This window comes from Antechinus flavipes, chromosome 1 (genome assembly GCF_016432865.1).
Source record: "Antechinus flavipes isolate AdamAnt ecotype Samford, QLD, Australia chromosome 1, AdamAnt_v2, whole genome shotgun sequence".
NCBI classification, from domain to species: Eukaryota; Metazoa; Chordata; class Mammalia; order Dasyuromorphia; family Dasyuridae; genus Antechinus; species Antechinus flavipes.
In genome coordinates, this window is record NC_067398.1 from 496,063,837 (window position 1) to 496,208,015 (window position 144,179).

Below are 144,179 nucleotides of genomic sequence, written 5' to 3' on the forward strand. Positions count from 1 at the left end.
TTATTTAAAGCAGACAAATAGAGTGCATTCCCTTTTCTACAACAGGGATTCTTAACCTTTCTATTGTATCAAAAATATGTTCTGTATTACCACTAACCTGTGACTGCCTTTGGCAAGCCTTTGGCCTTTTCAAAATAATGTTTTAATAAAATTAAATATGGGAATAGCATTTATTAGAGAAAAGGAGGGCTAGTTATCCTTGATCTCAAAGTCAAATTTAAAGATTCAATCAAGAGAGAAATCTATATTATATGTTAGCCATATTAATAATAATTTACATGCATGTCTATATATGTGTGTAAATATGAATTACATATATGTACACATGTGTGCATATATGTGTGTCTATAGATATATTTATGTGTGTGGGTGTGAATATATATATATATACCCATGCTTAATTGTAGTCTGTTTGAGGAAGGGGGGAGAAAAGGTAGGAAAAAATAAAATGAAAAGTGTTTACTGCAGAGAACAAAAAATAACTTAGAAGGAAGCAAAGAAAAGATAACAATCATGAATATATGATCTATTCTATTATTATATATACTTTCTTGAAATGGAAATTTATTATTGCATATTTTGAATCTTCCTTGATGTTCGGCTGAGGACATGACAATGTTTTGCCTCGTCTTATGAAAGTCCAAGACTGTGTAACATAAATTTGCATTGGACTCAACTCTACTAAATTTGAAGACTTTTTCCAAGTTCATTCAATAGTACATAAATTGGAGCAAATCTGTGCCTAGGAGTAATCTAGGGCTAAGACTTGGCCAGGTAGAATCTGTAATAGGATAAAGGAGGCAAAGAAAGAACTTGAAAGGAGAGAATGATGGAGATCAAACCTGGTTTGCCAAGGGTTCAAAATGAGAAAGAGAGGAGAGTGTAGTCAGTATAAGGAGAAAGGCTTAGAAAAGAACTGAGGGCTGAAGGAAATAAAGGCTCCAGGGATTCCAAAGCAGAAGGAGAAATGGAATGATAGCAGATTGTGCTCAAATAAGAGAATTTCAGAGTTCTTGAATGTGGAAGTGGAACACATGTGGGTTATGGTAATATCAAAGTCATTTCTGAAAATGAAAGGGAAATATAAGTTGTGAGCTCTCTTAATGAACTGAAAAGTTTTAGTTATTGATGTGGCAATGTCCTATTTGTTGCATGAGTATGTGAAGAACATAGTTTGGAGAGGCTTATCATCACAGACTACCTAATCACTTTTTTTTAAACCAAAGCAGCTCATTTGACTGCCTGCTATTGAATGGAGTAGCTGTAATCTGCATTGCAAATGAAATCACAAATGCTTGAAATACTGACACATTTTTTGGGAAAGAAATTGAATTGAGTGGAAGCATACACATGACAAGGGGCAACTTAATGGCACATTGTATAGAGTGCGGGATCTGAAGTCAGGAAGATTCCTTTTCCTGAGTTCAATTTGGTCTCAGTTATTAGCTGAGTAAGTCACTAACTTTGTTTGCCTTGATTTCCTCACCTGTAAAATGAGATGGAGAGGGAAATAACAAACCATTCCAGGATCTGTGCCAGGAAAACCCCAAATGGGGTCATAGAGAATCAGAAACAATTGAAACAACTCCACAACAATAAATATATGTGATGCAGTTAACTCTACCCATGGGAAATTTAGCTGGTTGGAGCATACCACCAGAGTTCAGGTACTTCCTAGTGACTATTTAAATTTCATCCCAACTTTGTAGGAGGATATATCCCTCCAATAGAGTGATTTTCTTACAGAACCAGAGCTGAAATCTCCTTGGATCATTATGTAACAAACATAGCACTTAGAGGAAGGTCTTTGGACTTCTAAGTTGAGATTTGACTATGATTAATGCTGAAGCAATAAGAATATTGTTAACACCATCTGGGGTTATGGACCAGATAATTAGCCAGTATCTTGGCTTGGCAAAAGTTGATGCTGTATGGAGAAGTGATAGGTAAAGGAGACAAAACTATCTGGAAAAGATTTTAATGGTTTTCTTTAATTTTTTTTAAATTTTATTTTAATAGCATATTATTTTTTTGATTACATGTAAAGATGGTTTCCAACATTCATTTTTGTAAGACTTTGGATTCCAAATTTTTTCTCTCTCCCTAAGACAGCAAACAATCTGATATAGGTTATACATGTACAATCATTTTTAACATGTCATGTTGGGAAAGAAAAATCAAAACAAAAGGAGAAAACCATCAGAAAGAAAGAAAAAAGCAAAAAGATGAAAATAGTATGCTTTTAGTCTCCATAGTTCTTTCTCCAGATAAAGATGACATTTTCCATCTTAATAAAATACTTATAAAATGTCAAAATATTTTATCACTTCTCTGGATTTGTAAATCAGAATTATTGAATGACTCTTCTCCTTCAGCATGATTGGTCTGTGTTTCTTCCATCTTTAAGAATGTAGGCGGTAGGGCATCTAGGTGGCGCAGTAGATAGAGCACCAGCCCTGTAGTCAGGAGGACCTGAGTTCAAATCTAATCTCAGACACTTAACATTTCTTAGCTGTGTGACCCTGAGCAAGTCACTTAAGCCCAATTGCCTCAGGGGAAAAAAAAAAGAATATAGAAAGGGTTAGAGTGGGAAATATGTATCTCAAACAATCTGATCAGGGATTGTGATAATGAGTGGCATCTTATAAGCACACATACATAATAGCTCAGGCAGCCTTTTGGAGTCCTAGAAAGACATATTTATATTCTTCATCATTGTATCTCTAGCCCTCTAACATCAAATCCAAGTTTCTCATTGGGAAAATGAAGAAACTGAGGCCTATTAAATTTAAGTGATTTCCCCAATTTCTCAAGTACTAAGAGGAAAACTCAAATTATAGAATCACAGATTTGTGACTATAAGGGATCTCAGAGAACAAATAGTCATTGAACTCAATGAAATTGAGTTGGAAGGAAATTTAGATGTTGCCATGTTCAAACTCCTCATTTTACAATTCATAATCTCATTCTATTTCATTTAACAGCTCAGATAAAGTAATATCTGTGATGCCCTTAGCATAGTGCCTGGCCTGTAACAGGTACATAATCAATGCTTACTCCCTTCTGTTTTCTAAATGGGAAACTGAGGTACAGAAAGGTAGACTTATTCATGGCCACACTAAATAGCAAGTAAAAGAGATAAGATTTGAGCCCAAGTTCTCTCACCTCAAACTCAGTACTCCCTTCCACCAAAATCAGCATTTTTTTCTACTATATCAGTGAAGATCCCAAGTCCTCTGACTCTAAGTCTTTTCTACAATTTTTTGGGTCAAGATCAAATTCAAACCTGAACTTTAGTTTTTAAAAGTACTGGGGGAGGAAAGAGGAGGGAAGTTAGTTTGAATGAGTAAAAGAAAATCAGATGGGGCTTTCTTAATCACTGGAAGAGAGGACATGTTCCCATTCTCCAAGTTCTACATGGATTTTACAAGTAGACTGACAAGTTCTTACCCTTTCCTTTCTTTTATAAACTGCCTCTCTATTATTCTTGTTAAAGATGATATTTTAAAAATAGTTTAATGCCTCAGTCATTCCTGAGTTGGTCATTTCCTTCCTTTCCTCATTTATTAATGGGCTTACTTTCTTTTTTACTCCCAAGAATTTCTCTGAGACACTTGTGAAAGCCCTGTTTATTGCCTTTGGCTGACATTAACTCTCTACTTTTTTCCTAATCTTATCTTTTCCCTGCAAGCTGTACCTAACCTTTATACTGTTGTTTCTTTCTGTTTCCCTCTCCCAATCTCCATTTTCATTAGCAGAGTCCTTCAGTTCTGAATTCTCTAAACCAATGGATAGTTCTTATTCCTGGCAGGATTAGTAGTCAAAGGAAATGCTGACTGTTGCTTCTTGATTGGAATGCCTTCCAAGACCCTCCAACTTTCATCCACACTCAGGATTTTACATGTTCATGCTCTGTCTTAAAGGCCTCCTTTGCTCACTAGGACCTTAGATTGGAGGCTTCTAGAGGAAGGGCAGGAATTATGTCCATGAAGTCAGCATATCTTCTGTGGTTCAATTTGTGAGGCAGGTGGTTCTTAAACATTTGTTTGTGTCATATGCTTCTGGAAACCTGATTAAATCCATGGATTAATTCTCAGAATAATATTTTTAAATGCATAAAATTACACAGGATTACAAAGGAAGCAAATTATAGCAAAAAGAAAGATGTATATATACTTTTCTCCATTCAAGGTCACAGACTTTTCAACATCCATTTACTGAGATGTGTGGGCTCCAGGTTAAGAACTCGTAACATAAGGCTTTGGGATGATCAATCAATCAATCAAACAAACATTTACTAAGTATCTCCTATGTTCTAGACACTATGAGAAGTGGCAGTGATTTAATTCCCTCACCTCTTGGAGTCTTGACTTTTATCATCCATAAAATGGAGATAAAAGTCTTCCTCAGTAGATTGTTTTATTATTGTTGCTTTTGCTGTACTTTCATTTGTGTAGAGAGGGCTCCAAGCAAGCATTATCCATCAATGAAAATCATCATCTATTCTGAATAGATAGATAGATAGATAAAGATGGATAGATAGATAGATAGATAGATTGATACATAGATGAGTAAGTGGGTATAGCAGTAAGATGGTGCTGTGGATAATGTGCTAGGCAGAATAACTAAGACTAGGTCTCAGACAGTAGTTGTATGATCCTGGACAAGTCACTTGACCCTGTTTGCTGCCCCATTTACCTCATCGGTAAAATGAACTCAAGAAAGAAATGGCAAACCATTTTAATATCTTTGACAAGAAAACAAAATGGAATCATGAAGAGTTGGGCATGACTTTTTCAGTCATGACTGAACTGAGATTAAGTAAATAAGCAAGGCAGATCAGACAAACATGAAAGATAGATAGATGGACAGACCAGATAGATAAGTAGAATAGACAGGCTGTTGATGCTTTTCCCTTAATTTTCTCACGTTTACCATTGTATATACACTGACAACAAAAAATAAATAAATACTCATGTATTTAAAGAATCCAGGTTTTTGTGGCTCTGGACATCAAAATAGTAAATGAGCTGCTCCCTGGTTGCTTAGTCTTTAAAAAAAAAAAACAAGAGGAATATGGGAAACACATAAAGGGAAGATTTTTAAATGCCAATAATGATCAATTAATCAAACACAGGTTAAGTGCTTATTGTGTACTCCAAAAAATGGTAGGTATAAGAGTTAGATGCAGCAGTCATTACCCTCAAAATTGAATTACATTCAATTAGGGGAGATAATATACACCTATATATTTATATATAATATACATGCAATATCATACATGCTAATTATATCAGAGAGAGAGTGTGGAGCTGAGCTTTAAAGGAAAATGGGGGTTCCAAAGGTTGAAAATGAGCAAGTAGTGCATTCCAGATGGAGGAGAGCTACACATGAGAAAAAGCAAGGAAGTTAGTTTGACCAGGCTATCTGATGCACAAAGAAGAGTAAGATATGATAATGTGCAGATGTAGGAAGGGGCCAGATCATGAAGATTTAAAAATGCTAAACAGAAAGATTTATATTAAATCCTAGATATAACAAAGAGCCATTGGAATTTAGTAAGAATGGTAGTGACATGGTTAAACCTATGCTTTAGAAATGTCAAATTGGCAGCTCAGGAGGGATAAATTTAAAAGGGAATAGATTTGAATCAAGAAGACCAATTGGAACATTATCGCAATAGTTTAGACTAGAGATTGATTGACCATCCCAAAGACTGAGTTTATTTACAACTTCCAGACTTTCAGAAGCAAGGTGAATGATCCAAGATGACTAAGAAGTTGAAAACCTGAGTTATAAGAAGGATGATGATGATCTTAGCAGAAATAGGATTTGGGAAGAGGAGTAATTTGGAGGAAAACAGTTAGTTCAAGAGTTACAATGTAGTGGATACATGATCAATCTGCTTCTTAAACACAACAGTTATGTAACCAGAGATGCATTATTTAATCTCTCAATGCTTTGAGGTACTTGCTAAAACTCTAAATTGAAGAATAGTTCATAGGATCATAGATCTAATAATTATATAGCTAACATTTATAAATAAGGTTACATGTATTTAAATTATTAAATGTCCTGTTTGATCCACACAACAATTCTGAGGGGTAGGTGCTATTAATATTATTCCCATTAATACTAAGATAGATGGTTAATGATTTGCCTAGGATCACAGAGCTAATATCTGAGGTCACATTTGAACTCAGATCTTACTGACTCTAGATTCTATCTGCTGTGTCCTTCAGTTGTAGAGAGGTAATCTCAATTATGTCTTTTATCCTAATAACTGATATCCCCACAAAAACCAATTAATACTTTAGGAATAGGGCACATATACATCAGACAGGCCAGAATTAAGACAAAATGAAAAATTTTTAAAAATGAAATAAAAACTTGGCCTTATGGAAAACACTATAAACCTTTTCACTATTTAAAATACTTATAGAATAAAAAAAAAATCTATGAAAATAAGAATATTAGCATTTTTCTTCAAGATTTTTAATTAGAACAGGTATTTCTTTGGGAAATTTTTTTTGCCTGAATTTTGCCTGAAATTTTTAGTTTAGAAAACAACTGGTATAATCAGTCACAATATAATTTTGACCCATCTATTGTGTACCAGACCTCAGACTAGGTTACTTGCATTGGTTCTTTCCAGGGACAAGAGTAAACCAATCAGCAGAAAGATCCAGTCAGAATGGAAAGCAGGTTATAAAACATTACATATAAACAGATGATAATAGAGCTCATATTCAACTCTAGGGTGGGATTCAGAATTTAAGTATGAGTCATAAACAACACAACAGTTTTAGGTCAGGAAGAGTTATATACAGTTGATTGAGTAAAAGAAATAAGGGAAACTGAATTACCTCAACTGGATCTGACAGGAACAGGAATAAATATCTCTCTTCTTACAAAGGGAAAAAAGAAAGGCCCCAAGATCTTTGTAAACTACATAATTAGACAGAAGCTCTGTTTAATAATTCACATGAAATACTATGGCTGCTGCCAACTCATTCACACCCACTTAGTAACAATTTCAGTTACTGGAGCTCCTTGCAGCCAATTACCCTTTTAAGATCTTTCATTCCCAGAAGCTTCTTGGGTTTGCCAACTCAAGGTTTGGTTCAGCCACTGATGAAAACTCTTGCAAACTATCTATGTCATTATATAGTCATTTCAGTCATGTCCGACTCTTCACAACCCCCTTTGGTGTCTTCTTGGCAAAGATACTAGAGTTGTTTGTTATTTCTTCTCCAACTCATTTAACAGAGGAGGAAATTGAGACAAAAAGGATTAAGTGACTTGCCCAATCATCCCACAGCTTGTAAGTGTCTGAGGCCGGATTTGAACTTGGGAAGATGAATGTTCCTGACTTCAGGACTGGTGCTCTATCCACTAAGCCATCTAGCTGCCCCCACAAACTTTCTCTGCTTACTACTATTGTTCCTTTTAGTGAACATTATATATTACTATCAGAGTTGTTACATTTAGCCGTCTAAAACCTGCCTTTTGTAATTATCCACAACACCTATATTCTGTAGCATAGGTTGTGACTGCCTCAACTGATGTGGACATTATAATCAGTGTTCTTTCCCACCTGGTATTTGTAGCTTAACACATATCTTCTCAACAACAATCATCATTAGAGTGAATTTAGAGCTGTTCCTTTGCCTCCACAGTTACCCACAAGGGATTTCAAAATAAAATCTTTTGCATTTGGGTTTTGTATTTCACATTTGTGGGAAGAGTGTACAATGGAGAGAGTGCTGATCCTAAGGTCACAAGGCTAGGTTAGAATCTCACTTATTATTGGTGGAATTTGGGGCAAATCATTTAACCTTTCTGGGCTTCAGTTTCCCTATTTGTGAAATGTGAGTGTGGATGTGCCCAGGTCTAGATTTATGATGTTATGATCCCAAAATGATACTAATTAGCCCGCACGCTAATAGTTTTAGACATCTGCAATAGTTTTTATTATTAATTATTATTAACCTAATGCTAAGACCTGCCTGGAGGCCACTGCTAGCTGCCATTCATTTTAAGTGACTAGGTAATAGTAAAAACCCTCAGGTACAGTACCAGGTCCCAGTGAGGACAGAAGCCTAAGCTAATAGCTTTTTCATGCTCTCCCTACTAGCACACAAGGACAAGAACAATCACTCATTTGATTTGCTGTATCCCTAGAAGGGAACCCTGTCGGGCTCACCGTCCCACTGGGAGAACCATTCAGGGGCCACGACGGTCTCCTGGTTTGGGGAGGGCTACCCGCCAGGCTTTCTCAAAAATATGTGTCACTCTGTGGTATTCCTGTTTTCCTCCCCAATAAAATAATAATTTGGCAGGGCCAGGGATGAAGATATTAAATCAATACCAGATTGCAGAAGTTGCAGAAATGTTCAACCTATTCATCATGGCTGTCCAATGGCCGTAAACTACAGGGGCTACCCAGGGAAAGGAGTCCTCCTAGACTCCAAACCTTTTGGTTTAGGAAATCACCCAAGACTTCTGACTTCTTTTGTAGGTAACAACAACCCCCACCCTCAACTCCCCACCCCAGGAATGAGATGCAGATATTGTAGAAACAAGAATAAAATGGTCCATAAGAAGGTGCTTCCCTAATCACTTTCGGTGACCAGCAATAAATTCAGTATAAGGAGATGAGTGTCTGTGTTTTTGAGCTCTATTCAAGAAAACTGGAGGGACTAGAATATTGGTATCCTATTAGTGAGTTCTTAGAAAACACATCACAAGAATTAGCCATATTAATGAGCTTGATCCCCCATACCACATGTTGGTACTGAATCAAAAATTAAATATTAATCATTAACTGAGTTTGATAAATGATGGCAGGTGAATAAAAGCCATGGTTATCCTCATGACTTGGTAGGTCCTGGTGACTATTATACTATTACATAGTATATAACTATATACTATATGACACCAGGACATTATCTAACTAACAATTATGTGGAAAAGAATACTATCATGAAGCCCCATATTCTTGATCATCAAGCAGAGAGGTTGATGGGAATGAGACAATATGAACTAAGTATCATTTTGTCCAGGAGAAACTACAAGGGGATGATATCTGGGTGATCTTAATAATGGAAAGAACATTAAATCTAGTTAGATCTGGAAATAGCAAACTACTCTAGTACCTTTGCCAAGAAAATTCCAAATGAGGTCACAAAAAGTGACTTAAAAAACAACTGAACAATAATAGCAACTTAGGATCAGGAGGCAAAGGACCTCCTCTGATGCTGACTACTTGTGTGACATTTGGAACGTCTATTAACCACTGTAGACCTCAGTTTGCTCACTTGTAAAATGGGAAGAAGGTTAGATGACCGCCAAGGTCTACACTAGCAGCATGATTCTATGATTCTATTTGAAAGAATGAATTTATTTTTTCCCATCACTAAGCTTGGTGAGCTTCCCTTACCTTGGCAGGTAGCTGGCAAAGTTGTAGAACACTGAGCTTGGAGTCAGGAAAGAGTGAACCCTGCCTCAGATACTTACTTAGCTGAGTGACTCCAGGCAATTCATTTAACACCTCTCAGCTTTAGTTTCCTCCTCTGTAAAATGGGGATGATAATAGCACTTTCTTCTTATGTGGAGATCTAGTGAAATAACATGCCCAGCACTCTGTAAGCCTTAAACTCCTATAAAACACTAACAGTTACTAAGCTACTTACTAAGGTGTGCCAGCATCATATGGAGCCACTTCAACAGATGAGCACATTTCTGTTTTTCAGGACTCTGCAATAACCTTTTGGTGAGAAATAGTTGAAATATATTAAATTCTTTATGGTAAAACAAATGATGTAAGTGATTACAAATTAAGTGGCCCTCAAGGAGCTCACATTGTAAAGAGAGACAGAATTCAAGCAACTCTGTGTGTACAAGATACATAGGTGCAAATGGAAAATGGGAAGGATGGGAAAAGACCTTTTTGCAGAAGATAGGATGAAGTAGAGTATCTTGAGTGAGAGAAATGATATGGTGAGGAGGCCATTGGTGCAGATTTGCAGAAGAAGCAATCATCTCTTTCTATTTTTGCTCCCTGAGAAATGGTACTAAAATTTTCAAACAAAAATCTTGTTCCATAAAGATGTCCTTGAAACCTCAATGAAAGAAAACACTTTGAAAAATACTGTCTCTTATGCCTTCCAGCTGGGGAATGACTGAATAAGGTACGGTATATGAATGTAATAGAATACCATTGTTTTATAAGAAATAATCAGCAGGATGATTTCAGAAAAACCTGGAAAGACATGAACTGATGCTGAATAAAGTGAGCAAAATCAAGAGAACATTGTACGCAGAAACAAGATTATGTGATGATCAACTGTGATGGACTTGGTTCTTTTCAAAAATGAGTGGATTCGGGGCAATTCCAATAGATCTGGGAAGAAAGTGTCATCCACAACCAAAGAAATATAGACTAGATGTGGATCAAAGCCTAGTATTTTACCTTTTTTGTTGTTGTATGTTTGTTTCTTTTGTTTCCCAAGTTTTTTTTTTTTTTTTTTTTTTTTTTTTTACCTTTTGATCTAATTTTTCTTGCACAGCATGACAAATATGATAATGTTGAGAATATTTGCATGTGTTTGCTTGCTGACTTGGGGAGGGGCGGAGGGAAGAGAGGAGAAAAATTTGGAATGCAAGATTTTGCAAAGGTGAATGTTGAAAACTATCTTTACATGTATTTGGAAAAATAAAATACTATAGACCTTTAATACTTCCTAGCTGTGTGACCCTGGGCAAGTCACTTAATCCCAATTGCCTCAGCCAAAAAAAAATAAATAAATAAAGTAAAATACTATATAAAAATAAATATTTTTAAAAAGAAAAAAAAAAGTACTGTCCTTCACACACATAAGTGATACCTCTACCCACATCTGTCTCAATTGTTTTCCTAGTAGTGGTTATAGGTTATTCTGAATCCAATATATTTAGTGACTAACTTATTATTCACTTGTTCTGATCATGTCCAACTTTTTTTGTGACACCATTTGGAGTTTTCTTGGCAAAAATACTGGATTGGTTTGCCATTTCCTTCTTCAATTCAATTGACAAATGAGGAAACTGAGGCAAACAGCACTAAGTGACTTATCCAGGGTCACACAGCTATTGTCAGAAAAAAGATTTGAATTCAAAACTTTTGTACTCTAGGCAGGCTACTTTTTCTATTGAACTACCTAGCTGCCAATTGATGATCTATATGACAATTGGCTGCTATGGTGGGGAAAGGGGAGAAATGGACAGATAGCAATTGTCAGAGAATAGAGTTTTTCTCTTATGTGAAGTACAGTCTATATTCAAGAAACTTAAAAAAAAACTAATAGGGAAGCAGAAAATTGTTTTAGGGGCACATAAAGTACACATATCGTAAAAGTAAAGTAAAAAGTAATATCTAAAGTCAATTATATGCTGTTATCAATTGTTGTGGTGGTTATTGTTGTCATTTGATGACAATAATCACCACAACAATTGATAACAGCATATAATTGACTTTAGATCTTGCTTTTAGATTTGAAAAAGAGATAAGATAGTGTAATAGATAGTTCAATGACCTCAGAGCAAGTTAACCCTGATTCAAATTCTGTCTCTGACATATTGACTGAGCACCCCCATGTAATCTTTAATATGATAAGTGGTAGAGTAAATGGCAACCTGCCATTTACTGAGTAGGAGTTTTCTCAATGGGAGCTCCCTCTAACAAATGTAATCTCCAACCTAATGAATTTTTAAAAAATTTTTGCAGTGAACTTTTTCTATATTTTCTCATTTGGTATATATAACAACAAATATGTGAAATACATGCTGCTAATAATGTTCATTTTACAGATGAAGCAATTGAGGGCTGAGGAGTTAAGTGACTTGTATATGTGTCCATAGTAATGGAATTTTACCTTCGGTCTTTCTTTACTCTTGGGCTGGGCTTTTTTTTTTTCTGTGAAATACTATCCAATAATCTAGGACACCTTAAAATTTTCCAAAATATATACTGAGAATATATTCCAAAGTGCACATATACTGAAAAACATCTTTAAATTTTTCATATGCATCATATGTAAGCTACTCAACAGACCAGTCTTACATTTCACACTCATTCTTCATTACTTTAGCAATCCATATCAATTCCATTGGGATCATAATTTCTTCGGTTTTCATGCAGATATTATCATAGTTTGTCTTTTGGAAAAAGATGGGGTGGCAATATTTGCTTAATTATAAACTAATTCTAGAACTTATACCAATAACCAAATGGTTGAATAAGTTTCCATTTCCTCTCAACACCATTCTTCACTAGATTGCTTAACAAACCCCTGACAAGTCATGAATAAATTGTTAAGTGATTGAACTTGCAGGCTTGAGACTCATTTTGTGAGGAATCCAGAAAATCAGGCCTATAAAATAATTCAACTCCATGGATTAAATTAGAAAAAAGGATCCAGAGTGACTTCTTGTAAAAAAAAAAAATGCTGTCTTTAAAGGCATTCATATTCTCCAAGGCTAAAAGGTAAAATTCAAGTAGAATTAAATTCAAAAAGTAGTTATTAAGAATTTATTATGGGGGCAGCTAGATGGCACAATGTATAGAGTACCAACCCTGGAGTCAAGAGGATCTGAGTTCAAATTTGACCTCACACACTTAACACTCACTAGCTGTGTGACCCTGGGCAATTTAACCCCAATCGCCTTACCCCACCCCCCAAAAAAATTACAAATTATTATACTTAAATAAATTATTTTAAAAACTTGATGGAATCTTTTTTTATGAAATATAGCCCTCATACCTAATCTAAGTAAGGATAAGACACAAAAGGAAAATTATAGACCAATATAATGAATGAATATTAAGTCAAAAAATTTAAATAAAATCCAGACCATAGGGGTTTATTCAAGAAATCACTCATTATGATCAAGTGAGTCCTTCAGCATTAGGAAAAGAAACAACATAATTAATCACATAAAAAACCAAAATATGCAAAACAACAAATTCAAGAAATGCATTTGACAAAGTACAAGAATCATTTTTATTAAAAAAAAAATTTAGACCTTTAAAAGAATAGTTACAGAGGGAATTTCTGAAATATCAAAAATCAGCATTATATGCAATGGCAATACACTAAAACCTTTTTCAACAAATACAGGAGTAAAATAAGAATGTCTACTTTCCCCACTATTACTTATTTAGTTCCAAAAATGCTAGCAATAGCAATAAATTAAAATAAAAGCATTAAAAAGTAAATAAGAGATAGGACATTATCCCCATATGCTGATGAAATGATAGCATACTTGAGAAATCTTAGAGACTCAGCAAATTACTGAGATAATTAATAACGTTAGAAAAGTTGTAGGCTACAGAATAAACCCTCAAATTTCAGATGCATTTCTATATGATAACAAAATCTAAGAAATAATAATAGAGAAATCCTATTCTATATCACTACCAAATGTCACACAGGTAATAAATTATAGAAGTAGGTTTTGAACCTTCCTAAAGACTTCTTTGAAGTCTTCTCAAGACTTTATCAAGTACTCTAATCACCTTATAAGCTTGCTTGTGAGAATTTGTGGACATCGTGGATCCAATGTACAATGCAAACCATAAAATATCCTATAAATTTTAGCTATTATTTGAAAAATAGAAATTATGAAACTAGGGTCAAGGGTCATCCTACTGGATCATACTGGAATGGGCTGAAACTCCTGAAAGGGCTCTACATCAGGGCCAAAGTAAGCACATACCTCACTTACTTCAATGGCAGAAATCCATGATGGCTATTGTTGGACATCACTGTCTTGCCTCCCAGGGCCCCCGACAAACAACAGGGGATTCCCAACCACTTTGGGATATGATTAGTACATGCTGTCCTTTCCTCATCTAATCTTTCAACCTGTGTTCTAGGGAACTGGTGGAATCTGTAGATAGCTGCCAAGATTTAAATATCTTTTTTCCCTCCCTGTATCCTGCCCTCCCTCCATTGCACTCCCCACTCCCACTCCCATACATATATACAGACAAGAACTATAGAATTTTAGAGCCAGAAAGGACTTTATACAGGGTAATTATGAATGTTTCCATTTTAATGACCTTTCATTCTTTTAAACTATTTTTCTTTCCAATGTAATCATAAAGTGACAAAACCCATTAAAAATTGGAGAGTTCTCTCCCAATTTATTTAAGCTTTTGATTTTATCAGACTTTGAACTGCTAATTTCATTTGTTTCTGATTCTTCCTCATTTAGTTAGTTCCACTGATCTATTTTTCTATCATTTTTATTGTTATTTAGTTGTTTCACTTGTGTACAACTCTCCACAACCCCATCAGGGATCTTCTTGGCAAAGATGCTGATTCGGTTTGTCATTTTCTTCTCCTGCTCACCTTACAGATGAGGAATTTGAGGTAAACAACATTAAGTGACTTGCATAGGGTCACATAGCTAGTAAGTACTTGGAACTCAGGAAAAAGAATCTTCCTGATTGGAAGCCCAGCACTCTCTACTGTGTCACCCAGCTGTTTTATTGTTTACCTTCAAGAAATTACTATTTTATAATGTGATGCAGAAGCTTAAAAGTACTCATTTCTTTATTTCTCATTTTCTCATGATGTCTCTTGTATTTTTTGTCCCTCTAAATGGATTATATTAAGCTCATTAAAAGATTCTTTTGTAATTTGCTTAATATATGCACTAATTCTATAAATTAAGGAGCATAGTATTTTTTATTTTAAGATATATGTATATATATAATATACATTTTTATATAAATAGATTTCATCACAATAAAAATTCTCTTTCTATGTTTGTGCTTTGTAGGGGTTTTGTCATAAATAAATATTTTGTCAAAAGCATTCTCTGCATCTATTGATATAATCATATGATAATTGTTTTGTTCTTAATATGCTTAATATTAATTATTTTATTCATGTTAAACTATCCCTGTATTCTTAGCATAAATCCAACTTTGTCAAAGAGAATAATTTTTTGATAGATTTGTATTATTTTCAGGATTTTATTTAAAATATTTTCAGGAATATTCAATAATTGTATCATCCAATACTCTTTTTTTCTTTTCTTTATCTTTTCTTGGTTTCAGTATGAGAATGTTTTTCTCATAATGGAAATCTAGTAAAGTGCTTTCTTTCTCAATTTCTAAAAACAATTAAAATAGTATAGATTTTAATTGTTCTTAAACATTTGATAAAATTTACCTATAAATCATCTATTTATTTTAGATCTATTTATCTATTTATTAAATATAAATAAACATATTTATATTTAAATATAAAATAAAGATAAATCATCTATTTATTTAGATAAATCATTTAAACTTAACAGGGATTTCTGTCCCCCACTTTCCATTTTTAGATTATTCAATTTCATTTCCTGACATTGGATTACTATCTATTTCATGTTAAATTAATTAATTTAATTACTTTTTGGATTTTGTACATAATTCTTCATTTCTTTTAAATTCTCAACCTTATTGGCATAGAATTGTGTATAGTAGCTATTGGTTAATAATTGTATTTCTTTCTTTTATGACTTTAACATGTTAGTTATTTTGCTAATATGATTCTTTTCTCCTTTTTCATATTGGGTAAAAGATTGTCAATTTAGTTAATTTTTTCCAAAGAATTAGCTTTTAAATTTAATTCATTACTGTAGACTTTTTGTTTTCCTTCTTTTTATTCATCTAATTTTCAAATTTTCTTCTTTTGTGCCTTTTTGGGGTTGATTTTCAAATTATTAAAATTGCATATTCAACTAACTAATCCTCTTTTCTTATATATATGTATAATTTTTCCTTTCAGGATCACATTAATAGCACCCAAGGAATTTCAGGTTCATTTCATTATTAGCACTTGCTTTCAAATAACCATTCATTGTTTCTGTGGTTTGTTCTTTGATAAAATCATTACTCTGGATTTCATTATTAAGCTTCATTTATTTCTATAATCTTTTTGCTTATGTCTCCTTCATTAACTACTATTTCTATTGCATTTTGGTCTACAAAGTATGTTTTTGGCATTTCCCCTTTTTGCATTAATTTGTTCAATTACTATGTTAAAATATACAGTCTATTTTTGTAAAAGTGCTTCATGGTACTAAGAAAAAATATACACACATATAATATACATATATAACCTATATTGTTTAATATTCTCATTAAAAACTTAAGTCTTTCAGCCCTACATTTTCCAGGAATTCATTGAATTCCATATTTACCTTTCTGTTAAATCTATCTAGCTCTGTAAGTGGAACATTAAAGCCTCTTGCAACAATTATGTTATTTTCTATGTCTTTTTTGGTAATTCAGTTAACTATTTTTTAATAAATCAAAATTCTATGCTCTTTAGTGCATATATATGTATATATTTAGTTTTAATGTTTGCTAACTGATGATAATTTCTTAAGTATAACATGGCTTTTCTATTTGTTTCTCTTAATATTGAGAATTTTTATTTTTGCTTTTTCTGGTAGCATGAGTGTAACTCCTACTCAAAAAAAAAAATTGATATGTTGTAAACTTTATTCCAGTCTCTCATTTTTATTCTTCATGTTTCTGTATTTTAGATATATTTCTTGTATGTATGAAATTTTTGGTTTTTACTTTATTATCTGTCTTGTTACTTTCATTGGATCAAATTGTTTAATCAATTCACATTTAAAGTAATTATTATTAGGGTTGTGTTTTTCTCCCCTTAAAGTAATTATCTCCTTCCTTTCAGTCAGGACATTCATCTTATGATTACTGCCTGTCCTATTTTGATGCTATTACATTATAATGATTTCCCTACTTTCTCCCCATTCTCACTTGACTGCTTTTGCCAAGCTCTTTACATTTACTTACTCTGTTTAGTATTCTTTCTTCTGCAACTTGGGATTTGTCTCTGGGCCAAACAGTCCAAGGGCCAGGTCTGTTCCATTTTATTGTTCCTTGCTCCCAGTGTCTCTGTTACTCAGAAGAGGTTAGGCAAATTTTTCTGCTATCAGGTCCAGCCCCAACTGATTGTGTTCTCATTTTAGAGGGCCAGAGATTAATTCCTAGTTCCATTTAACAAATTAAGATTATGTTAGCTTTTACAAAGAATTATTTATTTTAAAAATATAGTAAAAAAAAAACAAATGGGGCTCTTTCTATATATCTTCAAAGCATAATCTCTACCTATGTCACCTCAGTCTTTGAGGAGAGAAAGGATTCCCATGTAGAATTCCTCCTAACATATTCAAATCCACTGGTCTAAGATCCTTGCTTATCAGAATTTCCCTACCGGTCATAGTGTAAGATTCAGCATGGATTCTTGGATTCCCAAGTCCTAAATAGCTCAAGCCAGTAGGTCAAAGATTTTTCTTCCTTCAAGTAAAACCTAAAAGAAAAAAGGAAACATGACAAAATCTCAAGTTTATTCTTGAGAACACATGGCCCAAGAATAGAGGAGAAGAGGATCCTCTCCCCTTCACACAAGGTGTTGTTACTTGCATGAATGAAAAGATACTTTGTCCTTAGACTAAATGAAGAAAAGAAAAGGCAGATAATGCTTAATCATGTAGTTTTAAAGATGCCTATTGCATCTAGCCTGTTGCTATTCTAACAATGTAGCCAATATAAAGGGATTGCTTTTCCAACTACAGTAGGCCAACAAAGGATGTCCACTCATGCCAGTTTTCCTTTCACCTAGAAGCAGGTGTCCCCACTATTTTCCCCAAGTGCAAAACTCTGTCTTAGATGATTTTGGCATTTGCCCATATCCATTATGCTTCCTTCCTTCCTTCCTTCCTCCTCTTCCTCCTCCTTTTTTCTCTCCTCCTCCTCTTCCTCCTCCTCTTCCTTCTCCTTCTTCTTCTTCTACCTCTCTATTTCAATTTATCTGTCAATTTCTTCTGGGGTTTTTGCATTTTCTCTTTATATATTTAAGCAAGCGATTGAAATTTTCTCCTGCTCTCCAAACCATATTTATAGTCATTTTATTTTCCTAAATCATTTCCCAAGAAGTTTTCTATTGTGTTCTTTTCATTATTTCTCTTCCTTTCCAGTCCAGACTTCATTTTCTTTTCTGATTCTTTGGCAAAGGTCTTTTTTTATTCTCATGGTGATTATTAGAGAAATAAAGCTTTTGAGTTTTGGGTTTTATCTCTTTTTTTTGTCTAATGTCCATGTTTTTTACCTTGCTAGACTTTAGCTTGCCTTCCCTTTTTTCTACTATGTTTTGCTCTTAGAAATATTGGATCAGAAGGGATGCAATGTCATGATGGAGCAGTATTGTGGGATAGAAGTCCCTTCATTTTCCAAATTCTGAAACCCATTCCTTTTTCTCTAGCCCATGATCAGTCTCCAATATTAAGACCAGATTATCAGCCAATCAGTCAATCAATAAGCATTTATCTAACCATCCTTTTGTTTTTTAATCAATAAGCATTTATTAAGCACCTACTGTGTTTCAGGTACTATACTAAATGCTAGGAATACAGAGACAAAAGCTAAATAGTTTCTTCCATCAAGAAGCTTAAAGATATTCTCCGAGCAGATACAAACCTTTCTCAGAGAAAGTAGTTTCTTAATGTGTCAATTCTCCTAGACACAATTCACCAAAAGATCTTTATCTACTACTCTTCTTTCCTTTCCCTGTTTCGTCTACATTTCTCTCTGTGTCTCTGTCTTTGTCTCTCTATCTTTGTCTCTTTCCCTATCTCTCTTTTCTCCATCCCCTCCCCATTTCTCTTCCTCCTCTCTGTCTATGTCTATCTCTGTCTCATTTTGGAAGTTTCTTTCTATTGTTCCACAATCTCTCAACAGTCTACAGGATTCTCTCTTTCATTAGGTAATATTGATTCATTTTGCTGCATATAATAATGTTTGCTCAAAGTCATTTCCTTTTTGAAGTTTACTTCTTCCTTCTATCATTATGATTCTCCCTCATGCTTTATTTACTTGTTAGCTATTGTTTTTTGATGGTAGTGGGGGAAAGTTTCCAGGTTCCCTTTCATCTTTGGGAATCCTCTTCATTCTTAGGTCCCTCTCCTTTGCAGCAGTGGAAACTGAATCCTAGGACTGGGCAATTGAGTGGCCTCAATTTTCTCATATTGGAGAATATGAGGGAGCCTGATGTGGCTAGTCAGGATCCCTGCCTGGTTAAACTTGCTAAGAATAGAGAACTAAGCCTAATTGGTTTTTCAGTATACTTTCCCTCAGATTCAGTTCTCATTCTTCGCTAGGCTATGGCTCTGAATATTCTACTTCTGTTCCACCCTGACTGAAACTTTTCTTCTTTTTCCCTTCCAATTTCTATTCCTTTTCTTTTTTCCTTCATGTGTCAGGATAGAATCAATATCTACCAACTCCCGTAGGGAATGGAAATAGAGCTTGGTTTGTTGTTGTTGTTTACTCAATAAGTCATGTCTTACTCTTCATGACCCCATTTAAGATTTTCCTGGCAAAGAGGTTGGTTAATTGGGGTCATTGCCATGGGAGATGAATCCTTATAGCCAGGCTGTCAGTCAGAAGTATGTAAGCTTGCTTGTACTCACAGCCAAAACAGGAATGGCAATTGTGGGTAAGAATGCATAACAAGAGTTCTAAATTCTCTCATTCTTGACATTTTTACTTCATAAGGGCATTTTGCCTTTTTATCTTGAGGATTCAGCTGTAATTACTCTATGTTTAGTACATAATTCCTTCTCTACCTCTAAGGTTGTGGGGAGAGCCTCTTTTTAGCCATCATGCTGGCCATGTTGCCATAAACTTTTGTGTTACAGTACAATTTTCCTGAATATGAATTCTTTTTCATTCCATAGGCTATAGATTTCTGATGGGAATAAATCACTAATTACTTCTTAAAATGAATGGTGCTTTTTAAAAAATTCCCCACAACTTGGTACTGTCCACACAATAGGTATTCACCAAGTACTTGCTTTGCTAAATTAAATTAAACTGGCTGTTTGGCATTATATAGACAAGGTTCTTAATAACTAAGTAAACTAACCAGATGTTTTGGCATCTATCACATAGCTACAACCTTAGATAAATCTACTGAATTTTGATCTGATAAAGAACAGAAGCCTTTTCTGAGCTGTAGCTTAATGAAAACTAGAGACAAGCTGAAAAACTGGAAAAATGAAACTCCAAAGGGGCATAATTCTATCTGTGTGACTAGTGGACTCCATTCAATATCTTCTCTCTTCTTAACTCAGTAAAGTCACAATATTTATGTTAACACTAGTGTTTGATAAGTGTTTAGATATACCTAGAGAGTAATAAACCATGAACTTAATATCTAAGCCAGATCTCAACAAGACCAGTTCATCAACATAATCATACATTAGCACGTCTGAGGAAAGCTGTTGATATAGTGCCATGACCATAAATCATAATAATTATGGCTAATGCTGGGAATATAATATACATATTGTACCACATAGGCATTAAATGAATAATAACTAGAGTATAATAGCCAGAATTGTTTAGTCGTCTCTCACTCTTTATGATTCCATTTGGGATTTTCATGGCCAAGATATTGGAGTGATTTCCTTCTCCAGTTCATTTGACAGATGAGGAAACTGAGGCAAATGGAATTAAATGTCTTGTTCAGGGCCACACACCTAGAAAGTGTTTGAGATTGGATTGGAACTCATGAAGTTGAGTCTTCCTGACTCTAGATCTGGCATGCTAATCACTGCACAACCCACCTGCCTAGGGTACTACTACACTTTAGTAATAGCTTTAGGGGTAGAAGAACACATCTGGGACTGTTCACTGGACATGAAATATGTAGTCTCTACCCTCACTGAAGTCTTATTAGAGAAAAGAGTATAGTTTATCACGGTCCATGCTACAGTCAGTACCATTATCTATTTGTCAAGATGACCTACCTTTTGTGAGATTTAAGGAACATTGGGAAAACTCCAGAGAGTTTTCAACAGCTCCACTGTGGGGATCTGGTATTCCATCCTCTTTACCAGAAGTAGCCGGTGATAAGACCTTGAATCTGAAATCAGGAAAACCTAAATTCAAATTTGTACTCAAATACTTACTAGCTATATGATCTTGGGCAGGTCATTTAACCCCTGTTAATTCCTATTATTAGGGATAATAATAACACCTGCCTCACAGGGTTTTTGTGAGGAAAATGCTTAGCATTGTGTCTAGATACATAATAATCACTATATAAAAATGTATTTCCTTCTCCTTATTCCTTTCCTCAATATTCCTCCAATATGATTGTGGCCATATCACCCTTTGAAGAAGAAATCACAAGCATGAGCTGTATGTCTATTTTCCCAAAAATATCTCCGTAGTATTCTATAGTTAGGTTCAGTGCTGCTTGGCAACTTAACCTTAAAGTAGATTAAAGTGAGGACTCTAAATGGTGATAATATGTTCTGATCAATTGACCTAGAGCTGTATACATGATTTTCAATAATGAGTACCCATCATCCCATCTCTTATCTTCAAGAAGAGGGCGTTATTTGGAGGGATATAGGTAGAGAGATGTCTGGATTCATGATTTCATCAATGTGGCAAACTCTCAATGTAGGAATTATTTTCAGCAATACAAATCACCAGTTATCTGTAATTTGTATTCCTAGGGAACAGTCTAGGGGCACTGATAGTATGAGGAACTGACCTCTGGTCATCCAGCTATTATGTAGTAGGGACAGTACTTGAAGTAAGATCTTTCTGATTACAAAATTAGACTTTTATCCATTAAAATTATCTTATGTGGCCTCTCATTCATATCCTGATGAGTGAAAGAAGCTAGCTGCATATATACAGGCATACCTCAGGGATATTGTGGGTTTGATTCTAGATCACCATAATAAAGAAAATATTACAATAAAGAAAACATGTCTATACAGAATCACATGAACTTTTTGGTTTCTCACTGCATATAAAATTTACCTTTACACTACCCACAATTTATGAAGTGTGCAAAATTATTATATCTAAAAAAACTATATGTATTTTAATTTAAAAATTATTTTATTGCTAAAAATGCTAACTAACATTTGAGGTTTCAGTGAATCATAATCTTTTTGCTGGTGGAGGGTCTTGCCTCAGTGTTGATGGCTGTTGCCTGGTCAGGGTGGTAGTCACTGAAAATGAGGCTGTGGCAATTTCTTAAAATAAGATATAGTGAAATTTGCCATGTCAATTGACTCTTTCTTTTATGAAAGATTTTTCTGTAGCGTATGACACTGTCTGATGACATTGTAGCTATAGTAGAACGTCTTTCAAAATTGGAATCAATCCTCTCAAACCCCGCCATTGCTTTATCAATTAAGTTAATACAACGTTCTTCAATATAGTTGTATCTGAAGGAATAGGGAGGCCTGAGGAGAAGGAGAAAGACAGGGACCAGCTGGTCAGTGGAGTAGTCAGAGACCATACCATTTATTAAGTTCACTCTATTATATAGGTGAGATTCATGGAACTGCAAATCAATTTTAATAGTAACATCAAATAATATTGATCACAGATCACCATAAAAGATATAATAATATTAGTGAAAAAGTTTCAAAGAGAATTATCAAGATATGATAGAGAGACATGATATGATCGTGTACTGTTGAAAAAATGACTCTGTCAAGCTCTGTCAACAAAGGGTTGCCATAAACCTTCAATTAAAAAAAATTTAAAAGAAAGAAAATGCAGTATCTGTGAAGCTCAATAAAACAAAGCACAACAAAACAAGGTATACCTTTATCTTCTTGAAACATGATAGAAGTACACACTTTTAGCATATCATACCATTTAAGGAAATTCATTACAAAACAGACTATGATAAGATGGCTAATTTTTAGTCAACATATAGTATTAATGTGAAACCAATATTATATTACTTTATCCAAACTTTTTTGTGTGTGAAAAGTCATTTACTTTCTATAGGTTTAGAACAGGGCTTCTTAAACTTTTTCCCTTTTTCACCCAAGAAATGTTTATATGATTGGGCAAGTAGGTATGCAAATCAAACATATACTGATAATAAAACATAACTTTGCAACCTCCACATTCAGTTATGAGCCCCAATATGGAGTTGCAACCTACAGATTAGGAAGCTGAGGTTTAGAAGATAATATTGAAGGAAATCACACCAGGAAATCCCATGATTTCATACACAGGTCCAAATTACTTTAATAACAGCAGTTTTCTCAGAAGTGTCCACAAATAGAAAAATAGTAAGGTTAATGGATATATTGACTAATCCATATGTAATATTTCTTTTCTACCATTACTCAACCCTTTCCCAGATAACTTTAGTCAGCTACCTAGGGAGAACCCTGGCATTGACATCTACCACACATTCTTAGGAACCTATTCTCTCCCTAATACATATGTATAATTCCCACTAACTTCATTAGTTATTTGGGTATCAATAAGAGGCTAGGCAGGCAAGATAGCAATGAATATGTGTTATTGTGCATGAGTCGTTCTTCCCATAATCACTCTGGTCGTTATTTTCTTGGTGAATTAATACTGTGTCTTACTCATCTTGTGTTACTTTCAAAACAACTGGCAGAGACATGTGCTGACTAGTATCCATTTTTTGAGCTGAAAGAAATATTCTCTCAGGAAGTAATTATAAGAAGTCTTTCACTATCTACAAATAGGCACATTCAGCCAGGAGCATTTTTGAAATACTAAAGGTGTCCTCAAGTTGCCAGAAAAACTCAAGTGAGATAGTTTCCTCTGAGGGACAAAGCTTCTGGAACCATGAATCACTTCTGTTTTCTTGGCCAGAGGAGTAGATTAGGCTCTATTTAGAACTCTACCCTGCCCCACCCCATTGCCCATCCACCCAGACCTCAGTGGAAACCAAAAGAAAAAGAAATGGACTTTTGTATGTCTGTTTTGTGGAAGCATCTTATCCACTATTATTTTTATATTAATTGAGTTTGTTCTAGTAAAGATCTGTAACCACACTAGGACATTTGGGGGATTGGAGGAATTTTTGTTCCTCACTAAAAGTCTTGCTTTTATTTGTGCTGTCTATAACCATTTACTCATAGAACAATTTACTGAGGTAATTTTTAGTAAGACCAGAGTAGAGAATTCAAAATAGAGTTTAAATGCTTTCTAGAAATGAAGGAGCACCAAATTTGGACATCAGAGAACTTGGCCTTAATATCCAGTATCATCAGGGCATTTAGATGGTACAATGAATAGAATGCAAGGCTTAGAATCAAATACTGTTTCAGTCACTTAACTAGCTGTGTGATCCTGAGCAAGTCATTTAATCTTATTTGTCTCAGTTTCCTCATCTATAAAATGAGTTAAAGAAGGAAATGGCAAACCATTTCAGGATCTCTGCCAGGAAAACCAAAAATGGGGTCATTGAAATGAACGAACAACAGAATCTGCTCTATACTTCCTTTGTGACCTTAGGTAAATAATTAATCCTTCTGGGCTTTCATTTCCTCTTTTGTAAAATGAGAGATAAGACCATACAATCTCTAACATTCCTCCTGAATCTAACTTTATAATCCTATGAATTCCAGTAGGAAAAGAAGGTTTGTACCTTTCCTTGAATCTCTTCAAGTCTCAGAATAATATTTTTTTATTAAAGCTTTTTATTTTCAAAACATATGCATGGGTAGTTTTTCAACACTGACCCTTGCAAACCCTTGTGCCCCAAATTTTCCCCTCCCCTCTCACTCCCTCCCCTAGATAACAAATAATCTATACAAATAATCTGATAGCAATATGAGTGTTAAACATGTTAAAATACATGTTAAATCCAATATATGTATACATGTGTATACAATTATCTTGCTAAGCAAGAAAAATCAGAACAAAAAGGAAAAAAAAATGAGAAAGAAAACAAAATGCAAACAACAAAAAGAGTGCAAATGCTACATTGTGATCCACAGTCTTCTCTTTGGGTTATCACAAGATCTTTAGAACTGGCCTCAATCATCTCATTATTAAAAAGAGTCACATCCATCAGAATTGATCATCATATATTCACCATGTATAATGATCTCCTGGTTCTGCTTATTTCACTTAGCATCAGTGCATGCAAATCTCTCCAGGCTTCTCTAAAATCATCCTACTGATCATTTCTTATAGACCAATAATATTCCATAACATTCATATGCCATAACTTATTCAACCATTCTCCAATTGATGGTCACCCACTCAGTTTCCAGTTTCAGAATAATCTTAATATCCACAAATCATTTAATGCAACTGTCAAGATCACAAATCAGGGACATGCTGGTAAAAATTTAATAAGTGGCTTTTTGAAAGACTAGAGCAATACATCTCAGTTTTAGGATTAATCTATGTTTAATTAACAGTTTATCACTTTCTTAAGTCTAAGACAGTCAACAAAATAAAAATAATAAATCAAGTCGATTTGTAGTTTTTGTCAGTTCTAGAGATATGCTGTCACTGAAATTTTAACAATCAATTCTTACAAACTGGTATGAGCCGGTTCTAGCATACAACTGCCACTAACCTTTCTCCTGTTTTCTAACATTATAGAGATGAGGTTTCAAATAAGCAATCTAATGAATCTGGTAGAATGTATTTTCTTTGTATTTGTATTCCCAAATTGGAGCCCAGTGCCTAGAATATTTTGTTGCTGTCCAGTTGTTCAGTCATGTCCAAAATCACAAAGATGAGTCTTCCTAACTCTAGACCTAGCACTCTATCCATTGTGCCCCATATCTGTAGCATTTGAAGATTAGCAAAGATATCTGCCTACAACAAATAACCTAATGAGGTAAAAAAAAAAAAAATGCCTAGTATACAAAAAGGCTCTGTGAAAAATCCTAAGAAAAAGAAGATAAATTTCCAACTCTGGAGTTTACAGATATTGAGTATTCCAAATTCTAGGTCTTTATCTGTCATTAGATTTCCAGGACATGAGAAGCCATGCAGATGTTATTTTTGCCCTTAGGACCTCTAAGTGCTACATAGAAATACTCCTAGACTTAGTCTCCCAATTCCATGCTTGTAGGAGGCCATAAATATTCACTAGAGAGAAGGGGAATCGAGGAAACAAATTAGAATTCTGGTCCTCTGGCCAACTGGTGCTCCAGAGGGAAATTTTGCACCACACCCTAAAAACTCATCAGTGGGAAAGGAAATAAATGGATTCCTGGGTTCTCTAAAGCTTTGCCTTGGGTTCTTCAAAATCCAAAAGTGATTTTCACTGATAAGAGCAGTGAGTATTGGGCACATGTCATAATGTCTTGATGTTGGACAAATCCCTTTTCTTTCTTGCTGAAGCACTGCTAAAATATAACTGATGAATGGGGAGGAGATGGAGAAAGAGCTGCTCCATTGTTTTCTTCCTTAAGACTTGGCCAAAGGATTGTTTGTATTGCTCATTTATCTCCCTCTTTGGCCCACACAGAGCTCTGTCTAGCCTCCTAAGTTTCCTAAGTTCCTAGTGAAGCATTTAACAGGGCCCATGCAGGAAGTGAGGCCATGCTTTTTTTGGCAATTGAGGTCAACGTTTCTCCTGGGGTAGCAGCCGAAGTTTATCAGTAGGTTTAGCCTTTGCTCTCTAAGACCAACCATTATCTCAACTCCTCTTTAAAAAATAATATAAATGATTATGCTTGGAAAACGTGCTGGCAAGTAAGGATGGAAAACCGTGATATGCCCTCCATGGCATGTGGGTTCGCTCCTCAATCTGACAGCATAAACAGAAAGCCAGTGGTGGTAGTACGTCATAAGAGGCACTTTCCCTTCCTTCCGTGCATGAAACCCAAAAGACTTCTTGGAGTAAATGAAGATAGCAATAAAGGGAGAAGTTATGTTTTATTAATGGAAGCTGACAAAATAAATTATTGGGACAAGAAACTCCTGGGCTCTATTGGCTTTTACTATACTGAAAATGCAAAAGCTCTGTACTAGAACATAGGTCAGACCTGGCCAGAGGTATAAGTGTTAGTCTTTAATCTGAAGTCTTAGCATTCTATTCATTTTAGTGATTGCTCTCTGGCACCAAGGAAACATGCAAATAAGCCCACATTCCTTGTAAAGGGAATATGTAAAGACTAAATCATTGCTAATTCTAATGCTTTCTTTTCCTAAACTCTGCTTATCAAAGTTCTACCATAGATAGAGAACTAAGAATTGGTCCAGATATTCTGGAAAATAAATTGAAACTCTGCCCCCAAAGTCACTAATCTCTACAGATCATTGACTCAATTATACCACTAGGACTATTCCCCAAAGAAATCAAAGAAAAGAAATGGACCCACAGATACAAATATTTATATGGGCTCTTTTCTTAGTACCTTAAAGCCAGACACTAAAGGGGTACCTAACTTACAAATTATGACTAAGAAATGTAATGGAATATTATCGTGCCATAGAGAATGATGAAATGGCCAGTTTCACAGGATACCAGGGAAGACCTCTGTGAACTGATGCAAAGTAAAGTGAACAAAATTAAAATACTATATGTAAGGACAACATTATAGACAAAAACAATTTTGAAAAAACTTTAGAGATATGATTGATGCAATCATAGACCAAGTCAGAAAAATTAAGTTGAATCAAGCCACCTACTTCCTAACAGAGAGATAATGGATATACAGAATGAGATATACATTTTAGACATGATCAAGGTAAAAATTTGTTTTGCTGGACTACACATGTTTGTTGTTCAGATTTTTTTAAAAATGTGCATTAGGGAAGGGGCAGGGAGAGATAAATATTTGTTTTAAAAGACAGAGAAGAAAGAAGGAAAAGATACCTGTGCTATTGAAATCTAGAAAGTCAGAAGCAGCTGCACATGACTGAAAACAGCTGAACATCATCATCATTTATATTGGGGCCCCTAATTGTGGGTATATCTCATAGCTCTATCCTGGGTTCACTTTTCAACTCTTTCTATACCTTCTCAGGAACTTCATTGGTTTAACAAGAGGGAGAAGGTACAAGTAATTATTAAGCATCTTCTATGTGCCAGATGCTCTATTTAGTGCTTTACAAGTATTATTTTGATTCTCGCTACAATCTTGGGAGATAGATGCAATTATTATCTCCATTTTATAGTTCAAAAAACTAGACATATAGAAATTAAATAACTTGCCATGGTCACACAACTAGTAAATGTTTGGGGCAAAATTTGAATTTCCTGGCTCCTAGACTCTAGCTCTATCTGCTGTGCTGGCTATATCATCTCTATGTATATGATTCTCAACCTCTGTGAGAAAAAAGCCTCAGAACTTTGCCATTTCCAATGCCAACTACCAACACTGAAATAGGCAAAGCACCTTGAAAACTGGATTAGAGGTGGAATTTATCAAACCACCACCTCCACATTACCCATCACCTCCCCTTGGTCCCCAGTGGAGAAACCTAAGACTGCACAAAGAGTAACAGTGACAGCAATGACTCCAAAACACTAGCCCTACCTAATCCCTATAGTTATTAGCATGGAAAATAATCCTTGGGAAATATATGCTGGCACCTACCTCCTCAGCAGCCACAACTTACTCGAAGACCCAGAAAAGAAAGCTCTTGCCAGTAAAATCATGGATGCTACAAAATGGATTAACAATGAAACCAGAGATGATGGTTTAATCAATGGAAACAATATTTTTAAAATGTTTTAAAATATCGTCTTTATTGCCACTTACACCCTAAGGACCATGAACCCTTTTCATCTAACTTGTAACTGAAACTTCCTATATGTTGTCTCTCTCTATTCAAATGTGACTTAACCTCAATTGCCTAAAAAAGAGAGAGAGAAATGAATGCTGAAAGCTATCTTTACATGTAATTGAAAAAATAAAAAAAATTTAAATACATGTTAATGAAGAGTATAGAGAAACTGATATGTTATTAAAAAGCACAGATTTAATTCAATTCAGTAAGCTTTTATTAAGTTCCTAAAATGTGGAAGGCTTTGTGTCAAGTGCTGGGGACAAAAAGAAACAATCCCTACCCTTAAAGAACAACTTGTACCCTGCCCTCTGGGAGCCATTTCACCCATGATACCTGCCATCTCATTTACACTATTGCTTTTGTCTTCCTTTAAGGCAGCAAGCACACTGCTTTGATGTTACTTCCTGCTGACCTGTGTACCTGATACTCTGTAATACTCTGGCTGTCTCCTTCCTTATTGATGTATTACAAAGTAGCGATTATGTGCCTGTTTCAGTTTTCACTATTGCAACTAATGTATATGTGATCACTGTAGCACTTAGTTATTTAAAGAGCCTGCAATGCAGAAAGAAGAAGAAATATTAGGAGAAAGCAAAGCCATTCCTTTTTGCCAATTCCTTTTGTCCCTCTGCCCCATTCCATGAGCTATGTGTACAATCTGTACCAAATACAGGACTCACACTTCCTCCATGGTTGATTGAAAAAGAAACAGAGCTAAAGACAAACTTGGTGGTCAAAATATCAAAGTGATGTAATATAGCTTCTAGGGGAGACAGTGATATAATGTGATTTTGGGGTCCCTTGAACTTGGGGTTTCTGTTCTAATGAGTCCTTGGCTTTGGAATCTGTCTCAAGAAACTGAGAACACCCAATCTATCTGAAGACCACCCTTAATTCATCTGGAGATTACTTCCTAGTCTTACCCTCAGGTCATAGAATTAGCATATCTATGATTGAAAGCTGTATCTCCTTGCTTCAGTCTCTTTACTGGATTCTCTCAGAATTCAGTCCACTTAGTTATGGCATCATATTCCTTTTAATAAACTTGGCCCCTTGACTAGGAGATGGGTTCAAGCCTGCAAATTCTTTTGAGACACCTTGTGATATCAGTCTGGGACTCTTGGGTCCCTCTTTTCAACCTCAACAACACCAATGATGTTGAGGTCCCCTGACCTTTAGGGGCTTCTGTTCCAACAATCTATCTGATTCTAAAGTCTTCTGGCCTCAGGAATAGGTTCAAGCCTGCAAATTCTTTTGAGACACCTCGAGGCATCTCTAACTACTGATCGGTGATTCCAAACTTTTGGGGTCCCTTTCCCAACCTCAGCTAAAACTTATATCTCTCCCACTGGCATCCCGTACTAAAGAACAGTGCCAGAACCAAGATGGTGTAATCAGGATTTAGTCTGAATTCTCAATTTAGAGAGTGCCGGAATTAGAGGCCAAGTCTTTGCCATCTTCAAGCAGCATTAAAAAACAGCAGAACTCAGTGCCTAGTAAATAAAAGTAATTTGTTAGAAAAACAAACTACCAGGTAGTGAATTAAATTCCTCTTCTTCTATTCCACATAAAACTATCATATGAGTAGAGGGGCCTCCCAATGATTATCTGAAGATGGTATATTGGGGCATCCATTTCCCCCATACTTTGTATCATTTGCTCTAGGCACAATTTGTGATCTTTGTCCTGGGTACAAAAAAGTCCCTACTTTCAGCTCTAGCAAATATCTTCCTACACTGGAACCAAACTTCATTCTTCCAGTAAGTCTTTATAGAGATCTGCAAGTTTAATGTACAGTAGCTTTTTTTGTTTTATCAATTATCCTGATGCCTGTATTGCTTTCTTGGGCATGCAGAGCATCTGGTTAAAAATGGAATGCAATTCAAATAATGATCTCCTTATTGGGGACTTGAGTCATATAGTTTTTTCCCTTTCAGAAATATAACAGGAACCACTGGGAAGCCCCCTGGTGTCCTGGTGGTTTGTGCCTTCAGTCCAAGTTCCCTTTATTATTACACGTGACTGTATTTATATATAATCTATTTCCACCATGTTACTGGAAAGGCATTTAACCAGCTGCCAACAAAGCAGATTTCCCACCCTGCTCCATTACAATCCATGAAGTCAGTTGGCAGGGATTATACCTCAACCCAAAGAGCTGATCCCCATTGTACTCCCTCTGGCTCTTTCCTAAGTGACCCATTATTCACTATGTGTTAATTTGATGTTCTATGTTGAATCCCCTGTCTTATAGAATTATCATGATGCAGTCTTCACCTCTTCCCCACTCAAAAGCAAAGCCAGCCAAAACTTTCCAAATTAAAAATCACTAGGATCCCCTCATTCAGGAAAAGGAAGGGACTGTGGGGATATGAATAAACATTCTCTGAATGCTTCACCAGGAACTCTGTTTGACTCTGAAAACAACATCATGATGCCATAGAGAAAAGCAGCCCAACCCAGAAGGAAAATCAATTTTCACTAATGATTTTGGACATGCGATTAGCCTTGGGTTAATTATTCATTTTCATGAGAGTTTGGATCTATCACACTGATATGTAGATATTGGACAGGGTCTTAGCACCTTTAACCTATATTCCACAAATATACTTAATGGCAGTTTTAACTGCACATGCAAGACTTATCAGTCTCTTATTTGATCATTCAATAGCATTGAGTTTAACGAAAATTTGTTAATCACTTCCTACTTGACAAGCATTGTGCTAAGCAAGGGAGATACAAAGACAAAAATAAAATAATCCTGTTTTCAAAAAGCTTTCACTCTACTGGGAGTATACATGTTCATGGAAAAATAAATATAAAATATGTCTGATTTGCAGGGTGCTAATGAGGAATCAAGAGAGGTAGTTTTTCTGAAATAGCTATTTAAAGGAAGTTAGGCATTCTAAGAGATGGTTGTAGTCTTCTTCAAAAGAAATCCTATTGAGATCCATAAAAGTCTGCACTAGAATATTCCATGAGGAGAGCTCTCAATGGTAGTAAAACAGAATCAGTTCTAGTGCAGCTGAAAGATTTTATTTAAATTTTACTTCACCTCCAGCATATAGCACCATATTTTGTAAACAACTTTGTCCCACTGCCAGGGATACCCAGCTCTTTGGGGGTTTTTTAACAAAGATATTAGTGGGGGTTGCCATTTCCTTCTCCAGCTCATTTTGCAAATGAAGAACTAAGGCAAATAGGCTTAAATTACTTGTTCAGAATTACACAGCTAAGTGTCTAGGACAGGATTTGAACTCAAGAAGAAGAATCTTCCTGACTCCAGACCCAACATTCAATCAAACCACTGTGCTACCTAGCTACACACAATAAACATTTAGTAAATAATGAATGAATTAGAGAATGAAAGTTCTGGTTCTAACCAATGAACTCTGTAATCTTAATTTCTCTTTTTAACTTTTACCTCAAGATATCAGTATCTGCCATGATTGCCTTATTTTGAGAGTTAAGGGAAATAATGTATGGAAGAGAGCTCTGAAAACTCTGTGACTTTTATGTTTGTTCATTTAAATGGGAAGATGTTAAAGTTTCTTCTCAGAACTATACTTGAAGGCCTGTATTACCTTAAAAGGGAGAAAATAGGGACTTTATTAGTATGGAATTCTTAACAGGAACAGAATAATGTTTGATCAGTGAAGGTGAATTAAGTGAACTTGTGTTTATCATTAAAATCTAGGCCTAGAAAAATTAGGATGTGCCACCTACTTCATCCTCTTCTTTCAGTAAAGATCACACTTTCAGCCTATTAATAGACAGTAACTAGGTGGTGTAAGTGGTTAGAATTCAGGGCCTGGAGTTAGGAATACTCATCTTCCTGTGTTGAAATCTAACCTCAGACACTAACTAGCAGTGTGATCTTGGACAAATCACTTAACTCTACTTACCTCAGTTTCCTCATCTATAAAATGAACTTGAGAAGGAAATGGCAAACTCCTCCAGTATCTTTGCCAAGTAAACCCCAAGAATATGACATGATTAAACAACTATTGAAAGAAGAAAGTCAACAATTTCCTCCTACTACTACCCCATGACATGACTGAAATCATGTGTCCCCTGACCTGAATTCATTCTAGTTTCTTAATTTAGCAGTAAGTAAACCAATCATGATAACAATGGGCATTTATGCAGCAATTAGTATTTATGTGATCCTGACCAAATCATTTAACCTATCTGATTCAGTTTCCTCAACTGTAAAATGGGAATCAATGATATCTAACGCTCAAGATTGTTGTGAGACTCAAATAAAGGAATAATTTTCTACTTTTTATTGTTTTCTTTTTCTGGTTATACGTGTACATTAATTTTTAAAAATATACGTGGCTATATGAATCATGTTGGGAAAGAAAAATCAGAACAAAAGGAAAAAACCACGAGAGAAAAAAAAATAAAGAAAAGGGGGGAAAAGTGAATATGGCATGTGTTGATTTACATTTAGCCTCCATAGTTCTCTCTCTGGATGCAGATGGAATTTTCTATCCAAAGTTGATTAGGATTGTCTTGGATCACAAAATCACTGAAAAGAATCAAGTCTTTCATAGTTGATCATTGCCCAAACTTGCTGTTACTGTGTATATTGTATTTCTAGTTCTACTTATTTTGCTCAACATCAGTTCGTGTAAATATTTTCAGGACTTTTAAAAATCAGCTAGCTCATCATTTTTTTAATAAAATAATATTCTATTACTTTCATATGCCATAACTTATTCAGCCATTCCCCAATTGATGGGCATCTTTGCCACCATAAAAAGAGTTACTACATTTTTGCACATGTGGGTCCTTTTCCTTTTTTTATGATTTCCTTGTAGTAGCACTGCTGCATCAAAGGGTATATACAGTTTTATCGCCCTTTGGGCATAGTTCCAAATTGCTCTCCTGAATGGTTAGATCATTTCACAACCCCACCAACAATGCATTAATATCTCAGTTTTCTCACATCCCCTCCAACATTTATCATTATCTTTTCTTGATATCTTAGCCAATACGAAAGATGTGAAGTGGTACCTCAGAGTTGTTTTAATTTACATTTCTCTAATCAATAGGATTTAGAACATTTTTTCATATGACTATAGATGGCTTTAATTTCCTCTTCTGAAAATTTCTGTTCATATCCTTTCACCATTTATTAATTGGGGAATAACTTGCATTCTTGTAAATTTGACACAGTTCTTTATATATTTTAGAAATGAGACATTTACTGGAAATTGAGTGGATGCCCCTCAGTTGGAGAATGGCTGAATAAGAACTGGTATATGAATATTATGTAATATTATTGTTCTGCAAGAATTGATCAGCAAGATGATTTCAGAGAGGTCTGGAGAAATTTACATGAACTAATGCAAAGTGAAATGAGTGAAACTAGGAGATAATTATACACAGCAAAAGCAAGATTAGATGATTAATTCTGATGGACTTGGCTGTTTTCAATAATGAGGTGATTCAGACTATTTCCAATGGTCTTGTGATAAAGAGAGCCATCTGCACCCAGAGAGAGGACTGTGGGAATTGAATGTGGACCACAACATAGTATTTTCACGTTTTTGTTGTTGTTTGCTTGCATTTTGTTTTCTTTCTAATTTTTCCCTTTTTGATCTTATTTTTCTTGACATTTTCATCATGTTTTCATGATGTTTATGAAAATATGTATAGAGGAATTGCACAGGTTTAACATATGTTGTATTACTTGTCATTTAAGGGAGGGGATGGGGGAAAGAGAGGGCAAAAATTTGGAACGTAAGGTTTTGTAAGGGTGAATGTTGAAAATTACACATGCATATATTTTCAAAATAAAAAGCTTTAATTTAAAAATAAAGCAAAACCAAAAAATTAAAATAAAAAAGAAATGAAGTCTTTATCAGAAACATTGGCTATAAAACTTTTCCCAGCTTTGTATTTCCTTTTAATCTTGTTTGTGCTGGTTTTGTTTGTACAAAACCTTTTAAATTTTATATAATCAAAGTAGTCCATTTTGCATTTCATAAAGTTCTCTAGTTTTGTCTTTGGTCATAAATTCTTCCCTCCAAAGGGGATCTTTGGATCTGATAGATAAACTATCCCTTGCTCTCCTAATTTGCTTATGGTATCAACCTTTATGCCCAAATAAGGTATCCATTTTGATTTTAATTAAGCAATATTTGTAAAGTGTTTAATTAGCACAGTGTCTGGTATGTAGGAGGCAGCTAACAAATGCTTGTTCCTTTCTGTACCATACTTAACATGTATTCTAGCTTTTGCTTAAAGACCTCCAATGAGGGAGTAACCTTCTACCTCCCAAGGTAGTCCATTTCACTCTTTACCAACTCTAAATGTTAAGAAGCATCCCTTCCCTCCTCCTGCTCCATCCCTTACCTCAAGTCTAAACTTATAGCTAATAACATTAATTGTTGTGATATGGGAGCCACCTGCCAGTGGCTGCTAGAGGTCTAACTCAGACCTGTAGAATGGATCTATCTCTTCATGTGAGAGGATGATGATGATACAAGGAGACTGAGAGGTAGTTGTGTTGTCTGACCTCTCTCCTCTTCCCTCTTGCCTCCATTTCATTTCATTCCCAATACACAAGGAACATCTGGGAAGGCTGCTTTTCAACTCCTTCAAGTTTATGATTCACAGCTGTGGAGTCTCTCTGACAACTGACCTGCCCCTTCACCTAAGCATGGTCCTTAACAATTAATGACAATAGCTAGCATTTATATAGCTCTTTGAGGTTTGTAAATTTTTTTACAAATATGATCATATTTGCTCATGGGTGGCAAGTACTATCATTAAGTCCATTTTACAGATAAGTAAAATGAGGTAAATAGAGGTTAAATGACTCATCCAAGGTCACACAGCTCGTAAACATCTTGCTTTTTTGCAAATTCTTTGCTTTCCAAATCTGACAAAAGAGATTCATTACCTCTTCTTCATTACAACACTTCAAATACTTAAAGATAAGCACTATATAAACATCTTCCAAGTCTTCTCCAATCCTAACTCATGATCTTCACAGGACTTGAATTTGAGGTCCTACAAAATCTGGGCTGACCTCTTCTGAAACACCTCCAGTTTATCAATCCCTTTCTAAAATGTAGACTTGGGAACTGAACACACTATTCCAGATACCAAAGGTATACTAATAAATATTTGACAACCAGCTCTCTGAGAGAAAAAAAAAGTTTAAGTTTAATTTGCATTATTAACATTTTTACCATCACTTTCTGAACCACCACGTCTGAACAATCAGCTAAACAATAAATCAAGCCTTATTTTGCAAGTTTGTCATTTGCCAATTTTAGATGTATAAATGTTCCCACTGAAAATTTCACAATAAGCTCTAACAAACTAGATCAAACTGATTCCAGCATACTCCTGGCATCAATCACACACCTTGAATTTTACTACACACCCTCTACCCAGATATTTTTTAGAAGAGCTGCTGTCTAACCATGTTTCATCCATCTTCTACTTTGGGGACTGATTTTTTGCGCTCCATGTAAAAGACTTTTCATTTATTCCATTTTTTTAAAAATCTGACCCAGTGTTCTAGCCAGTCAAGTGATCTTCCTGAATTCTAATTCAACAATTAGATATTTTTTTGCCTCCACTTAAATTAGCACCACTCCTCAGTCAGAGACACCCAGATTAATTTAGTCTGTGATAAGTTTATCAGTTCTTTGTCCTTATCCTTTTATCAGTGATAAACTGTTAAGTTTGTCAGTTCCTTTTCTGAAAGCAAGTTTTAATGAAGCAAAACTGAGCAGCTGAGAGGCAACTAGGCAAGAGGTATAAGAGAGGCAGAAAAAATTAACAAAAGTTTAAGTGTGGAAAAAAAAAAACAACTTTGTCTTCTTCACAATTTTTAATTGGATTTACCCTAAAATGTCAAAGAAAGAAGGGTTAAAAATTCTAATATTGGCTGAAAGTACCAGGATTACTCAATGTACCAACACTAATCAAGTTATATAAGAGGTAGGGATTTGTGGAGAAGTTTGCCATTGTATGTATCTAAAGAAATCGGTTTGTGCCTCATTTTCCCCATATGTAAAAGAGAGGAAAATAATGATTACCAAAATGTAATATTTGTTGGGTACCAGTTTGAACTGATATTTTATTTAAAAAAAAAAAAGATAGTTAAAGCATTATGCAAGCCAATTCAAGTCTACTCCCAAGCTACTATAACAGCTTGCTAACTGCTCAGTAATCTTTTTCTCACTCCCAGCAATTCTGCACATTGCTACTAGAGTAACCTTAATAATCAGCTCTGATCATGTTGCTCCTCTGTTCAAAAACTTTCAATAACTAGAGAATAAATTTCAAACTCTTATCTGACATTCATTCCCTTCTATAATCTACCTCCAACTCATCTTTCAAGCTTTAACTACATCATTCACCTCCCTATTCAATATTTTGCCAAACCAGACTAATCACTGCATTCTGAATTCTTCCTGCCATTTCCCAACTCCATTCCTTTGCCTAAAGTCCCCATTCCCCCAGAATCTTTGCTCCCCATATCCCACCCCAAACCTTAGCCATTTATTGAAATCTTACCATTTTCCAATATCTTTCAGATGTGAACTCTTTCTCTCATCCCCACCACCAGAAGTGATTCCTCCTTCTTTGGACCCCTAAATACACATTATTTGTAACATTCCTTGGTCACTCACCATTCTCTTAAGTTCTGTACTCATGTTTCAGACTTTTCACTACAGTGTAAGTTCCAGGAATACAAAGACTGTACCTTATTCATCCTTATCGCCACAGTACTTAGTAGCATGTCTTACACATGGCAGGCAATATTTGTTCAATTTGTTGTTGAAGTTTGCAAAAAAAAAGAATACAAAGCTATTTGTCTTTAAGAATTAGGATTTTTCAGACTCAGCTCAGAGATAGTAAAAAATAAAATAATAATAAATTTATGTAGCACTTTACAGTTTGCAACATTTTTATATGATATCTCACTTGATCGTCACAACAATCCTGGGTAAGAGGTGATATTATTATCCCCATTTTATATTTGGGTAAATTGAATAGACAGAGGTTAATTAACTTGATCAAAATCACATAGCTAGTAATTGTCTGAGGCAGGTCTTCCTGACTCCAAATCCAATGTTCTATCCACTGTGTCACTTAGTTTCCTAGATTTGGATTAATTATTACTGATGATTTCTATTTAACCATACAGAATGAAAGTGCCAAAATTACCATCTCTATAATCCAGCTTTTGATTTTTAGCTTCTTTTTTTCTGAGATTTACGCATTATAATTTTATTTAGGGAAAACTCATTCAGAGTAGATCTTCATTTACACCATGCAGAATCTTTTCCAAGAGTCATTCACTGCCAATACTTCAAATGAGAGAACTTGCCACTTTTAGTTAAGTCCATTGCCAAAAACCAATGTGATAGAGCTATATTTTGTTCAGAGTACATTTTCATTTTTGCCTCCAGTCCACCATGTGTGAACCAGGGAATATATTCACCTACTCTGCCAGGGTGTTGAAAATTAATTAGTGACTGTTCAAAGGTGCCTTGAGTATGAACATGTTGTGTAAAGGTGTCATATTAGGGTTATTCCATTCTCCACTCACTTCCAATTATACTCCGTGTGTGTGGTATGGCCAAGACACCAGATCCTTTTGATTTCTAAAGGCCTTTGACTGCAAAACTAAGCTTGACATCATAACATACTGTATCATTAGGAGTCATTAAAGTGTCAGCACCTTTCCAGGGATTTTACACATTATAATGACTACATAATAGAGCTCTGGCCCAGTCATTCTGAAGTCCACATTCCACACTAAAACATCAGAGCAAAATGAGAGTCACCAGAGAGTAGCAGAAGTGCCCGGGAAGCCAAAGAGTTGCAAATTAGCATGGAGAGAGAAGGCAGGGAGTTCTTGGAGAAGTTTGGTTTTACTGACACTTCTTTCCCCATCATAGTAGTAGATCAATTGGACAGTTCCCGGCTCTTATTTACTTCCTTCTCTTTTTTATTTCACAGTATTTCTAATCATGTGGCTGCCAGGAAATCAAGCAATGGCATTCCCATATAGAAAAGGCTAGACTACTTTGTTTAGGATTATACATTTCAGAACAGAGAGCCATTGGGTCAGATCTTCTGCTGGCTTTGGAGCCGCCTGCAGAATAAAGGAGCAGGGGTCAGGCAACTCAAGCTGCCTTCCTGGCTTGACTCAAAATCCCCGGTTGCACCATTTCTCAGTCTCTTGGGGTGATCCTATAGAATGTGCCCTTCTACTTGGTAAATGATGGTAAATGCTTACTGAAGAGCATTCATTATTAATGATGAGTAAGGGAACTCCTGCCTCCTGTGGCAGAAGTAGATACATTTGCTCTGTATAATTGCCCTGTAGAGTTAGCTATGTGGTCATTCAGAGAAAATAAATTGCCCCTCTTCCCATAAGAGTCTCCCTAAGTGTCATGGGAGAGCCAGAGAGAGGTTAGTTGCTGAAAGGAATCTCTTAAAGAAGCTGTCCGAGAAAGAAGTAGAGGAAGCCAGATGGCAGCAAGTTTGCAAGGAATACTGAGGCTTCGGGGTGCTTTGTGAATATGTGTATTTAATAGCTGTAAAACTTTTCTGCTGGCAGACAGCTTTGCTGAATGAGTGTATAGCATGTTTTATTTATCAGCTGCTATCAGTGTTAGTTCTTCAGAGAAAGTTTCTCCTTTTCACTTATAAAAAGGAAAAGGAAAACAAACAAACAAAATTTTAAAGGATCAGAGCTAGGAAGGGATTTTGAAAGGTTATTGAATCCAAACTTCCTCATTTTACAGATAAGGAAACTGAGGCTCAGAAATTTTAAGTGTTTTGCCCAACAGGATACAAATGAAGTTAGGTTTCCTTACTTCTAAGATAGTATTGTTTCCACTGTACAAACTGCCTCCCAATTAAATTTTCTGTATAAGTGCTATCTAGAAAAGTGAATCAATAAACATTTATTAAGCACCTCCTATATACTAGGTACCATGCTAAGTACTGGGAGTGTAAAAGGAGGCATAAAACAGTCCTTACCCTTAAGGAATTTATAATTTAATAGGATCTAAATGTCTGAAAAGGCAAGGGGTATGAGGAAGGAGCAAGGGAGTCCAAAGGAAAATATCTACTAAAAAAAATAAAATGGCATGTATTTGTTTTTCGTAAGGGCAGTCATTTCACTCACTTAACCTTTAAGAAAGTAAATCATCTAAATAAGGATTGAAACGATAATTACAAAAATTGAACAATGGGTCCTCAAATAGAGAAAACCCCAAAGATCTAAAGTAAAAAGGGAAAACTTTGGATTTTTAGCTTCTTTTTTCTGAGATTTATGCATTATAATTTTATTTAGAGAAAATTAATTCAGAGTAGATCTTCATTTACACCACACAGAATCTTTTCTAAGAATCATTCACTGCCAGCACTTCAAATGAGAGAATTCAAATGAGAGAATAAAAGATACTCATGACAGGGCAATAATTAGTCATAAGTGAGATTGATAATTTATAGAAGAAGTGTCTCATGCAGTCCATAATGCTCCAAAAGCATTAAAACATATAAGTGGGAAATATTTTTTAAAATAAATAAAAATATAATACAACATAGATCATGTTAATTTTGTAGTTTTCTAAGTCAGCATATGGCCCACAAGACTGGAATCTGTTTCTATTTTGGTTGACAGTACTGGTTTAAAGAATACTTTCCAAGAAATAATCCTTCTAGCAGTATGAGTTAAAGACAAAATTATAATATTATATTCCATAAGGAAACAGACTATATTAAATGCAAACAATGTCTAAAACATATCTTAATTACTTTTTTTGTGAGGCAGTTGAAGTTAAGTGATCTACTAGGGTCACATAGCTAGTAAATGATAAGTGTGTGAGACAAGATTTGAACTCAGATCCTTCTGACTTTAGGGTAATTACTCTATCACCTGTAACATCTAGCTGTTATATTGTTATAAGAGCAACCATGAGCAAATAAATTATTTTGACTTTTTATAAACACTCAAATTAACAAGAGCACATGAAGAAAGATGTCATATGCATCCAGAGAAAGAACTGATAAAAAGAAGTATGTATAGAATAACTTAACATACCACATACACATATACGTACTTTTTTAGATTCAGTGATAGCCATCTCTAAGGCAAGGAAGAAAGAAGAGAAGAAAAAAGGAAGGAAAGGAAATTTGCTTGATAATTTTCTTGTATATTTGAAAGGAATAGCAATTTGTGCATTGTAGATTTACAGTTTTACCTGCAATCAACTTTTTTACTATTATAGAAATACATGTCTTATTCTATAAATTAAAAATAAAATATTTTTTTAAAGTTACTTTCAAAGTCCCATGACCACCAACTGCAAGGGTTTTTCAATTTCTGACACAAAAATAGCCAAAATAGAATAGAACAGAGCAGATATTAGCAAAGATGCAGTCATCATGGAACTTGTTCTATTGAACAGTCTTTCCTACACAGGTTTTTTAGGTATTCTGTGTTTAAGACATCTACTAGACTCCTAAGAGTGGGAAAGAAGTTGAGGCTAGGCTGCCTTGTTAGGGATATTGGCAATATCTGCTACCTTTTTATTGCTAACTCATTGTTCTTCCCCCCTCTGCATTGTGGTGATAGCTGAAAATTATGAAGAGTTGTTAGGAAAACTAGCAATCTTCTCCTCACAAGGAAGTCAAAAGATACACATAGCATGTTCTGACCTTTGGTCTGTCTTTCTATATTCATAATGAAAAGAAAAATATCCAGAAAGTTTTCTGTCTCCATTTAAAATGAATGTAATGTAATTAATGTTAAGTCAAAATTTCTGTTTAAAGCTCATTATTGTCAGACACCTCTATTATGGAATAGTTCACCCATCCAGATAGAAAAGGGAAAAAAAAAAGAGTAATGGTCGAGATTGTAGAAAGAGTGCATCCATCCTGACTCCAAGAGAGCTCCCTTGTTTTTCCCTGATTAAGAGAGGTAAAGTATTGCTCAAGGGAATCAAGCTCTGTTAAAGCTAGGATAAATTGCCCTTTCCAGAACACAACAATCTAGAAACTCTAAACTTTCCTTGACCATATTTCATTTCATGGTGGTCCAGTCCATACCATGACACCTCCCAGTTTCTATGATTTTGACCCAATTTATCAGCCATTTCTCTCTTTATTCCTCCTGTCAAACTTGATAGCCATCATTAATCTCACAATCTATCCTTGCTCCTTCTACTGAGGCAGCTAAAACTTCTGCGTCTTTAGTCACATTTCCTAGTACCTGTTATGTATATTTTCTTTCCAGCAGAGACTCATTCCAAGGAGAAAGTCCCAGAGATCATTCTGCTAAAGCCCAGGTGAACTGGATCCACTTTGTATTGCTATTTTAGCAGAGTTATGTTTGCTATCAATCAACAAACCTTTATATTAAGCATTCTACGGTGTACCAGGCACTGAGGATATGAGCACAAAGAACAAAAAAAATCTCTACTTACAAGCAACTTACATTCTATTAAAAGAAGGAACAAATGCATGTGTATGTGTGCAAACACATATAGAAATAAAGATAAAATACATAAACATAAATAAACATAAATTAATTAAATACAAAGCATTTGGGGAGCATCAGGAGTTGGAAGAATCAGGAAAGGTTTCACATGTAAGTGAAAAGTGATACAATGCTGGAGACTCAAAGAGATGAAAAAGCCTGGAGGGCAGAGAATACAAAGGGAAGGAGGATGAAAAGTTGTGGGAGGAACAGACACAAGTCCAATTTGGCTGTGTCATTGTATGCATGAAAGGGAGTAATGTATAAGCCTGAAAAGAGAGGTTGGAGTAGTTTTTTTAGAAAATAGAAACAGTATAATTGACTGGATTGCACTATAACTAATAATAATAATAACTTCTAAATAGTGTTTAAAATTGACAAAAAATTTTACACACATTATCTCATTGGATCCTCACAAAAACCCTGTGATGTAGGCATTATTATTATTATTTCCATTTTATACTTGAGGAAACTGAGATTGAGAGAGGGAAAATAGACTTGCCCAGTGTCACACCATTAATAAAGAAGTAAAATTGTGAGCTGCATTTCTCGTTACTTTCTTCCATCATTGAAGTCAAATTAAGCTTAGCTTCTGGTTCCACCTTTATAGACCCATCTCCCTCTGTTCCTCTTACCTGCAGTCATCATTAGACATTACCTAATATGTACTATAACTAACAATTTTCAATGCATTGAGTTAAGTGATGCAAAAATTTGCCCTAAGTAGCTCAAAATGTGTCTTCAATCTCCTTTGGAAGGAAAGAGATTGCAAAAGACAAGGTCCAGTGGGGAAAAGAGCCAAGTAGAAATGAGTCAGAGACTCCAAAATAATGTAAAGGCTAATGAGGTGGGAATAGGGAAAAGGTTCTCAATAATGAACATCCTAGTACTTGGTCAAGGTAGACTAAGGAAAAGGAAAAGGAGGAAGAGGAGAAAGAGGAGGAGGAGGAGAAGGAGGAAGAAGGGAAAGAGAAAAGGAAGGAGAAGGAGAAGGTGAAGAGGGGGGAGGGGAAAGGAAAGAAGAAGAGTAAGAAGAAAGAGAGAGAGAAAGAAATTTGCAACAGTTATCAAATGCATCATTTCTCTTCTGATACTACTAAAGTGTAAGCTTTCATCATTTCATATCCTGATTATTTTTTTAAAAAATTCATTCTGAACAATAAAACAAATATTTCCATAACATAATAGAATAGGGGGGAAAGATGATTGAATATGAAATTGAAAATCTATAAGGTACAACTTGCTATTCTTTTTAAATGTATAATAAAATTATCCTGTAACTGTCATTTTTTATTACAATATCCTGCTGATATGTCTGCCTATCTCTAGTCTCTTCCCACCCCAATCCATTTTTCATTCAGCCTCTAAAGTGATTTTCTTAAAACATAGGTCCAATAAAGTCACTACCACCACTACCATCCCACCACCCCAACTCAATAAATTCTAGTGGCTTCCTACTGTCAAGAACAAATACAAGTTGCTCTTATTGGCCTCTAAAACTTTTTATAATCTAATCTCCCTTTCCAATCTTCTCACATCTTACTTCCCAACATGCATTCTCAACCCAGTGACAATGGCTCTTTGGTGTTCAATGAATAAAGATGCTTCATCTCTCAATTCTTGCTTTTTCTCTGGCTGCCTCCTATGTCTAGAGCATTCTCCCTCTTTCACTCTAACTTCTGATCTCCCTGACATCATTTTTTTAAAGTCCTAACTAAAATCTCACCTTCCCCTGAAAGCTTTCCCTAGCCCTTCTTCCTTCCAGAGCTTTTCCTCTTTTAATTATTTCCTATTTTCTTGTACCTAGCTTGCTTTGTATACATTTGTTTGCATATGTTTCAGTTTTTCATTCTACTCAAAGCAGGTCCCCAACATACCATCCTAGGTGATCTGAGCATGTGCCAAACCCTATTGTAACCTTTCCCCATCACCTCTGAAAAATTTGCTATCCTCTTACCCTACAAATAGAAAGGCAGTATATATCCATCAAAAATTGTTGTGATGACAGATGATACCTTCTGATTAGATCACAGTGACCATGAGAACTGTCCTTTAATGCCTCCTGGATTTCTGGTTTCATTAATGGAGTTGTCCCCAACATTAATTAGTAAATCTTATCTTGTGGGAGGATTTATTATTCTGCCTGCATTAAGAAAGGGGAACTGATAGATTTCCATTGTCTCGTTTCCCATATTCTTTTTTGTCAGAGGGTTCCTACTCCCACTTTGGGAGGATGAAGAATTCCTTATTCCCCAACATCAAGAACTGTTGAAAGAGAAACAGGGCAAGTATTTGGACAATGTTTTTCCTAGTTAGAGAAGGGAGAAGTTTCTGCTCAGCATTAGTCTCTGGAGTTGAATCACATTTGACCCCAACTTCTAGAATTGAAAAGATCTAACCATTTAATCAAAGAAGGAGGGTTTCTTAAGCATTATCAGTCTTGAAGTTGATAACACCAAATTTAAGAATTAAGGGAAATAAATTTTTCTGAACAATATAATACATGGAAAGAAAAAAGGATTACCTCAGTGCTGAAAGGAGCAGAATCAAGGGACTTACAGTCACCATATAGAAAAGCAAAAAGCCTGGACATTGTGTTCCACTTTGACAGCAAGTTATTCATATAATCATATAATGAAGGTGTGATGAAAAATTCTGGTATTATATATTATAACTTTTGTCCCAAGTGTGTTTCTCTTCGAAGAGAGTCTAAAACTTCATGTGGTCTCTACAGGATCAAATAGGGTTTTACCAAAATATCAGGGAGTTGCCAATAAAGCAAACCTAAAAATAAGTTTCTTTTTGGAAAGCATGTCCAAATCAAATAATTACATGATATTGAGAGTTTGAAGATAGAAGAACCTGTAAGAAAATAGAGGCTTACCAAAATGCTAGGGGGTAGCCCTAACAATAACAATTTAGTTCCCATCTCAGAAGAATCCAAACCACAGAGTGGTCTTGAATAGGAGAAAAAATTGGTCCCACTACAGAGTGAGTTTACATATTTTTGCACTTGTTAATAGATTCCCATAAGTCCTTTCCATTTTCTTTGGGCCAAAGCAAAGGTTGTCCTCTACTTAATCGATGCAGTTGTGCTATAATGCTAATATAGAAGGCAGAACACCTATTTAAAAGGTATTTAAAGACTGAGACCCAAGTCATATTCTGAGATTTCACAGAATAAACTAAGTGTAGCAGGAAATATGGAACAAAGAACTAATGATCTTTTGGGAAAACTCCCAACACTGTACCTGATTTCTGTAAGCCCGGAAATTGGGACTCTTAGAAGGTTAGAGAAGCCAGGTGGTGTGGTGGACAGAATGTAGAGCCTTGAATCAGGAGTTAGTTCAAATCTGGCCACAACATTTATTAGAAGTATGACCCTAGCCAAGTCCCTTTAACTCTGCTTTCTTCAGTTTCTTCATCTGTAAAATGATCTGGAAAAGGAAATGGCAAACCACTCCAATATCTTGCCAAGAAAATCTTACATGAGGTTACAAAGAGTTGAACATGACTGAAAACAACTGAACAACAAAAAAACCACAGATTATATAACATTCTTTGGTTCTACTCTTTCTATTCAACTACTTCCTGGAATCCACTCCTACAAATTCATGCAGGAACTCAAATTCACGAAGATCCTCAATGGCAGCTGACTCCTCTCTTCATAGTTCTAACAATAACTCTATGGAGCTGGGAGTTTTTAATATTATCACTTGTGAGTCTCTCTCTCTCATTCTCTCTCTTTCTTTCTTTCTCTCTCTCTTTCTCTCTTTCTCTCTCTCTCTTTCTCTCTGTCTTTTTCTCACACATATACATACACACATATGCATACTCCTCTCTTCTCTTTCTCTCTCTTTGTCTGTCTCTGACTTTGTCTCTCTCTCTCTCTTCTCTCTCTCTCTCTCTCTCTCTCTCTCTCTCTGTCTCTGTCTCTGTCTCTCTCTCTCTTCTCTCTCTCTCTCTCTCTCACACACACACACACACACACACACACACATACACACACCAATATTCTTCCCATAATCAAGGCTAATCAGATTTAACAAGGTTTTCAAAAGGTGTTTCATTAAGAAGGAACAATAATGACAGTAAAAAACAAAACAAAACAAAATTCTCTCAAAGTGGGGCACACTCTCCTTTTATCCATCCAAAGTTTCTGAGCAGAATGGGTTCCAAAAGTCCAAAAGCTATGAGATTGTACACATAGAGAATACATGCAGTCAAAGAGTAAATTTGCAATTCCTAGGAGTTATGAGGAGTCCGCCCTCCCTCTCCGCCAGCCCTTTCACCAAATCCTTATAAGATTGTCCTTAATTGTAGCTCTCTGCTAAGCTCTGAAAATTAGTGCTTTGGTAGAGTCCATAGACTGAACTTCTCAATACAAGTCCTTAGGTTTCTGTTTTTCTCACATAGGTCTGCAGGTGTTTTTTCTATTGTTAATAGTTGATGCTACTACCTGTAGTTGCCAGAGAGATTTTGATGGGACCTCTGAATCTTCTAAGTAGCATATAGTCATCTGGGCTGACAGGAGGCCAGACTGTGTAAGGGAGGGAAAGAAGGTGGGAAAGGGAATGAGGGAGGGAAGGGAGAGACAGAGACAAAAAGAGATGGAGGGAGAAAGGAAGAAAGGGAGGAAAGGGGACAAGGATTCCCTGTCAAGTGATTCTTTTTCAAGAGCTCCTTTTTGGAGCTCCTCCACTGTTAAGCTCACCTTCTAGGGAAATGATTCTGCACTGCCTTGGTTTCTACCTAGGCCAGGAAGTAGGTCTGATTCTTTCAGCCAATCATAGGATGATTCCTGTTTAGTGTCATCCATATCTGTCCAATGACCAAAGCACTTTACTCCTTTCAAATTTAGGATTTCTTCAAATCTAACTTACACTTTTGATTGGTTAGTTGATTCAACTAAACTATTTGATATTCTCTACTTTCATTAAAGAATTAGAGAGACTAGATTTTTTCCCTTGACACCAGAAGATAGAATCAGGAACATAGAGTTCCTTGTAGAAGTCACAAAGAAGTAAATTTGGTTTAAGAAAGATTTCATAAAATCTTGAGTTATTCAAAAGGAGAATAAGTTACCTTATAAAGTAATGCCTACCTCTCATCCCGGACCTATTTTAAAGTAAAGCTGGATGACAATTTGAGATTCTGTTCTGGTGTAGATGGGACTAAAATCTCTTCACACTCTGAGTTGATAAATTTCTATTCAAAGGGAAGCAAAGTTGTCCTTTAAAACCTCTCAAGGTCCTATCAGTAAATAATAAAAGTCCACACATGGTACTTTTTTTTTTTTGATAGAGTCCCCAAAGCAAGTATTTTCTCTTTTCCTTAATATTGATGTAATTTAAGATGTGACGAAAAAAGGGATTAAATGTTTTGTTCCATATTTATTGAATGTCCTCAACGTGCTAGTGTTGTATTGATTTCCCAATAGAACTTTCTCTGGCTTCTAGGAATCAACATTCCAGGAAGCATGACAACATATTCTATATACAATTATTTAAGCATATAAATAACACCAAAAAAATTATGTTCATGCCCATGTAGGTGCTGATCACTTTTCAAGATTAATTATATATTTTTTAAAATGTTTTCTTTATGACTCTTAAAATCCTTCTTTATGTTGTATCTCTATAACTTCTTTCAGGGAACTATGTGAAGTAGGAAAGTAAGATCATTATTGTAGTAGTTCAAGTTGATCTTCCCTATATACACCAAGCTCAGTTGTCTAGGTCTTTAAATCAAGAAGGACAGTCTGAATTGTGTTGGTAATTGCTTCAATCCCCTATATTCTATATGTAAGTATAATATGTATATGAGGGATATAATAAGTGCTATTGATTTTGCTTCTCAGAAAATTCTACAGCAGTTAGAATAATAGTTCACATGCACATGGTACTTTGAAGGCAGCTAGGTAGCACAGTGAATAGAGGATCAGGCCTGGAGTCAGGAGGACTTCTTTCCTGAGTTCAAATCTGGCCTTAGTCACTTATTAGCTGAGTGATCCTGAGCAAGTCACTTAATACTCTTTACCTCAGTTCTTCATCTATAAAATGAGCTGGAGAAGAAAATGGCAAGCCATTCCAATATCTTTGCCAAGAAAATCCAAAGTGGGGCCATGCTTGAAATTGATTTAAACAATAAATACTTCAAAATAATAGTTCACATGCATATAATATTTTTGCAGCTTACAAAGCAATATCTATACCATGGTTGAAAATATGAATGAAGGTGAGAGGACAAATTCAGGAGTAGGACATCAAGTGAGATTTCATTCATATGGATGAAATATTCAAGCTAACAAGTTCTAAATAGAATTGACTTATTAACAAAATGCCTTTGATGTTAAACCTTGCAAATAACATTAAATTAACTATCATTACTAATACCGGCAAAAGTAGGAAATTGTTCCTGCTAATAAAATATAAATTGTATTGAGAAATTGCAATGGCAATGGCAGCACTGATTTGAAACAGAGAGATTTTGTGAATGAAAAAAAATTTGGAAAGAAATGTACACAGACACACACACACACACACACACCCTACCCTAGAGTGATAGTAAATGAGAGATAGCAAATTAGATAAGAGGTGGTATTATCTCTGAAGAAATGAAGTCAAAGCTATTTTTAGCCATCACTGAAGGAGCTCTGTGTCTGGAACAGGGAGGCCACAGTTTGTTTGTCATTTGCTCATTCTGGTAAGATAACCTGTCATGCTCTGCATTTAGTTTTAGGTCATTAAGAATAAGACAGAAGCAAAGGAGTTGGAAGGAATCCAGAAGCTGACAGCAAAAGCAGTGAAGGTAAACAGAGGAGACAAATCTAATTTGTTTGGATAAAATATAGTGAAGGGGAGAAGAAGGTGGGGAAAATGTATCAACAAGTGCCAATATGAGAGCAGGAATCATATGATAAAGTAGAAAATATATTGGATTTGAGGTCAGAGGACCTGGGTTCAAAATCCCACCATCCCCTTAGACAGTTAGATGGCACCACAGTGCATAGAGCATCAGAACTGGAGCCAGTAAGACTCATCTTCCTGAGTTTAAATCCAGCCTTAAACCAGCTGGGTTACCCTTGACAAGTCCCTGCAACCTGTCTGCCTTAATTTCCTCATCTGCCAAATAAACTGGAAAAAGAAATGACAAATGATTCAAGGACCTTTGCCAAGAAAACCCTAAATGGAGTCACAAAGAGTTGTAAACAACTGAAAAAAATGACAACATATTCCATATACAGGCTAAACAACCTTATCACTGCAATCTGTATGACATTGTATAAATCATATAACTTCTCTAGTTCTCAGTTTTCTTATCTGTAAAATTAGTTAGTTAAACTAAATGACCTGTAATGAGTTTACATCTGAATGGGAGAATAATTGATAACTACCTGTGGCATGGAAAATATTATAAAAGATAAATCAATTTCAATTATATGTAATTAACATTTTCTACACAAACATAATTATTGGTATAATAAGAAAAAAGATATTGGGGGGGAGAAACTTTTTCAGTCAACCTCTCAGTTAAAAAACTAAAATTCAAAAATCTATAGAAAAGAAAAATAAACCTGTAAGATTAAGAATGGTTCCCCAGTAGGGGAAACCTATTAAAGGAAATGAACAAAAAGTGTTTCCCCCAAAATGCAAAGTATCAGAACAAAACAATCACTCAACAAACATTTGTTAAGTCCCACTGTGTGCCAAAACTTATGCCAGGTTATAAAAACGAAACTGTCTTTGTCTTATTGGAATCATTAATAATCAGAGAAATGCAAAGTAAAACATTATTGTGTTACTATATGCCATCCATCAAACTGGAAAAGGTAGAAAAATTCAAATTAGAGGAAATGTAAAAAAGAAGTCTAATTATTTGAGATGATGAAAGAAAAGCAACTAAATTGTTTGTACCTTTTCACTCAAAGATGTTGCTAATTGGTTTATGCCCCCAAGGAAATTATTGATAGAAAGACTAAAATGTACAAAAATATTTATTGAAACATTATTTGTAAAAACAAGCAAACTAAAAGCAAATTAATTAGGGAATACTTGGATCTATGATCTCATCAATTATGCAAATCAAAAACCATCCATACCAGTTTTGGTCTGTGTCCAGTGAAAATTTCAGTTGGCTTGTGCATCTTGCAAGAGGCTTTCTTTACTCTCCTTGAATTCTTCATCCACTTGGTTTTTCCTTTGTGAATGGCTCAACCAAACTCTATTAAGTGGTATCTCTTATCTATACATCAAAATAATACAAAATGTCTGAAAGATAGAATAACAAATGTAACAATGTTTGATATTTCTCTGATCATTAACATCAGGTAAGTTATAAAACCAGAATAAAGGTTCCAGCCAGAGGTATCTGTCAATGCTGGAGGAGATCCAATAGAGTCTAAATAAAACATAGTGATGGGAGTGAACCCTGAAACTAGATTTGGTGTCTCAGATTCCGAAAAGTCTGGGGGAAAGCATACTTCCCCAGACAAGCCTTTTCCAAATTAAGCAGAGGTCATTCAACTGGAGATCTTGGTCAAATCACCCTGCATTGATCTTTCTGAGGTGTCTATCCTCTTCAGGAAATTCCAGACTCTGAGAAAAAAGCCTTTCAAAATGATTTCATTCAATTGGAGATCTTGGTCTGATAATCAGTTCAAAGTTCCCTCCCAACCCCCCACCCCAGCCCAAGATTTGCTCATAAACTCGATTTCTGTTTACAGGCTCTTTGCAAATTTCCTCATTAAGGGATTGGTCCGCTAAGAGAGAATCTCTTAATGAACAATAAAACTTTCTTTTGCCACAGATTTTGGGGTTTGTAAATTCTTTCACATATGGACCTGAGTCCCCAAGCAGAGGGGATCTCTCCCCCTTAGTCCCACATCTCATCAATAGGAGTTAATATTTGATCTTCAAAGTCATTGAACTTTATTGAGTATATAATTATATGGTCAGATCTGTGTTAAAGGAAATTCACTTTAGTAGTAGTATGAAGGTTTGGCTCAAATGGTGAAAGACTTGAGGCAGAAAATAAGGATGTTGCAATAATCTAAATTAGGACCTATACTAAGAGGAAGTTTCATGAGTAAAAAGAAGGATCTAAATATAAAAGATTTTGTAGAACTAAAAAGAGCAAGAGTTAGCAATTGAGTCAACTGAAGTTGCAAGTTTGGGCAAGTAGAAGGACTGTAGTAATCTCAACAGTAATAGGCAAATGGGACAAAAGTGAGGATTTATGAAAAGATAATGTCAACATTGAATCTGAGTAATCTATGGGAGATTCACTTTGAAACAATCAATAGGCAATCAGTGATGTATGACTGAAATTGATGGGAGAGACTGGAAGAAATTCAATATCTAGATGTATGAGTCATCTATATAGGGACGATAGTTAGATCCATGGGAACCAAAGAAGTTACCTAGAGAGCATAAAAGAGAAGGTCTAGGACAGAACCTTGGAGGATACCCACTTCTAGAATTCAGAAAATTTCTAGTAGATTGCAAGGGAGAGAGAGAAAGAAAGGGAAGGGACAAGAAAGAAGGGGGTAAAAATTATTTATTACTCATTTTCATACATGGGACAAAACTGCACATGTTAGGCACTTAATAAATGCTTTCGATAAATAGAGCACTGGTCCGGGAGTCAGCAAGATCTGAGTTCATCACTATAATCTATAATCCGATACAATGGATAGAGAGCCAGGCTTGGAGCTAGAAAGATTCATCTTAAATTTGAATTAGATTTCAGACACACCTCTAGCTGTGTGACTTTGACAGTTACTTGTTTGTCTCAGTTTCCTCATCTGTCAAATGAACAAGAGTAGGAAATGGCAAAAACACTCCAGTATCTTTGCCAAGGAAACCCCAAATGGGATCATAAAAAGTTAGACATTACTGAAACCATTGAACAACAACAAATAAATGACGATCACATATTCTCAATTACAATTACAAAATTTAAGTAAAAAAAAACTAGATTCCTATTAAAAATATTTCCTGCCTTAAAAAATAAAGTGCCTATAAAAACAATGCTAAAGGAGAAAAGCTTTCAAAAATCACAGGATCATACATCTAGAGCTAGAGGAATCTGTCTGAGGTTGTCTTAACTATCTCATTTTACAGATAAGGAAACTGAGGTCTAGGAAAACTAAAGCGAGTCCACAGAGGTGTTAATTAAACACAGGTTCTTTAGCTCAAGGGATACATTGTTCACTACTCACTGTTCCCAAATCACTACTGCTTTTCTTTCTTAATCTTTAAACCAGGCACACAGACCATATTTTTTTTACCATAGGCAGCTATTGCATTAAATGTGTTGAATATCAGATGATTTTTCAGTGTTTCCTTCACCAAGAAGTTGTTAATTAATTTGGGAGTGGGGGGTTGGGAAGCAGGAAACATTGAAGTCAGTTATTTAATTTCCTTACATATTCAGAGTTGCCTGAAGCAATTTCCTGCAAGGAATTCCAAATCTTCCCATTGAACTTCTTTAGCAGCTGGTAACTAAGTTATCAACTCCTGTGAGAGATACTTTAGCCTCTAACAACAATTTAGGTGTTTCTAAATTCATGATAGAGTCACCTCAACTTTAGAACATTGAGTGAAATAATTTCTAGGTTGCTGTTTTAATTTTTAAAAAGTGTGGTCAAGGTAGAGGAGATTTAAGATGGAAATTTAAAATATCTGATTTCTTAGTCTGGCTCTACTGCTAATTGTGTGATCCTGGATAAATTACTTCATTTTTCTGTTCTTCTATTTAAAAGATATGTATATTTAAAACTTAAAAACAACATAAGAAAAAAATAGGAAAAAAAAAAGACTTTAAAAGGGAAAAAAAAGCATTGTCATGTGACCAGCAGAACATCAGGGAGGATTCAAAATATGTAACAATAAATTTCCATTTCAAGAAAGCATATATAATAATAGAAGACATTATATTCACACCTGTCTATTTTTGCTTTCTTGAAGGTTTTCTTTTGTTCTCTGCTGTGTAGTTTTTACTTCATTCCCCCCCCCCCCCTTTCATTCCCTTCTACCTCCCCTATGCAGGCCATAGTTAAACATGAATACATATATATGTGTGTGTACACATACGTACACACACATATATTTCTATTACATATATATACATACATATATACAAACACATAAACACATAAATAGACATGCATCTAAAACAATATTAATGACTGACATAATGTAGATATATTTCTCTCTTGAATCTTTATGTTTAATTTTTGACAGTCTTAATTGGCTGAGATCAATAATTAGTACCTCTATTTTTTTTCTAATAAACTCTACTTCTGATCATTGTGTTTGAGGATATTTCTTATTTCCTATACCTGCTACCTCTTCTTCTTTGGTTCTACTCCTAAGCTTGCCTTGCTATTACTTAATTTCTTCTCTCCCCACCCTCCTTCCTTCCCTCCTTTCCCCTACCTCTTTATGCCACTCCCATTAATCTATACACCCCTCTATACCCATGCTTATCCTGTTCCTTTTCTCCTTATTTCCTTAGAGATTTTGGAGGATACTGTATGTGGGTATTGTTCCATATTTAACCCATTCACGATATCAGTAGATTTTCAGAACTACCAGCCTTCCTCCCCCATCTAATGTCTCTTTACCATTTCTTCCTCTGCACCTCATTCATATAGTATAATTACTATTTCTACTTTTTCATAGACAGTTTTGCTTTTTTTTTTTTTTTTAGTTTCAAGTCATAATCAATTCTGCCCCAATTTTTCTTTTGAACTACTCAATTACTAATGTCAATCTTAGACATATCATTTACATACCGCATATAAACAAACAATTTGTCCTTATTGAGTCTCTTGAAATTGGCCTTTGATACTGGTTTTTATATGTTAAATTTTTGATTGAGTTCAGGTTTGATTGAGAAAATGTCCCTAAAATCTGTGAGTTTATTGAATATAATTTTTTTTGCTTAATAGTGTGATAACTTTTTCTGGGTATGATATTTTTGGCTTCAGGCCTAATTCTTTTGATTGGCAATACATAATAATCCAGGACCTGTGGTCTTTTATGCTGATAAATCCTGTTCGATACTAATTGTAGCTCTAGCATATTTGAATTGTTTTTGCTTGCTTCTTTGTTTCTTATAAAAATTTTCACTTAGATCTGGTGGTTTCAAAATTTAGCAATAATGTTCTTGTGTATTTTCCTTGTAGGATCTTTTTGAAGTGGTGATCGGTGGATTTTTTTCTATTTTTATTTTCCCCTCTTGTTCTATCATGTCAGGACAATTTTCTTTGATGATTTCTTGCATTATTGTATCAAGATTCTTTTTTTTTTTTGTCATAACTTTCAGGTAGTCCAATTATTATTATGTTTTCTCTTCTTGATCTATTCTCCAGATCTGTTGTTTTTCTTATGTTTCACATTCTCTTCTATTTTGTCCTTCTTTATATTTTGTTTTGTTTCTTGGTCTTTTATAGCTTCACTGGTTTTCTCTTGCCCAATTCTAATTTCCAAAGAATCATTCTCTTCCTTAAATCTTTGGATTTCCTTTTGTAGTTGGTTGTCTTCCTTTTTTATAATCTTCTTGGTTTTTTGGTGGTTGGGTTTTTGTTTTTGTTTTTTGTTTTTTTAGCTTTTCTTCAATCTCTTTCAGTTGATTTTTAAAGTTTTTGTTGAGTTCTTCTATAAATTTTTTCTGGGCAAGTAGCCAGTTAATGTTACTCTTGGGGTAGGAGAGGTTTTATTTGTTTTGGATTTTTTTGGGGGGGAAAGAGGGTTGGGATTTTTTTTTACTTCATTGTCTTCCTCTGAAGATGAAGCCTGGTCTTTCCTATTCCCATAGTAACTTTCAATAATTGGGTTCTTTCTCCTTTGCCTGCTCATTTTTTTAAAAAATGAGAACTTATTAGAGTTATCACCTAATCCTGGGGTTAAGGGATAGTGCCTCTGGCTTCACTTCAATTGCTCCCTCTGATAGAGATCTCCTCGTCCTGCAAGAGCCTGTTGTTAGCAGTGTCCCTGCCCTACTGCTTCTGCACTTATTAGGTGGGCTGATTCATTCTTGCTAGGGGTAGCATCTCCTCAATATAGCTGAGTCTAGAGTTCCTAACTCCTTAATCTTCCTAACTCAAACCCTGGCTCCCTACACTGTCCAGGAGGTAAAAGTTCCTGTGGTTGTAGCTGAGACTCTCTATAAATCCATCCAGCTCTAGGGCTTCCCACTTGCTGTTTCTACACAAAATGTAGTCTGGAGGTGTTTACACTTCATACTGGGTAAACACCATCTTGAGGTCTTTTTTCAGGTCTTTTCTAGATGTGTAGGAGGATTATGTTCTGCCACAAGTCTTGGTTGTTTTTTTTAACTGTTCCATTTACCCTGAGGCAAAATTTGTTTGTGTTTGTGGGGGAAATCTGGAAAGCGTGGAATTTCCTTACCTACTCCATCTTCCCAGATTTCTCCTATTTTATCATCTATAAAAATTAAAGAATTTTAGAGTTGGAATAAAGAGACTTTGACAGTTATTTGGTCCATTCTCTATGCTTTCCAAAAAAGAAAACCAGAGGCAAGAAAGATTGCGATTTGTTCACAGCTCCTATAGACTGGAACTTGAACACATTTCATTATTCAGATGATTGTCATTATCATCTTCATTGTCATCTTCTTTATCATCATCACTATAATCTTCATTATCATATTCATCACCATCATCAATTGGCACTATCATTAATGCATTGCTTTATTAAAAATAATAGAAATTTTTTAAAAATTTTAATCATGTTCTTTTGTGACCCCCTTTTTGGAGGTGGGGTTTCTTGGCAGAGATACTAGAATGATTTGCCATTTCCTTCTCTAGCCCATTTGACAGATAAAAAAGCTGAAGCAAACAGGGTTAAGTAACTTACCCAGGATCATACAGTTATTAAGTGTCTGAGGCCAGGTTTGAACTCAGAAATATGAATCTTCCTCATTCCAGGTCCAGCACTTCCTCCATTGTACCATCTAGCTGCCCCAGAGGAAAATTTTTCAATGTGTGATTTATAATAGTAATAATAATAATAATATTTAATATTTATATAGTACTTTAGGTTTACAAAGGTTTTTTTTTTAATAAATATTATCTCACTTGATCCTCACAATAAACCTAAGAAGTAGGTACTATTATTATCTTCTTACACATGAGAAAACAAACAAAAAGATTAGCTAGTAAGTGTCTCAGGAAGCATTTGAAATTGGGCCTACCTCTCCCTACTAAACCAAGGTTCCATCCCAAAGCCAATAAAGTTGTAAGTTTCATAGTATATGGTTTTATATTTGTTGGACATGAAAGATCTGCATGGGTTTCCTGGCAGCCCACTTGCCTATTTATTTCTGGGGAGAGGAAATAGATAAGCAAATCATCCTTTTGTTCACCCTATTATTATGGCAGAGAATTTATCACTTGCCCAGATATATTTTAAAATTATCCTTTCTAAATTTATGTAATGACTACCCTTATCATTCCACTTCTATTTAAAATAAGTTTTGCCTCCCACACATACACAAACACCTTTTCATAAAACAATCTACACAAATAATTTAGTGTACATTTTAATAAAATAAAAATGAGAATTTATGACAATTTTAACATAAAATAGACATTAAAATGCACAAGTATTTTTAAAATACTTATTCAAATCCTTTTAAATATTTATATTTTACTTAATTACCAAAACATAACTTTTAAATGATATTCATTTTTCTCATCTTTATTATTATCACTAAGAAAAAATGGCAATTTCTTCTTCAAGTTCACTCTTGAAGATGCTTGTTATTATGAAAATGCCATAATGAAAATATCAAAATAGGTGTGCTTTGGTTTTGACACAAAGTTTCTCAAATGTGCTATTACTAATGATATTAATATTCACTATTTTTCAATCACTAATAAAGATTGATATTTTATCTTTATAATAGCTATAGCAGAAAACCCAGTTTCATATAAATAAGATTTTGTTGAAGATGTAACATTTATATTGCTTTGTTTAATAAGCCAGAGATTTCTTTAGGTACTATAGTCAAAACATAAGATTTTTCTAATTCAAAAGCTCATTACAAGTCTATTAGCTTGTTTTAGGGAATGAAGTTGGAGGTATCTTATCTGTCCACAGCAAATAAGTTTCTTATCAATTAATATCTGAAACAACTGTCTTTAAGATAAAATAATTGTTTTCATAACTAGTCAAGCATATTTCTAATCTTTATTATTATCATTAAAAAGGCAATTTCTTCTTTAAATTCACTCTCTAAAATGCTTTGTAATGAAAAAATTCATGTGTTTTGCCATAATGTAGAAACTATCCTATACTCTGCCATTATATGATCACACAATTTGTAGTCTTCCTCTTAATTCATGGTTTTAAAAATAAAGTTGATTACTGTTTTAGCAATTTTAAAAACTGTATGTTGCTTCTAACTCACAAGTTTCAATCCAAGTGATTGTGTTGGAAGTATACAGTAGCTCCAAATGGCAGAAATGGCTTCATTTTTCACTAGAACTTATAGAGCTGACATTTTATTTTGACATTGACTGAGTTCTATCAGTGCAGAATCCAATATCAATTTCCTCCCTTTTTATTGTTTTCCCACATAATTTCATTTTCATCTAAATGTCAATTATATTAAAATTTTCTCTTGATGTGGTGTTAACATCCATAGATCTTCAGAATAACAAATCTTCCCTCATATCAGTTTCAATAATATATTATAAATATTTAATCAAACAAGCATCTTTCAGTTGCATTAACTGCCACCTGGTGTCAATTTTCCACATCAGTCTCATTTCTGTTGACTCTCATTTGACCCATGTTTTCATTGAAAAAAAGGGAACCTATTGATGTGGGAATTATACTAAAAATACATGCAATAGTTTGTGTCATTGTTTTGCAATCCCCCAAGAATTTCTCTCAAATTCCCACACCCCACAGTTTAGAAAATCCTGTCCTAGGCAATCAAGTTGTTCTGAAACTTGAAATAGATCCTGATTATTACTCAAGAGAGCTCTTGATTGGATGAAACAGTCAAAAGAACAAGGAGGAAACTTGGGAAAGAAATGGTTGCATTTTATAGTGAGTTTAGTTTTTTGATAGTACAAAGGAACTAGTATCTCCCAAATGATGTAAAAAAGTCTTAACTTAGTAAACAAATATCTTTCAAATGACCAAGAAGCGCACACTATTATTGCTAAATAACTTAGCTTCAAGACAAAGCTGTAACGATTAGCAGAGTACTAATATTTGGGACAGACAGATGTTCAAAGCTCATACTGCAGAAAATGATTTGGGTGCAGCATGATAGCACACCTCTTTAGTTCCTGCTAGTAGGATTTGGGGACAAAGATCGCTGGATTGCTTGAGCTCAGGAGTTTTTTAATTGCTCTAACAAAATCTGTTTCTGATGAGAGAAAATTGGTCAACTAACCATTATGAAAGATGTGTAGATAATATCATAACAATCATATTATTGCTACAAAACAATGCAAATAGTAAACAATGTATAACCCAGTAAGCTAATAAAGAATATGTTGTAAATATGTTACAAAAAGTGAAAACAATATACCACAAATCATTACTACAAACAGGGCATTATGTTTAGTGCCATGGATACAAGAAATTATAAGACATGGTCCCTGACCTCAAAATGTTTGTCATCAAGTTAGATAGAGTGTTAATATTTGAAGGTAAGTAATGTTGCATTATAGTGTGCATTAATGGTCAAATGAGTTGGAAAAATAACTTAACAGTAGAGACTTCAATCAAAAAAGGATTACAAAATGTGATGATTTAAGAAAGCATGCATTGGATGAAAGGGTAGCATTGGTAGAAGTAGAGAGAAATTTCTTACCTTTCAAATGGAGAAAATGTTATGCACAAAACACAGAAGTGGGAAAATGTTTAAGTGTATAGATAAGGGATAAGTTAGGTATATATGAAGAAGGAGAAAGACAATCTTCTAGACAAAGTATAAATTTTCTGGACATAGTGTAAACTCTCCTTATTAAAAAGCATCGTTGTCTAATTAGTCTTCCTTCTGGTTTAAACTTAAATTCACATATTCATCTTTGTATTATATAATTCATACAGCTGCAAGAGGTCTCTTAGGCTGAGCCAAAGAAAAGAGTTAGATGGAGACGGAAAAGCAGAAATACATACTCTACACTACCATTGGAGAGAAGATAGTATTTCTACCAAAGGATCTTGCACCAGATGGAGATTTAGGGATTTGAAACATTTATGCAAGAAGATAAAGACATCAAGGCTTACTTGTACAGGCTGCTCATGTTTACATGATCTAAAGATTAAGAAGAATGGGCGCAGTAGGGAATCATGTTCACCAAAGAGTAAGCTAGATCTGTGCCTTCATTGGTGATGTGAATCAAGTGTGGTATGTAGATAACAAAGGAAAATAGACTCATTAGAGTAGAGATTTACTTAATGTCTTCCAAAAGAGAAAGAAGTAATTTAATATTACTTACTCTGAGAGACACTATCACAAATGAAATCATTAAAAATTTCAGATTAGTTTAGAAGATAAGAGGTCATTTGCACAGGCAGAATCTCAATCTTGTAGTTGTAGAGACTGGACAGGATGACATACTCATTTTTCATCCATTCTGTTTCTCCAAAGTGGATAGTTGGAATGGTCTCTTTTAAGATACTATGGATTTCACTGGAGAGGCATAATATAATGGAACTCAATACAATTAGTTAATGTCATTGAGAAAGATGAACTCATCTTTTTCATCAATTGGGAAACTTTACTTTGTACTCTTATGGGGATGTCTTCCCTTACCCTCCAATTCATAATACAATAAAAGAGATTATATTCCTTGTTTGATGTTGATAATTAGCAAACCATTAAATAAATTTACCTCCCTAGTCAAATCCTATCTACAGCAATTATGATCAGGGACATTTTTGTCTCAGAAGAACTTTCAAGGTAATATTTTCTTCCACTGAATTAATTTTTTTTAAGATCACTAAAGAATATAGTCAGATCCTACATATTTTCTATAATTCAACAAAGACTAATTATTGATGTTCAAAGAAAGACCAGCATATTTGAGAATAGTGAAATTTATCAACAGAAGATTATCTTTCAAGTGATAAATATTTTTGGTTATAGTGATTCTTGAAAATATATAAAAGTATCAAATGGTCCTCAATTCAGTCAGTCAACAAACATTTAGAAAGCATCTAGTATGTGCAAGGCATTGTCCTAAGTACTGCAGATATAATGAAAGGTAAAAGATGGTTACCAACTCTCAAGGAGCTCACAGTCTAATACAGAAAAAAATACACAAACAAAAGATAACAGATAGGTAGATAGATAGCTTTATGCATACACACAAGTGTATGTATATTATATATAAATTATATAATCTCCATATATGTAAAATCAATGTAATCTACATATTATATATGTACATATACAACATGTCCCATGAAGACTGGGTGTTAAAAGATACATAAAATATGTAATCCCTTACTATCAAATTGGAGAATATAAGCAAAAAGCCTAGAGTTAGTGGACATCTGGGATACTTGAATACATTATACCACACATATGACTATACTCTTGGAACTGAATGTACAGGAAGAATGATCAGTTGCATTCCCAAAACTGATTTTTTTTTTCCTTAGGTCCTTAAACTGAAGTCAACACAGACCTATTTCCAGAAGAAGAATCTAATACTTCATCAACAACAGACTGGATAAACGTTACTCCTACCAACAATATTTCCATTTTAAAAAAGAACTCACAGAAAAAAAAAATTCTAAAGGAATTAATTTCTAATAGCTATGTTTTAGAAACTTTAACCACTAGGGATTTTTTAGGAAGTGAGACTTTTGGTTCACTTAAAGAATACTGCTGAGATAATCACTTTTTATTCTACTTTTATAAGGCTCTCTCAAGAATAATCTTGGATTGATATATTCCTAGGGTTAGATAGTTATGAAACTTGTTGTGGGCTATGGCTAATGATGTAGGAGATTCAATTCTGTCTTGATATTACAGAGAAGGATCAGTTGAGAAGTTTTATTTTTGTTTTTGTTTTTCATTTTTTACCCTATTTTGGTTTTGGTTTAAAAAAAATAGTACTCTGAGGCATAAGGAAAAAAATGAGTTCACTTATTTGAATTTACTAATATTTTTACTTTACTAATACATTATTCTTTGCCCTAAGGAATTCTCTTAGTGATTTTGATAGCATCTCCCCTCTGGGAAAAATTTGGAAGACTCTATAAGGAAAAAGCTGCCATGTCTCTTGCTCTCCTAGTAAAAAGTTAGATAGTTATTAAACTGTCCCTGGAGCTACTGTGATTTACATTCATTTTTTAACAATTTCCTTTCTAGGGCATTACCTTCAACCGTGGCATAGCTTAGACTACTTCTTGGTTGCACTTAAAATAAAATTGTATTCCCAGTTCCTGCTTCTCCTCTGCTACCACAACCAAATACAAATACAAAGAGAGGAATTTTCTGACTTCCTATTCTTTCCCTTCACCTTAATCAATAGCAGCAACAACATCAATAATAAATATTCATAAAACCCTGTACTACCTGTAGAGATTTGGAGAAAAGAAATTAAAGATACAATCTCAAGAAGTAGACAGTGTGCTGGATTCGGGGTCCAGTAGATCAGGATTCCCATAACTGCTCTATACTTCATGATCACTTTATGAATCAAGTTAATTGGCCTTCTTGAACCTTAGTTTCTTAATCTGTTTAATGGGTGTAATACCTGTTTTACAAAATTGTTATGAAATTTAAGTGAGATTATGCAGTTTTACATATATGTGCATTACAAATATGTATATAACCATATGTATAATTTTAAAGCTACCATATAAACATATGTGTATATATAATGGCTTTAAAATATACAAAGCCACATGATACATAAATCAATGGTTCTTAACAACAGACCCTCCCCCAATAAGGTGATAACAGAGATTTTTAAAATGAGTCCATGAACTCACTTCCATGATAAGGAAAAAAATGCATTTTCATGTTCACTAACTACTAATTCATGTTTAACATTTCCTTTAATTATAAACACAGGCCACAAACATTATTCTGAAATGGGAGTCCATAGGCTTTATACCATGTTTCCAATGGGATGTATGAAGTCAAAAAAGTTAAGAACCCCTGATATAGAAAGAGTGCCTCTATACAGTGTCCCTAAAGCTAATTTAGTATTTTCAAGCCATTAAAACATAATATTTCACTAAAATTTGTGGGAATTTATTTGTTATATCTGTATGTGTGGAAATGTATATATTTATATCCATATGTACATATATCCACATGTTTATGTTTAGATATAGATATAAATAGATATGATCATAAGATCATAGATTAAATATATATTAGTTATGTTGGCATCATTGGAAAGTGAGAGGGAAACAGTGATTAGTTTGGGGCATTTAATGCTTTCTTAATCCTAGAACTTGAGCAAACATTTGCTATATAAGAAGCAAATTTTAATGAAGAAATAAAAGATGATATTTATCTTCATATTTGCTGGATGCAGCTAGGTGATACAGTGAATAGAAAACTGGGCCTGAAGTCAGGAAGACCTGAATTCAAATTCAGCTTCAGACACTTAATAGCTATGTAATTCTGGACGAGTCATTTAACCTCTGCTGGTCTTGGTTTCAGCAAGTATAAAGTGAAAGTCCTAACAGCATGTACCTAGTAGAGTTATTGAGAGAATCAGCCAATCAATAAACATTTGTTTAGCATCTACTGTGTTCCAGGCACTATGCTAAGAACGAGGGATATAAATATATTTTTTTAAATCTCTGCCCTAAAGGAGTTTACAATCTATTTTATGAAAATAACATATCAAAAGAAGTTTAAAAGTGGAGCATAGGGAAGGTATCCAACACAGAGCAGAGAAGTCAGAAAAATCTCGAACTCTAAAAGGCTGTGCATCCAAGCTTTCTATTTAGTGAAAAAAAAAAATCAATAAGGGTTTTTATAGTGTCTGTATTCCTTCTGCAGAATGCAGTTATGACACAATCCCATTACTGGTCTTTCTAGCTAACCAAGTGGAGAAGGTTCAAGTGTGATCTCTTGGCTGATTTTCTTTATTACTAAAAGGAAATGTTTTATGAGGAAAGCTGCCAAAGATGTGTTAAAGTAAATACAAGTGAGATCAACTTCAAAAGAATAATTTGTTATTCCTGGTCACTTCACCAGTGGGTATCAGCTTCATCAGCTTCCTTATTTCTGCTATAGTTACTGGGTTCAAAATCAAAATAATTAAGTTCCCATTTCGTTTCTTAATAAAAACAATATTAGGTACACTGGCTTAGATTTTTTAAAAATCCCAATTTTGCAATCTCCACCTGAGTATGCTTGAGGATACTTTTATTTTGTAACCCTAGCTAACCTGACTTACTATTCTGATTTTAGTTCAATATGAAAAGATATCAAAAGTCTTGGGATGAAAAACTACATAAAGTAAGAGACGATTTACAGTACATAGAAAAGAAAGGAGTGACCACCAAGAGTTAATATGGGTCCATCAAAAGAATTTATTAGACTATTCTAATTCATTTTTAGAAAATTACTAGACTAGGAGATTAGGGGAATGCCACTGACACAGTTTAATTAAACTCTAGAAGCATATTTGACAGTTTCTCAACACTTCTTTATGGGTAAAATGGAGATATGAACAATGGATGATTATAATGTTAGTTCAATTCACTGGTTGGCTGACCAAACCCAAAGAATGATAGTGAATCATTATCCATTTGGAGAAAGTTCTATAGGGGAATGATATAGAGATGTATCATTGACCTTGTTTGGTTCAACTTATTTATCAGTGACTTGAATGAAGGGATAGATGCCATGCTGATCAAATTTGCATACGGAGTGGACAGATAGAGATAGTTTATATGCCATTCTGATGACAGAATGGGGATCCAAAAGACTGACTCACTAGATTTGGCAGGTTGAAAGTAAAGGAAATGAAACTGAAAAAATAAATAAAAGGTCCTTTACTTGGCTTCAAAAAACAATTGTTTAAATGCAAGGGGAATGTGATTTAAAAGTTTTTAATGTGAAAAAGCATTTTAATGGACTTTAAGCTTAATATAAATCATCAACATGATGAGGCCATCAAAAGAACCAATTAATATAAGTGTAGAACAGAGAATAGGAGAAGAAATGATTCTGTCCTGCTCAAACTACATTGGGGTTATTATGCTAGTTCTAAGAATCATCTTTAGGAAGGAATATTTTAAATGGTCCTTGCAAATGCTCAAAAGGTTGAAGTAGATAGAATCCTTGACTTGGAGTCAGAAAGAATGGAGTCAATATTATCTCAAATATTTTCTAACTAGTGTTACTTTGTGAAACTAGTCAAGTCATTTAACTTTCTCAGTCTCAGTTTCTTTATCTGTAAAATGGTGATAATAATAGAATTTACCTCACAAGGTTACTGTAAGGATCAAATAAGATGACATATTTGATTGTAAACTCCTTAAGGGCAGAAAATATCTTTTTCCTCTTTTTTGTCTTTTTAGCACTTATTTATTGATTGGTATGAAAAATATTTTGCAAACCTTAAAGAACTATATAAACATCCTCTGTCACTGTTATTCAAAAGAAGACAATAAATATGGTCTGCTTGACTAAAAATTATGCTATATGAATATCAATGAAAGGAATTAAAAATATTTAGACTGAAGACCTCTATGGGATATAATTGGAATCTTGGATTTAGTCAGGGAGGGAGGAAGGGATTGGGATATAGAAGAAATGTTATAGGATTTCATAGGATTCAGAGGCTCAAATATAGAAATTATTTACATAAGGTCACACAGTTAGTATATGACAGTGTAAAAAATGTAATCCATGTCTTCTAAATCTATTCAGGATAGAACTAAGACCAGTCTTTATTTTACCCCAAAAATATATATACCTTCTTGACATAAGTGCACAAAGAATCTATGATTTTTGTCAGTGTTAAGAACTCTAAGTGAATGACCTTTCTTTACCAATAGAATCTGCCTCCTATCTAGTTCTTAGAATACAAGTCTTATACAAAATGTCCCAAAAATGTTGATGCACTTTCTGCAACAAGACACTTTTTAAAGTTGTACCAAGACTCTTGAGACACTATTAAACTATCAGAGTTTAAAACTGCACTAAGAACTTTGGGATACTTTGTGTAAGGAATTATCTGAAAACTATCTGAGATTAAATGATTTGCCCAAAGTTAAACAGCTAGCAAGTATTGTTGTCTGAATTTGAATCCACATTTTCCTGACTCCAAGCCAAGCGTTCTGTTTATTATAGCATGCTACTTTCTTGGTTTTTTTTTTTCCTTTACATGATAAAAATATCACATCTGTAACTTTGCTGGCCCCATTATCTTATCTACAGATTGATACCAGTCCCATCAAATTGTGTCATTCTTCTAGTCCCTATTTGCTAAGTAAAAAGGAACTGCTTCCTAGGAGAACACATATTCATGCCAATGAAATCATTCAATCTTAAGAGCAGTACTATAGAAGTGGGCGACGGTGCCTTTGTCTGTTTTATTTTCTCAGAGCTTTATCCCCAGTGAATGTTATCTTGATTCAGTAGAAACCAGACATTCTCTGAAGGTGAAACCTAAGCCCAGACTAAATGTATATCATTGCTAAATGCTTCCCTTTTTCAGCACCAAACATTTATCAATGTTTCCTTTTCAAGATTTCCAAAGAAATATAAACTGTCCCAAATGAAAAAAGAATTGTCCATTTGGATAATAGAATCTTAGGACTTCAGAGAAATAAGGTACTAAGGATGCATCTAGTCCAATCCATAGTACAATAGGAAACATTCTATAATATGCCAACAATTGGTCATGTGCAATGATCCTTCTTTAGACACACCTTACTTTAAGGATCATTGACTTAAAAGCTGCTCCTCTATGTTAGAATCCAAGTATAATTCTCATTTCTCAGATACTTCATTTCCTTTTGTGCTAGGTAATTCTGGAGCAGTGGTTCTCAAAGTATAATCTGTAGACATACTTAAGAAGTCCCTAAGACCTTTTCAGAGGTTGTCAGGGTCACAACTATTTTCATAATAATACCACTAAGACATTAATTTTTTATTACTCTTCTTTTCCAACTACATATGTGTTAGCCCAGATTTTCTTTGTGAACATTGACCAAAACACATATCACAACGGATTAAGTATAGAAGCATATATGAAAATCTATTTTTCTTCTATTAAGCAAGACTTCAAAGAGATTTATAATAATATATAAAAACAATGTCACTTCTCTCACTTTTTTATTTTTTGGAAATATAATTATTTTTCATAAGATACAATTTATGTTAACATGTATTAGGTGTATTATTTTTTAAATAATAAATATCTCAATAGTTTATCAGTTTTCATTTCTAATGCAGTTAATCTAGATAGATATAACAAGCAAAAGCTTTTGGAGTCTTCAATAATTTTTAAGAGTGCAAGAAGGTCCTTAAAAATTTAAGAACCTACTTTTTTTAGAGTATTTCCTCTGAAGGCACCTCATCTCTAACTGGCAGTCTTCCCAGATCTCTGTTTCTGCCAATCTTTTTTACATCATAGCAAGACTTACTGTTCCCATAAGTCAAGTACTAATCTATAGTTGCATCACAACATTTAGAATTGTAAGGGACCTCAGCAGGCATCCAGTCCAATTCATACCTGGAAAGAAATTCTCATCATAACTGGTTATCTAACCTCTATGTAAGGACCTATATAAGTGAGAAGCTTGTTGACTGATAAAATATCCCATTGATTGATAATATTTGTAAAGTGCTTAGCACAATGCCTAATTCAAAAATGGCATTTAAATGCATATTCCCTTTCCACTCCAACTCTATCCTATGAGTATACCTCCTTGATATAGATTTCAGATGGGAGTAAAGGGATTCTATCACTGAAGGACTTGAGATAAATACTGGGTGTGCTGTTTGGCAATATATTTGGTTAAAGATGGCTTGAGCTAAATTTTTTCCATTTATGACTCTCTTTTGCCCAATAAATACATGACCCCAGGTATATAACTATGTAAAATAGATATAAAAATCAAAGATTTATTGATAATAAATCATAATTTCATGATCTTCACATTCAGTTACATGACCCCATATGTTTAAGAAGTTTTGGACTAGATGAGGTTTCTTCCCAGTGAGAAATTTCAAGATTCCTATGTTAAAATAACTAAATTAGCAAAGTAGATGTATTCCCAGAACTTGTCTTTATCAGAAACTTAATAGCCAGAGGTAGAGATAATATAGGAGGTATAAGGAATACATTCCAGGACATAAGATAAGGAGGGTTAGAGTACAATACAAAAAAAGTCATTAAATATTAACTAAAATAACATCAAATGTGCCAGGAAACATACTGTATGTATTTGGGATTCTAGCACATAATGGAGAAGAGGACAGGGGTAATGTTGAGGTTAGGGGAAGTAGGGAAAACATCAATCTTTTCAGGGAAGAGATTGGGCTTTGAAGTGAGGAAAGATAAAGGCTTCTAGCAGAGTTCTCATAAGACAGAACAGACTTCAGGTCCTGGAAGAAGTTGGTAAGGAAATGTCACAGGATACTCAAAATTTCACAGCTTGGACCTCTTGAAAATTTAACCAGGTCATGTCTTTCCTCCCATTTTCTCAGGTAAATATTGAAGGAACAAAAACCATGGGTTATCAATCCTGATTTTGCCTATAAACCACTCCTAAGTCACGCTAAAAGAACCCAACCAGGATTACTTTTAGGGTGAGTGGAATAGGACTAATTTGATTTCAGAGTCTTTGGATACCAAATATATCTCCTCAGCTACCAGTTTATTTGAACAGTTTAGTAACTCTTCTTGCAAAATATCAAGTTGACTTCCAGAACAATAGACCTAATTTACAGCTCCACCAGCAGTGTATAAGTGTATGTGATTTTTCAAAGATCCTCCAACACTGATTATTCCCATCTTTTACCACTTTGATAAGGGTTGCTTTCATTTGAATTTCTTTTATTAGTAGTAATTTAAAGTATTTTTCTTAGTTAATAGTTAATATTCTTTCATCTTTTATCTATGGTGCAAATAATGGTTTGATATATAAATTTATATATATATATATATATATATATATATATTTGTCTTCAGTAAGTTGCTAGGCACATATAGGCACTTAAGATGCCTATTCTTGTTCTCAGAATTATTTGACATAAATGTTTTACCCATTCAGTTGCTTCTCTTTTTATTTTAATTGCACTGAATTTGTTTGAACAAAAGCTTTAAAATTTTATATAATTGAAATTGCCTATCTTATCCATTGTGATCATCTCTATCTCTTGTTTAGTTACAAATTTTCCCCTAGCCATAGTTGTAAAGGGTAAGTGCTTCCACTCTGTTCCAATTTTTTATGATATTACCTTTTATTTTTAGATCTTACTCATTATTATGACCTGTGGTATAAGATATTAGTTTGGGGGGTTTCGGTATTGTTTTGCTTTGTTTTACCAAATTGTTTTCACCTTTCAATAAAGGAGAGAGAATATGGAGTAGAATACATAGAGTAGAAAAGTCTGAATCTGGGGATTTATCTAAACCGCTTTCAAACTCAGTACCCTCCCCCAAATATTGGCTGCATTCAGAAAGCAGAATTAGCAAATTCCCAGAAAGTCAAACCTCTTGACAGAGATTCTAGAGTCACTATAACCTCCTTTCATTTTTTTCTCCTATAGAGTGAAATGCACAGATTTATGGTAGATGATGGTGGCCTTCTTTCAGTTTTATATTGTCCTATTTTGTGCTGTCTCTGGCATTGTTTGGGCACAGAGATGATTAGTGAGCACCATTTACTATTGCCACTGACCACCATTCCTCTGTGGAGTTAAACAGAAGTCTGGTTAGCTTTTGCAAAATGCAAACACACCTTATTACATCTCATGTTGACTTAGTTCTACAATCTGATAAATAATCAGAGAGGGGAAAAAAAGACAAAAAAAACCCAGTAAATTAGCGAAGTATGCCCAGTTTTCCTGTGGCTTTGTGAAAAGGTAAGGAAGAAATAGTAAAAAGCCAGCAAGCCTATTTTTCTTATTACCTCCAGACTCAAAATAAGAACCCCAATAAAATTGACCCTCTGAGAATTGTGACTCAGTGTCAGAAAGGAATTCAGGATCCCAAACATTAAGCAAAGTATTTTGCCAAAGCCACAAACATGTGGCTCTCTTACACACAGGACAGTTGGCTTGGAAATGTTTGTTCACTCTATGTCACTTAGAGAACTACCCATAAGCTTTGAGAAATAAATATTGTTGTCAACACCTCTGGGGTTTCTTGTATGTTTGATGGAAATAATTTCTTACAGATTGTGAAGAATTATTAATGTTTAGGACAAATCTCTGGCTAAACTTTGAATCTGTACTAGTTAAGTTGGTTGGGACTGATATCACATCTAAAACTTTTATGCATTTCAATGAAGAAACCATGTTTTCAGGTGTGTCAGAGGCTTTGTGACCCCATTTGGGATTTTCTTGGCAAAGATACTGAGATAGTCCGCTATTTCCTTCTCCAACTTATTTTACAGATGAAGAAACTGAGGCAAACAGGGTTAAGTGACTTGCCCAGGGTCACACACCTAGTAAGTGTCTGTGGTCAGATCTAAACTCAGGATAGTGAGTTTTCCTGACTTTAAAACCAGCATTCTATCCATTGTGCTTGATAGCTGCCCAAATATTGCTAGCAAGATAATCTTCCTCAGTCACAAAAATGACCATGTTACATCCCTGTTCTGAAATCCACAGCAACTTTCTATTGCCTCTAGAATAAAATAGAAACTACTTATCTTGATATTTAAAGTCTTTTATAATCTGGCCCCAGTTTACATTTTCAGGCTTATTATATACTATTCCTCTTCCCACACTTTACTTTGTGGACGTACTAAACTATTTGCTGTTCCCTGATCTCAGCATTCTCTCTCTCATCTTCACTCACAAGCTGTCCCCTATGCTTTATACTCATTTTATGTCTTAGAATCATTAGCTTTCATCAAGGTTTAACAAGGATGCCATCTCTTATAGAAAACCATTCCCAATCCCCTCACAGTGGGTTTTCTCTTCCCTCAATCAAATGAGCTTTTTTTTTTTATTTGGTTGCATAAATGTTGTGTCAGGTTCTATCCCCCAATGAATGATGGTCTCCTGTCATGACTCAATACTATCCCTGACATTGTTTGGCTGATTAATAAGTACCACTTACTATCTTTATTGATCATTGCTCCTCTTTGGAATCAAACAGAAGCCTGATCAGCTCATGTAAAACACAAACCCACCTAGTTACATCAGTGGGTTTCCATAGGAGGTGACATCTTTGTTCAACATTGGAAGCTAACATTCCAGGAGACAGAAGTAAAATGGGTGATTCATTCAAAGGTTTCTCACAATTCTGAGATTCTGTGATTCACCTGTCTTCAGTTATTCAATGAGGTAATTCAGGGAACCAATTCACTTAGATAAGTAGCATGGACACTAGATTTGAAATCAGGAGATTGGGGTTTGGTCTAACACTCATGGGCAAGTCTCCTAGCATCTCTAAATTTCACAGTCCTTATATGAAAAATGGAGATGACAATAATTGCATCATTTATATCATAGAGTTATAGAGAGGAAAGCACATTCTAAATCTGGAAAAAAAAACTATAGAATGGGCAGCTAGGTAGTACAATGGTTAGAGCATTAGCCCTGAAATCAGGAGGACCTGAGTTCAAAAATGGCCCCAACCCATTACACTTTCTAGCTGTGTGACCTTGGGCAAGTCACTTAACTCCAGTTGCCTCAAGGGGAAAAAAAAATATGGAAAAGTGAATTGTCATTATGTTAGTAATCTCCTTAAGACAGAGTTCATTTTGTTTTTGTCATTGCATCTTCCTTTCTTCACACAGTAATTAATAAATGCTTAATTGGATTGAATATTTAAGTCAGTGATTCATGACTCTTTTGGAGTGGGGGATCCTAATTTATTTTATTTGTTTTAACGATAAACTTTTTTACTTTGAGTATATGGTATTTTTAGAAATAATAAAGTTAATCAAAAAATAATTTAAACTAAAATTATGAAATGCTGTGAAAGCTCCTAAGATAATTGGCAGCACATAAGGATTTTGTGAAATTTGAGAGTAGGAAAGGAGCTAGTAATACTCTGACTTTTTCAGTATGTATTAAAAAGTGTGTCATGTGTACATTTTTTTTCAAAAAAATGAAGGTTAAACAGTTACCAGCATGCTACTGTATTAATTCTATCAAATTATAGAGAATATTTTATGCATATACATGTAAATATACACATATATCTATGACATACCAATATACATATGGCATATAAGATAATGTTAGCAATGAAGAAATTATGGTTTTAAAAGTATACACATACATATAGTGTGTGTGTGTGTGTATATATATAGGTAGAGGGCTTGAAACTCCAAAAAAGTATGCTTGAATCAGACAACTGAGCTCTTAAGGGTAATTACCTATTTGATGTGAGACAATGACTCATATATTTGGATAAATGGCTCTTCTCACTGTTGGTGTTTGCTAAATGTTTGGTGTTAAGATAATCAGAGGCAAGCATTGGAGTGCCGAGGGACAGAGGCAGAGTCACTTGGCAGCAGCAGGAGAGAGGCTGGTGACTCAGGACTCCAGGATCCAGGACAGATCTTTGAAAAGCCATGTGGCAGTTTGCCTGCCTCTTTCACTTCTCTCCCTAAAGACCAAGGACTATAATTTGTCTTGACTCTGGCTGACTCTGAAGGCCTCCAGGGAGCTAGCCCGTACTCTACATATATGTGTGTGTGTATGTATGTGTGTATGTATATACACATACTCTATGTGTGTGTATATGTATGTGTGTATGTGCATATACAAACATACGCATTCTGTCTCTGTGTCTCTGATTTTTCTGATGCTCTCTCTCTCTCATAGCAGAATTCCTATTTGCTAAGATTGTCTCACACTCAGCACTCACACATTCATTTAATTCCTCATGTGTCTCTTCTCAATCACATACCAGTTGAACATCCCAAAACTTCTGAGTAATTCTTATCACTTGTCTGTGAATGATTGTATAAATCATAAGACTTGGTTTGACTCAGTGGTCAGGCACAATAATGTACCAAGAAAAAGCACTTTAGGAAAGACAAAAAGAAGTATAGAGAGTATACTTGTTTTTAAACTGTAATAAATTCATCAATAGTACTTCATGGATTTCCTGGAATAAGAATTTAAAAAACCTTAAGAAAATGTGGAATCCAGCCCTCTAAACATGCTTTATGAGTTAACAGCTGGTTAGTGTTTGACTGAAAAGAATTCCAACTGTATTTTAATACTCATTAATCATAACTCAAATCATAACAATTCCCATTTCTATAGCCTTTTCAGGTTTAGAAAGTGATTTTCTCTCTGTAGTTCTATGTTGTAGGCAGTGCAATTATCATTATCACCATCTCCATTTTATATAAGGACGATGAAGTGCTCAGAAGGGCTAAGGAGGTTTCCCAGGGCCTTAAATCCAGGCCTCTTGATTCCAAATTTAACAACTGTGATTCCTAATTAAGTGCATTGGTTCCCCAAATTACCATATCGCATATTTGAAGAGAAGTAAATAAATGGCAGAACCCTAGAGTAATAGGAGATCTCAGAGGTCATCTGGTCCAGCCTGGACCTGAATCTTGATAGTTGCTATAGTTTCCTTTGATCTCTTTTTACTCTGCTAAAACATGTTCCATTCCTTCAACTTTTCCACCTCAGATTTATTTTCTAGACTTTTCATCATCTTGATGACCCTTCTCTGGATGCCTTCTAATTTCACCAGTATTCCTCTTAAACTGTAGTACCCAATGATGAATGTTATATACCAGTTGTGGGTCAAACCAGAACAAAAGAGAGTGTGATCTTTATATCTGCTGTTTGGACATATCTTCATTTCCCTGGTTTCTCTCCCAAGAGTCAGCTGATGAGAGGGGTGACAGAGTAGACAGAGGATGTTAGAGGACAATGTGAGTCCTCAAAAGGGAAAGGGATTCAGTGCCCAAGACCATGATTGTAACACTGCAGTGGTGAATACCAGACTGATGATCCCAGATAATATAACATGGGCATAATCTCTGAGATATTTTATCAATGCCCCATTGTGGTGCTGGGGTCTTAGATCCTAAGCAGCAGTAAGTTGCAATCCTATTTGTCTATATATATATATACATATGACCACATTTTAATGATCACAGATTTGTATTCAGGCTTCTATAATGCCTTCCAAACTAGTCTTGAATTAACAGCTTATCTCAGCTTCAATTTTACCTGGAGTTGTGGTATTTATGACATCCTACTTATCATCACTTGCCTCCAACTTGAATTAAGGAGAGTATATTTAGGGGTATCAGCTGAAGAGTCAGTCTCTAACCTATGGATACCTAGATACTTCAGTGTGGACCTATCTCAATACTTATACCAATGGCTACTACTAAACTATAGCCCTGACAGTGAGGGATAATAGCACAATATGACAAGTTTATTCATAGCAGGGCTTCATGACTGACACTTGTCTGAACTTGTTCAGAGCTTATCCAAGTTTAGAGAGTAACAAGTCCTGGTCAAATCAATACAATAATTATATGATTTTGCCAGAGGGGGAGATCATGATGAAGAAGGTAATTGCAAAGGATTGTTGTTATGCAGATTCAGGGCACAGCTTGCATGCTGGGCTTTCAGAAAACAGAATGTCTCCTAATAGTACCTTGACAGGGGACAGGTCAACAAATACTAACTTCAATAGGCTTTAAAAAAAAAAAAACAGAATGGAAAATGAATTGAATGAACATCATAAGCACAGATGAGATATTGATAGTAATCATTTATTTTATATTTTCTCAGTCTGATTAAATATAGCAGTTCAGTGCAAAAGATTGCATAGAAGTGGATAGAAATGAGATGGAGGCTAAATTCAAATTATTTGATTGATCAGACCTCTACACCTAAATGCAACATAGGATGATTCACAGAGTAGAAAAAGAGTTGTCATTGTACTTAAATAGTATAAGACTGCTCTGGTTTTTGCATCAACCATCCCACATTATTCCCATTAAAATTTTGGTCAATTAAAACATCAAGTTAATTTTTAAAGGAAGTGTTGTCAAACCAGCTTTTCTATTTCTTATAATTGAGAAATTGATTTTTGAGCCTACACAAATCATATGACGTATTAATTTGAAGAATGAAGATTGTTTTCTTGTTCATTTATACATGACTTTTGGGGATTTTTTTTTTGCAAAGATATTGGAATGGTTTGCCATTTCTTTCTTTAGCTCATTTTATAAATGAAGAAACTGAGACAAACAGAATTAAATGATTTGCCTCGGGTCACATAGTTAGTAAGTTGTCTGAGGTTAGATTTGAACTTAGAAAAAATGATCTTCCTGACTCTAGAAATGATGATATTCCATTCACTTTGCCATCTAGGTGAATTTTCTTTATAGGAGTTAAAATGCAAAAAAGAAAAAGTTTTTAAATTAAATTCAAAGGTAGTTGAATTAATGAGGAGATTTGCTACTCTGTGCCAAACTGTGACCCCAAATGAGAAATTAATAACCTTGGAATAATTGGAATCTTAAGGAAAAGTGAATGTGTCATCTTAGTGTATTCATTAACAAGTATGGAGAGACTTTGCATAGGCAAATGTATCAGTAGTATATGTTTTAAGAAACCATATTTCTAAAAGTTTCCAGAAAAGATAGAGATGATATCCCTGATTCTCTTTAAAAAGTGGGAGAGGGAATTAGTTGAGGAATAGGAGGCTCTCAGACAGGAATTTTTGACAATACAATCAATCAGACAGACAACAAGCATCAATTAAGCATCAGAAACTACACTAAATTCCAGAAACTGTGTTAAGTGTTGTGGTTACAAATGCAAAGAAAGAAACTCTGAAGGAGTGAGCAGTTTAATAACAAAATCCTATTTAAATTGGAAAGAGAAATAAATGCAAGACTAAAGATGACTCTCAAAAGGATTTGTATCAAGAGAAAAGGAGGGGAAAATAACCAAGAAAGAACAAAAGAATGTCATAAAAGCTAATGAGCTAAGTCTTGTGAAAAATGCCTGGGAGGCCAAAATGATCGTTCTGCATATATTTGGGATGAGGAGGTCAGAATGAGGGAGAGTCTTTTCCTCAAAAATTTTATATTCTAATGTCTCATCACAAAATAGATTTAAAGGTGGGCTCTTCAAGGCTATGCTGCTATATTCTCAAAAAAACAAAAATGCTTAATAATGGAAATCTGTATTTGCCATCTAAGGAGCAACTTAAATGATAATGATCTTCTCTTTATACTTCCCTAATCTGTTGCTGAGATAGCAGACATATCACTAAAGGATGTCCAAACAACTAGCTCTTATTTTGACACACAATTGCAGAGATTGAATGATATTCAATGAAAATTTTGCTAATAAATTAAACCAAAAGAAAAAAAAAGTTATTTATTTATCTATAAGAATGGCTCCAAGTTTCTCTTCAAAAAGGAGAAATAAAAGAATGGTGGAATTAGTTTCATCATTTACATAAAGCAACAAATAAACAATATTTCATGGAATATTTAGTCATTTCACCTTGTGATATGCATGTTGAATGGAGACGATAAATAATAAATAATATATAAATAAATATATATAATATATAAATAAAAAGTAAAGAAGATAAATAAAAACTTATATACTTACATCCAATTATAGAGGGTAAAAGAATAGAGAAATTCTATGAAAGTTATAAGAAGATCCTTCAAACTAAATTAACAAATACCTTGATACTTGGTGACTTCAATATGAGAATAAATACAAGGAAGATGGTAAAAAAAAAAAACTATATTAGAAAAGATGACTGGGTGAAGAAATGAAACATTCAGAAGCTTTATCACTATATATTAACAACATTTTCCTTAAGATGAAATTTAGAAGATGCTGATGTGAGGGACTATATAGCACCTTTTTTTTAAAAAAGTGAAATTAATTATATTTTAGCAAGCAGGAAATAACTGGAAATAAATTAATCAACAAACATATATTAAGCTCTTGCTAAGTGCATAAATATAGCCATAATTTTAGGATCAACTATTTATGTGCCTTCAGATCATGATGGGTTAGAGAAAAGGTAAAAAAAAAAAAAAAAAAAAAAATTAGAAGAAAGGATAAAGATGATATGACATCACATACAATTGTAGTAGTTGCAACTTAGCCCATTTAAATTAACAAATCAGTCCAAAAGGGAAAATGGACAGATTTTGAAATGTTGATTCTAACTGATCTCCTAGATGCCAATATTTCATCCCTTTTTAAATTACATTTATTTACCTTTATATATGTTATATAGGCTTCTTTAGACTTTATCTTTGTATTGCAGCATCTATCACAATGTATTTGCACATATAGTCACTCAATCAATGTTAATTGGATTGGATAAGATTTTTTTCCTTATTTTGGAGGATTTCAATGTATATAAAATAGCTGCCAAAAAGGAAAAGACTGAATAAGACACCAAGTGCTTTAACCCAGCAAAAATTTGTTGTTAATATTTAATTATTCTTAATTAATTCTCAATATTTTTCTTCTTAATATTTTAATATTCTCAAAATTTAATTGATTTTAGTACAAGGTTACATTATTGAGGAAGTTGATGGAAAGAGTATAGTTACCATCATCTCTCATAAAATGAAAAAAAAATTTTTGAAGAGAAAAGAAGCCTAAAGAGAGTTTAGTGTGAGATCTAGCTAAGGGGGGAATCAGGTGAAGATTACTTGTAGATGAAATTGGAGAATAATAAATGCAAAATGGAATAGCTCTGCTGTTATCTTCATGAAAATAGTATTCCTTTTGACAACAGTCATAGAACCAAAACATTTGGGCTTTACCATCCCAGTAAATAATGTGTTCATGAGAAAGTGGTAATAATATTAAAAACATGAAATGAGAAAGAATGGCTAGAACTGAACAAACTCATGATTTATAATTAAAGAACTATAGTTCATGTCCTAGTTTTGTCAATTATTATCATTCTGACTTTGGGTGAATAATTTAATCTCTTTGGATCTATTTCCATATAAGAACATCATGATCCTTAAGGTTCTTCCAGCTAGAAATCTATGATCTTTGATCTTCTGAACTTAAATTTGCATAGAGAAGAAAACTATCACAATTTTAAAGGCATCGAGGGACCGATTCTCAAGATATTTGTAAGAGAGAAAAGAGATTCACAAAATAGGGAGGATGGGGATTGAGGCAAGAATCAAAGATGGTGTTCTTACCAAAACAAAAAGATCAGAATGGCATCAACAACAATCAATCTAGATGCCTGCTTTTTAAGCTATAAAAGCTTTATGAATGTTATCTCTATGTTCACCAGAGGTGTTTCTAATGAAAATATCAATAGGAAATAGATTGATTTTTACGGATGATTTTCTATAGAAGAGCAGGTCCCCCCAAAATGAGAGGTACAGAAAATATAAGATGCCACTGTGTTTATTTCATATTGATTTTTTAAAAGCATTTTGTTCAATAGAACAAGATATATCTTTGAAGCCTTCCTAAAACAAAGTGTCTTCCATGAACACATTTAAATTTTATGATAATCTATGTTATATGCCCAGAGATTACAAGAAATACTATTTCATGGGACATTTAGCCATCATATAATGCAGTACTAATGATATGTTTTTGCAAAAAGGCAACCATGAAAATAACTGCAGCTGTTGCATCAAGGTAGTAGATACTAGACTTGAAAAGCTAGAGAAATGTTATAAGAACTTGATCAGACCCTGAAAATCAAGAGAACCTACACTGACCCTTAGAGACTTCAGAAAAAAAAAAGTGAGAAAAATAAACATGAGTAAAAATACAAAGGCTCATGAGAAAGAAATGGCAACAACCAAAGAGATACAGGTTATAAAAATGTTTCATGCCTATATATTATAGATACTTTATTCTGAATAAGTAGCAGGCAACAGAAATAGTGGAACACCAAATGGCATCCCCAAAATGAAACTGTCTATTCCTGAACACACAGGAAAAAACTTTGTTATTGGTGTGAGAGCTAGGCCTGTCGATTGATTGGTAGGGGGAGGGAAGAGGAAAAAACATTGTAGGGGGAGATAGGGAAAGAGGGAAAGAAAAGGCATGCAATTAATTATTTAACCCTAAATAATTTAAATGTCACTAAAAAACCAAAGAAGGAAATGAGCAATGGAAATGACATTGACAAGATCTAAAACAATTTTACCCTATTTAAATTTAGCCTATTTAAATTAATTGCAACAAGAGGACCAAAAAAGCACAGAAAGTATCCTTGTCATCAAACTTGCCTAACAGAAAGAGAAGGCCACCAAAGGGAACACCAAGCTAGCATATAAATTTATCTGTAACATCTTCCCAAAAAGAACAACAGGAAATTATGAACAGTGTTGTCTAACAAAGCCAAGAGAAGTAATAAAGAGTGAAACCGATTTAAAGAAAGCTTAGCAAGAGTTCCAGCTAAGGAAAGTCATCCCAAAAACAATTAAGGACAAAAATGGAAGAATTACAAACTAAAGAAAAATGAAAACAATTTTTGGGAGAAAATATTTCAACAAACTATTTTTACCATCAAGGATAATGGAATTACTACATTCTTCTAACCATGTGCTTATGGAAAAGAGAAATGTTGCTAAAGAACAAAAGTGGGAAAAGTAGATGGTCTGGGCCAAGTATCTCCAAGAAGGAAATCACACTGGAAAGGATAAAAATTATAAGGGTTTTGATAGACTAGTACACCAGGTATTTGTCATTTGGGAAAAACATTAAGCTGATTTTATGTGAATAAATTGAGAGAAGTTTTAAGGTTGAAAATTTAGTATAAATGAGTATTCAATATACATGAGCTTGTAATTAAAATTCTGAAAATAACATGTACTGCCTAAGTAAGTAGCTCAATAGATTATAAGATAGTAGCTTTAGAGCTAGAACGACTTTAGGGTTATCTAGTCTTATTACATCCCCCCCCCCAATAGGATGGTTAGGTGGTACTAGTGGATAGAGCACCAAGCTGAAAACCAGGAAGACTCATCTTCCTGAGTTTAAATCTGGCCTCAGATACTTATTAACTGTGTGATCCTAGGCAAGTCACCTAACTTTTTTGCCTCAATTCTTTATAGAATGAGCTGGAGAAAGAAAATATTAAACCTCTCCACTATCCTTTATCAAGAAAACTCTGTGGGGTCTCAGAGAGTTAGACCTAACTGAAATAACTCAACAACAAAAATCTAACCCCTTAATTTTACAGATGAGGAAACTGAGGCCCAACAACTTGCTGAAAATCCTATAAATAAATAAACAATGAACTAAGGGTTTGAAGCCAGAGTTTCTTATTCCAAAACCAGTGACTTTGAATCTACAGATTCTAAAACTAGAAACACCAAATTCATGGTATAGTGAAAAAGATGCTGAATTTGAAATCAGAAGAATAGTTTGAATCTTGACACTTGGTTGAGTCACTTATTTGAGAGGGTAGGGTTCAGAGTAGATTGCTGAGATACACCTACATAAATCTATGACGCCATGTTCTAGTACCCTGTAATTGATGGTGTTGATAAAATAGATGAATGATATATAGGGAAAGTTGCAGAAAGTATCTTGGGGATTTTTTGAAGGAAAATAAAATATTGTATTATATGGACTCTAAGATCTCTTTCAATTCTAAGATTTTGATTCTATAAATGGGTTAAAAGAGTCCATTTTAGCCTGAATGCAAAAGTATATGGGTGCAACCCACAGCTGGAAATTTCTGCCAAAAATCTGCATGTATCCAAATATCCAGATGTTTGTAATCGTGTAGATACAAGCCTAGATGATGCACATTTGAACCTGAGCTAAGGCTGTGTATCAATATGCTCAGTGTATTTCAAAAAATGAGTGTAAAGCTGGATTTAATATAATATAAATGAAAACAAAACACACATACCAAAAAAAAAAAAAAAAAGCCAGACAATAATTTCATCCGGAAAAAGAAAAGAAAACACTCTTGTTCCATTTGGCTGACACTTCTTTTAGGTCATGAGAGTTGAGTTATATTAATTGTTACCAAGTGGTTTTCTCATTTATCAATAAAACCACAAAGTGACACTTCCGGGGCTTGGCTTTCAGTTTGGGTACCAGGATCTCCACTAAACTCTGCCAAAATCCTACTGGAATTCTACAGCCTTTGGGTTTCACTTGGGCTCCCCTAGAACTAGACTTGGATACATCCAGAGTACAACCAAGCTCCCCCTTCTATTTTATGTTGCCTCCTAGGAAGTGTTGATAGAAACTGTGTTAATTCCAACAATTACCAAGCTGTGCACACTCAATGAGTGACACAATCAGTATTTTCACACTAGGGTGGGTCTCTGTCTTGAGAAATTTTTCTGGTTTTTCAGAAATATTCATCACTGAAACAATGGATAAAATAATTACACACCACTTGGGAGAGAGGAGGGAAGAGACCCAGTATTTACTAATTTATAAAAATCTGATGCTTTTGGAAGTCATCTCATTTTCAGACAGAAATTGAGTGTTTTTATATAAAATAGACTGGTTTTGTAGAGCTACATGGAAAAAATGTAGGAAACATTGATTTTCAAAAATCAAATCACTGAAAGGCTATCTTTATTAAGGAATGCTGAAATGATAGTGGTGATAGTGAAGCCATCTCCACCTGAGGAACCTTTTATTTGTGCTACATATAGGGGGCCAGGAAAAAAAAACTTTTTGGTAGGGATGTCATCTGAGGAATAATAATAACTAGCATCTATGCAAAGCTTTACAATTTGTAAATCACTTTATATGTTATTTTACTTAACCTTTATGATGCATGAGGTACTACTATTATTCCCTATATCAAGGTAGCCAGGATTTCCTTCTTGGAAATATTTGGCCCAATTCATCTGCTTCCCCACTTTTGTTTTCTAGCAACATTTCTGTCTTTTCTATAAGCACATGATTAGATGAGTGTGTGTAGCTCTCATACCAATAGCAAAAGGAATAAGGAAACTGAGACTGAGAAAGTTAAGAACCTTGCCCGCATAACATAACTAGTAAATGGCAGAGGCAAGATTTGAACTCGTCTTCCTAATTCCAAGCCCAGCACTCTACCCACTGCACCACCTCAATATCTATCTGACATCAACATTGGAGAAAGAGAAGAATTTTAAGAGAAAGAGAAGGTATTCATTCCAGGAATAAGAATTGGTCTTCACAAAATCAGAATAAGATTGTTTAATAGAAGCTCAAACAAAGTAGACACTACTATTCAGTAATACAATAATGAAATGATACTAGAAAAATAAGTTGGACCTAGACAGGAATATATTGGGTTTTTTCTTTTTAATATTTAACAACCACCTCTCCAGGGGGGAAATATGCAAACAACATACTTTTAAAAGTTTAATCTGTTTTATCAATATTTTCTTTAACATTCTCTTGCCTAGATAATCAACAAAATTAAAAATCAATCCCTGATTTGGTAATCTATTGATTCCCAAGGTATTAATGCTCACAATTGCAATTTTACAATAGGCCCTGCAAGCCCATTGGAGCTACTTGGACCCAGACAAAGAGGAGAGTTTTAAATACTAGGTTAAGGAACTTAACTCCCATAGGCAATAGAACCACTAAAAATCTCTGAGCAACAATAATGACATCGTTTTACCTATGGATTAAAATTAGGTGGTAACTGGGACAGCCAAGTGGTACAGTGGATAGATCACTGGCCCTGGAGTCAGGACCTGTGTTCTAATGTGGCCTCAGGTACTTGACACTTATTAGCTGTGTGACCCTGGCAAGTCACTTAACCCCTATTGTCTTGGGAGGAAAAGATCATTCAATAGCTAAGTGAAAAATGAATGAAATAGTGGATAATAATAATAACAACACTGCTAGATACACTCTGTTAAGCATTTTATAAGTATTATTTCATTTAATCCTCACAGCAACCCTGGGAAGTAGGTGCTATAATTATACCTATTTTACAGATGAAGCAAACAGAGGATAGTGGGTTTGAACTCAGGTCTGCCTGACTCCAGAACAAAAACTTCATCCACTGTACCACTTAGTGGACATATTTTCATGACTTAAGCTAAAATTCCCTCTTAGTGTTAATGCCTTCCTTCTGAGATAATCTCTTATTTATCTTGTACACCATCTTTTCCTACATAATTATTTACAAGCTGCCTCTTCCTTTAGATTGTAAGATCTCTGAAGATAAGAGCTGGTTTTTGTTATTGTTGTTGTTATTTTATCTTTCTTTATATCCTCAGAATTTATCAGTGTCAGACACATAATAGGTTCTTACTGTTGCTGTTATTTGTCCTTCATTCTAGAAAAGGACCATGACATCAGGGAGGTGATGCTATGACATACAAGTGAATTGGATTTAAATGAGGAAGACTTGTCCAAAGTCACCTGCCTCACTTTCCCCTCCAGAGCTATTTGAGTCCAGTGGCCAGATATAAATCAAAATGTTATTGTATTTCTTGTTCAAGAATGAAGGGTAAACAGCAAACTCTGTGAATAAAACAGGCTACAAACTGAAACCAGTCAGCTGAAAGACTCCTTCCTTCCTTCCTTCCTTTTCTTCCTTCTTTCTTTCCTCTCTCCCTCCCTTTCTCCCTCCCTCCTTCCTTTCCTTCCTTCCTTCCTTCCTTTTCTTGCAGTTTCTAAACTTGTCACTCCCTTACCCAGTAAACAAACTCCAATGGTCCCCTCTTGCCTTTTGGATCAAGGGAAAGAGAATAAGCATTTTTAAAAGTACCTATTATGTGTCAGATGACATGCTAAAAGTTTTACAGACATTATCTCCTTTAATTCTTACAACAACCCTGGGAGATAGGTGCTATTATTATTATTTCTATTCTATACCTAAGGAAATTAAGGCAGGCAGAGGTTAAGTGACTTGCCCAGATCATAGAGCTGATCTTCCTGCCTCCAAGCCCAACGCTTTATCCACTGTTTCACCTAGCTGCTTTTAACAAAGTATAGATTCCGCCATTTGACTTTTAAAGATCTGCACAACTTGGCTCCAACATACTTTTCCAAGATTATTGTGAATTTCTCTCTTTTACACACTGTACAATTCTTCTAAAGCTACCTTCTTTTTATTGCTCACCCATGAAGTTCTATTTTTCTTCTCCAATCTTTCATACTGGTTGTGCCCAGAAGTATAATCTTAGAATTTCTGCCTCTTAGAATTCTTAGTTTTCCTTAAAGCTCAGTTCAAGCATCATATGAAGTCTTTTCAGATCATCCCAACTGATAATGCCTCTCAACAGTCTCTCTTTCCTCCTAAATTGCTATATACTTATGTAATCACTAATAAAATGTAAGCTCCTTGAGGGCAAATATTGATTCATTTTTGTCTTTGAATTGCTAGGGTCTGACAGAATCCCTGACACATGAGGAACTCATTAAATATTTAGTAATTAACTTGGAGTTGAAACCCAAGGTAAATGAAAGGTTAAGATCATATCTAGATATTTTCATAGCCCATCTTTTCATAGTCAAACAAACCATTTCCTAAGGTATTGAAAAAGTAGATGTCATTTCTGAGCCACTGTTAAAAATCCTTGAAAAATGGTGAACAAGGGAGGTGGCTTCTTCAAACTCTAGGCTAGTGAACTTGATTTTATTTTCTGGAAAGATTCTATATCATAAAGGGAATCATTTGTAAGCATCAAGAAAGAAAATTGGTCATCAATGAGAGGCAGAGATAAGAGAAGTGTAGATAGAGAACTAGTTTAGAAGTCAAGAAGACTTGAATTCAAGTCCTAGTACTATGAGCAAATTGCCATAAGCAAGTCACTGAAATTCTCAGTGCAAGAGGAAATTCTCTAAGATACTCAATTACAAATTGGTAATCTGCCCCAGTTAAAGGAATTTCCATATTGGTGATTCCCTAGACCAATGGAATCTTTCAAGTCATTTTTATGAACAGGATGGAAAAATATGAACTAGACTGAAGAAAAAGTGAGTGAATTCATAATAAATTGAATGACCAGACTCAATAAGTAGGAGATAATGGATTGACATCAACTTAGATGGATTCCCTAGTGGAATGGTCCTTGGATGAAAGAAATTTGCTTATACAAATTGTAAGTGCTGTTTATTATCTCTATTTTAAACTTGAAGAAACTGAGGCAAACAAATAAGATTTGAAATGAAGTCTTTTTAATTGGAGGCCCAAAGTTTTATCTGTACCACTAGCTGTCTTGAGTGGGGTTTGATAGGAGAGAGATAGAAGTAAGCCATTCTTAACCTTTGACTATCTTGAAGCACCATCTTTAGCCATACTCTATCCCATATTTAGATGTAAGCACAGAAATGCTTATCAAATTTATAATAAAAAAACTGAAGGCAATAGCTAATTCAATGGATGACAGAATTAGGATTTTTTTTAAATCTCAACAGACTAGAATAATAGAACTAATCTAAGAAGATATAAATAGTGAGTCCTATATTTGGGTTCAAAAATTCAATTGGAGGAGTACAGAATGGAAGAAATGTACTAAATAAAAGTTCACATGAAAATGACTTGTTGATTTAAGTTTAATATGAATGACAGTCCCAAAAAGCTAGAGCAATTTTAGGATGCTTTAATGGAAGTATAGTGCTTGGAATGAGGAATGTGTTAGTCATTTTATACACTACCTGTCTAGGATTGTGTTAGGTTCTGAGTGCCCCCACTTTTTTTTTTTTTTTCAAAAAAGACATTGAGAAATTGGAATGTGCTGGACAGGAGAAAGGAAGGCACTACACCAGAATTATGAAGACTAGAAAACATATCATATCAGTTGAAGGTATTAAGAATGTTTAGAACAAAAAGGAAAAGATTTAGGGGGGTGTGATTAGGTGTGGTTAGTCATTAGGTATTAGAAAGAGTATCATGTGGAAAAGTGATTAGACTTTTTTTCAGCTTGTTACAGAAGGCAAATCTAAGACTAATAGATGGAAGTTTCAGAGAGGCATACTTTGATTTTAAATAAGGAAAAACTTTCTGACAGTTACAGCAGCACAAAAGTGGAAAGGTAGTGAGCTCTTTGCCATTTGTTGTTCAGTCATGTCCAGCTCTTTATTTATTTAGGGTTTTCTTGACAAGGTGGTGCTGCCATTTTCTTTACCAGCTTATTTTACAGATAAGGAAACTGAGGCAAGCAGAGTTAAGTAAATTGCCCAGGGTTACACTGAGCTACCAAGTATCTGAGAGGCTGGATTTGAACTGATGAACCTCAATCTTCCTGATAATAAGGTCAATGCTCTATCTTCTGAATTATCTTGCTATCACTTGAGGTCTTCAAGCCTTTATTTGATCCTTTATCAAGAATGTTGTAGAAGGGATTTCTGTTCAGGCACAGGCTGGACTTGATTAGAGATTAGATAAAGCCCTTATTAAACTCTTTCTACGTGGAAGCCATTGCACCAAATGCTGGATATATTAAGTACAATCAAGAAGGTATTCCCTGCCCACAAGGAACTCACATTCTAATAAGGAAAGATAACATGCAAAAGGAGGTAAAAGGTTAAGTGAGAGAAATGGAAAAGACCCAGGGTCCTTGGAGTTAATCTCTTCAGAAATGAAATCTTTTCCAATCCTGAAATTCTGTGATTATCACTCATTACTCTTTCACTCCATTGTCCATCCACTGGCCTTTCCGTACCATACTTCATCTCCCACCTTGGCATCTTGCACCTAGGACAAGTTAGGTTTGGGGGATGATGTTTGACTCTGGAAGAGTGATGCTGATGCCTTTATCTCACTTAACCCCAATTCAGTTAAGACATCACAGAGTGTTAGCTTGTTGTGACTCCTTAGAATCTCTAGCTTTTTTCCTTCAAAATCCAACTCCAAAATAACTTTTTATGTGAAGACTTTTTCTGATCCCTCAACTACTAATGCTTCCCCCAATAATTTTCTTTTGTTCATCTTGTATATAGATTTTATAACAACACTTGATTCTCTCTCTCTCTCTCTCTCTCGTTTTGTCTCTCTCTCTCTCTCTCTCTCTCTCTCTCTCTCTCTCTCTCTCTCTGTGTGTGTGTGTGTGTGTGTGTGTGTGTGTGTGTGTGTGTGTGTGTTTCTCCTGAGATCATGAAATACAGATTAGGGATTCTTTCATTTTTGTGTCATTATCACTTATTCTAGTTTTTACTTTGCCCATATAATGAAGAAAGATGAATGTGCAGCAGTGGGACAAGGGCATAATTGGGGGTCTTAAGTCCTGATGTTGAATCTTAGCTTTCCTGCTTACCATGTATATGACTTTTGCCTTTCTGGGATGAGAAGGTTGTATTCTGTGGCTTCTGAGATCCTTGTTGTCAATACTTCTATGACCCTATGAATTCTCTATGTCTGTAGGTTACAATCTGCTTTGGCAGAAGAAATATTATGACCAGGGAGCTCCCTACATAAAGGAAGTCATAGGTCCCGACTGGGGAATGGGGGGAAATATCCATAATTAACAGTGCAGGGCAAAGAGTACATACTTAATAAATACTCATGAACTAACTGATTGATTCTATCAGACGCAATGACATCAAAACTAGTGTGTTGTAGCAGAGAGTTATGCTAGGAATTAAGATCCTTGAGTGTTACATCCATCTCCATCACTAACCATCTCTATGACCTTTGGTAGGTTTATTAATATTTTTCTGAGTTCCTATTTCTTGATCAGTAGAACTGAGGTCAATCATTAGAGAAAGTGCGAGCTATTGTTATTTCTTTCCAGAACTGGCAGGAATGCAAGTTTGACTGACTTCCTCATATTGAGGAAATTCCTTTGTATGAACCTTTGTCCAAAGAATTTTCAAAGACACCATCATCTCCCCATATTTGTGCCGGCTTTGCCAGAACAAAAGGGGCCTATAAATGGTTCTGATCTTTAACCGGTCTTGTGCTTACCAGCAGGTTAATGTACATTCCTAAAGTACTGCTTTATGAAGTCACCAGTTCTGGTCCCCAGTTTGACAAAGCCAATGATACTCTGGGTTGGAATACCCGATAGTTATTAAGATAAACAAACTTTCCATGATGGATATCCTGTTTCTTTTTAGTGTCCTTGACAATCTTAGTCACCAAATAGTGACTATTTCCAAAGACAGAATAGTATTATAGAAACAACAGTTAACTTGAAACCAGAGACCTACTATTAGAATGCTGGTTTTGTGATTTATTAGTTATGTGCCCTTGAGTAAATTACTTTTCCTGAGAAGCTAAATGGTATGATGGATAGAATGCTGGGCCTGGACTTCAAATCTGACCTCAGACACTGTTGTGTGACCTCAGGCAAATCACTTAACTTGGGACTTAACTTGTCTGCCTCAATTTCTCCAACTATAAAATGGAAATGATGACAACCACAACCTCTCAGGGTTGTCATGAGGATCAAATGAGATATTTGTACAAGTGCTTAGTATAGTATCTGATAGTAAATTCTTATTTCTATGTTTAGCCTTATTGTGTTCTTTATTTGTAAAATGCAGATTAAAAAATAACCTGTCCTGCAAGCAACATATAGTTATTGAATCTAAAATGGCATAATGAGAAAATACTTGCAAGATATAAAGTGATATAGATTCTGCCCTCACTCATCCTTCCATAGCCACTCATTTGCCAAGACTAGTTGATTCTGTATTCTTAATGCCTCATGTTTATACCTTCTTTCTATATTCATATCACAATTACCCAAAATAATTGGGTCTCTCTCTCTCACCTGCACAATTACAGTAATTTCCCATTTGTTCTCCTTGCCTCCATCCCTAATCTTTGCTCCATAAAGCCCCCAAATTGATACTTTTAAGGGAGAGATCTGATTTCATGTTCCTCCTCTACTCAAAAAGTGGGTTCCCATTAACTTTAGGTTAAACTACAAATTTGGGGGGCATTGACTCTAGATTATTTTTCTCAGCTGATCATACAATACCCTCCCTTACACATTCAATGCTTCAGTCAAACTGGCCTACTTGTCATTCCCCATTCATAACATTCCATTTTCCATTTGCCTTTGCAGTAGATATTCCCTATTCTTAGAATGTTCTTCCTCCTCACAGGCTTCTTGGAAATACTTAAGCCTACTTCAAATGATGTTTTCTTCAAGATCTTTCCCCTAACCTATTCCTTATCCTTATCCACTTGTGAACGATCCTCTCAAATAACTGTATTTTTTATATATCCTATACCTACTTAACCATAAACTTCGTTATCCTCCCCTAATAGAATATAAACGCTTTGAAGGCAGAGACTGTTTCACTTTTTATTTGAATCCATATTGTGCACATGATGATGTTTAATAAATGCTTAAGGATGAATTGGTATAACAAATATAAAGTATGTAAATGTCAAAAAGTCCTTTCTCTGAAGCCCCTGTTTTCCTTTAAAAATAAAAGCACCTTGAGGTGTCAAAGATCTTTTCTTCAGACCTCCTATTTCTCCTTAATAAAAATGGAAGCATCTTAAGGTCAAGGATTGTATTCTTGTCGTTTCCCTAGAATTAGATATACAACTATCCACATACACCTAATAATTAATTGTCAAATTGAATTAACCTAAATATCTTATTTTCCATTTTCTCCACTTGGATTTGATCATCACTTAAGACATAGGTTCTAGAAAGGTTCAGCTCATCAATATCACTGAAAATTCTCAGATTTTCCAATGTGATTTTAGAAGAGTAAAAGACATTCAGAATTTTCTTGCACTGTAAGTGCTGGTAGCCAGCACTAGTCCCTGGGCATGTTCCAGGCAGCCACTCAATCTATTGACTTGCCCTCAAGAGTCCATATTTCATATGTAACTGTTTCCATTTCCACTTCCTATTTTCTACCTCACAACTCAATTCAGCATGTGGAATGCTGCTAGTCACTTTCTTTAGTCCTCAAGGACTTGAACAAGAGTAAAAGGAAATTAATTCATCTTGAGCTTCTGAAAGTCAGTGGGAAGTAGGCAGGAAAACTGATGAGCTGTGAGTACTGAAAAGCTGAAGAAGTTAGAGCTTCTGATACTGATGTCAAGTCTTATGCAGTCTGTCACATTGCCTCATGTGCCTGCTCACTCAGCTCCCAGTAATATCATTTTAGGATGGTCATAGACTAATGCCACATTTTTCTTTCTTGTGTTCACAGGGTAAAATCATTTTAAAATTTTTTTAACTTTTTTATTTAAAGTTTTGAGTTACAAATTCTTTTCTTCTCCCTTCTCTCAACCCTCCTTGAGACAGACAGTAAGCAATTCGATATAGGTTATACATTGCAATTATGTAAAATATTTCCATATTAATCATTTTGTACAAGAAGACAAATAAAAGAAAAAAATGAAAGAAAAAATGTGAAAATAGTAAGCTTCAGTTTATATTCAATCAATATCATTTCTTTCTCTGGAGGAAGTTAGTATTCTTCACCATTAGTTCTTTGGAGTTGTCTTAGATCATTGTATTGCTGAGGATAGCTAAGTCATTCACAGTTCTTCATTGAACAATATTGCTGGTACTGTGTACAATGTTTTCCTGGTTCTATTTGCTTCACAATGTACCAATTCATGTAAGTCTTTCCAAGTTTTTATTTCCCCTGAAATCATCCTGCTTGTCATTTTTACAATACAATAATATCCCATTACAATCATATGCCACATTTTGTCCAGTCATTCCTCAACTGATGAGCATCCCCATGCTTTCCAATTCTTAACCACCACAAAAAGAAGTTCATCCCTTCTAGTCTCATCACCATACTGTTGATTAAAACCCTGACTGACATCACCTCCCTCATCCTCCTCTTCCCACTGATTGAGGGGCTGGATGGTGAAGTACCAAACTCCTTTCAATGAGTTCTTTTATAGAGGACAGAAAATGGATTTCCAATTCACTCCACTTTGTATCTACTGCTCTTCTAGGATTCAACTGCATTGAACAAAGGGGCCCCTAGACTAGGTACCCCCTGGAGTCTCCTCCACATTTTTTGTATATTGTCTCTTCCCATCTGATAGTAAGCTTCTTGAGAGAAAGGACTATCTTTCCTCAATTATAAACCCAGCACTTAATGCAGTGCCTAGAACATAATAGACACTTAATAAATGTTTAATGAATTGAACATTTAATTGCCCCAGAAACCTCTTGACCCTGGAAGATCACTTCTGCCCTAGAACTAATTTCTCAAAAGAACTCTCTCCTTCTGGAGCAACTCCTTCTGATTGCATGGAGAGTTGCCAGAACCTTCATTTAAAGAGTATGGCCAGATCATTTTACCCACAAGGCAGCACGGCTCTCATATTCTCCCAGAATTCTGGAATGCTTCCACCCCGCAATTTCCTTACATGTACTATATTCCTAGATTAGATTGTAAGCTTCTTGAGGGTAGAGATTCAATATCTCCAGGCTTCTCAAGGTTCTGGATGTCCTGTTCTCCATCTTAAATTTTCTTTACTAAAAAAAAAAAAATTCTTTACTTTCCTTTTTATTTAATAATCCTTCAAAAGGATCTTTCATCTCATCTGTTTCATATAACCTTTGTTGTTTTGTGAGGTGGGGTCAGGTTTTTTTTTTTCCACCAAGTAAATTTATTTAAGAAGAAAACTATTCTACAACCTTTGAATTTAAGCAAGTCTGTGTGGAGGAGAAAGAAATTTGTGACCAAAGATGAACTAGAGACCATTACTGATCACAAAATAGAAAATTTTGATTACATCAAATTAAAAAGCCTTTGTACAAACAAGACTAATGCAAACAAGATTAAAAGGGAAGCAACAAACTGGGAAAACATCTTCACAGTTAAAGGTTCTGATAAAGGCCTCATTTCCAAAATATATAGAGAATTGACTCAAATTTATAAGAAATCAAGCCATTCTCCAACTGATAAATGGTCAAAGGATATGAACAGACAATTTTCAGATGATGAAATTGAAACTATTACCACTCATATGAAAGAGTGTTCCAAATCATTATTGATCAGAGAAATGCAAATTAAGACAACTCTGAGATACCACTACACATCTGTCAGATTGGCTAAGATGACAGGAAAAAATAATGATGAATGTTGGAGGGGATGCGGGAAAACTGGGACACTGATGCATTGTTGGTGGAGTTGTGAACGAATCCAACCATTCTGGAGAGCAATCTGGAATTATGCTCAAAAAGTTATCAAATTGTGCATACCCTTTGATCCAGCAGTATTTCTATTGGGTTTATATCCCAAAGAAATACTAAGGAAGGGAAAGGGACCTGTATGTGCCAAAATGTTTGTAGCAGCCCTGTTTGTAGTGGCTAGAAACTGGAAAATGAATGGATGCCCATCAATTGAAGAATGGCTGGGTAAATTGTGGTATATGAAGGTTATGGAATATTATTGTTCTGTAAGAAATGACCAGCAGGATGAATACAGAGAGGACTGGCGAGACTTACATGAACTGATGCTAAGTGAAATGAGCAGAACCAGGAGATCATTATACACTTCGACAACGATATTGTATGAGGATGTATTCTGATGGAAGTGGATTTCTTTGACAAAGAGACCTAACTGAGTTTCAATTGATAAATGATGGACAGAAGCAGCTACACCCAAAGAAAGAACACTGAGAAACGAATGTGAACTATCTTCATTTTTGTTTTTCTTCCTAGGTTATTTTTACCTTCTGAATCCAATTCTCCCTGTACAACAAGAGAACAGTTCAGTTCTGCAAACATATATTGTATCTAGGATATACTGTAACATATCTAACATATATAGGACTGCTTGCCATCTAGGGGAGGGGGTGGAGCGAGGGAGGGGAAAAACCGGAACAGAAATGAGTGCAAGGGATAATGTTGTAAAAAAATTACCCTGGCATGGATTCTGTCAATATAAAGTTATTATTAAATAAAATAAAATATTAAAAAAAAAAAAGAATTTAAGCAAGTCTGGAACCTTTCTAAATACTACAATCCACACTGTTCTCCTTTTCTGAGTTAATGAGCAAAACAAGAAACCCACTTGACCCAGGAAGAAAAACTTATGGTCTACTAGCATAATGACTTTCTAGATTCCTGGCTACTCAATTGTTCAATCCCATGCTTGGGTTTCCCAAAATTGTTTCCTTTTTCTGTATCATTTGAAACCAGTATAACCAAAATTAGCACCTCATTGTTCTCTCATTGTTTTGTATGTGTTAGCCTCCTCTACCCTTTGAGATTATAAAACGCAGTAATAACAGGGATTACATTTTGTATGTTACAGCTAGAAAAGAATTGAAGCTAATTTCTATAAATGATGAAAGCAAATAAAAACCATTATTATGAATTTCTTTAGGTCTCCCACAGGACATACTGAATACATGACAGAATCTATATCTCACCTTTTCATCAGTTGCATTAACCATAATTTTGTAACTATTTGCATACTCGATTCAGCAAGTCTTCATTAAGTATCTGCTATGTACCAGGCACCAGGAATACAAAGTTAAAACAAATACAGTCTCTCTTTTTTGGAATTCACATTCTATTGATAGGAGTGAGGAAGAACATGCACCAAAAAAGGGTTATGAAAAAACATATACAAAGAAAATACAAAAAAATTGGGAGAAGAGGGAAGATAAGAAAATCACCAGCAACTAAGAAAATGAATGAAGTTATGGAAGTCATGAGAACTCTACAGAAAATACCAGAGTAGAGTATAATTGTCACTTCTCAAATTCCCTCATTTCTCATGAGTGCTGGAGAAAATTCATAGGCACAAAAAGGATCCATGAGATTAGATACCCCAATCAATAATACAAGTAAAACAGCAGTTGTTCCAAGACTTAAAAATATCAGCCTGTTTCTTTCCTTGTTCCTTCCCCCACTCCCCAAGAACTATCAGCTGATAAGGCTTAGCTATTAGGAAAACCTCACTGTTACTGCAAAGTTCTGGTTTGAATAGCTCTCTGACAATGGATATTTTTTGGGATCATTAGTTGTTGTGGTGGTTCAGTTGTGTTTGACTCTATGACCCCATTTTGAATTTTCTTAGCAAACATACTGAAGTAGTTTCTCTATCCCATTTTACAAATGAGTAAACTGAGGCAAACAAGGTAAATGACTTGTCTAGGGTAACACAGCTAGTAATTTTTCTAAAGCTGGATTTGAACTCAGGTCTTCCTAACTCCAGCTCTAGTGTTCCATCTACTACATGCTCTTGACCATTAGAGAGATGAACATAAAAATACTGTCATATTGATCTAGAGAACAAGACAGGGCAGAGATTCACTGCTCCCTGGGCTCTGTTTTTGTCTCTCTATAATTCTTTCCTCACCAAGCATCATTATCACCCTGGAAGATCACTCTTTCCCAGCAACCCCTTTCTCTGATTGATTAGTTCCCGTCCTCCAAGCTCCATTTCAAGGAAAATGCCCTGGCACTTATTTTTGTTTATTCTTTTTATTCCTTTCTGAACTTTGCTGCTGACTCTCTGCACTTCTTTCCCCATCATCTCCACTTAGTAATTAAACATATACTTGTTAACTTCACTAACTTATCTTGAATGAAGCACAGGTCCCTTCAACCTTCATTCTCAGAACTCTACCACCTGTTTAAGACAGGGTCCATCTGTAAAATTGAAATGTTCACTTATACCTGTTGAGTAGTTACACAAAGACATTGGTTTAAGGATTTAAAAAAAAATTATATTAGAGACTTGGAAATGAAAGGGGTCTTAGAATTCATCTGGTCTAGCACTTACACAAACCATGAAACCTGTCTATAACATCTCCAAGACTTTCAGTGGCAGTGAGCTTGCTATAACAGTACACTCCATTTATAAACAGTTCAAATTGGCAGGAAGTTCTTCTTTACACTGAGCAAAAATCTGCTTCATAGTAACATATATCCATTAGTTTTGTTTCTGCCAGTTGATATCAAATAACAGTTCTATTGCAGCTAGATGGTTCAGTGGATAGAGTGCTAGGCCTTGAGTCAGGAAATCTTATCTTTGTGAGTTCAAATTCAGCCTCAGATATTTAACTATGCAACCCTGGGTAAATCACTTAACCCTATTTGCCTCAGTTTCTTCAACCTTAAAATGAGATGGAGAAGAAAAGAGCAAACCAATCTAGTACTTTTGCCAAGAAAGTACTAAATGAGGTCATAAAAAGTCAGACAACTGAAAAAATGATTGAACAACAACAACAAAAATTTATTATCTTTTCCATATGAAAACTCTTCAAAAACCTAAAGAGAGTTTGGATATCCTCTCCTCTTGTTTGAACTAAACTTCCTCACTTCCTTAAATTGAATCTTATCTAGAATGATTTCTCTAGTCTTTTTCTAGGTACATTCCAATTTCTCAATGTCCCTCTAACATGTAATGTTTAGAACTGGGCAGGATGCCCCAGATGATTCGGAAATTCATCCAGCTAGCCTCTATTAAGTATCCTTTATGTATCATGCACATTTCTTGCCCTACTCATTCCAATAATGCAGATGGGCTCTGCAGTTTATAGTTTTAGAGAGTTGCTTGAAGCACTTGCGGGATCATACAACTAATATCTTTCAAGGACAGAACTTGAATCCAGGACTTCCAAACTTCAGGGCCAGATTTCTATTCTCTAATCCATCTCATAAAACATATTGTCAGCTATTATATATAATTATATTTATCTTATTTGTTTATAATTTTATGCATGTAATTTATATAATATATTGTATATAAAATGTATAATATGTTATACATCATAAAATATATTGTTGGCTACTATATCCTATTACATTAGAAATATTAGATGATACAATATAGTATATATTATCATATATTATTTTATCTTTAGATATTATCTTGTTAATATATTATAATATTTAATATGTTCTATTACCTAATCTAATAGGTTGCTATTCATCTTTCATTTTCAAAGAGGACATTATAGATGAAATCTTGACTTGCGCATGAAGTAGATTTGGGTGAGGCAGTGTTACACAAAGTCATCAGTCTCTCTCTTCCTAAGTCATGAAAAGTTCAGTGGTAGGACACAACTCAAGACAGCCTGGTAAAGGCCCAGGATACATTTAGATGACTTTGGCCTCTTGGATGTCTGACCAAGTTCTAAGCCAGTGGTTTTCAAACTTTTGTTTTCAGTATCTTTATCCTATTAAAAATTATTGAGGATCTCTCCAAAGAGTTTTTGTTTATCTGGATTATATTTATAGACATTTACCATATTGGAAATAAAAACTATTTTTGAATTTGTAGACCCTCTAAAAGGGTTTCAGAGATCCCCAGGATTCTCTAGACCATACTTTGAGAACCACTGTAAGCACTCCACAGAGCCTGCTTCAGGTGCCTTCATGGCCATTGGAACAAATTGTTCTCATCTGCCCATTCTGCAGGAGGGAGCTTTAACATGCTTGAAGTAAATATCTCCTTAATTGACCCAAAGATTTAAGGACTATCAACCCATCTGCAGAGGCAGTTTTACTCGAGTGTGGCCTCTGTACATGCTCCAGCTTCTTAGAGCCAAAAGTGAGAATTAGATGAAGGTGGACACCAAATGTGGATGGCAGCCTTTAAAAAGGTTCATAACTTCTCACACCAGAGGTGCTAATCCTTCCTGGACACCCATATTTCCCATTACATATCATTATTCATAAAAAAATTTTCTCAATTTGTCTGAGATTTCTTCCTCCTCAAATTTCTCATAGCATTTTGTCTACACGTCTCCTTTTGTATTTACCACATTCTTCCTTGGAACACAATCATTTCTGTATATGTGCATCTCTTACTGGAATGTGAAAACTTGGGATGCTTTTTATGTCTCCAAAGATAGTACTTGGCAGACCATAGGCATTTAGTACATATTCGTTGAATTAAATTGAATTGAATCAGAGAAATGCATGGTTCTTCTCTCTGAAGAACTCACAATCACTCTCAGAAAATATAAAATGGTCAACTTCTCATAATGTATGCATAATGACATTATAGTATCTTTCTAACTCTTCATCAAAGCAAAGCTAATATAAAGTTTGATACAGCACCCCTTGTACCCTTCAAAAAATATGGTTTGTGTTCATAAATCTGTTGTAATTTACCATTACATATGAAGAAAAGTAACTGTTAAACATAAAGATGAAAGCATTGTTATGATTATTTTATCACAGAGACCTACTTATCATTACACCATGATGCAATCCTTATTGCTGACCATATTTATTCAGCTATCAGAATGTCCTTACATTTTCTTGTTTGTCCATAACAAACTCAGCTCCCTTTCCATTGGGGCTCCATGAGTTGTAATGCACAGTATAATCTATTCTTATAGAGAACACCACGCAAAGGTAAACAGTTGCACTGCTGAAGGACTGAACAGAACATCACAGTGCTCCATCAGTCAGCTCTATGTTTAAGTTTGCAAATACCCAACAAGTCGTTCTATCTATCTCTGGTTTATGTGTAGGGGTAATGGATGAACAGAATGTTCTGACACCAACTTGTTTTAAAGTTTCTACAAGAGAACCAACTAGAGAGTTCTAGCAGGAGGAACAGTGGGCGTGTTATTGCAGTCATGCAATAGGAACTTGAAAAACAGGGAATCTAAAAATGAGGAGCAAGGTTACTGCAAAAAATAACTTGGCAGTAACTGAACTAACAGAACTTTTCATGCAAAAAGGGGATGGGGAAAGGCAGGAATGAGAGGATATACAGGCAATTTTAACAATATTGCAACTGAAAATCTAGAAAATTGTTCTGATTTTACTCCATTGAGTGGTAAGCCTTCCTTGGACTGGGTGAATTACTTGTTTTATTCATTAACATATCATACATTTAAATCCTAATAGCCTTGAGGGCTACAGTTTTAATTCCTGTATCTTATGTGGATCTAGCACACATAAACCAAGTAAATCCTAAAATCACCATAAGTCTCTTCAGCTCATTGGTAACTCATAGGGAAAGAATTAATATGACATAAGGAGAACTGGAGAGTTGTAATTACACAAGTTCAATTACACACGCAATCATTAAGCACCTACTATATGCCAGATACTAAGCTAAGCACAGGGGAAAAAAACTCCCCATACTAATGCAGATGGACATCTTCTCTATAACTTACTGTTTTACAACTCCAAGATACTACCTCACACTTCTCAGATTGACTAAGATGACAGGAAAAAATAAAGATAAATGTTGGAGAGGATATGGGACAACTAGGACACTAACACTTTATTGCTGGAGTTGTGAAGTGATCCAACCATTCTGGAGAGCAATTTGGAACTATGCCCAAAGGGCTATCAAACCATGCATACCGTTGGGATGATTTCAGAAAAGCCTGAAGAGATGTACATGAACTGATACTAAGTGAAGTGAGTAGAACCAAGAGAACATTGCAAACAGCAAGGACAAGATTATGTCATGATCAACTCCGATGGACTTGGCTCTTTTCAACAAAGTCCAATACACTTGTGATGAAGAGAGCTATCTGTACCCAGAAAGAAGACTGTGAGGATTGAATGTGAATCACAACAAAGTTAGTATTTTTGCTTTTTATTGTTGTTTGCTTGGGTTTTTTCCCCTTTCTCACTTTTTTTCCCTTCTTGATCTGAAGTTTCTTATGCAGCATGATAAATATGGAAATATGTTTATTAGTATGTATTTTAACCTATACTGGATTGTTTGCTGTCTGGGAAAAGGGGGAGGTGGGGAGGGAGGAAGAAAAAAATTGGAACACATGGTTTTGCAAGGGTGAATGTTGAAAACTATCTTTGCTTGTATTTTGAAAATAAAAAAATCATAATTTAAAAAATACAATTTACTGTCTTAGAGCGCTAAATAACAGACATTTTAAAATGATTGCAATATGCCAGGCACTGTGCTAAATGCTGGGGGTGTAAAAAAAAAAAAATGAAGAAGGAAAAACCCAATCTGTAACTTCAAGTTCTGTTGTTTGTCCACTTAGCCAGTAGGTGTCATAGATGGGACTTGAACCCAGGGCTTTCAGGCCCAGATACCATCCAATATGCCTAATTTCCCCATTGGTAATAACAACAACATCATCATCATTATCATCATCATCATCATCATCATGTAGCAATTTAAAAATAATATATGTTATCTCATTCCCACAACAACATATCTTTGATGTAGGTACTATTTTTATCCCTATTTTACAGATAAGTAAATTAAGAATGAGAATGGTCAAATGGTCATAAAACTGTTAAGTCTCTGAAGCAGCCAGTTGAGAGAAACTCAGGTTTTCTTAACTCTGAGATCAGCCACTAGCTTTATACTGGTTAGTCTATAAACACAGAATAAACAAATGCAGAATAAACACAAAGTAATTGGGGAACTGAAAGTAAGACAAGAACAAGATGAAGATCACTAAAAATTACAAGTATAAAGACAGGTTTCCTGAAGGAGGTGATATCTGACCTCTTAAGGAAGCTAGGTATTCGTTCAGGAAGAGCCAGAACATTCCAGGTAGGGGGGCTGAGCAAATGAATAATGGTATAAGGTAGAATGTCATGCACAAAGAATGTTAATTTAAAGGAGAAGCTGAAAAAAGATTGAGAATAACTTTGCTCTTCTAATAAATAAGTTTGGTAAACAACAAAATAATAAATAACAAGTGTTCCTAGAAGACATAGCTTAGAAACAGTTAAGAAAAGACAAGGAATTTCCTAAAGAGGTTCTTTATGAAAAGATTCAAAGTCAGTCAGCTGGCATTTTATTAAGCTCCTACTGTATGCCCTGCACTATTTTAAGAGCTAAGGATACAAAGAAAGACAAAAATAAAAGAAAAACTTTTTTTCCCCAAGGAATTCATGATCTAATAAGGAAGATAACATGCAAACCATTATATAAAAACAAGAGATATATACAAGATAAATTGGGGGTAGTTTCAGAGGAAAGGCAAAGTCTAATTGAGACTCTGCAGTCCTAGAAAAATATTGAAGGCATAAGATAACTACAAACACCAATGAGTGTCAGGAGAAACAGCAAAACTTGTGAAGACAAAATAATGAAAGAAGTTTCATTCCTGTGTTCAGGAATGAGTACATTCTCTTTCTGAGGATCAATAGAAGAGAGAGAGAGAGAGAGAGAGACAGAGAGAGAGAGAGAGAGAGAGAGAGAGAGAGAGAGAGAGAGAGAGAGAGAAAGTGTATGTGTGTCTGGTCTTCTGCCATTCCATCAATAAAGTAAGAGGGTTGGACTCTACCTCTTTTTGTAGTTGTTATTCAATAATTTTAGTTATGTCCAACTCTTCATGACCCCATTTGCAGTTTTCTTGGCAGAGATAATAGAATAGGTTGCCATTTCTTCTCAAGTTTATTTTGCAGATGAGGAAACTGAGGTCAAGAGGCTGCCCAGGATCACACAACTAGTAAGTGTCAGAAGGCACATTTCAACTCAGGGCTTCCTGACTCCAGACCCAGCACCCTATGTACTGTGTCACCTAGCTACCCCTCTTCCTGTGATTTCTTAAGTCCCTTCTAATTCTAAATCTATGATCTTATAATATGAGGAGTATCTTGAATCAAAATACCCACCACACTCAGTCTATGTGACTAAACTAGCAAACCACTTACAAATGAATAGAGGGGAAAAGTAGGAAAGAAAGGGCCCTGGAAATAATCCTATCTTTCTCCTTTATAATATTCGTTAGCAGTATCACAAATAGTAAAAAGAATGACACATTTAGAGTAAGAAGGCCTGGTTCACAACCTATTTCTATTACTTGATACTTTTTGATTTGGGAAGAAAATCACTCTATCTTCTGTACTTAATCTATAAAATGTGTAGATCAGAGTTTGTTAAACATGTAACATTCCCAAATGCACCAAATACACAACAGAACCAGATTAAAATATTAACTGGGAAATATTTAATAAGATAAATAAAAATACAATGCACAGAGATAATGTTAATATGTAGCATCCACTGTATAATGACAAACCAAGCAGTTAATATATGACTCAATGGTGTATCGTTCCATAAACTTCAAACTAAGAATGACAAAACTCTTTTTGTAGTTTAGTACTTGCTAATTTTACTACACTATATGTGTATGTGATGAGATCATAGGGATTACAAATTCAATTTGAGTAAAGTTTAAAAACCATATATTTTATGATAAAGGTCCTTTTTATTGAAGATAGCCAAAGCCTTTATAGTATATACTTACTGTAAAGAGACTTATAAGCATTTTACTTTTCTGATATTAAAAGTTAGTTAATAAAGACTTCTTTCTAGTTTTTTTTAAAAGCAATTTATAGTCTTATGTATGTTTTAGTGACCTGGTTTCTATGTGAGCTTGATAGGGCCACTTTAGATGACCCCTAAGGTCAATACATGCTCTGATCCTATGATCCCTATTCTCAGCCATGTTCGAGATCAAAGGCAGTGAGAAAAAAAATCACTATCTTCTCCTCAAACATGATCTGGTCTAATACACAAGGTATTTTTTAATTGTGAAAGAGAGGCAATTTCTAAGGAAAAATGAAATTCTACAGTGTGTCAGCTCTTAGAGCCTAATGATGTTTATACAGACATACCACACTGATGGAATAGTCTCAAAATTCCCTTCAATGCACAAAAAAAAAAAAAAAAAAAATGGGGAGAGGAGTGACCCAGCCCTCCTTCCCCGCCCCCCTCCCCAACTCCTTCCTGCTCAGCAACCTGTACTTGACCCTCCCGAGCCTGGCTGTGCTCTGCCTCCATCCCGCCCCGCTGGAGCCAGCTCACTGATACCAGGCAGCTGATGCTTGCCCTCATCCAAAACACACTTCTTGAAAACACCCACCCATCACATACTTGGGAGGTGGGAGTAGTGCTGGACTGGCAGAACGGCCAGTGGGGGAGGGTTCAGGGAAGAGAGAGCGACCCACCTTTTGGATCGCAAACTCGGTGGATTTTCCTCGGCTCCGTGGTGTAAACTGGACAGGATTGGGCGTTCGGGATGCCTCTGCTGCTGGGGCTGCCACTGTTTCTGTTTGCCAAGTACTACAAGTGTGGAGAGAAGCTGGTCCACTTCAAGGATGGAAATATTTCAAATGCCTGGACTTTTTGCTTGATTTTTAGGAGGAGGGAAAGAGCTTTTTTTTTTTTTTTTTTTTTTTTTTTGGACTCTTGTGCTGAAACAAGAATATAGCCCAGCTCCACAGAAAAGGAGGGGGGCTGAAGAGATGAGCTGGGATGAGAGAAATGCTTGTTTTCACTGTTTAGTGGAATAAATGAATGATGAGCTCCACCAAGGAAGAGCCTAATAGGAAGGTCCTCTAAAATGCTAAGAAGAACTTTATTTTTAATCTAGTTCTGAGGGGGAAAGAATCTTGTGAATCATTTTACCCCAAAACTGAAAACTTTGTGAACTAAAGCTGTCTTAGTATAGGAGAACTATGACTAAAAAGAACAGGATTGGAGCTAATACTTGAATGTCCTTCGATTTTTTATTTTTAAAAAAAATGCTATTCTCTTGTTCTGTCTCATAAAAAATAAAGATTTCCTAGGGTTCTAAAAATAGTCTTAGAAATATTTTTCATTCTCTCTACTTCTTTTAATTCCATGGTTCTTGTCACCTGAAATCAGTGGTCTCAAGCCATGTTGCTAAATTTTTAAAAAAAAAAATTGCCAACGCAGAAGGAATGTTTTGTGCTTTGAATGTGAGAGAGAGAGAGAGAGAGAGAGAGAGAGAGAGAGAGAGAGAGAGACAGAGACAGAGACAGAGACAGAGACAGGCACAAAGACATACAGAAAGAAATAAAGACAGAGACAGAGACAGAAAGGGAGAGACAGAGAAAAAAGACAGAGACACAGAGACACAGAAACAGAGGGATAGAGAGACAGATAGAGGGAAGGAGGGAAGCAAAAACATACAGAGACAGAGAAAAAGAAGCAGAGAATAAGAAACAGAAATAATGATATAGACATACAGAGACTGACTAAAAATCTTATTTTATATTTATCTTCTTAAATATCATGTTTTCTTTAAGTGGCAGTATCTGAATGATTTAATTGTTAATTAATCTCCATTTTCCCAACCCTTAAAATGGGTTAAATTTCACTTAAGATGTTCATAGCTTTAAAAATGAAGTGAGGAGTTGGAGGGAAAGGGGGAGGGATTGATTTAGACATTTAGATAATCATTTGAAAACCATTTCAAAGTTTTCAAAGTCCTTAAGTCTTCACGTTGCAAAACTCCAAACTGAAATAACATGCCTCTGAAGTCATTCCTTCCCAAACAACTCTTCAACCTCATTCCCCACTCTTGCCATTGCCTTCCCCTCCCTATAGTTCCTGCCCCATTCTTTCATCACCAGAAGTCCCCTCTTCAGTCAGTGGGAGCTCCAAGTTGGCCATGGGCCTGGAGAATGTCAAGAGAGAAAGAAGGTCCACCCAGAGTTTCCTCAGTGTGCCTTCTCACAGTTGGGTGCATTTGTGATGACCCCAGCAACGCTCCCCAGAGAAGGACACTGTGTGCGGTCACTGAATTTTCCTGCCCTCATTTGTCAGTGTGATGTCTGAGTGAGGTGGCTCCAGGAAGGAGAGAGAGGAAATGGGGGAGGGTGATGAGAAGGGCAGGCAGTAGAAGGAACTACAGCTGCTTCTATGACAAAGAATCATTAGGATGGAATCCCCCATAAGGAATGTTTTCAAAACACCCAAGTTTTGTCCAGCATTCAAGGCCTGTCAACTGTTCCTCACTGCAAAGTTTCTGCCTCCTAACTCACACCTTTCCAGTCTTCCCTCTGAATATTACTTCCCAAAGTAATCCTTATTTTTCAGCAAAGCAAATAAATTTACTTTTCTTTTTGCATAAAACTTACTCATGCTTGTGCCTAAGTCACATCTTTTATTTGTAATGCCCTTCCTGCCTTCTGCCAATCCATACCCATTTCTTTAAAATAACCCGAAATTCACCTCCCTAAAATCTTCCCAGATTAACTCACCTCATTCTGATCTGTGCTTTGCTCCAGTATTTTTTTTTTTTTTTTGCTAAATCAATTGGGATTAAGTGACTTGCCCAGGGTCACACAGCCAGGAAGTATTAAGTGTCTGAGGTCACATTTGAACTCAGGTCCTCCTGACTTCAGGCCTGGTGCTCTATCCACTGTGCCACCTAGCTGCCCCTTGCTCCAATATTCTTTAGGATTATGTATATATTCAATTTACAATATAATCTTTTAAATTTACTATTATGATGCTCTGTAATTGGTTTCTTGTAGTTTCATGTATGTGTTTGTTCTTCCCAAGTAAACTATAAATATCTCATGGGCAGGAAATAACAGATCTTTTCCTCTGTGTGTTTCCTATTGCTCAACATGTATTCAAGGTTCTACAGGCAAATAATCATCAAGTGAAAATGGAGCAAATATTATAGGGTCATAATAGTCATTGCCCATAATGACTGAGGCAAAGAAACTATCCTTCTCTGAAAGACTACTCAGGATGTTGGGATACCACGAGCCAGCTGGCTGCATGTTGGAACTGTATTAAGAGCAAGGGCCAGAGCAAACAGAAAGAAGAGGGGCCATGTCCTTGAATCAAGCAGCAGCGTTCCCACACCCAAGAGTTCCAGCTGAATTCTGATGACACTGAAACGTGAAATAAGGCAACTAACCAGATGGCATAACTAATAGAGCTCTGGATCTGGAATCGGGAAGACCTAATTCAAATCTGACCATGTGATCATATACATATTATTCCATCTCCATCTGTCCCCATTTCCTGATCCAGAAAATAAAATAATAGTAGTATCCACCTCCCTAGGGTTGTGAGGATAAAATGAGATATATGCAAAAAAATATTGTTGTACAGGAGACTCTCAGAAAGACCTGGAGAGTCTTCCATGAACTCAAGTAAAATGAAATGTACTGTGTACAAAGTAATAGCAGTGTTGTGGAATGATCAGCTGTGAAAGATTGCTGTTCTCAGTAATACAATGTTCCATGACTACTCTGAAGAACTTATGACAAAAAATGCTATTCATACCCTGAGAAAGACATGATTGTGTCTGATATAGAACAAAGCATTTTTTTAATTTTATTTTTCTTGAGGTTTTTTTTTTTTGGGGGGGAGATCTATGTTTTCTTTCCCAACATGACTTTAAGGGAAATGTTTTGTGTAAATTCATATGTGCCTTTTTAATGAGGGGAGAAAGGGAGAGAATCTAAAGCTCAAACTTTTAAAAACAAATGTAAAAAATTATTTTATGAGTAATTGGGGAAAATAAAAATATTGAATAAATAAACAAGTTGGGGAGGAAAGAATGTTGCTATAGAATTGTTGGCTAATACTATTGTCTACCTGTGAAAGACACCTATCACTCATGCTACCTGCTACAGCAGAGAAAACAAGCAGTAACTCTTCCCTTGCTTTCTTTCCCCTGCCCAGTCCCACACAGGATACATCATTTTCTTATTCCAAGATGAATTTCCCAGACTATTGCTTTCCCCACTAGTGCCAAGAGAGTTGGAGACTGCATTTATCTTGTGTATATAGAGAACTGAGAATGATTCTATTGCCCCTTAATTTCTTGTGTGAGTTATATTAAATACTTCCTATTTGATTTGTGGCCCCTTTGTGGAATATAAATAGATAATGGATATTCTGTTGGAAGCTCTAGTCATAATTTCATGATAAATTGCTAATATTTATATAGTACTTTAAGGTTTGGAAAGCTCTTAAATATATATATATATATATATATATATATACTGATGATGATGATGATGATAATAATAGCAAGCATTTCTATAGCATCTATGTTCCACGCACTGTGGTAGGTGCTTTGCAAATATTTTCTCATTTGTAGCATCACAACAATCCTGGGAGATAGGGATGTATGTATGTATGTGTGTGTATACATCTTTGTATGCATATAAATACATATTTATATATGCATATATAAACTATGTGAAAACACACACATGTGTATGGATATAATTAGATCCCCACAATTCTATGAAGTAATGAGATTATTCTTCTTTTACAGATGAGAAAGTTGAGCTTAAATGACTAACATGTCAATTTTTAAATGTCTGAGGCAGGATGCAAACTCTTCCTAATTTGGAATCCACACTCTATCGATATACTATTTAGCTAACTAAACCTGAACAAAAACCCTCTCCAGAACCCAAAATAATCATGGGAATCAGAGTAAAAAAAGAGAAGAGTCTGGGCTACAATATAATAAATCTACCTGGGTGATTTAAAAAAAAAAAAAGGTATATTTACATTGAATTTTAAAGAAAGTGGAAGCCTATGAGCTATGATTTCATTAGTAAAAGGAATTCCCAGAGGTAGAAACTCCTTTTTCCAATGCAGGCTGACACTTCTTGCTTGGAGTGTTGCCTGGAGCATTGAGTGGTTAAATAACTTGTTCAGGGTCACATAGCCATTCTGTGTAAGAGGCAGGACTGGAGTTCAAACCTTCCTTCCTCAAGGGTCAGCTGTCTAAAACACCAAGCAGCCTTTCTAGACAGAGCCATACTTATATAAAATGTGACATTGAAGTAGTTTGTCCCCATTTATCCCTATAAATCTGCTTTTCCATATTTTTCACCTTCAAGGATCCTTATATAATTAATCACATTGGCAGGGATGACCTTTTCTGACCATGTGCAAAGTTTTCTCCAAAAGTTGTAGGAGAAAGTATTCATTGGTGAATTTCCATTGAGCCATAGCTGGAGAGAGCTTGCCCTCTTAGTATATGTCTCTGATCCAAATAAGCCCAGAGAGAATCCCTTTGAGCAGACTGAGAGAAGAAACTCTGGGAATGGCACCATCCAGGGGAGGCAGAGAGCATCACACAGAATGTTCAAGAGAAAACAAATTCAGAAGCAGCCCCATTGACCTTCCTGCTGGATCTAGATTCTATTGTTCATCTTTTTCTCTTCTATTCTCCAAAGTGTTCTTTGTTTCTTATTTTTGCTTTTGCTAGTGGAAAATGAAAGAATTCATTTTTTCCCTATTCACTAGAAGGACTTGTGAATTATTTAAAGCTCAGGATAAATATATGCTTCTAACAAGTTTAATTCTTTAGAATCCCCAAAACTGCAGTGAAAAGTGAAAAATGAACAAATATTTTGTCAGCAAAGCAAATGGTTCAGGGTAAATGAATTCTTTGAAATTATGAATGCAATGAGATGTTAAGTATTTCCGGTCATTCTAATTATTTAGTTTTAAACTTAAGTACACTGATTACTCAAGCACTAGAAGCATGTTATAAACAATGGTATCAGGAAACAAGACTAGCACCCAACATAGATTTGCTCCATTTTTAGGTTTTCATTTATTTTTCCCACCTATTCCTAAAAATGATTTTAGGTTTAGACTATCTTTTTCTGTGAAAATTGTGCAAGATAACATGTGCAGGGAAGTTGTGATTTGACCCAAAGGGCAATCAGATCTACATAATACATAAAATGCTTCATAACAGAGTTGGGTTGTATTTTTCTAATGATGAAACGGGTTGAGAGGTCCTCAGAAAAGGCTGGATGGTCTGTCATTTATCAGGGAAACTGTCAGTTGCAAGTTAGATTCAGTGCTTCTATGTGTTCCAGTTTTGATAAGACATTCATGAAAATCAGTACAAATCCAAAGCTCACAAAGACAACCCAAAGAAAATTTAATCTGATGGATTACAAATAGTTCATGCTTTACTATTATGAAAATTCAACTTGAGGGAAAGAATTCTGAAAGAAATCTTTGTGAAAAAAAAATCTATGTTAACTTTACTGCACAATACTGTTCTCTCCAGTCTCGCTAAGTCTATATGGATTCGTCTCCATCTTTGTTTCTTTGATTCTGTATCTGTGTGGCTGTGTCTCTGTCTCTCCATCTCTCCCCGTCTGTTTCTGTCTCACTATCTCTCCATCTCTCTCCAAATCTGCCTGTCTCTCATCTTTGTGTATGTCTCTATCCATCTGTTTATCTCTCAGTGTCCCTGTTTGTGGTCTATCTCTCTTCCTGCCCCTTGCTAGGTACTCTGCATCCTCCCTACCCTCCCCCAAAAAACCTCCAAGTAAAAGCAAAGGAACAGTTGCTTAGAGAGACCTCTGCTCTGCCACTGGATGGAAACTTGAGATTGAGACCTCCAGATAGGCAGGTCTGTCTTTCCTCAGTACTAGGGTACAGAGTCTATCCCTAATCCTTGCCCTCCTTTATCTGTGTGGTAGGTGAGGTATCCTAGCCTCCAATTGTCTACCCCCTCTCCCCTCCTGCTGTTTCTTCCTGACTAATGTGTCTTTCAATTGTGTATTAGCCCTCTCTTCACAGGCCTTCAAACTCCTTCATGCCTCCCTCATTTCCCTATGTCAGTAGGCAAATCACATTACAGAAAAAATCACCGTGTAGAGCTCTGTAGAATGGTTCACTTATATAAAGTGAAGCAGGTTTTCTCTACTCCTTAAGACTGATGAGATAATTTTATAAAGTTTTTTCTATCTATAGTATTTTCAAAGTGATTTTAATTCTAGCTAAGAAATGCTATAAAAAGTAGAGAAGTATTTTCAAGAGTGTGTTCAATGATTTGGGCATAAAGGGGTAGTGGAGGAATTAGTCCTGACCTTATGGGGGTTTTAGGATTTTTATTTTTTACAAGAATCTTCTCTCCCTTTCTTCCCCCTATCCCCATTGAAATAGAAAAACTCATATAGTTCATTTAAAAAAAAAAAACTCTCACATTGATCATGCTCAAAGATATGGGTCAGATTCTAAATTGGAACTCCAGCTTTCTGGCAGGACTTGAGCATCAGGCTTCATCTTTAGTCCTCTGGAATTATGGTTGGTCACATGTTGATCAAAATCCTACCATCTTTCATAAGTTTTTTAATATGTTATTGAATAAATTATTCTCCCAGTTCTATTTCCTGACCCTATAATTTCACCCATGTAACTAATTTCTAGTGTGGAAGCTCCCTCCCTTTATGTAACTCTGTAATTTGCTACAACTTAGGTGCCTGGACCATACAGAGGAAGTGACATACCCAGAGTCACACAGCTAGTCTGTTTAAAAAGCAAGATTTGAACTCAGGTTTTCTTGACTCCAACTCTTCTCATGACTCTCATTCAATGCTAGCCATTGGTAGTAGTAGCAATAACAGAAACAAGACATGTTTTACAGGAATTCAAAAGTTTTAAGTTCATAATATGTTGGAATCCTTACAAACTGCTAACTAATCAGAGTTGATCTAATCTTACAAGAAGATGTTTTGGGCAGAACCTGAAACAAGGTACTAAGTAGAACTAATTAGTACAATGCTTGTGTTTGCACCTTTACTCATTGGAGTTCACAAGTATGCCAGCTTCACAAAGTAAACTTTGTAACTTTGTGAGTTCACACCTCCCTTGAAGCTCTTTGGGCCAGAGAGCACTATGGGAGAAAACCCATAATCCCATTCTCTCAGAAGATTCACATATAAGGCCAGTGAAGAGAGCTATTCCAGAATATATTTTCCACTTGGCTGGCTGGTCGCAGAGCTAACCGGGCTATATTGGAGATAATAAAAGATCTGAACTTTTATCACCTGGCTGCATTTGGGAAGAAGATCACCACATTTTGGCGCCCAAACAGGGACTGACAAAATCCTGACTCCAGGGAAGGGACCCAGAGAGAACTTTTATAATATTTTAGAGAAGAAAAAGAACCCAACATTTGAACTCCCAACAATAGTACATAGTACATAAGGACATAAGTACATAGAACAAGAACTAATCATTTACTAGAGTTGGGTATGCAAGAGTAGCCATAAACACTCAAGTTCAAATCCTGTTTCTGATATTGTATAATTGTGTGACTCTGGATAAGTCACTTTACTTATCAATGCTCTAAGTAACTCTCAAATTCTATAACTACTGAGCAAGTGCCGGTCTTCATTGATGGAAGAAATCGTTCCCCTTGCCATCGAATTCAAAGGCTAAATTCAAAAAGATAAAGAAAAAAAATCAAAAAAGCAAATAATGGAAGCCCTCCTCCAAAATCAGGAACATTGGTGATCCAACCACATGAGTGGTTAAGAGCTACTTTTAAGTCACTATGGAACCTTGGGCAGTGATGGAAGTAAGGAGGAGCAGCTTCCAAGGGAATTCCAAGGCTTCATAGTCGACTTAATGCAAACAACTGGCTAGTGTACAATACTCAAGGTTCCCATAAGTTACTCATTTCTATTGCTAGTACTATGTGTAATTCAATGTTTTAAAAATCAATTTATCCTTGGAGCAGAAAGCACAAATTTTTCAGGGCACTCTTATTGGCTCAATAGCTAAGAATGACTCTGTTGAATCAGAAAATTAATCAAACAGAAGCCCCAGTTATTACAATTAATTCAAATTAAAGTAGTAAAAACAAGCCACATTTTCATGGCAAGCATTGACAATTGTGATAGCTTAGAAAATTCAAAGAAATCATGTTACTAACTGATTGGCAAAGACCCAGTCTGCAATCATTTATCAGCTCTTCTATTTCAGGGTTTCTTTACCTCTGTTCGGGAGGTATTATTCCTCAATTTGAGAGTCTTCTTCCATATGCTTACATTTTAAAGGTAATTTGCTACTATAGTTACTTTTATGGCCTCCATTAAAATTTTAGTTCAGCTCTTTCACCAATCATGAAAAAATGTCCTCCAGTAAGTTATAGAGATGACCTTTCATATTCAATCTATTCCCCTCTCTTCTATCTTCTCACATGCTTTCCTTTTTTTTTCTTCAGGTGCATCTGACTCTTCATGACCCCATTTTGAGCAAAAAACCTGAAATGGTATTCCATTTTCTTCTTCAAATCATTTTGCACATGAAGGACTGAGGCAAATAGAATAAAATGACTTGCCCAGGATCATATAGCTAATGAGTTTATGAGGCTAAATTTGAATCTGGGTCTTCCCGATTCTGGTTCCAGTGCTCTATTCATACGTGACCCCTCTCACTCTCTCCATACCCTCAATTCAACATCACTGGCTAACTTATCTATTGCTGAGGATAATTTTTATTTTTTATAAGAATTTCCCTTCTCTCCCTCCCTTCCCCACATCCCTACTGAAATAGAAAAATAAAACTCTAATAATATGCATAGTTCACAAAAAAAAAAAAAATCCTCACATTGGCCATGCCCAAAGATATGAGTTAGATTGTACACTGGAATATCTTTGGTTCTGGATACCATCAGCAAGTCCTAGAAACACCGATGGAGGCTACTGCCATGCTTAAAACACATCTAGAAGAGAAAGGTTTAAAGACAGGAAATGGACTTCTTTCTTTCCCCAAAGAGATAAGTACTGTGTGTCACATATCTAGGTAGTCAAAAAGATATAAGAATTTATTAGATCCTTGTCCTCTTTCTCCAAGGCCACTTTTAAAAGTGTTGAGATATAGATTTGAGAATCCAGGTTCAAATTTCAGTCTGCCTCTTACCACCTAGAAAAGTAGTTTCTCTAGATCCCATTTTCTTCTTTTTCAAATGGATCCCAAAGGCCAACCACCAGATGGCCTCCAGAATCTCTTTCAACCCCAAATCTATAAGTTTGCGATTGTATGGGTGACATCCACCCAGATAAATTGTTTCATAGCATATTCAGTATGTCAGCAGATCTTCCTTCTGAAATATGGAGAGGAATGCTGTTTTCCTTTGAATTGTTACAAGTCTAGATGGAAGACATCCACATCTAAGTCATAACATCTTAGATTATCCAAAACTTCTTCTGTTCTTTAGACAATTTACTCAAATATCAATGGTACAGTGATACTCCTGAAAAGAGAAACAAAAAAAGAGAAAGACTTAAGGTGAGATCTGACAGAGGGCCAAAAGCAAGCAAAAATATCAAATTCTTTGTTTAATTATCAAAAAATTCTGGACCAAGGGAAAGGACAGAAACAGAAATATATAGGTAATATCAAAATGAAAGATACATTTTTTAATTGAAAATAAATGTATATTCAAAATAAAATGGAGTGTCAAAAGGGGGGGGGGGGGAAGCAACCAATATCATTGCTTACAAATCTGATACTTTGGTGCTTCCTTTAAGAGAAACAGAAAAAACAACCAGTCAGAATATCATCTTTCCCTTAGATTCTAAGAATTTGTTGTGTTTTTTTTTTAATGCAAAGAATCTGAAGGACTAGATTTTGTGTTGACAGTTTCTTCTATTTCTGAGCCAAAAAAAAAAAAAAAAAAGGTTTTGTTCCTTTTAACCCAAGCAATGAATTTGGGAGCTTTAGAAAAATGACAGAGTAGCAGAAGGCCACAATAGCCTTTTAATTGTACGTAATTTCATAGTCAGCAATAAAAAGTGATCTTCCTACAATAGATATTCTTTCATATTTTCAATCCAGATATGTAGACATACAGAACTTTTCATCAAAACCAAAGTTATGATAAATCATTCTTTGCCTTAATAAGGAAAATAAGAAGGAAGTATTAGTACTTTTATCACCTTTAATTATTGTTTTAGCATTTCCAAGTCACCCAACAAAAAGAAATTAATTTAATTCTGGATGAGCCTCACTATCATATCATGATTGTTCTTGCTGAAGTAAAATATCTTGTGTCTGGACTGAACATTTCAAGGAGCAGTCAGTTCTGCATGTGATGTGATTCAATCTTAAGAATATTGCCAAATTGCAAAATATATTTGAAAGTAGAAAAAAAAGTTTAGAATGGGTTTATATATATGAAGGAAAAAACTGAAGCTGTAAAAGATCATCAATAAAAATGTTCTCTTTCAAGTATTTTCAATGAAAGAATTTTTTTAAGTTTATACACAGAAAAGAAAAGTAATAATTTTGTAATACAACATCATATTGACTGGCTGTGCCCCTGGGACTTCTTCCTCCTTTTAGGCTTTTGCTTCATCAAATGAGGAGGTTGGACTGGAAAAACTCAAAGTTCCCTTACTAATCTAATATATCACTAATTTATTTCAAATTATTAGTTCCATGAATTTATGTAGACAAATTATTTTGCCATTATTTTATGAACCCTACTTTAGTTTTAACTATTTTAAATTATATTTGTTTAAAACACAAATCAGAAACAATTGTTAAAGTTGTATTGATTAACTTTGTCTTTTAATAAAATGTTTTATTTTGGCTTAGTGACAAAGATATATTTGAATAACAGCCTTTCATGATCTAGTTTTTCTCATCTCCATAAAGTCTATTTAAGAATGATCTAGGTGTGTGTGTGTGTGTGTGTATGTGTGTGTGTGTGTGTATATATATATATATATGATACATTAGATGAAAATACTAAAAGAAGAATGGGTAAACTTCTGTGGATGATTTTCTGCAGCAGAATAAATCTTTTACAGTCATGCCATTGATTGAGAAGTATAAGGAACTCCAAGTCCCACTGCACCCAATTGATTTATTTAAATTGTAGATGACCCAAAACTCTAGGGAAAGAAGCATGTTAACCAAGGTTACAACATTTTACCAATAATTGATTTGCATAAACAATGGCATTGAAAGCAAGTACAAATGGAAGATTAGATGGGTTCGTTATGTACCAAGAACAAGGGAAAATAGATGAATATTCCTTGTCTTCTAAGCTGATCTCCATGAAATATTAAAGAGATACAGAAAACATTGAGTGGATTAGGGAACTACCTTATAGAGAACTTGTTGAAAACATAGGCCAGAATAATAACATGTAGTTCTATAAGATTTGCAGAACAGTTTAATATGAATTATCTCATTTTCACCACACAATTCTGTGAAGAGGATGCTGTTATTATGGCTATTTTATAGATAGAATAAATGGGACTTATTAAGTTAAGTAATTAGTCTAGTATTACAAAGCTAGTAAAGTATCTGAAGGATTCAAACTTAGATCTTCCTTACTTTATATGTAGCTGTCTATTGTGTATCTTACTGCCTAAAAATCACAAAGATGGTTCTGATGGCAAAAGTGTTCACATTGAACTAATCATGAATCCATTAAATTAACTTATGGGAAATTTTTTAAATGATTGCTGCCCAGAATTGGCATCTTCATCCTGGGAAATCTTTAAACTAAAAGGCCACTTTTTAAAGATGTTTTAGAAAGGATTCTATGTGGTTTGGACTATATGGATGCTGATGTCCTTTCAAGTTCTTTTTAATTAAATTAAAACATATAAATTAGAAAAAATCCAACTTGATTGGAATCATTAGGGAAAAATATTCATGGAAGAAGGGATTCTTCAAAAATGAGAATTTGGATAGAGAGAAAAAAATAACATTCCAAGGAAAAGAAACAAATAAAACTTGAACACAAACAATTCAGATCCATAAGCATTAAGTAACTGCCTACTGTGCCCTAAAGCACCATACTAGGAATGAAGGCACATGGTATGATGGAAGCACAATGAGAATTACCTCGTTAGTACCAGTGGAAGTAGCAGTGGAAGGAAGGATTAAGGTGTTTGGCCAATAGAAGGCTTTTTTTTCTTATTTATACATTACTTTGTTCTTTTACAAGAAATATTTTACACAGGTGAATGTCCTCTCCTTGTCAGGAATCTAGAAAGCCAGAAGCTCTCTGAGGCAGCAAGCTCTCATAAGAAGTTGGAAGAATAAAGTGCTTTCCATAGCTCAGGCATTGTCGTTCTGCATCATAATGGACAAAATACAGAACCTACATCATCAGCTGTCAATTCAGAACAAAGGTTTTGTGACTAGCAGAACAATGAGAAAGTGATGAATATATTGGGTTAATGTGGTACCTTAGTATTTCAACAAACTTCTTTATATAGACATAAATTATCTATAGACATAAAAAAAGTTCAAACAAACAGCATGGTATGACATGAAGTCAGAAGGGCCCAGGTTCAAATCTTATCGCTTTTCTCTATTGATTGTGACCCTGGACAAATCAATTTCTCAGTATTCTGCAGCAAAATAACTGTTTGGATATGTATATGTATATTGTATTTAATTTATACTTTAACATATTTAACATGTATTGATCAACCTGTCATCTGGGGGAAGGGGTGGGGGGAAGGAGGGAAAAAGTTGGAACAAAAGGATTTGCAAGTGTCAATGATGAAAAATTATCTATGCATATGCATATATCTTGTAAATAAAAAGCTATTTTTAAAAATTTCTCAGTATTCTAGATAACTCTAATATAATATAATAAAGTATCAACTTTCATTGGTTAAGAAAATTCCTTCATGACAGGAGTCCCCTATAACAATGAAATTCCAAGCCTAGTCCCTATTCCTATACAAAAACTCAAATTAGTTTAAAAGCACACAAAGGGCCCCCAAATATTCATAAGGCAAAGTAAAAACCCAAACTTTTACATGCATTCTATATAATTCAGTTCAGAAATCCCCATGCAGCTCTAGTTGGGACCAACCTCAAGCCTTCAGCTCCATTTTTGTCTGTCTAGTGTTCACAGGTCTCCCTGGTGCACCACACAATTCATAATGGCCAATGAGATAACGTATGTAAATGCTTTCATCTCCTTGGTCCTAAGGTGATCTCATGCTATTACTTGAATAGTGTAATGTGCACACACAGGCCAAGCATGCACCAGCACAGGCGCAATTACCTCTAATAATCAACATCATTTCCATTCGGGTGTCTGGTTTTTGTCTCTTCTTTGTCAGCACTTTGAAACCTTACTTAGCATGACCAGGGCACTGATTCTATTTCAAATCAAGAGTCAGGAGTGCCTTGCCAGGGACCTACTACCAAAGCCACCTCTAGAACCTAGGACTTTCTTAATTAACTCTTCTCTCAAAGCTGAGGAAACTCAGCCTTCCATCCATAGTTCATTGCATAATTTCCATAACTCTCTGTGATGAAATAAGTTGCTTTTTTCTCCTACTCTTCTCCTTACTCATTCATTCCTTCCTCTTTATTCCTGGCCCAGAGCTACCCCTCAGCAGAAGGCTCCTCTTATTACTACTTGCTTTAAGTAATTTGCTACTCTCATGCCAGGAAACCCTGAAAGAAGAGATATTTCTTTTTCAAAGACCCTGCCTGGAGAGTCATATCTTTCCCTCATTTTTTCTCCTCCATTGGTGTCTTCCTACTTTGTATGCACCCCCACTATTTCCACTGCAGAGGCCATTAAAGTACAGAACTAATCTGTAAACAGTGTAAGGAAACTACAGGTATAAACTATAAACAGCTGAGGTGAATCACTAGCATACAGGGACATGTTGCCCAATTATTTTGGCATGGGTTAAAAGCATTAAACAGAGCCTTCCAGTAGCTCCCTGATGTCCCTCCCCTTCCAGTAAGGAGATCTTTCTTCTAGTTCCATCTCTTGGATAATGACTAATTTTCATACACACACACAAACACACACACACACACACACACACACACACACACACACACACAGCCATCGCCATCACCAGACCTAGGCAATCTAGTTCTCTGGAGAGAAAGGGTCTCTTCCCATCTGGGTTCAAGTTCACTCCCTTTGACTTCAGGGGAAAATGAGTATCTTCATGATAACCCATCATTGCTTTGGTGCATGTGCCCTGAGTTCTCTTTATAGGAAATGTGACTTTTTTGCTAGTTATGGACAACATTTTCCCTGGTTAAGCTTCCTATCTTCATCAGCCCCTCCTGGGTTTTCTTTCCCTTCTCTGGTCCAACCGCCCTACTGAATAGATTTCATACTTTTTACCAGATGCATCCCCAGCCTTAAGAATAGCATGCTAGGGAAATCCCAATCAAACACATCTGGATTTAACCACAGTTCAACTTTTCTGGTTCTAATCAGTATCAATATCCCCATATTTATCATTACTTTGGAGGAGGGGCACTTATCCCTACATAAGCAGCACCTTTAAAATAAGTTTCATCAATCACTAAATATTTACTAAGTTTTTATTAGGTATACCAGATGTTAGACATACAAAGAAAAAAATGAAACAGTCCTGCCCTCAAGAAATTTATATTCTACATTTAAAAAAAAATTGAAATATTCACTTTGGAGTAAAATTTCTCTTTTTACCCTCTCAGAATCACATTTCCTGAAATTTTGATCAAATGCTGACATATTAGGTTTAATAAATGCTTATTGATTGACTAATTCTATTCTATTTGAATTTGTTGCTCAAAATCTTAAGAAAATGAATTTTATCAGACACTGAAACATATTATTTTGTTCTCTCTCATTTATTATTTTCCAAATTCAGTTATTTAGTGAGTAGGGGTTGGTAGGTGGTAAAGCGGATAAAGAACATGGGCTAGAATCAAGAAGACCCATCTTCCTGAGTTCAAATATAGCATTAGACATCTACTAGTTGTGTGATTCTGGACAAATAATTTAACTCTGCTTGCCTTAGTTTCCTCATCTGTAAAATGAGCAAGAGAACAAATGACAATCCCCTCCCCCAGTATCTTTGCCAAGAAAACCACAAATAGGGTCACAAAGAGCCAAACACAGCTGAAATAACTAAAAAACAATTTATAGAAAAATTATTCATGTTGCTAGCTGTACGCCAATGATGACTAGCAAGCTCTCCTCCCTGAATTCAATGATCTATTCAGTGATCTTAATCATTGGCCATTACACTCATCACTTCCTATAAGATGAAACACCAGAGCAAAGAGAAACCTTGGCTTTCTGGAAAGACATAGGCCAGACTAAATTAGAAAGCTCACTGATAATCTTATAATACAATATGCTTCAGTAATTCTAAATTCCATTATCATTCTCATTGTTTCCAAGGAGTACTCAGGATATCCAAATCCTTATAAACTGCTGCCATCAGCTTCCCATGGCAATGACACCTTGAGCCCATGGGTCATACGTTTTGCTCCTCTTTTCCTGCTTGAGGATTCTTATCAACAGATATTGTTAAGAGTTGTAAATGGTCTGATTTTTTCTTTCTGTTTTGGCTTGTTAATGTTTAGGGCCTTGGACAGCTGGAGATTTTTGCTGGCTCCCTGACCTTGATTGCTTTGAATTGCTTCCCAGATATAAAAGAACACATTCTCACAACCTGATTCATCTAGGCTTAATAAACCATCTTACTGGCTACCATTTTAATACAGTCCCTAGTTGCTTCTATCCTCAATCAATATACTCAGACTCATGGCAGAAAAGAAATGGGGTCAAAATAACCTCTCCCTTTCAATATATCATTAAATAATTTTAAAAACAATGCATGCCAGTATTGAGGAGGACTTATTTTGGAGTCTAGGAGTTCTTTCCTGAATTAGCATACTTGATATCACCCATCCATGTACAACATACCACCACCTACACCACCATCTCTGGAGGAACCTTGCTACAATTTCACATGAGGTCACAGCAATGTGCATGAGCATTATTTCTGACCATGCATATTGGTCACTCTGTATCCACTTGCAAATCAATTAATTATGCACAGGAAATAATCATGGCAAAATTCCTACTATGATGGAGTATACATCTACTTGCCCATTCTTACATGTTTGCTTCCTATAATAAGGCCAAAAGGATTTCTCTACTCTCTGACTGTGTCCCTGATGGAATATCATTTCCTGATTCCTTTTGGTTTCTTCACCTTATCATCAGCATCTTCTTTTTCCAACTCTTTTGCCTCAGCTGCCCTTGTAATATTTTAGTTCAGACTAAGAGGAATTCAGCAGCTGACAGGACAACATATTGTTTTTGAAGTATGCTGGCTCTGGGCTAGTCTTTGGCAGGAGGAACAACTTACTGGAATTACTTGGAAGTGTGTTTTTCTTTTCTTCTTTTACACATGGGATTAGGATCACACATACACACATGTATGCACACACACACAATAAGAACAACAACCACCAGGGAAACAAGAGTAGGAAGGAGCCACCTACTCCAATCTACATCTGGTAAATTCTTTCTATAAAGTCTCCAGGTGTTAATCTAAATTCTACCTAAGTATTTATTAAAAATTCTGGGTGTCAAGGGGCCAATAGTTCCCTGAACAACTCCACTGAGGAAAGATATTTAGACAAATATAAATCAATTCATTAATACCACTAACTGAGTCTGGACATCAAAGAGGAAAGAGAAAGAAAGAAAGAAAGAAAGAAAGAAAGAAAGAAAGAAAGAAAGAAAGAAAGAAAGAAAGAAAGAAAGAAAGAAAGAAAGAAAGAAAGAAAGAAAAGAAAGAAAGAAAGAAAGAAAGAAAGAAAAAGAAAGAAAGAAAGAAAGAAGAAAGAAAGAAAGAAAGAAGAAAGAAAGAAAGAAAGAAAGAAAGAAAGGACAGAAAGAGAGAAAGAAGAGAGAAAGAGAGAAAGAGAGAGAGAAAGAAAGAAGAGAGAGAGAAAAGAGAAAGAGAGAGAGAAAAGAGAAGAAAGAGAGAGAAAGAAGAAAGAAAGAAAGAAGAGAGAAAAGAGAAGAGAAGAGAGAAGAGAGAGAGAAAGAGAGGAAGAAAGAAGGAAAGAAGAAAGAAAGGAGGAAAGAGAAAGAAAGGAGGAAAGAAAGAAAGAAAGAAAGAAAAAGAAAAAAGGAAAGAAAGAAAGAAAGAAAAAAGGAAAGAAAGAAAGAAGGAAGGAAAGAAAGAAAGAAAGAAAGAAGGAAAGAAAGAAAGGAGGAAAGAAAGAAAGAAAGAAAGGAGAAAGAAAGAAAGAAAGGAGGAAAGAAAGAAAGAAAGAAGGAAAGAAAGAAAGAAGAAAGAAAGAAAGGAGGAAAGAAAGAAAGAAAGAAAGAAAGAAAGAAAGAAAGAAAGAAAGAAAGAAAGAAAGAAAAAGAAGGAAAGAAAGAAAGAAAGGAGGAAAGAAAGAAAGAAAGGAGGAAAGAAAGAAAGAAGGAAGAAAGAAAGAAAGAAAGAAAGAAAGAAAGAAAGAAAGAAAGAAAGAAAGAAAGAAAGAAAGAAAGAAAGAAAGAGGAAAGAAAGAGAAGAAAGAAAGAAAGGAGGAAAGAAAGAGAAAGAAAGGAGGAAAGAAAGAAAGAAAAGAAGGGAGGGAGGGAAGAAAAAAAAAAGAAAAGAAAGCAAGAAAAAGAAAAAGATCAGTCTGGCATTACTTGTTCTTAATGAAGCTACACTGGTTTTTAATGACCACTGCTTCTCTTTCTAAGTGCTTAGAAACCATCCCTTTAATATGTGTTCATAATATTTCCAGAAATAGAAGGCAAACTCATTGGCATATAGTTTTCAGACTCTTATCCTCTTTTCAATTTTCAAAATGAGAACAAGATTTTCCTTTATCCAGCTACATAACCTTTCCTGTTCTCTGAAATCATTCAAAGATTATCATCAGTGGCTCAGCAATACATCTGCAAGGTTTTTTGTTTTTTGTTTTTTGTTTTTGATACCTTAGGATGTAGCTTACCTGGTCCTGATCACTTAAATTTATTGAGGGCCAACAAATGATATATAGCTATTTTCTCACTAGTCTTCAGTTTCTACTCCTGATTAACCATTCTTGTTGTATAATTCTCAGTCCAAAGATCATCCCCCTGGGAAAAGAAAATAAAAGTAAATTAAAAGTTGTGCAGTTTAGTTGACCATCACTCATTAGTGATTACTATGATGATAATATCTTTTATTAGCAGCTTTTGTATTCTTTCTCTAATTTTGTTTTTGGTCCTAAGATGCAAAGTAGTAAGAAAGAAAGTACTGGATTTTTCTTTTAGCTTATGGAAAAAGGACAATTTCCCAACTTTTTCTACATAAGAAAATATAATCTTGTGTGCTCCTGTGAAATTTGCGCAAATGCTTCCCCAGTCTTTAATGTCCTCATATGAAATTAAGTATTAATCAAACCTTATTCAACTAGCAGAGAAAAGTCACTACTTACATCTCCAAATTTCCCTTCAGAGCTCTTGTTTCCCTATAGTCGGCTTGGATACTCTAGATAACAAGAAAGAATGGTTTAAACATCGAAGTATTATAATTTATATTCTGTAGACCTTGAAACAGAAGCTAAATTGACACACCCATACTCTAAGGGTTAAGTCTTTGTTTATATTGGTTTCCAAAGGGAAGTTAGCTAATTGCATAAATGGACTTTTCTAGATAGTTAAATGATCTTATCATATGATCCAATATATGGACTTGGTTAAGACAAATAATCCTTCTAACAGCCTTTGAAATATTTGTTAATACTCACGGCAGATATTCCATTATTGCTTCGACCACTCATATCCTTTACCCACTAAAGTTCCTCTTCATCTTAAGCACCTGTATAAGAGTGTTTGAAATACGGGCAGATGGGATCCTAGAAGATCAGATATAGTCATGACAGTCATTTTTTCATGAAGAAGATTCCCTAAGTAACATTATCTTCATCACTGGTTTCAAAACTGGGGTGGAACTTAAGAAGTAATCTAATCCAGCTTCTTTGTTTTACAGATGAAGAGAACTGAAGTCAAGAAAATTGGCTTCATTTCCTCAAGGTCACCTTTTAGTAAATAGCAGAGCTAGGATTCAAACTCAGATCTTCTTACACCAAATCTAGTTCTCTTTTCACTTAAATCATTACTACCATCAAGTCTCACAAGCATGCTCATTCAAAAGTGAAATAAACACATCTTATTCTGCCCAATTTTATCCCCCTGTGGAGAAATTACAAAATTCTTGAGATTAGGCTGGTTTAAGAACAGATCAAAAAATTTTAGAGAAGGAAAATAGAGATGTTACAGTTCACTTTCCTCATTCTGCAAATGAGGAAACTGAAGTCCAAAAGAACTTGCCCAATGTGCAATTAACTTGTACATGTGCCTTGTGTGTGTGTATATATATATAGGACTCCCTTTTATCTCGATATTCTAACCACAAGGGAAGGAAATACTTCAATAGTCATATACATTAATCAATCAAATCCAGCATCAGCCTGTCATCACAGGTTGTTTCCTGAGTGATTTAACTATTTCTTACACAGTCAAAACCCTGACATATGTACAGAAAAGATCGACTTTCTGTGAGTACAGTTCCACAGATAAAACACACAGGGAACTGGCCAACTCATGAAAAAATAATAAAGGGATCCATTCTGTATCTTTCTTTAGCCAGTATGAGGATATAGTGAAAGACAGAGCAAAAGTCATTATTTACAGGTGCTTGACTAGAATTGTGGTACATCCAAACAAAAGATATGATACAAGAGGCAAAGAAGAGTTAGACTCCTTACCAAACAAACTTATGGGCTAAGGAATTGCTACAGAAAGTGGGATTTGAGATACTCACAACTTGTCTGTGACACCAGTTTTTATACTGGGTTTTGCACTGACCATCCACCCAATATACTTAACATATAGAAGCCATTTGATCTTCATAACTTCATAGAATCATAGGCATAAAAGGTAAGAATCTTAGAGGGAGGGCCAAACACCTACCTGCCATCGTCATCATCTTACAGATGAGAAACTGAAATCTATAGAACCCAAAGGACTTGACTAAGGCCATATTGGTAGTGAAAAGCAATCAGGATTTGAATCTAGGTCCTTTTACTCAAAATCCCTTATGGCTTCTACAATATTGGCAATATGAAGCCTAGAAGTCCTTTTGCCTTTAGTCACAAAAACAAATCTTGAAACAATTACCATCTCAGCATTCCCAAATGCACAACAATGATATATCATATTTAGTCTATTGCAGAATTACTATTGACAATCAAAGTAATCATCAGCACTAGCAGAATTAACTTCTGGATCCAACCCCAATCTAGAAGTACGTTTCCATGCACCTGCATACTTGTTTCTTATTACTGACAGGTCCTACTCAAGAGATAGGATATGTAACTTATGTTAACCTGCAAAAAGTCGTGTTAATAAATTGCCAAGTTGATAGATCTATTCTGGAAAGGCTCAAAGTCAGGATAAAAAACCTCACCAACTATATGTGTATGTGTGTGTGTGTGGTGTGTGTGTGTCTGTGTCTGTGTACATATGCATATATACAAATGGAGACAGAGATAGAGACAAAAAGAGACAAAGAAACAGAGACAGAGGCAGAGACAGAAATTTTGCTGGGACCTTAAAGATATATAAGCTTACCTAGATGCATGTATACGTATATGTGTATGTGTATGTATATGTATGTGTATATGTATATGTATATGTATATGTATATGAATATATCCATATCGATATATAAATGGAGAAGTTTTGAATGCTGTGGATAAGTTCACTTACCTTGACAGCATACTTTCTAGGGATGTCCACATTGATAATGAGATTGACTCATGCATTGTCAGAGCTAGCTTAGAGTTTGGGAGGCATCAAACTGTGGGAGAAGAAAGGTATTTGTCTACCAAACTGAAGGTCTATGGGATCATTGTACTAACCTCATTGTTGTATGCTTGTGAAAACCTGAACAGTATATCAGTGCCATGCCAGTAAATTACATCACTTCCATTTTAATTCTCTTAGGAAGATTCTGAAGGTCATCTGGCAGGATATCAGACACTGAGGTCCCTTCTTGAACTAAACTGCCAAGCATTCAAACTGCAGAGAACACAGCTCCATGGGGCTGGCCACATTGTTCAAATGCCAAATATACATTTACCAAAAAATGTATTTTATGGAGAACTTACACAGGGCAAGCACTCACAAGGTGGTCAGAAAAAGTGATACAAGGACACTCTCAAGGTAACTTTAGAATCTATTGTATGACATGGGAGACACTGGCACAAGGCCACCCAGCATGGTGTATTTTCCTCAGAGAAGATGCTCAAAGGACACATGAAATGTGCAGTTAAGAGAAGCTATCCCAAATGTTCATAAGGACTATTTGTGTCTGACTTGTAGCAGAGCATTCCTGAGCTCGTAATAATCTGATCAGCCACAGTAGGATACATGTAACTCGATTCTAACATAGTAATTTTGGCCCTCTTCCAAAAAATATATATATGTGTGTCTTTATGTATATATGTGTACACATGTATACATGTAATTGTAGGTGTCTGAATATAACAATGTATAAAAATATACATACACAAACATTATATGTGTAAGATTGTTATTTGTGATACTTGCTAGAAGAAGCCAGTAGAGGTTCATACAATAGCTCATTTATAACCACATTTCTTTTTTTAAAGGATTATTAGAATGTTATCTGGGGAAGAGGGTCCCACAGTGTTATTTGAATCTAGTCATTCAATTTCAAATCTTATTTTTTGGACATATTCCTCTACACATGCCTTGTCAGCCAGCCAAATTAGATTTTTCACAATTTCCCAAACACATCTCATCTTTTCCCATCTCTATACATGTATTTGTTTATGTAATTTACACTACCTGGAATATTCTCTTACATATCTGTACCTATTAAAATCTGATTGTTTAAATCCAGCTCAAATATCCTTTCTACTATGAAGCTTTCATTGACTTCCACTGTTAGAAAAAAAAAAATCTTGCCTTTCCTTTATTCCTATAGTACTATGCTCTTTCTCTTAGGGCATTACATATACCTCTTCTGAGCATTATAGTTATTTGTGTAGAGAATCTTAAAATGTTAAGTTGTAAACATTGTATGTTCCAAAGTATAAACACTTAGTTTTGGAGGTAATTGGGGTTAAGCAACTTGGCCAGAGTCTTACAGCTGGTATCAAAGGCCAAACTTGAACTCAGGTCTTCCTGACTCCACTGCTAATGTTCTATACATTGTGCCACCTGGCTATTCCCAGTTTATTTATTCTGACATATGAAGATAAGGTAGGAAGGCAATGTCATTCACTGAATGGTCCACTACCATCGTTGCCAACTAGGTTTTCAACTGCTTGAGGACAGAATCCTTATTACTTTTTGTTATTATCAAAAACACTATCATATTATCTTGCTTCATTCATGGTAGACACTTGATAAAGATGAAGTATAAGATGAAAATGAAAACCACTGTTGCATTTGATTACAACTACAATGGAATGGAGTGCATAAGAGAAATAGAATTTAGAAATTGAGAAATCACTAATGAATATGATTTTTGAGAAGCTAATAATCTTTGAATGGCCATGGAAAATGACAGGAATGTGGAAAAGAGTAAAAGTTTGAATTTTTATTTTGTTTTTTAAAAAAAATAGAAAAACAGAAAAGGAAAACAGAGCACTGTCAAGTGCCCAGCAGAATATCAGAAAGAATTCAACATGTGTAACAATAAATTACCAATTCAAGAAAGGATATATAATAGTAGAAGAAATTAAGTTTCCTTTGCTTTCTTGTAGATTATTCTTTTGTTCTCTACTGCATAAGTTTTTTTTCCCACTTTCATCCTCTCCCACATCTCCCAAGCAGGCTATAGTTAGGCACAGAAATATGCTATATACATATATACACATGTCCACACCTCCACATACATACACACACATATTGTGTATGTGTGTGTGAATATATATATATATATATATATATATAATCACAACCATCCATAGACCCCTCACATTTATATATATATATATCTCTATATATACAGAGAACAATTTGCATACATATCATATATGCAAGCATAAACACATGCACTTACCCATATGTAAACACACATCTAATACAATATTAGTATGGCTGACACGAGATTTCTCTTGATTGAATCTTATCTTTCCTATCCCTGTTAACTCTTCTGCTATAATTCTTAACTAGCCTTGCTCTTACCCTCCCCCCACCTATGGATCCCTTTCTTCCCCTACCCCTTCGCTTCCCCTTCCATCCATTCCTCCCCCCCCTTATTTCTTTACAGATTTTGGAGCTTGCTATATCCTTCATGGTATTTACATAGTGTTGTCTATTTAACCCATTCCTTATATGAATAGCTTTTCAGAACTATAAGCCTTCCTCCCCCCCTCCACCCCCTCTCTGTCTTAATGCCTCTAATATTCTAATATTCTTCCTCTACACTTCATTTGTAGAATATAATTGCCACTTTTACTTTTTCCTAGGTGTTTTTGTTTTTAAGGCTCAGGTCATACTCAGCTCTGCCCCAATCTTCCTTTTTGAGCTACCCAATTGCTGATGTCAATATTAAACATATGGTATACATTTACATGTAAAAACAATTTGTCCATGTTACATGAAATTGATTTTGATACTGACTCTTATATGTTAAATTTTCTATTGAGTTTAAGTTTGGTTTAAAGAAAGTCCTGAAATCTAAGAGTTCATTGAATGTCCATTTTTTTAATTCAATATTATAATTTTTCTGGATATATTTTTGGCCACAGGCCTAGTTCTTTTGATTGCCAGTATTTATGACTCCAGGACCTGCAGTCTTTCATTATGGCTGCTGATAATCCTGTACAATTCTAATTGTAGCTCCAGCATATTTGTTTTCTGTTTCTTGCAGAATTTTCTTTGAACTGAGTGTTTTAAAATTTGGCAATAATATTCCTATGTGTTTTTCACAAAGGATCTCTTTGACATGGTGACTGGTATAATTTTTTCTATTTAGACTTTTCCCTTACATTTTATCACACCAGGATGATTTTCTTAGATTATTTCTTGCATTGTTGTATCAAGGTTCTTTTTTGTTGTTGTTCACAGCTTTCAACTAGTCCAATTCTTATATCTTCCCTTCTTGATCTATTCTCCAGATCTGTTTTTATGTTTCACATTGTATTCTATTTTTTCTTTATGCTTTGTTATTTCTTGGTCTCTTATAATTCACTGGCTTCCTCTTGCTTAATTCTAATTTTCAAAGAATTATTTTTATATTTGAATCTGCATTTCCTTTTCTAGTTGGTTAACTTTTTTCATAATCTTGTTTTTCTTGGATCGTATTTTTAAATTTTTCTTCAATGTGTCTCATTTGGTTTTTAAGGAGTTTTTTCTTCTATAAATCCTCTCTGAGCAGAAAAGTATTTAAAATTACTCATTGAGGTAGAAAAAGTTTTACTTCAGTGTCCGTCTCTTAAGATGAACCCCAGTCTGGTCTTCCCTAATTCCTTGGGTTCTTCTTTATAAGTTCATTTTTTTAAAATGAGATGTATTAAGTACCTCTAAGGTGGGTAAGAGGATGGTGCTCTAGCTTCCCTTCAGCTCTCTCCTCTAAATTGGAGACCCAAATCAAGAGCTCCACCTTCCAGCCAAGTGCTTAAAGCAAGCAGCATCCCTGTCCCACTGCCTTCTCCACTGGGTTCCTTCTCCCCCAGGGCCACATCTCTGCAACCGACTGGGCCTGGCATTTCTAATCAGCTGAAATTCCCTCAAGTCTTCTCAGACTCAGAATCCAACTCTTCACTCAGTCTGGGAGGTGCTGGGAGGTCCCCAATTAGCCCCAGGGGAACCCACTTGGTATTCCTCAAAGCTAGTCCCAAGTGCTTGCACTTTATACTGGTGAATCCCCATCTTTTCTTCTGATCATCTTGGGTTGTATCTAGTGGATCCCTGTTCTACTCCAAGTCTACTCTGCCATCTTCCCAAAATCTTCTCTAAAGATCTGAATTTTCAAAAAAGGAGGGAAAAATGCAAATCTAGACCTCTGGGCTTGACTTCATTTCCTGTAGCACATTATTAAAGGGCTTTGAGAATTTAAAAATTTAGAATAGTAATCACTAAAAGCCAATATATTTTTACCAAGGACAGGTCATAACAGACTATCCCTTTTTTTGACAGATATATTTGACTGGTGATAGAGGTAATTATCTCCATTATACTTTACCTAGCCTTTAACCAAACATTTGATAAGACACCTTGTGGGCAAGATAAAAAGGTACAGACTAGATCAGGGCTTCTTAAACTTTTCCACTCATAACCCCTTTTTACCTGAGAAATTTTTACATGACCCCAGGCATACAGGTATATAAAATAGGTATACAAATGAAATATTTACTGATAATAAATCACCATTTCATGACCCCCACATTCAGTTATAAAACCCCATATAGGGTTGCAAACCACAGTTTAAAAAGCTGAGGCCTAGAAAATAGTAAAGTTAAATGAATTCAGAACTGTTTGAATGATAGGACCCAATGAGTCTATCAAGAGTCAGTTGATTATTAATTTCAAGGTTCATCTGCAGGAGGAGTGCCCCAAAGATCAGTCCTTGGTCCTATTTTATTCAAAATATTATCAATGAGCAAAGCCATATGTGATATGGCTTGACAAATTATCAGATGATAAAAAGCCTGGGGGATAGCTAATATGCTTAATAATACAGTAAGCATCCAAAAGGTTCTCAAAAACCTGGAACAACAGGCCAAATGGAACAATTTAAAATATAACAGGGAAAATGTTAAACTCTACCATTCAGTTAAAAAATCAATCTGACAAGTACAAAGTAAGGATATTTCAGACATAACAGCTGTCTTCAATGTTGAATGCGTAAAAAAACATTATAATCATTCTCCTTGGCCTCGGAAGGCAGAACTAAGAACAAGAGGTGGTTGTTGCAAAGAGGCAAATTTTCATCTGATAAGCATGGAAGGTAAAGAGGCAGCATTTCTCCATGCAAAGAACCCTCGTTGTGGCATCAGAGGAGCCAGGTTCAAATCATGGTCTGCTACTTAAACCCTGTGACACCTTGGACAATAATTAGCGTCTCTGGCCCTCAGTTTCCTTATCTGAAAAATGAGGAGGGGTTAGTAAAGTTTTTTCCAACTTTAAATCCTAGGATCATATAAGGGGAACTGGATTTCCCAGAAAGTCATAGGTTGCCCCTAACTTTGTCTCTATCAAAGTAAGAACTCTTTGTTTATGAAGCAATGTCCCTTCATCCGCAAAAGGGTAACTCATCAAGGAGGTACAGTTTATTTGGGCGCCATCACCCAAGGCATCAGCTCATCAGGCATCCCCTCTTCCCCCTCTCCTCTCCCAAAGTTTTCCTTGTTAAACCCTTCTAGCTTTTCTTCTTCTTTAGCTCAGAAGCTTAGTTGTAAGCCATGTTGACATTAAGCGTGTGCCAAGTTTTGGTATTTAAACGTTCAGTCAGCTCAAATTTCATTCGTTTCCCTTGTGTATTCTGTCCCTTTTTATCTTGATTCTTATTCATTGGATTGTCCAGTGACAATGTTTGTTGGAAGAGATCCAGGAGGGCAGAGACAACCCGAAGCTTCTCCCGGTGGTTGAGTTGTTGACTGTGCACAGCCAAGGTCTTCGTTCTCAGAGCGAGGACAGAGCTAAACCGCAGGGTGGAAAGAAGGACTCTGAGAGCTAAACAATTTGTTTTCTTCCTATCACTGGTCGTTCTCCATTTCGGATAACTCAAATTCATAGAGGCAGAACTGGAAAGGACCTTTGAGTTATTTAGTCCAGCCCCTTCCCCCATTACCGGTTATAGTCCGGTCCCTTCCCCCATTACCGGTTACAGTCCAGCCCCTTCCCCCATTACCGGTTACAGTGAAAGGAATAGGATTTGAATACAGGTCATCTAACTTCAAATAAAGTTCTTAATTCTATTGCACCAGGATGTCAGTTAATTCCTTCCTTGGCATAAGAAAGCTCTTTAAAGGAGCCGCTGTAGATCATATATTTTATCTTCTCAATGGGAAGGGAGGGAGTGGAATTTTGAATTGAAAATAGCTAATTTTTTAAAATTAAGAACAAAGTGTAGACAGCTAGGTTGTGTAATGGCACTGGTGGAGCCAGGCACTGGCCCTGGAATCAGGAGAATCTGAGTTCAAATTAATTAAAAAAAAAAAAAAAGAGGGGGGAGGGGATGGGGTTGGGGAAGAGCCACCATCATAATCTCCTTTCCTATGGCATCTAAAAATTTACATATCCACACAGCAACTCCTCCTTATAGGCAATACACACATAAATATCACTAATTTTTGGACGAAGAAACTGAGACCCAGAGAAATGAAATATCTTATTTCAGTTATTAAAAGACTTAAACCAGGCTTTAGAGGCAAAGCTGCCAATAGGTAGGGACTAGAGTCTAGTTAGTACCCCATACAGAATGGGGGGGGCACTAGAATTGGAATCCAGAGGGTGGTGTTCAAATTCTGCCTCAGACACTTATTGATTGTGTGATACTGGACAAGCCATTTCAAGTCCCTGTGCAAAATGGGGGAGGGAGGGTAGATTTGATAGCTTCCTAAGTCGCTTTCAATTCTAAATCAATGAGCTTGTGATCTTGGTCTTCTAAATCCAGAACTCTCTCCACTGACCATATTGTTTTCCCTGTGCTTATTCACTTTGATAGAGCATTTGAAGATTTGCAAAGCACTTTTCTCACAAGCATCTTGAAACTATACAGCTCACTTTAGATTTACTGGCACTACATTAAGCAGAAGGCAAGATACTTTCTTGGCCCCCCTCCCCATCTTCACCACTGGGGCAGCTAGCTAGTGTAGCAGATAAAGCTTCAGGCCTTGAATCAGGAGGAACTGAATTCAAATCTAGCCTTAGACACTTTGTAGCTTTGTGACCCTGAAACTCTTTGCCTCAGTTTTTTTATCTAGAAAAGGAAATGCAAAACTATTATCTTTGTCAAGAAAACCTTAAATGGGGAAATGACTGAACAATAATAACAACCTCGTCTATTATTTTATCTCCCTGTAGTCTATCTTGTGACTCTCTATAGGAAGTCCTTCCCTTACCATCTCTGTTCCTGACTTTCTGAATTTCAGCATCATCCTTCTACTACTGTCTCATCCTGGGACTTCCCTCAGCACCTGGGGCCCCCTTACTCTAAAATATTCTACCAGCTCTAAAGCCTTATCACCATCAGGCCCACTCCTCTTCTCTCATTTATAAATTCTGTTAATAATGAAACTTCCATTTTGTGAAGCATCCATGCCAGCCCGCCTTTATTCTCCTTTCAATTCTACTCCTGACTTTCTGGGACTTCAAAATACTTCTTATACCTTTATCTTCCCATTCCCTTTCTGACTCCCTTTTGTCTACCATCTTCTTCCATTAGAATATAAGCTCCTTGAGGGCAAGAGCTATCTTTCTTTATGCTTATCTTCAGCATTTATCACAGTGCCAGAAACACTGTGATGAGAAACTGTTTAATTACTTAATAATTGTTTTTCCTTCTTTCTTTCTTTCCTTCCTTCCTTCCTTCCTTCCTCCCTCAACTATCAAACATCCCTGTTACCAATATTTGGAACCTCTATTACTTTCTCTACACTCTACTTTTTACTGCCTCTGCCACAACCACTGCTATGAGGTATTTTGAGAAAAAGAAAATAGTGAAATTTTCAGAGAATCTATAGAAAAAGAGAAAAAGGAGAAGCTAGGGGAAGCAGAAAGGATGGAGGAGAACTGTACCTGTGAAGAGATTCTCAGGCAGAGCCAATATGGGATATGTTTTAGAAATAACATTGGGCTTGATGTTAGGAGTTGTAATCCTAAAATCTTAGGATCTTCTAATGACCAACTACATAACCTTAATAAACAAATCATGTCATTTCCCTGAGTCTCAGTTTCTTCATCTGTAAAACTGGAATGTAGCATATATTCTGCCTATTCTATAGGATTAGAGATTGCTATAAGTATCAAATAAGACAACAAATATTAAAGACTATAAAGTGTCCTGCAAATATGATGGAATGCAATTGAGATCACTCAACCCAAATACCATTGGTTTCATTATTTTGTCTCTTGTTAGTCTATCCAGATTGCCACATAATTTACCTAATACAGTGGTTCTCAAAGTATGGTCTAAAGAATCCTGGGGATCTCTGAAACCCTTTTAGAGGGTCTACAAATTCAAAAATAGTTTTTATTTTCAATATAGTAAATGTCTATAAATATAACCCAGATAAACAAAAATGCTTTGGAGAGATCCTCAATAATTTTTAATAGGATAAAGATACTGAAAACAAAAGTTTGAGAACCACTGACCTAATACATTTGGTGGGACTATAGAACAAATTATTTGCTATCTCTGGGTCTGCTAAATAAGAAGATTGGAATAAAGTCTCTTGCATCTCTGAAATTCTGTGATTCTTAAGAATTCTTAATATGACTAAAAATGTACATAGAGATAACTGGTGCTGGGCTGGATAAAGCATTGGTCCAAGAGTCAGGAGTATCTGACCTCAAATGCCTACTCCAACCTTTTTTTGTGTTCTTTCTTATACTTTCTGCTCCTCCTTCTCATCCCACACCCAGCATCTAGAAGGCAGCATTTATCAGGGATTATCTAGACTATTGTTTTCAATTCCGGGTACCACAGTTTAAGAAGAATATTGATAAGCTAGATAGTGTCCAAATGGAAGATAGTAAAAAGACTTGAGTCCATGTCACATAAGAATCAATTGAAGAAACTGGGCATGTTTATCCTGGAGTAGCTGAGACTCAGAAGGATGTAATTACTGTTTTCAAGAATTTTAAGAGCTATTATGTGGAGGAAAGTTTACCATGTTCTATTCAACTCCAGAAAATAGAACCAGCAGCAATGGGCAGAAATCCACAAGAGACAAATTAAAGTTTGATAAAAGGTAAAGTATCCTGATAATTAGATTAGTCCAAAAGCAGAACAGGACAATTTGAAGCAGTGGTGAGTTTTTCCCTTCTTGGAGGTCTTCAAGTATAGTCTTGGATGACCCATTATCTGATATGTTATAGTGGGGAATTCTTTATGGTATGGATTGGATTAGATGGCAAATGAGATTCTTTCCAATTCTCAGATTTTATAGATGAAAACACTGAAGTCCAGAACTGTATGTCAATGTTCACACAGCTAGTAAAGATCCAAAGCAGAGCAAGATTAAAATTCAACTCTTTATCTTGAAGTCTAGCAGTTTTTCCATTATTTCACTTCCCATTTTCTAAGTTGTATTAGAATTATTTCTGTGCCTATTTCTCTTCCCTAACTAGTTTGTAAGATCCCTGAAGGGATGACTTCCTTATTTGTTATCTCATTGGGGACTTGGCACGATGTAATATATTTAGCAAGCACAATAATGGTTGTTGCATGCTGAAAAATTGAACCCAAAATTCATTTTCAAAAAGTGTGTACTGTTGGAACAGCATAGGGTGTATATGTGTGTGTGTGTGTTAAACACTAGCCTTTCCTGGTCCTTCAAGTCACTCTACTAATCATCTATTTATTTTGCTTACTTGGCAGGCCAATCCTTGAGAAGGGCACATCAAACTTCAGTCCACTAAAAATGATTCAAAGGCATGATGGGATTATTTCATAAAGGTTGGTCTTTAGAAATAGAATAGCAGCCAGCAGAAGGCAAGGATTTTTTGTGACTCCTGGTCAAGGATCAGTGATCTCATGCTAAGTACACCAAGGCAAGAGTCAGGGGTTAAGAGTTTCCTTCTCTCTGATCATTCATGAACTTGCTGTGAGAGGATTGCAAGTCATTCTAGCTTCCTGTCCCCAATTACCTTGTCAGCAAAACTGGAGATTATGTGCAATCCTCTAGATTTCTTAAGAACTGTCTGTCTGCTGCTTCATTTTTCATTTCAGCCTTAACGTTTTAAGGTTGGTCCAATCCTCATTATGGAATAATAATTTTAGAACCAGAAAGGCCCCCAAATATGCTAACTAAATGTATTTCTAGCATGTTTAAAATGCAACCATACTCTTTCCTTCAATTTACCTTTTCAATGGATTGATCATCATCAAAAACTTTTCCTCTGTAGCTCTTTCTCATTCTGCCTCCATTGCATGCTGGGATTCTGCAAACTCAGTAAGACATACTTTTATTAAGAAAAAAATTTGTCTTATATAAGCATATACACATAACTAATTTTAAAACAATTTCCAGTCTTGTTTTTTACCCTCACACTCTCTTTTTCATATTATGTGCATTGGTTTGGGCCCCTTTATCTCTTCACTTTTCTAAATATTTTCTGGATTGGGATTTTATACGCCAGAAGGAATGCCATTCTGATAAAGTGGGGCTGTAGCCTCCTCCCTTACATTCCCCCAGGCCACACCATTCACTGGTTGCTTTTAAACAGAAAGCTTTACTAGTTGAAAAGAAAGTCAGTGGTTTTCAGTGGTACATTTAATAATTCATAAATCAAGGGAGGTTCAAACAGGTTCAAAGTTTAAAAGTTTAAAAGTTTTGCTGAAGCTTTAAAGTTTAAACTGTCAGGGGCTTTGACAAAAAACTTTTCCTGTCTGGAATATTTAAGATTGTTGTCCCATATTATATTCAGGATACTATACTCAGGACTATTACTACATCTTTCTCAACCACAGTGTTTCTTCTAAGAAAATCAAAATGGTGTTTGTTATAAGCATTATTCTCTATGATAATTTATCTATTATGATCCATAAGCTCATAAGGTCATAGCTGTATACAGTACAAGGACAGAAGATTATTAATGGTTCTTCTCTTCATCGTGTTTCCCCTTCCCAGACTTCTCCTCCTTTTCTTCTTCTTCTTTCTCTTTTTCTCCTCTTCATTTTCTTCCTACTCCTCTTTTTTTTCTTTCTCTTTCTCTCCTTCTCCTAATTATTATTACTCTTACAATTTGTATTCTGGACAAAAGTACTTAATTGGCTACTATGACCATAAGACATGAGGATTTTCTCTGTTAAAAAAAAAAAGAAATTGTAAAAAAGAGATTCTGGAATACATATATAAAGTGGTGTCTTGATGGAAGATAATGAATTGTGTATTATCTGCTATTTCAAAATGTGGAAAACAGAATCAAAATCTTCAGCTGGCCTTGGTCTGACCTTTAATTTTCTCAGACGTAATTACTGTGAGCAATCAAATATGGTGTCATTAACCAAACCCAAAGCATTTTTGGAGTATCTTTTTGTAATTAGATTGCACTCAATCAAAAGAACACAGTCAGCTTTTGAGGCTGCTTCTGGAAAGTTAACCTTGTATACACTAATCCTCAATGTATAGTATTATTTTAGACACTGTCTTCTGAAATCTATCAAGGCTTCCAGTGACCTCTGAGATCAAATTCTTCTGAGTCAGCTTCCAAGTAAGTCCTCCATCAATTTCTATGACCCTCTCCTCTATATATAATTTCCTTTTATGTCTGAACCAATCTCTGGCCCAGCAAGTTCTCACTACCTGTCTTGCTTAACCCTCTTCCAAGTATTCACACTTACCCTTCCTATATGAATTGACCTTCTTCCAAACTTTTCTCTTTGCACCTTCCAAGAAGTCCTTGTTGTTGTTCTTATTGTTGTTATTGTTGTTCAGTCATTTCATTTGCATTCAACTCTTAATGGTCCCTTTTGGTCTTGGCAAATATACTGGAGTGATTTTCCACTTCTTTCTGAAGCTCATTTTAAAGATGAGGAAACTGAGACTACAAAGAGGGTTAAGTGATGTGCACAGAGTTACACAGCTAACAAGTATCTGAGGTCATATTTCAACTCAGGGCCAGTACTCTATCTACTGTACCCACCTAGCTGCCCACTATATTCCATAGGAACAAATATTATTATTCCCATTTTACAGACAAAAAAAAAAATAGGTAAAGTAACTGGCCATAGTCACACAGCTTATAAATGTCAGAGCCAGAATTTGAAACCAGGTTTCTATAACACTTTTCCTGAAAAGCTCACTGCCACTAAGTAGGATCTCCCTGAAGACTAGGACCATCTCTTAAATCACTGGTGTCCTCCAGTATCTAACACTTAGTGGGCACTCTATAGAATATAGAGTATTCTATTCCTCTTCTATATCTCTTTGAGCACTTGGTCTGTATTGTGTCCTTTGTCCCTTCTGACTCTCTTCGCATTACTCTCAGCTCAGTGTCTAGAGCACTGTATCTGGAGTCAGAAGGAACTGAGTTCAAATCCAGCCTCAGATACTCAGTAATTGTGTGACTCTTGGGAGCCAGTTAACTTTTGTCTGCCTCAACTTCCCAGACTGGAAAATGAAGATAATAGCATCACTTACCAGGGTGATTGTGAGGATCAGATGAGATAATATTTATAAAGTATTTAAGTATAGTACTTGACACATAGTACTATATTAAAGCTACTTAATTATTACAGTTATTATTATCTACATATATATTGTATCTTCTATTGCATACAGAGGACCAACAGAATTCTGGTAACAATTCTGATTGATTAGCACACCCACAGACCCATCCTGGATTCAATGATGCTGCAATATGATATCATATCATTGTCTCATGTTAGCAGTGTTCTAACCTTGTTATTAGTATTTTGACTTGCACCATCTATGTTTCTTGGAACTCCACAAAGTTTCATTCAAGCACAGTGGGAAAGATAGCACTATTCTTAGTGTTGTGACCCCAGGCTGCTTCCCAGGAGAAGCTTTATACTCTTTCCTCTTTGTTACACCCAGAGACAGTCCTTAGTGTTCTTGGGTAATAAATACAGCCATTTCTCATAAGTGTGGGGATGGGGGGTGGGGGTGGGAGAGAGGTTGGTGACATGAATCATGTGTCTGAAAGCAGGTCTTGGTTCACCTGGCTTTGCACATTATGAAACCATTGGCAGCTTCCACAGCACCCACACACTTTTCCCAAAGCCCAAACATGAGGCTGCTATGTATCAAAATGCTCTGGTTTCCCCTAGCATGAGGCTGAATCACAGTCCTGTACTTACATTCCAGTAACATACCCTTAATTCACATGCCATGACCAGGATTCAGAATATTAGCTGTATTTAAAGAGATGTTGCAATATTGTCCTATCAACTCAGGCTGAGTAGTTGAACAGGACTGTTTGTGACAATCTCTGTCTCCTCAAATGCATAGTATTAATTCTGGATCAGTACATCTGGTAACTTTTGGGGTTAGCCTGGGAGTCCATCTGGCCCATTCAGAACACTTAGGCAATAGTAAAAATTGTCAAGGGAGATCTTGAAATTCCTATAGAGTTACACTAGAAGTCAATCTGGCACCCAGCCGGAGCATTTCTTAGAATTTAACCTACATTTCCCCTGGCATGATTTAGTCCCATTGCTTCTTGTGTTCCTTTCTCTGATTGGGGAGACCAGTTGATTTTCCCTCCTTAACTACCAGCAGACAGACACAAGAATGTTGTAATCATGTTTCTGGCTGGTCACAGAAGCATAGACACTGGAGATGGAACAAAGATCTCCACTGGGTCATTCTTCACTCAATCCACCCCTAGGCTAAAATAGAATGACTCCTTACCCAATATCTCATTTTCCCTCTTTTGTTTGTAACTATCAAGGACATCAAGCATAATCACTGTTCAAAATCCATGAATTGGATTTTAGTCATGGAATTTTTTTCCCCTGGCTTCTTAATGTAACTTATATTTTTAATGATTTAATCACCTCCATTTCTTTGCCATTCTTTTCTTTTCAATTTCCTCCCTAACTCTCGATAACTTTCTTTTCACTGGCTACTGCTAAAAGATTCCTGTAATTATCATGAATTATAATGACTTAGCTTGACCCTTAAGATGAGCTATGAGAATGTACCTCCCCCACTTCTCTGCAGAGGTGGGGAATGTTATTCAGTCATTTTTCAGTTATATCTAACTCTTCATGGCCCCAGTTAGGGTTTTCTTGACAAAGATATTAGAGTGGTTTATCATTTCCTTCTCCTGTTCATTTTATAGAGAGGAAATTAAGGGAAATAGAATTAAGTGACTTGCCCAGAGTCACACATATAGTAAATATCTGAGGTCAGAGTAGAACTCAGAAAGATGTCTTCCTGACATAGCCTGGTGCTCTCTGCACTATGGGCACCACCTAGCCTCCTCACTGTGAGTGTAGTATATTTTTCTCTACTGTTAGATTTAACTGATGGGTTAGTTTTGTTGGACTACTTTTTTTTTTCTTTTGATAATATTAGATATCACAGAGCCAAAAATAGTTAGAAACCCAGAAGTCTGACTGAGACTGCTTTTTAAAAAAAAAAATTATTTTATTTGAATACAAAACAAATCTATTTTTGTAATCACTTAGGGAGACAGCCAGGTGGTGAAGTATATCAAATGCTGGGCCTGGAGTCAGGAAGATTTGACTTCAAATTCAGATTCAGACATTTGTATTATTATTGAATGGACATTCACTTAACCATTGTTTGCCTCAGTTTTCTCAATTGTTGAATGAGGATAATAAAAGCACTGCCTCTTAGAGTTATCATAAGGGTCAAATGAGGTAATATTTGTAAAGCATTTAGCATAGTACCTGCAAGTAACTAATATACAAAGATTTCCTTTCCCCTTGATTATGAGATGTTGTCAGTACAATTAAGCAGTTGATAAAAAGTTTGCCAAACTTTTTTTCTCTATGTTTTTCTTGATTTTTGTTACAAAAGATAACGTGATGAGTAGAAGAAGATGGAGGGATGCATTTGGAAAAAATGTGATATAAAAACAAAATGCAATAACAAAAATATCTTTTCAAGAATCATATTTTTTGAGCAAGTGGATTTCAGAAAAACCTGGAAAGTCTTACATGAACTGATATTGAGTGAAGTGAGCAGAACAAATGAACATTGTACACAGTAACAGGTACATTGATTGCACAATCAACTATAATAGATTTAGCTCTTCTCAAAATTACTATGATCCAAAACATTTCCAAAAGACTCACAGGAAAATGCTCCAGAGAGAGAACTGATGGAGTCTGAATGCAGATCAGAATGCAGATTTTCACTTTTATGTGTGTATGCATGTATTTTCTTTTGTTCTGTTTCTTCTTTCAAAATATGACTAATGTAGAAATATGATTGCCCATGAATAAACTATATCAGACTGCTTGCCTGGGAGAGGAAGGGAGAGAGGAAGGAGGAAGGTAGAAAAAATTAGAAACTCAAAACCTTTCTTAAAATGAACATTGAAAGTTGCCTTTTCATGTAATTGGAAAAAATAAAATACTCTTAAATTCTTTAAAGAATATCTTTTCAATTTATTTTAGAGAATGAATGGTATATAGTACAAAGAACTCTGTCATATAATACAAAAACCAAGATCCTACTTATTAACTGGATTATTACTAAGCAGCAAATCATTTAGGACCATGGACTTCAAACAAGAAGAATCTTAAGAAATCATCAGGTCTAACCTGCTCACTTTACAGGTGGGGACTTTGAAACCAAGAAACTTACCCAGGATATAGACACATCACCTTACAGACATAATCTTTGATTTACTTGACCCTGAATATTACTCTTTAATTTTTCTTTTGCCACAAGCAACCAGAAAATCTTCCTCTTACATCTGCTGTGTCTTCTTCCTTGCATTCTGTCTTCTCTTCCCTGAAGTCTATATTCAGTAAACCCTCTAAGATCAATCACCTCAAGGAGTATAAGAAAATCCCTTACTATCACACAATTACTACTCACAATATCTATTTCACAAAACTATGAAGAAAGAGTTATGTTAATTGTAAGGTATAAAAAGTACACCAGAAATACTGTTTTTTTTATTTACTTATAGAAATGAAGAGATCCAGATGAGATTGGAGACCACATTTCTGTTTTTATTGTTATTAATCATTACTAACAATTCTCTATAACTATAAATTGCAGAGCAGTTGTTCATCCATATTGGGAGAAGAAATCTCACTGTCAGTCTCTTACATAACTTCAAAAAAATCCAACTAATAATATAGATGCTTAAAGAAGATGAATCTTTGTTTCAGGGAAAAGTTTAAAATCAATAAAAACCACTTTAAAGTTTCCCTAAGGCAATCCAACCTCTCTATATCTACTATTAGATTTTAGATCCAATTCATTGTACACCTGCAATGTCTGTCCAAAATATATACATGAATTAATGAATGAAAGGCAAGTATTTGCTATATATCCAATGTTGTGCTAAATTCCATAAATATGAATTTTTTAAAATTACTGTATTCAAAAAACTTACATTCTAATGGGGGAGATGCCATAGATAAATTAGATACAAAGATAAATATAAAAATACAGAGAAAGAAAAAGTGACATAAGAGACAGAAAGTCAAGAGACCCGGGAGTAAATTGTAAAGTTATATAGAATTATGGTCAGGGAGGGATATTTTAAATTAAAAAGCTATATAGATGATGAGTGAAGCCATAAGGGAGCAGAATGCCATCTCCTTTCTAGGAATTGTGAAAAAATCAACTTGATTATGGCTCCAGAACTAGAAGGGAGAGAGGGAACAGAGGAGACTGAAGAAAGTGTAATGTAAGCCAAGCTTAAATATCGTATATGATTAAAGAAATAATCAGGACAGTGGGGGCCCTGGGAGTGGGAGTTCCAAAGATGAAAGGGTTAAGTCCTTTCTGGTCTTGGCTATTTGGTAACTGGCAAGGAAATCACCAGTGAGTGAAACTGATATTCCAGCTCTATTTATGGAAATCATAGTCTAGACCAGTAGTTTCAAAACCAAATAGAAATGGGGAGAGGGCACCAAACAATATATAAGGATCCCTGTGGGTCACATTATATAGAAAATCATATATTTACATTATCTTTATTATATTTCTATTTTTAAATATGTCCCAATTATATCTTAATCAAGTTCTGCCAGCCTTCAGGAATGTTGCAGATTCCAATGTGGCCTGCAAACTCTATACTTGACACCAATTTTCTAGACAATAAGAATTTTTTATCTATTTGACTTTCTATGTAGGTAATTAGAATGAACTGAATAATTATGGATCTCATTTAGAAAAACTTAACAATTTTCTAGGGCTTGACATGTATCCATCCAACACTACCTCTGAACAGGAATATCCAGAAGTTCTCATTCTCTAGACAGAATCCTATTTTGCTTTAGAGTCTGTATTGGACATGATCCATAATGGTGGAAAACATTTTTGAAAATCATACATCTCCCTACTTTTTGTGCCTTACTTAATAGTCTGATGGTCATCTTCAATATTTGTCTGATGATGTCATTTTTCTGAGTCATGAAGCACCATTGTCTACAAAGTATTAAAATTGTGGGTCATCCAAAGTCTTATAGAGAGATATATGATGGACATGAATAGATAGTAGCATATTATTCCCCCCCCCCCCAAAAAAAAAAAAGGAGCAGTAGAGGTGAGGAAAAAAAGATATCATCTGTCTAATGATCAGAAAAGGAACTGGGCTGACCATATAGCAAAAGTAGGGGATAATCAAGACAGAGCCTCCATAGTTTTTTGGCATCCAATCAATGTTGAGAGAGAAAAAGGTAGGTTTATTGCACATCAGATGAACCTCTTATGGAGAAGTTATGAGAGACATGAACAAAAGTCACATAAGATGAGTAGGGATAGATTACAATTTTCACTCTAGGAGGGAATGCCCACTGTTGCTTGGCCTGAAATCAGGAACTCATTTTCCTGAGTTTAAATCTGGCCTCAGACACTTAGTAGTTGTGTCACCCTGAGCATATCACTTAACCTTCAGTTTCGCATATTTAAAATGAACTGGAAAAGAAAATTTGTCAAAAACCATGTGTAAACAACCATGAACACAACTAAGCAATAACAACAGCAACAAAAAGATCATAGATTTAGCAAAATATTGGAATAATTATAATAATAGCTCCTAGTTCTATTGTAATTTAAGGCTACATAATGATTTCCTCCCAATAACCCTTTGAGATAGAGAAGGTAAGTTATTTTTTTATCTCCATTTTACAGAAGAAACTGAGGTCCAGGGAGGCAAAGTAGCTTCACTAGAGATAAATGGCTAGGATGTGATTAGGCAGGGAGTGAAACCTAAGTCCTTACAGTCATTTCCCTAGGGATAATAATATATCAGGTAAATTAGGGATACTTGATTGGGGGGAAGGGGCAGCCAGATATCATAATGAACAGAGTACTGGGCCTAGAGTAAGGAAGATCTGAGTTCAAATTTGATGTCAGATATTTGCTAGCTGTGTGATCCTAGACAACTCATTGACCAAATTCCCTCATCTGTAAAATGGGGTAGCACCTCCCTCCCAAAGTTGTTATGAGGATCAAATGAGATAATAATTGTAAAAGCACTTAGCCCAGTACTTGACCCATATTAAGTGCTCTATAAATGCTAATTATTATTGTTGCTGTTGTTATTCTGAAGTTTTATAACACATAACTGTCTGGTTCACTTTTGCATTGTCATAGTCTCACTAATTTCATCTATTTCACTCATTTCTTATTTCCTCCAACTAATTTTTTGAGGGATATATTCATGCCTTATCCTTCTTTTGTAACAAGCTATCACCACAAATAAATGAGGTGATTGAAAAATATTTGTTAAATTGAATGAAATATCTATCAACTTCTTCAGAAGAAAAGCTTAAGTGGTTTTGGCAGCCAAAAGAGAAAGTATGGTCTTCAAATCAAGATGGGAAGGCAATATATATATATGTGTATTAATGGAATAGTATTTGATACTTTAAAAAATAATAAATGTGAGAAATTCAGAAGCATATCTGAAGATTTTCCAAGAAATGATGTAATGTAAAACAAGCAGAACCAAATGAAGAATACCCTCAACTACAGCAATACAAAAAAGATCATTAAAAAGAAGTCAAACTAAGTAATGTAAACTAATCACTTAATTATTACTTATTATAATATTTTATATGTATATAATACATATTATATAATATAATTAATAATTCCTGGAGAACATATAATGAGGTATACCTCTCACTTTGTGGCAAAGAATTAAGGAGACTACTGGTACAAAATACATATGCCTTATCATATATGTCATATATGAATACTGTATCATTTATTGTTTGCTTAATTGTTAATTTGTCACAAGGAAGGATTCAGTCCTAAGAGAAGAAAAGTGTGATGTAATTATGATGTAAATAAGTGTGTCAAATTTTTACATTTTAAACAAGTTTTTTAAAAGGCAGAATATGAAGTTTCTAGTTTATAATGTAATTCTCTTTTATAATAGCTTTTTGTTTTTCAAAATACATGCAAAGATAAATTTTATTTGCTGAGGCAATTGGGGTTAAGTGACTTGTCCAGGGTCACACAGATAAGAAGTGTTAAATGTCTGAGTTCAGATTTGAACTCAAGTCCTCTTGACTTCAGGGCTGGTGTTCTATCCACTGCACTACCTAGCTTCCCCATAAACCATAAATTTTAACATTCACCCTTGCAAAACCTTGGGTTCCATATTTTTATCCCTCTCTGCCCACCTCCCCCTCCCCTAGACAACAAATAATCCAATATAGGTTGAACATGTGTAATTCTTCTAAACATATTTCCACATTTATAATGCTGCTAGATCAAAAAAGGAAAAAAAGGAAGCATACAACAACAAAAGGTGAAAATTCAACAACAACAATAGGTAAGAATGCTATGTTGTGCTCCACATTCAATCCCCATAGTCCTCTCTGTGGATACAGATGGCTCTCTCCATCACAAGTCTATTGAAATTGGCCTGAATCACCTCATTGTTGAAAAAAGCAAAGTCCAACCCAATTGATCATCATATAATCTTGTTGCCTTGTACAATGATCTCCTGGTTCTGCTTACTTCACTCAGCATCAGTTCATGTAAGTCTCTTCAGGCCTTTCTGAAATCATCCCACTGATTGTTTCTTGTAGAATAATATTCTATTATATATAATGTAATTCTTTTAGGAAGACTTTATAGAAAGACACGATCAAATCTGCATAGAATTAGAAGACATGAAAAGATTATGATTTGCATCAGAGGAAGGAGCCCCATATTTTTGATGGACAATAGATCCATCAAAGAAAGTTTCTAAAATTGAATGTTTTTAAGGGAAAAAAAATCTTCCATGACTAGTGTACTATAAATATTCCTTCATGGTCTGGTGATATGAGACTTGTTGTTTCTGGAGATGCCACATTTCCCATATATACAGGTTTGGCTCATAACTGCACTAAGAAAAATCTATGGGAAGTGGATGTTTTTGGACGTGGGCTCGTGTTCACAGCCTTGACATCAATCATAGTGATCTCATTCGGCAGTGATGTGCTTATGAATATGTGCTGCAAGCCCTAAGGAATTTCACTGTAATTTAACAGTTTTTCATTTACTGAGTGAGTCCCAGAGGTCAGCATTTGAATATTGAAAACACTTCTGATTTAGACAAGCTGAGGTCTGAAAAAAATAAAATGAAAGTATTTTGTCAGCAAGAACCAATCCACATGAGAAAAGAGTGGATATTTCATTAGGGTTATAGGGGCAGGTTAAACAAGCCAGAGGTGTCTGCATTGAACTAGCTGAGAAAAACAGAGCAAGAAACAAAACCAAAATTTACTACAATTGTGATACACTCCAAAGACTCCACTGGGATCATGTGCAAGAGTCTTGCTCAAGACTTTCGTTTGGGGTCCCAGAAGTTCTAACACTGCAAAGTGGAGGAAGGCCAGGGCCTAAAACATAGGATCATTCATTCCCACCCACAACAGATGGGCCTCACATGGCAGGCAGCTCATCTACCTTGGAAGCAGGGCAATTCCTTCAAGGAAGTCCCGTGACATCGAGGCAAAGAAAGAGCCCCACTACCAAAAGCCCTCTTCTACCTGGTTTTCTGACACCTGAAATTCCCCAATTAGAATTTAGTTTGCTTCTTGCTTCTTGACAAATTAAGACCAATCATGGGATTGATGGGAATTTTTTCCTCCTGAGAGATTTGTTTATTTTTAGTGGAGAGGCTGAAGAAAGCACCCAACTGCTGAGATTGTAAGAGGAAGGAGTGGGTAGGAGGAAGGTGTCTTTCCAGGGTAAAATGTCCAGAAAGAGTAAGCCAAAAACAAACTTTGCCGTTTTTGCAAGTTGGTTATGGCTTTATTTGAAAAAGTGACCCTAAATCAATCTTGCTAGAATTTGAATTTGGAAATCCAAATATGATTTTTAAGATAAAATTGTCCCTTTTGCCATAAATAATTAATACCTACACTCAGAAAATCAGAAACACAAGAACTGTCAATATGGAAAAAGACAAAACTTGAAAAAAGAAAAGACAACTCCTTTAAAGCATTCAGATAGTTCTGTAGCCTGTGGGAAAGAGAGACCAAATACTTGTCTTGCCCACCATGAAAAGTACTTATTTCCCCCTTTAATTAAAAAAAAAAAAAGAATGAATAAACAAATAAGAAATCCAAAGGCTACTTCATCACATTCATACTTTCTACTTTGAGTAAAAGTATGTGGTGTTTGCCTAACAAAATGTGATTTTTCCCTGTTAAGAAAGGAGGACATGACCTAGAAATCACACTGGGCTACTGTTTCAGACTTTTCAGCAGCACTGACCTTCAAATCTGCCATATCGGATCAAATCGCTTGTTTATATAACATAACGATTTCACAATGCTTACAAATTATTACTCA

General features: G+C 35.2%; 1 long non-coding RNA gene across 1 annotated transcript; it reads right to left on the minus strand.

Annotated features, from left to right (window-relative positions):
* Positions 1–15,368: 15,368 nt before the first annotated feature.
* On the minus strand, positions 15,369–101,737 carry LOC127543959 (uncharacterized). The gene is made up of 3 exons (XR_007949350.1): positions 101,102–101,737; positions 20,884–20,999; positions 15,369–17,384 (listed from the first exon to the last, which is right to left on the minus strand). It is a non-coding gene; the product is annotated as an uncharacterized LOC127543959 (long non-coding RNA).
* Between the last annotated feature and the right edge of the window lie 42,442 nt (positions 101,738–144,179).